This window comes from Hoplias malabaricus, chromosome 4 (genome assembly GCF_029633855.1).
Source record: "Hoplias malabaricus isolate fHopMal1 chromosome 4, fHopMal1.hap1, whole genome shotgun sequence".
Taxonomy (NCBI): Eukaryota; Metazoa; Chordata; class Actinopteri; order Characiformes; family Erythrinidae; genus Hoplias; species Hoplias malabaricus.
In genome coordinates this window covers 28,549,841-28,656,011 of record NC_089803.1, presented here as the reverse complement: position 1 = coordinate 28,656,011, position 106,171 = coordinate 28,549,841, and the positions used below count along the sequence as shown (strand labels likewise).

Sequence of the window (106,171 nt, the reverse complement as noted above, 5' to 3'; positions counted from 1 at the left end):
ACACACTCTATCAGATTGTAGACTATGACCTACGTTAACTGCCCTCTCTCAGTGAGCACACACACGAATGTCTCACTGATCTCTCCATGTAAAATGTCCTCTCCACACCCTTTACACCACAGCACATCATCAGCTGCTTCTTGCTGTCGTTATAAAGATTGTAGTCTACCATCATCTGCTGCCATACACCGGGATATCATCTGATAAACAGTGACAGTCATTACACCTCAGAAGACAATCAGAGTCCGGCTTTCTATCAGGAGACTACGCATCAACACTGGCTATCAAACACAGACGCCAAGTCAGAGCTGGCAATGGAACAAGTGTGAAAAGCTCTCTCAGAAGAGCTAGTTTACATGAGCAACTTAATAAGCAAAGAAAAGAATTCCAACTTTTCCTATGTTTCTCTCGCAGCACGGAGACGCAAAATGAAGCCGAATTATCTGGAGGACATATCGAGACAATTACACAGTGTAGCGGCCTGCCTGCTTTAAGCTCGGCTCCATTTAAATAGTTAGATTAGATCTGAGCGTACATGATGCCCTGCAGGCGATGCACAGCGTCTCTCTCTGCACAATGGGATTTAGCTTTGTTCCAGTCGTTCACCCAGAGTAGGTACACCGTCTTCTGTGGCCAAGCTGGATCAAACACTGCAAAATAAATCTATTCCAAAAACTGTATCTGAATCAGCACGCAGAGTATTTTAGCCGCACCGTGACAAAGCTCTGAGCTTCAGAGTTTCTACTCGTTTAATTAGCCAAGTGTCTTACGAGGATATGATGTATGGCCAAAGCTACAAATTGTGGCTATTGACAAAGCTGGCATTATAATTCATCTCTTTATTAGTAGTACGGTCATAATGATTTATGACAGAAAATGTTTTTAAAGGAACAACAGGTAGTATTTTGAACTTAAAATTACCGCTTCGGAGTTGGTGTGTTCTCCCTGTGTCCCCGTGGGTTTCCTCCGGGTGCTCCGGTTTCCTCCCACAGTCCAAAAACACACGTTGCAGGTGGATTGGCAACTCAAAAGTGTCCGTAGGTGTGAGTGTGTGAGTGAATGTGTGTGTGTGTGTGTGTCCATGCTGCCCTGTGAAGGACTGGCGCCCCCTCCAGGGGGTATTCCCGCCTTGTGCCCAATGATTCCAGGTAGGCTCTGGACCCACCGCGACCCTGCACTGGATAAGCGCTTACAGATAATGAATGAATGAATGAATGAAAATATGAGCTTCATAAATGCACCAGCTGGTCAGAGTTTTGTGAGTTACCTTGTATTACATTTATACAGCACCATTCCCATGTGTACCAGCTGTTTAAATTGAAGGAAAATCTTAGTTAGATTTTGCTTCCTGACAGATAATTCATTACTGGGGCTTCAGTCGGGGGTTTCAGTCACGAGGACTGCTCAGCTGACTCGTGTTTCAACAGATGCAGAGACTAATGTCACATTTGCATTTATATCTATGGGAGAGACATCGGCAAAGTGCACATTCAAGGACTGTGATGTATTGTATAACTGTGTACAAGGAAGCGCAGAAGGGCAACTGTTGCTCAGACAACGTCAACGCAGGACAGGTTCTGTATGTTTTGGCAAGAAAAGTCTATTCACTGCTACACAAAGGCAGATGCTATTAAAGGGTTGCAGTTTATACACCCTTAATAATGAAGAAAAATCCAATCCACAGTCGAGAGTTCAGCTGTGCAGGAACAACAGGCTTTGCTCTACAGAGGTGTGGGGAAAATGTGATATGTCTGATGAGTCATTCTTTACTATATTCTCCTCAGATGGACAAGTGCATATGTGGAGTAAACAAAGAGATAAGTACAGGGCTGAATTTTTGATGCCTACAATGAGGTGTTCTAGTGACCCTTATGTTGGGGGGAGGGGGATTTAGCTGAAAGAAGTGGTGGTTCACTGCATATCAATAAAAAGGTATTCTAACTTGCCTTTATCCTTTTGAAAATCCTGTTCATTACGTTCTGTATATTCGTATAATCACATACTGGCTTTTACTCTCAGGGAGTTTCACATCTGAAATGCAACAATAGCTCAGGTGAAACTGTGAGTTGCCTTTTCAGATCAGTCTCTCTCTCTCTCTCTCTCTCTGACACACTTTTCTACTCTATCTGTGCTGAAAAATGACACTAGCTGTCTTTTAAAAAGTTCAAATCAGAATGGGTAGAAATGCACATGGGGATAAGGCTGAGAGAGTTCGATGCCGGCCTACTGCACTTTGTTCTGACAGGAAGAGGATTTGTTCTGTTAGATGCCCAGGGAGAAGGACTGCTCTCAAGGCAGTTATTTTGACTGTGCTCTGGCCTATAGGACATCAGTGTTGGATGGTGTGGGACACTTACTGCAGTTGTCCTCATCGCTTCTGTCGGGGCAGTCTGGAACGCCATTACAGCGGAAGCGGCCAATGATGCAATGGACCCCGTTGGCACAGGCGAAGAATGTGGGCGCACACTTGGACTTTACTTTTGCTGTGAGGGAGATAAGAGGAGAGAAGAGTTCAATACCAGCAATACACAGGCTTTTCACTTCACCCAGCTGTAGTCTCTCAGATGGCAGCCAGATTAGCGTGGACAATTATTATTACAGATCCTTTTATTTGAACCTTTAGGGGAAGGTACCGCATTAAAATGATAACAATATACCAGCATTTTTACATATTATTCTGATCACCTTATTGGACTAGTATTACGAGAGCAGTGATGAGGCTTTCTCGTGCTGAAACAAAACTAGAGTTCACAGCTTAATAGAAGGGTGCCCAATGTGTCAACGAGTCAATTACACCTTGCAATTTAGTCAATCGAGCCTAATTTAAATAATGTGAATCAGCCTTTTCCCACAGGAAAATATGTCCAAATATCGGTCTACAATCACTGATGAAAATGAACAAATGAAATGAAAAATGCTCGAGAATTGGCCCAGCAAATCAAACAAATAAAAAAACAATATATTCTCATTCCCAGCTCGTCAAACTTAACTGCGCCCCACCCACAACTCACTAAATCAAGGGTGACGGTTGCCACGTGCACATTAGTAGATCGCTCTTCATTTAAATAACGTGAATCAGCCTTTTTCCACCTGAATATAATTACGTCCGAACATCGGCCCACACTCACTGTTGATTACTGAAGACGGCTTGATAAACGGTCCAGTGAAACCACACCGAAGGAACAAGAGGAAAAATGCCATTGTCCCCTCCCACGTCCACCCTTGTTGCTACCGCAACCCCGCCACCCCCACTCTTCTCAACTCATTTTCAAAGGTGATGACTTGTCTCCTGGAAAAAAGCGTGGGCACCCTTGGCTTGAAATAATAGTAGCACCCAACTAAAAGCCACAAGTTGGTCTGGGCCTTTGTCCTTTTAATAGACAACACAAAATCACTGAACAACTCAACACAGCTGGAGGTGATGCAGGTATAAAACGTAGTTACAGTTCAGTACAAAACTATAGAACTAAACTATAGAACTAATGAAGGCTTGGCTGAACAGCTACATTCAGAGGAAGGACAACACTGTGTAAATAAGATTTCTGCCTGATTGGGTCTTATAAGCTGGGTGTGAGTATACTATGAATTACAATAGAACCACATTTGATTCTTCTTATTGATAAACGAGTTCATGCCTCTTTTTGCTGTATACTGCCTAGGGTTCCTCTCACAGGTAGCAGTGGGTGATCTGTAGTGCCTCTATGTTCTCCCTGCTCCAGTGAGGTAAAAAGCGGCCTTAGTCGGGTAATGAAAGTGGTTGGATTTGTCACTCTGTTGCTGTGCAGGCTGATTATGCAGGCGGAGTGCATAGCCCCGTCAATTAAAGCAGCCTTGGCCAGATAAGTAAGACAGATTTGCGATGCTTAAGCGTCCAGCTTGTAAGGCGAAGATAAAGAGAGGGGCACAGTGTCCAGAGCACACTGCCCCTATAGATCTCTCATCGATACGAGAGAGACTGGCTGGAAAACTCACATCAATTAAGCTTCCACAGACCAAGACAACCAACACTTGATCGATCTCCCGGCTCTAAACCTGCTTTAATTTATCGGCTGTTTAATGCTATTCTCTTAATGCATGGAGAGAATGCTCAATATGCAACTCCAGAAAAAATTATGGGTCATGCACGTATATATATTAAAAGAAAAAAAGCCACCATTTTAATAATTTAGCTGCTTCCGTGTGAAAGTAATCACCTCGAAAATAGAATCTTTCAAAAAGATAAAGCACGCCAGCCTGGGACTTGGGACCTCAGACGTGTACAACTCAGCTCAGAGTCATTTCTCAGTGAGCCTGGGCACAGTGAAAGAGCAGCAGGAGCTTACGCAGACATTCAGACTCCCTTCCTGCACACTGGTGTACAAACAAAGACATTATCCTCCAGGCCTCTCAAACACGTCCGGTGGAAAACAGCCGTAATAACAAATGCTGGTTCCTGCAGAAAGGTCACATCATGACTTAAACTCAATCTGCGCACAGTGCCGCAAGAAAAAGGCCTGCGCGAGCTGAGTTCATCTCTACAGCAACCTCGGCCTCTCCTCTCCGTACGCTTCAAAGAGAGGACAAAAAAGACAGAGGGAGAGAGAGGGGAAAAAGAAGAATCCGAAAAAAAAGAGCACACATTGGCCTACATAATTATTTAAAGGAGGTCTGGAGAGAGAGAGAGAGAGAGAGAGAGAGAGAGAGAGAGAGAGAGAGAGAGAGAGAGAGACAGAGAGAGAGAGAGAGAGACAGAGAGAGAAAGAGAGACAGAGACAGAGAGAGACAGAGACAGAGACAGAGAGAGACAGAGACAGAGAGAGACAGAGAGACAGACATTGTCAGTGTTTCTGAACGACTGAATGAACACATGGCTTAAGTGTGAACCTTGTTGATTTTTGTGTCTCTGGAGAAAATTGTACATACTGTAATTCTCTTTCATTGCTGTCTGTGGTAAAGTTAAAAGGAAAGTCACGCATCAAAGCTGTGGAAAAAACTACAAAAGTGGCTTTCTGTAAGGTTGTAAAATGAAAATATCACCATGCACAATTGGGAAAGAAAAAGGCAAGCCATTTGTCCTTTCCCTGTTCTGTGCATTATTTCTAAATAACAACAATCATCATCATAACATTGGTAATGACATGCCATGGTTGGCTGGTCACAGAGCATGTTTTGTTTGTTTCTTATTTTTAAAATTCTTTTCTTTCTGCCCTCCAACTAATGCAAAATGGAATTAAAGAGAAGTAATGAATTTTGAGCAGCCATGCCAGACGAAAGGAAAGGGCGGGCTTGAGATGAACGAGTGTGCACTTGCGAAATCTATCGTTTTCGTCTCTTCCTTTCTGTGCCGGCCTCATTTAGAAACTCAATATCAGCAGCGGGGCTTGCAGGCACATCGGCCGAGGCCATGCCCACGCTGAGAGAATTAACCGAAAAGTTGAATTAATGGTAATTTCATGGATGCTGGACATGAGAGGCAAAAAAGAACGAAGCTAATGTAGGCTGCCTCATAGCATTCTAATGCCCCAATAACCTTCACACATGAGGAGCTTTCCACGAGGAAACAATCACAAGTAATTAGCCTCGGATAGGAGTTCAAAAATGTGGAATGAGCAAATTTAGCAGTAATATTCCTAGACATTATTTGATTTTTCAGATCTAGCCCCTCCATGACCCCCCGTCTTCTTCCTTTCTCAGTCACAGGAATCTCAGCTACTTCCATCTTGATTGAATATCTTGGAAAACAAGACGTTCTTTCCGCACCCCTCTTTCCACACTCTCGCCCTCACACTGCCACCCCCCCTCTTCTGCCCCTTTTTGTTCAAATTCCTTTAAGTCCCAGCCAAGTTTTCAGTGCTGAAACAGAAGTTGTTTACAAAATCCCAGCCCCACTTTCCAGTTTTGGTTACAGAGTTAAGGCTTTCTGCACTAATGAAAACTAATAGTGCTCTGCACTCGCACAAAAACAGGCATGAAGATGCACAAATATGATTTAAATGACGCCAACACACACACAGTAATTAAAAGCCAGTATACGACTAATTTAACAGATCTTATGCATAGAACAACAACATGATTATTTTAAAGTCATATAAAACAGCTGTTATAGCTTTTGAAAACACATTAACTGCTTGCAAAGGTCTGTAGGGCCTTATAAATATTTTGCTGTTTTGTGTCTTTTTCATGCATAGACTTGAATACAAATATAATTATACAAGATTAATTTAATTTCAATACAGCAGACATTTTGGAATCATTAATAATATAGTGATATCCAAAATAATCATACTATTTATACAACCAATTCCACAGTTATACCTCAGACTTACAAAATGGACAACAAGGTGTTCGAGATATTTATTTGTCAAGTTACTTACCTCAATATTTGACCACTATTCGATGAGGGAACATTTGCAATGTTTTCTTAATCATTAAGGATTATACACTTAATGATATCTAATATTCATTTATTGTAGCTTTCATTAATTAGTTGAAATTAAAACTGCACTTGACTAGAATTAATTAGACATTGTGAGTGTTGTGAACACTTTATAAACCAGATTTGTAAATGATTGTGGACATTTATTCTAATCAGTGGATTCAGCTACTTTAAGGTGCCAACAGGTGTCCACTATCACTCCATAAACAACATTGACCAACAGAATTGGAAGCAATAAAGCAGTTGCACATGAGCCAACTAAGTGCACTGTGAGCACTGCCCTGCATTGGCTAGAGGGGATTAATAAGCCCCATATGTGGATGTACAGCAGAGAATCCATGTTAACTGGAGCGATGCAGCTCTGTCCAGCCTATGAGATAAGCTGACATGGTGTTTGCTATTGAAAACTAATCATCCAACATCTGGACTGCTCCCCACTCCTGTTCCGAAAGCTGAATGCAATCAAATCACCACAGCAGTGATCCAAAATCTAACGTAAAGCCTTCCCAGAAGAGTGTAAACTGTCGCTGCAGAAAAGGGGAGACATTAATTCCATTAATTTCAGAAGAAACAGTTGATGAGTGGGTGTCTACCAATAAAAGTCTGAGTGTGGGTTCAGAATCAGAGGGAGAATATAAGTGTATTTCTTCCAGTAAGTAGGTTGTTTTCCGTAGGCCACCTTTTGCATTATGGATGTCAGACTCGCATGTTTTAACTTTATACATTTATAAATGCATTTATGCACACTTATGTAAAACATTCAGCTAACACCTGCGTTGTGGTAGAGAAAATGTGTTTATAAATTAAAATTTGTTCAATTATTTGCATGAGGTACAGTAGAAAAAAGGACTTTCTGATTGTATTAGCACGTTCATTTGGGAATCTGGAGCTCCTACCAACCCACAAACTGTGAAATAAAAAAAAAACCCAGTCAGATTTATGGGACAGCTGTGTCACTGGAGCTCTGAGAATGATCCACAACCCAGATCACACCTGCACTGGGGTGGTCCTGACCATTGAAGAGCATGTATGGTCAGTGGAGCTGAGAGAATGGACAGAGAGTGTAGAAACAAGGATGTGGTCTTAATATTCTTAAATAATTGTGTTTATTCATAAACAATCACAGTGGAAGATTTCTTTGCCGCATACAACTTGAAATATCATTTTATTTCACGAGTACGCACCTCAGATTGAACTGCAACTACTTCTGCGGTGCAATCTGCAAGGCTGAATGTAGCACGGCATTTCAAAAGAACCAATGTGTGATGTACCATAACGTAATAATGGAGTGAATGTAAAAAGCAAAGCTATTTTCAAAATCATGTCTGCGCAGGAATATGAGCTTCCTGTAGAACTTGAATCTACATCAGTTATCTGGCTATGGTCTCAAATTCGTCTTGAATTTGGTCTTTGGCCTTTTTCATTTCTGAGGCACCATCTCAGTCTCAGATGTGATAGATTCAGTGATACATGCTCATTTCTTACTTCTTTTGAAAGTGAAACCAACCAAATGTGTGCATGGTAGGGGTTGGGGATATGACCCTAAAATGATATCACAATATTTTAGAGTATTTTCACGATATCTTTGGCAATATGATGAAACAATAAAAAATACTTTTATTAATTTCAAGAACACACTATTGCAAACAAAAATGTTCTGTTAATATCAATAATATTAAATATATGTAATATATATTAAACATATTAAATAGTTTTAATTAATTTATTCATTATCTGTAACCTAATCTAATTCAGGGTCACGGTGGGTCCAGAGCCTACCTGGAATCATTGGGTGCAAGGTGAGAATACACCCTGGAGGGGGCGCCAGTTCTTCACAGGGCAACACAGACACACACACACCTATGGACACATTTGATTTGCCAATCCACCTACCAACATGTGTTTTTGGACTGTGGGAGGAAACCAGAGCACCTGGAGGAACCCCACGCAGACACGGGGAGAGCACACCAACTCCTCACAGACAGTCACCCGGAGCGGGAATCGAACCCACAACCTCCAGGTCCCTGGAGCTGTGTGACTGCGGCACTACCTGCTGCGCCACCGTGCCACCCCATTAAATAGTTTTATTTATTAAAAATATTTATTTTACATCAAATGTAATTTCAATCATTCAGAGCCACTTTCCACCGTACCTCACTGTGCCTAAACGACGTATGCCATATTATGGCTAATTGCATTCTATTAATAGGTAAATATATGTTAGAATATCACAATATTGACATTTTCTTTTAATCGTTTAAAAAATGATGACGATATTATTGCAAACGATACAATATGGCACAGCCCTAGTTAATGGCAATCAAATACTCCTTAATCTTCACAATCTTCATAACACACTGCATGGATGTTTAATACTGAGTTTTGTTCAAGGGTTTTGGTTTTGGTCTCGTCTTCTGCACCAGCAGCTAAACCAAAGTGGCCTCACAAATTGTCTCAGATTAAAAGTAACAGCGCGGTCAAGGCAAGTGTCTCCACTGTGATGGAGTTAGTCTTTCATCTGAGGAGCATCAATCTTTTTCTTAGAACAAACCAGACACGAACAAATCAAATCAAATGAAGACATGCACAGAATGTACTGCCCTTTTCCTGATGGACAAAACCAGCCACACTCTCATCTTCTGGGCAGTGGAATGACCAGTGGAATGACTTCATAACAGCTTGAACTGCCTGAACATACACTTCTACTGAACATACACTTCCTGTTCTTTGGTTTCATATTTCTCACAACACTGTGACAAATAAAAATTTGATGCCAATATTTTGGACTTATACTGGCATTGGCATATAGGAAAGCAAGAAAAATATTGCCATCTGACACCTTTACACTGGACACACTTGTTTATACCCTGACACATGTAAACACTGATATTTCAAATAGACATTTAAAGACAGTGTATACAATTGGACATGATTTAGTGACAGTTTCATCATGGTTCTCTTTTTTTGCTTGTGTGCTGAACATTTTTATTATTTTATTTTTTATAAAAAAGGGAAACAAACAAAGTAAATAGACACACCACACTATTCCAGCCAATCAATAACAGGGGAGTTTGTGCTCATGCACAGGACAGGGAAAAGGGCGGGGCTGTGAATGGTCCGCAAGTCCAGTGTCATTACCTTGGAAATGCCTGTCCATGAATTTGGGAGACAGAATTTCTGGAAGAGCAGTGAATGGACAGATGTGCTTGTTATTATTATTTTATATTTAAGTTTATTATAAATATTATTGTAAAGAGCAGAAGATTTGGATAGTGCTGGACAAGTATACATATGCTAAATATCCATTTTTGTATCGTCATCATCATATCCACACAGAAAAACCCAATATTGGTTATTGCATCCCTAAAAAACCTCCCAATACATTGCTTATAAATCTATAGACAAGGTATGTTACAGTGTATATATTCCTGATTTTCCTTTTCTAATACAAAACGTGATACACACTAAACAAATGCTCTAAGCCTCATGTTTTATTTACAAAAGCAGTGATGCACAGAATGGACTAGCGTTAATCTTCAAATAAATCTATAAGACCCTCACAATGGCTGACTATCTATAGCACGCAAAGCCCCTGCTTCAATTACTAAATCCCAGTGCATCTCTACCTAAGGCTTGTTCTCCACAAGGACCATCGTATTCGCTTGGTCCAGTTATTCTTCATCCTGAACAAGGAAAACCAGCCGCTAGCATGAGAACAGTGAAGGCTGTCAGACCGCTAGGGCACTGACTCTAAAGACTGGGCTCCTCTGGGGATTCGGACAGAGCATGCCTCTGAATAGATGGACAAGGTCATGTCTGCCCTGTGAGAGTGAGAAAAGGAATGGAGGGACACAAAAAAGAGAGGAAAAAAAAGAACAAGGGAATGTATAGATAGTAGAGGAGCTGAAAGGTTTCTCTGACCTTGTGAAAGCACTCCTGAAGGAAGGGAAATCAATAGGTAATGGAGTCTGGGTGAAAGCAAGGAGGGCATCGGGAGACATATACAGCCTGGCAGAGGGGCTGGGGGAAAGATCCAATCAATCCTGGCTTCTCTGAGCTGGCCCTTTAACAGTAATACAATAACAAATCTGCTTTGGCTGGCGGTTACGGGACATTTCCATGCTTCAGAGCCATCATTAGCTGGACCGCTCAGAAAAGCCTTGGCCATGTCAATACTTTGCTATATCCTGTACATATAGAGAGATTTAAGCAGCGCTTTATCACACAAATGTGTTTAAATATTGGGCTCTAGTGAGATCTGCTGAAATGGATATACCCTGCAGGGTCCAGCCTTAGGAGCTTTAGATTGAGATAGAGATAGAGATGTAATATTCAACTGAGTCGCTCAGGTCTCTTAACAGGTTCGTTTCATCCAAGCTCCTGATGCAAAAGTATAAAACACCTTTTTTATTTTATATATTTTAAACCCATACAGCTATATGGAGGCTGATAAAAAGCAGAAACATCACTAATCTGGCAGAAGGGAGAGAGAGAGAGAGAGAGAGAGAGAGAGAGAGAGAGACGGACCTTGATCGATATTCCATCCCTGCTCTTTGGTATTAATTACACCAGCTCATTGATCAGTCATCCATTAAGCATGGAGGCCTCTGATGGCCCTCTCCAATTAAGAGGCCTCTTCCTTCACACTCTGAGTTTAAAGAGCCCTTGAGCTCAGCTAAAACAACAATAGCAAGAAGCCACTCTTAAGACTGACCACACACACACAAAACCTTAATCAAAGATCCAGTGCTCCATGACCTTGTGCCTAAACCCAGGCAGACTCCTCATAAGCCACTCATTTTCAGCCGACGCAAACACTAACAAAGATTAGACGAGGGCGTCTATAAGTTCAGAAACCTGGCCCTCAGAGAGCTGAGAATCTCTCTTCCGCTATAGAACACTGATTACTGTGCCACTATCCAATAACCCAACTGCATAGGACCTCTAATGAAAGAACAACAGAGGGCTAAAAGCTCATCTACTTGCTTAGTGCAGAGAATCCAGCTGTTAAACAATTAATAGAATTTGTAATAGATATTGATTCTTAAAGCCTTATCATAACAGAAAATGACTGTAACTAGATTTGTATTGACTTCCTGTGCAGTCTGTGAGGAACGGGACGAAGGTGGCTTTAAAGGAAGCCTTGTGAATTACAACCATAAAATGTCCTACTTATTGACATGATATTTTCTGTTCAGTTTGCCTGAGTTTCCATTGTTATTACATTCAGGGTAAGAACAAATAGAGTAGAGTATTCTAAGAATTGAAATCATGCTGTTTGTTGTAATTCACATGTATCAGCTGGTGCAGCACAAAGGCTTTATACTACATTATAATTAGGACTAGACAATAATTCAATATCAATAAATATCGCAAAATAAAATGTCTCAGTATCAATGGTATGATTTTTAACACATTTTAATATCATATAATTCAATAGGGATTATATCGTATCAACCAAAATTAAGAACTATATCATGATATAAATTTTGGCCATATTGTCCAGCCCTAATTCTAACTATGTTTATAAACACTGATCTCTATTAACTGTATTTGTTTTCCTTTGAATAAATGTTACACCTCTAACTTATGTTCTGCTGGGCTGTTTTTCTCACTGTTTTGGTGCTTTAGAGAGGGCCAGCCTATCTCATAAAAATATTTTGTCTATATTCTGTTCACATAATAGACAACCGAGTAAAATAGCTTTTGATTGGCTGATTCTTCATTAGTCCAACTACATTGTAGAACCTGAACTAAGGAAATGCAGCTACAACATAAAGTACAGGAGTTAGCCGTTTAAATTACGAATTTGGGTTGAAATTAATGCATCAAATACAAATATTTCCACATACATCTGTTTTGAAATGGCTCCCTGTTTAACACAGATGGCTGTGTCAGTCAGGAGCCCGTCGTCCTTCAAAGAGGCACATGCTTTACGACTGTTTCTGATATCTGCGCTAGGAGTTTACAACAAGTACGGAATGTCATAATAATTACTCGTCTCCTTTACTGCTCCATTAACTCCATTACGCGTTCTGTGCTTTTTCCAGTGCTATTAAGAAATAATAATTTACTGTCACATAATCCTGTTCCTGTTGCAATTAAGAAGAAGCTTCATGGCACGGCTGTGTTTGCGAGAACAGGACACCAGCATGAAGTCTCCAGTCCTCTTCTTTTAACCTGAGCTGTGTTGTTCTTTTGGGGATGTGGAGTGTGATACCGGCCCCACCAAACCTAAACAAACTATGGGCTAGAAAGAGGGCCAAGCTGAGCTGAGCCCTGCCCTGCTGTCATTTTATGCTACAGTAGATTCTCCTGAAGGTCTAACTAGAGAAGGGTAGTCTCATACAAATGCATAACGACACTCACATACAGGTACGGAAAGGGACACAAACACACACACACACTCTGAACTTCTGCAGATGAGGCTTAATAGATATGAAAAATTCATGAGGTGTGCATTTTACGAGACACTAACCAGGCTCTTACATGATAATGAAACTCCAAAAGCCCCCGTAAACCAACTGGTTACTTTCGTGGCGGCGCAATATTAATATCCATCAGCCACTACATTCATGACTCTCCTTTCAGTGTGTGCATGATGGAAATATCAAATAGGGCTGGTGGCATTTAGAAATGATGAATGAAGCAGTTATAGTATACATTAATCCACTCCTTTCTGGCCTAGTACATCCACCGTAATATAGTGTGACCTTAAAAAAGCTTGATGAAAGACATAAACAGCACCGCTGCCTTGTAAGGCACAAGCAGTGAGGTTTAAGGGGGATGTGTTGGCTGTGTGTTGTGTGTCCAGTTTTGAGCTCCACGGACGCCAGGGTTAATCCCTCCCTGAGGCGGATAAAACAGACGGATCTTTTTTCTCTGCAGGTTCTGACCCTCGCTTCCTCAGTCTTGGGCTGGTCACTCCACCCTGGTGGGCCCCTTGAGTTCTGGGTTTGCTGAAGTAAGCCAATCCCGTGAGCATAGCCTTAATCCCCAAGTCTTTAGAAAGACCTCACACACACTGCTAAATAGATGCTGAGTGGTTTAGCCTACACACTTGCAATTAAAAGGTAATACTACATGGTAATTTATTAATAAGATACTGGTCAGGGTTACAGTGCACCTGTAGCCTACCCAGCATCATTAAAAAAATCAAATAATCAACAATTTAAACAAAAAATTAACGGAAAATTCACATCGTATTCAAATCAACCAGTTTTTCTCTCCATGAAATACTCCTTTTGAAAACCTGAATCTGGAGATGAATTCATTAAATCAGTAAACATACTGCCTCTGGCCAACAAATGTGAAAATGTGTTGAAAGAGGCAGGGAGTGTCCACTCTCTGGTCATCCAAAAAAAATAAAACCCTGTGTTCAATGATGAAATCCTTGCCAGGGCATATTCATCCAAAAGAAGATGAGATATACACAACAAAATTTGAACCTACAAACTAAACGCTAAATGCAAACGTACATTAACTAAATACAATAGTCATTTTAAGTAATGATTATTTGGTAAATAACACTTGGGACACGATGCTGTCCATATTTTAAAGAATTTAAAATATTCTTCTCAATCACATATCACTTCTGAATTTATGTCTAAAGGACTGTAGGACTGTATTTTATCATTAAAATATTAACATGCATACACCGCAGACCACATCTACTTCAAAGTCATCCAAGACTCTGCTGATACAGCAGCAAAGGAGGAAAAAATCCCCACTGAAACTGTTCATTTCAAAAGAAATGTTGGATTCCTTCTTACTATGTAGACTGCCCCCCCTCCTGAGTGGAGCCAAAGACACCAATTCTGAGATATTAACAATTAGCATAAATACGAAATTCAGAGATAAAAATGTGTAAGTGAGAGCATTAACAGAGATGAAAATATTGGGTAAAATCTCCCAAGATCTCATTAAACGTGACCTTTCCAGATTTCTCAGCATGGGCTCAACGTCTCACTAGAAACCTTACTTAGACACAGACCTTAAGGATTTAGTCAAAAGAAATGCACTGAGTAAGCAGCTGGGTATCTCTCAGTGAGAGTTATGCACTGATCTGGGACCTGTTATGTGTTTTCTCCTACAGTGAAGATTAAGATTTGGGTTGACCTCCTGGGCTCAGATGAGACTCAAGTTGCGGTATTGTGCTATTAAAACACCTCTCCAGGATTTACTGTAACAGGCTTCTGACCTTCCTGCTGGAGGGATGAAAACACACAAACAAACAAAGAAAAGAGGCTTGTTTTGGGAGGCTGAGGCATCCACCTCCGCTCCTCTCAGAGGAGAACAGGCTCTTCTGAAAGTGAACGGAAATAAAAAACAGACACAGATGCAATAACAAAAACAGAGTGGAGGTCAGGTTTATGAGACAGTCTCCGCTGAACTTCTAAACTTGCTGCTCTGAGAACAGGGAAAGGAAACTAATACAGAAACACACAACAAGGCCAGTGAACAACCTGTCACTTCTGTACTTCTGCTGCTGTGGGGAGAGTGAATGGAGAGTAGCATCATGGAGCTCTGAAACCTCTAACCAGAGGATGAACATGATCAATGTGATTAACATTAGTGCCACGACTGTCAGCTATATTGCTGTTCTTTCAAAAAGACAACCTGCGTAACACACAAGGAGCTTTGTTTTTCTTGTTGCAAATAAGCTAAACCTTCAAATGTGTGCTCCTTTAAGACTTTTTACTATGTTTATTTTTTATGTTAGTTGAATATATCTATGGTATTTTGTACTGTGTCCCCCCCTCCCCTTCCATACATTTCAGCAAGTTGTCTTGTAGGATTTATCTATGTATTTCAGCAGGTTGTCCTGCAAAAATTCCAATTATGTGACACACTTAGGGGTGGGCAATAAGAAGATACTTTATGATGTGTGCAGCAACATTTGGAAACCAGGATTTCAGCCTACCTCTAGAACCAACTCCAGGTGTTAGTACAAAACTATCATTCATATAGATCCTGCTTTAAAATAAGACTATACTCAATGTGTTTAATGGCTAAAAATCTATTTATTACATGGATATTTTTTTAGGCTCTAAACAACTTAAATGTCATTAATAATCATTTTTATCTCAGCGATAGAAAGGGCAACGGTGAAATCTTTTTAGTCTAATAGTAAAAGTGTCAGGGAACTTAATGAAAAGGTCAGGTAAAGAATAACGGAAGACCTGAGAATGTGAATTCAGTCATTTCACTTTATCATTAATATCAAAAATGTCATTGTATTGGTGGTTTGTTCATTAAATTTATTTTTTTTATGGTTAAACATATTAAAAAATATGTGCTGAAGCTGACAGATTTACTGTCGACTGACGGAGACCGTCAAGATCTGAAGTTTAAAAGTGTAGATCAGCTTTTCTCAAATTTTCTCCACCAGTGGGCCGTGTGGGTATTGCAGGTGGGGAGCAAGAAATCTGAAGAAATTAGCATTTCTTTATTAATGCCTTTCTGTTTTGCCTATAAAGCTTACTCAGTAAAAAACACCCACTCACAATGGATTCATAAAAAGCCCTTAAAAAAACTAACAGAACATTAGATAGGAGACCAGAAAAATTTAGCTTGCCTGGAACCAAAATAGGCTTTTATTTGCAAACTTATATTTTGAAAATGTGCCACTGAGATTAACGGGTTTTGGCTGCAAGTCAGACAGTCTTCTTTCAGCCTTTATTAAGACACCCGTTCAAATATAAAGCTGGTCCAAACTTAGAAGTTTACTGGCCTCCATCATTTATTCACCGTCAGAGTCTGGTTTATAAAGTTAGTTTTTACCAGCTCTGGGCTTGAGGTCAGTAACGTGAGCACAACAGATAACAATGACGGCTAATTACAGTTAGAAAAGCGGCTTGTATATAACTGTTAGGGAAACAGAGGAGGATCCAAGGATATGTTAATATTAGCTGTTTTCAGGTTGTGAGAGTACTCTAAATATGCAGCAAGTTAACGTTAATCTCTGGTCGTATCCCAAACTGCACACTGCTGCATGGATAGGATAAAAATACATATATAGCTACCAACAGTGCTTTCAACAGTGCTAAGTTCCATAGTGTATTGTTTGGGACACAGCCTCACTCTCTAACGTTAATGTTCATCAAATGCTGTTCAACATCATTTTACTGCCTTATCTACAGAAATCAGCTTATAGCTATCTAATATTTGGGGGTATGGGCTGAGCTTAGACTGGATATTAAATATGTATATATATGGGACAGGTGGGACATGGAAATTCCCTTTCATCTGAGGTGAGGAATAGCAAAAAAAAGTTTGAGAGCCACTGGTGTAGATGGATATGGGGTCACTATTTGGCAAACACCAGGTCACTGTTACACTATATACTTATTATATATCATTACAGACTTTTAATGTGTTTACAACCTAAATAATAAACATTAATAAACAGATTGTAAACCATTTACAAACTTTTATAAGTGTAAATGTCTTATTTTAAAAAGGTACTTCAAAAAATTATTATGATTTACTAACCTTGAGCCAGCAAGGTGTTTTTAATATTGCCCTAAAGTGGCCTCTAGAGTTTGACCTCATCTCTGTCAGCACAAAATGAGGCAGCTTGATGAGCTATTCACAAAATGATGAGAGGTTCATCACTTTCACTGAAACCCTGCTTTATCAGCCATGCAGCATTAGTGTGGTTTATCAATGAGAAATCCATCATAATAAAGTCACTATAAAAGGCCCACTGAGATTAGAGAATGCTATTCGGACTCATTTTAATATCTGTGTAAAACCGAAAAACAAGGGAATGTGGTCAGTTTTCATGTTAAATGAGTACAACACTGGATGCTGATGAGCTTTGTTTCTAAACATAGTTTACCTCAGCTGGAGTTAGTTGCCTAATTAATGAAAACACTAGAGAATGATGTTCTATCTTTGTGTTTTGTGTTTCATCTTTGTGTTGGTCTTTAACAACATGTCCTTGGAAACAAGCTCACATTAAGCTTTTGTAACAAATATAAGACAAACACCATGAACTGTAGATGATGAATTCTCTAGTACTCATGTGTATAATGCCATGATGTGCATGTATCTGTGATACTATGTGGGCAAAATCTGAAAAGGTAGGCACACCTGATTAAATTGTCTTAAAATTAACACTGGAAATGTGTGAGTAAGGAAAGTTGATTCTTATGTATGAAAGTGTTTTCAAAGGAAAAGAACAAAAAATGATACATTTTCACCTTTTTCAGCATATGAGGAACGTCAGGTCTGGTCTGTTTGAAAATCACCTGAGGTGACTCCACTGGAAGCTGACTGAAAGACTGCCAAAAGTGTAGAACCTAAAAGATACTACTTGTATGTTCGAGACCATTTTAGTCACTGTGTAATTTCATCTAAAGTCATAGTTCTGATATTTTCCCTATTATTCTAAAACGTGGAAGAAGGAGGAAAAAAAAGGGCCTTTATGAGTCAGAGTGGCTAAACTTTTGACTGGTACCGTATCCAAGGTGGGTGCACTTTTGCCCGTTCCCTCTGGCCGTGTTATTTCCAAAAACAAATTCTCATTAATGAGGTAGGGGAGACTTCGATTGGCTTTGACCTTTCCTTTCCTTTCAGCTCTGCATAAATATCCCAATTTGTGCAAAAGACTTTCTCATCTGTCTCTGCCACTAATTGTGCAGCAGCGCAGCGAGGGGACAAACAGGCAAGTCGCTGACCCAAAACCAGGCAGCAGCAATTATTAACAAGCCCCCTGAGCATTTCAGCTGCCCATCAAAAGCGAACTCAATGTATTCATTACACAAAGAGCTACAGACGCACCTCTGCTAATGGTGGGGCAAAACATGAAAAGCTTTTGTGTCAAAGGCGTCTGTGCGTGTGCGCATGAACTGCTTGTTAATAAGAGAGCGGGATAAACAGACAGGTGTAACCCTCGTTTCCATTCAGGACCCTGTCTGTTTTCCTTCTTTGCATCCTTTCTCTGATACAGTCATGGTTTTTCCTTCTGGCCTGGCCAACAGGCTTCCCTCAGGGACCGGAGTTTGCGGCGGCCGCCTCATCTCTGGTGCTGGGGGAAAGTAGCTGTTTTTGTGACTGAATGGCTATTGTAGCTTACTCCCTTGTCTGAAACATTTGCAAATGAAAAGCTACATTGGAAAGCCAGTTGCCACAGGCTGTGCACTTGACTTCAAGAGCTTTACACTCCAGTAGATTTCCCACAGGGCAAAAGGCCAGGGTAAAAAGTCACAAAGCGGAACCGATAAGAGTGACTGAAGTCCGCCTGGTCTTTGCTTATCTGTGCCCTGAGCCACCAGTGCATGGAAAACGGAAGATTACTTGAACATCTCCAAACATCTCTTCAGCGGCAGTCAAAACACAGACGCAGACAATACACAACTTTCTGAAAACACTGCAGGTCTCTGTGGATCGTTTTTCATTTTGCAGATAATTTTAAAGAGGCTTTGGAGAAATGTTCATTCGGGATGCAGAGAGCCTAATAACAACCCATTTGTGTGTGGTTGGCAACACAAATACAATATCAATGCAATATCCTGGACTCAACTTGGATTAAGTCTCTAAGGAGGTAGGAAAGCAACAACACGAGAGAGAGAGAGAGAGAGAGAGAGAGAGAGAGAGGAAAGAAGAAAGAAATTCTTCACACATCATCCTCAATCTGGGGTTTGATGGCCAAATAAACATGTCAGGCTAATCCCCAGAGTACACAGCAAATCTTTACAGTCTTCTCTGCAATCAGGGGTGAGAGCAGAATACCAAAATACACACACAGAGTGTCAACATCAGCACCAGAGCGACTCAAGCATCCCAGTAAAGGAACTTGATAATACCAGGCCAGCCCAGAGTGTACTGGAGGACCCAAGGGTTCAGCTGCTGGCTCGAGAAAGCATCTCCCTGGGGGGCAACAACAAGGGTGTGGATGGACTGTGCGCTCAGAAAGTGTTATTGTTTGACATCAGCACGTCCCACTGCACATGTTTAGTCAGAATGCTGAGACAAGGCAGTCTAGAGGACGATGAGTGCGGTTATTAGATGAACACGGTGAGTGTGAACCTGTGTATAACAGCGGCAATGCGTATATAAACCCAAACACAACTGGGGATACTGGGGAAAATATATAAAGTAAATACAATAATAAAATGTTTAAAATATTAATAATAAATCAAGTATTCAATTCTATTAATGTGTTTCACTGTATCTTACTGATCATCTGACCTCCAGAGTATTACAGGTCATAAGGAGCTACCTGATGTCTCCTTAAATATGCTATTTGTGAATATATCAAGCAAATATGGCACATTTGACCAATGGAAAGTTGGTTAATATTAGGTCAAATAGTTGTGTGTTGGGGGGGACTGCAGAGTTCTCTGCAGAGAAAATGATACACAGTAATAGAAAGGTTATGTTTACTGTGCAAATATAGTCATTTTATATATTATTGAAATCAACAAGTGGACATGTACCTTTCTTCTGAATTCCCATATGTAATCTGGATAATGAGATAATTATGCTATAAGAAAGGGAATAAAACATTTACAGCCATTTGCTTAAGCAACATTTATGCAATGGTAGAATTCCCCTTTAAATTGCATTAGAAAACATATCTAAAACACAAAAGGTACATCATTAAATCCAATTAAATATGCTGGTATGAAAGACATTTTATGCTAATCTGGATATATGAATAGCAACAATGTGACAGGATATGTGGGCAAGAGCCACAGACTCCTCAGGGTTCACTTACAGACAGAGAGAGAGGGAGAGAGAGAGAGAGAGAGAGAGTGGTGGCTGCATGGCTGCAGGCAACTGCAACACAGCAGACCCTCCAGAGGCGTCTCTCAGTCTCAGTAAATGTGTGCGGGGGCGAGAGGGGGTTTGGCTCAGACTCCACTCAACTCCTCTCCAACATCACGCCACCAGTATGATGCTTAATTAAAAACACATCCAAAAGAAGGAGAATGAATGTTGAAAGATGAATGCAAAGAGGACTGCAATGATTTGAAGGGAAGAGCAGGAGGGGAAATCCCTGATGAAGAGAAGAGGATACAGAGAGACAGTGGGGTTTTCCAAAGGGGAATGCAATGTGGCAATGATACAAAGTTATGCCTTATCAACATTACCATCTACGCCTGAAGTGGAGCAGCTGAGATATATATATATATATATTAAGAATGAGTGCTAGAGAGAGTATGACAGAAAGAGAGAGAGACAAACCATGTAGGATCAAAATATTTTTGTCTGTGGCAGCCAGTGCTAGCTGTTATTAGTGGTGCATTACAGTAAATTTCAGTCCTATATTCTGCCACACATACATGCTTTGATGCTGTTAAAGGTGTTCCGGGTCTTAAGACACACAAGCTCCTCTGGCAATAAACAAACAAACAAACAAACAAAGACAAAAACAGTTACTTACGGCAGCCCTTCTCGTCGCTCTTATCAAAGCAGTCAGGAAAACCGTCGCACTGGTAGTTTCCATGAATGCATGACCCATCCCCACACATGAAGTTTCCAGGGATGTTACACTCAGTAGTGAAATTATTCCCGGGAAGAAACTGGCTCTCTGAAAATAAACATATAACATTATTCTTAGTATTTCCGAACTCTAGAATAAACAACCATGCCAGAAAAGCGCTTTAGGGGTTAAATGTTTTGAAATTCTCTGCAGTGCAATAAGATAAAACTGCTTAATGTTTTACTTATTATTTATACAAAATAACAAAGTAAACAAAAGGTGTCTTTATAAATAGTTTATATAAATTCCACCCAGTGCAGCACTGCAGTATTAAAAAAGAAATTCAAATGAGTGATAAAATCACAATACCATTTATAAATGCTAGAGTAGCTTAACATTTACAGTCTCAAAAAATTAAACCCACAATTACACTCAGTGCAGCAGAATCACTGCCACCGCTGTTTTAGGCATTTACCGAAAAAACTGACGAGGGCTTTTAATTTGAAATGACGGATGCAGGAAGTAGAGACATGATGGCACCCAACTTTGATGGTCAGCTGAGTTAGATCACAACAAAGCGCTACATTGTAGAATCATAAGTGCTGGAGGGAATATAAATTTTCACATCGGTCATGACCGGCTCTCAGAGCTTCTAGTGATAAACACACACACAAAACTGATACCAATTAGTAAAGATATAGAAGTCAGACATCCCTATTTTTAATTGTTACAAATTCATTTGTGAACCATAATATTCACATTTCTCCAGCTGGGGACAGAATTTGAGGCCTGTTAAAGAAGAACAGACACTAATGTGGCATTACATTAGTCAGACAGCCTGGCAGGGAGTGAAGACTGCTAACGAGGAGAGCAGGACACAAGGAACTTGTGACTTGGAAAAACACTTTTATTCACATGACACTGGTTTCAGCTTGATTGAGGTGTGCAGCAAACAGCCTACCAAAACACCCGAATAAAAACACCTTCCAAATGCCTGTTTCATAAAGTAAAAAAGAACCATCTGAGACACTGAATAATATCTCCATTAACTGAAAATACTGACAGATGCTTTGTGCTGAACTGATTTATTAAAGTCTGACACTGCTGATAATCAAATGCATATGAAAAGAATGTGTTTTAAACATAGTATTTTTATCATAATAATCAGTTAAGCATGAGGTTTGTATACATGGGGTTTTATCATATAATAATCAGTTGTGTTCGTGGGGTTTGCTTGAGTTCTGTGATGGTGTTGTGTTGCCTCACTGACGGGGTCAACTCTTGTCACTGTATAAATCATGCTGCCCTATTTACAGTGATAGTGTGAACACGGCTTATCTCGTAACCCGGCATGAGTGGCTGGGAGTGCCATCAAATATCATATATAAAATATAGCTCCTTGAATAATCTGTAATATCCTGAGGTAGTGTTCGCCTGTGCTCGTGCACACACACACACACACACAATGAATCACAGGGGAATTAATGGAAATCTGAATTGAGCCATAAAATCTAAAGTCAATGTCACAAGTCTGTAAATTAGGCAGAGTATAAGGACTCCTTGTAATTTTACATTATGTTTTACTACATTTACAGCTTTTAGCAAAAGCTCTTATGCAAAATGAATTACAATTCTAATTATGTTACAGCAATAGATGAATGCAATGTTAAGTGTCTGGCCCAAGGACTTTTATCGGTTTAGCAAACCCTGGTTTTCTGAGTAGAAGGAAGTGTTAGTACCCAATATGATATACCAACCACATACGTATACCTTATAGACGAATCAAATACTCATCATAGCTTGTGAAGATTAGATCAATACAAGTCTGATTTTTGGCTTGCTCTTTGCAAATCTGTATTTGAACTACATAATAATAGCAGTGGATACTTACTGTACTTACAAAAATGATTACAGAACAACAGATAATCAGTGTGTTCGGTAACCCTTTAATTTACACGCTTTACACCCTCAAAAACAGCTGCCATAGCATTATCTTCACATTTTGTCTTTGTCTAAAAGACTTTGTGTACTTTTCTGTTTCCACAATGAGCTGTACATCATTCTTGTATGACCAGTGTCAAATGGGGTTAGCTATTTTGATTGGCTGATGCTTTAATTTGTCTGGATGGCTGTTCCTCAGCAGTCCATTGATCATTTATGTATTAGCTTAGTAGATTCTAACCTTCCAAGCTCTGTACTTCAGCTGCTGAGTAAAACCATTTTGGGTCTAGTTTGAATGATATATTGTGTAAACTCATTTTCACCTAGGAAATGCTAATGTGCCCCGTAGCAAGTGTCAAAAATAGAGCCTAAGCTTGACCCGCACTTTACCACTGTGGTGCTGTATGCCATCCACAAACAGCGTAAAAGGCTACACTGATTAGCGTTTGTACTGCATGTGATGCCTTGTCTCTTGGCTAGCAGTGCTGTTACCAGGTCTGGTGTGAAATGAAGACCAAAATATCTGGCTTTATTTTTGGACGCTGAATGTAGAGCGGCAGACACTCAGTTAGTTGTTGTTGTCATGTTTACAGCAGCATTCGGTTGCCTGTTTGGTCTAATGTGGTTATATATAATCAAAATTGCCCCAATGTTTTTGATAACATGACTACAAATGAAACTGCAGCTCTTTCGATTTGAACATTTCACTCTTTTAAGTTGCGGTACCAATGCAAACACTCTCAGTCCTACAGGGTAATAGCACATTAGGGTCCGCTGTGAACTATGAAAACATCAGTTAAACCTAAGTAATAGAAGAGGAGAATGGAAGGCAATGAAAAAGACTTTCTTTCTATACTGAACAGACTGTAGACTGGATGCAGAGATACTTTCTCAGTTATGGATTGTGCTTTTAGGTTCTTAAAACTTTTGGCCCCATTATGACATCATACAAAGTCAGCTGGTGAGTAAATCATGCAAATTATATACAGTCTAAAATATTCAAAAACAGAATAAATGTCCTATTCTCCCCCATTTAGATTTTTTCTATTCTTTTCTTCGCTTGATTCCCAGTCCTGAACGTTGTAACGGCGCCCCCTCCTGCCCCAGAGGACCTGATGCAAGGGCCTCTAATGTCTCATGCAATAAAGTGGAAAAAGTGCGAGAGAGAGTGAGAGGGAACTGAGCGTCTGCTGCCAGCTCTTTTATCTGCAATGCTCCTAATTGTTATTTCTGTAATGTTCCACTTTAATTGGCAGCAGGACCTGCTCACAACCAGTGCCGACTTTCTGATGGCTCTCCTGTGACTTTCCCTTCACTGCGCAACACTTCAGTTCAGTTGTGTGCACACACATGGAAACAGCCACTTTCAACCCTGTATGTATTCTCTCTCTCATTTCCAGAAAAGTTGGGACACTAGGCAAAATGTTAATAAAAACAGAATGCCATGATGTGCACATTATTTAGACCATATATAATATATATTTATATATACAGTACTGTCATTTAGTCCTAGGCACCTAAGATAATTATATAAATTTAAACTAATGCCTTCTCAGTAAGTGTGGTGCTTGTATAAAGTAATATATAATAACAGTAAATACAAAAAACATGTTTAATATAAAACAAATAAGAAATATAAGTAGTAGGTGTGATTAGGGTTGGGCGGTATAACGATACTACCGTAAACCAAGGTATTTTAAAATGTGGACGGTATCTTAAATGAGGGCGGTATTTATGACGTGTGTGTGTTGTGTCAAATTTCGGTTCTTCTGTGTCTTTAAAAGTCGGCTAAAATGATAATGTGCCTTTAAGAGCGCCACAGGGAGGGGGCGCTTTGGGAGCTCAATGACTGCTGATGTCACGGCCTGAAAACGGGTGGAGAAAAGCAAAAGCCCCGTAGCCCACCGCAGTTGTAAATTTAGCGCTGAGTTTCAGTTAAAAGAGAAAGGAATTAAGCTGTAAACAGATATAATTCTCAGAAAATCCTTCACTCGACTTTGCACTCACAGGTATATGGTTTTATCCTGTAAATATATGTGTGTTTTGAGCCTCAATTCACTGAAGAATCTGCTGCGATGTGCTAAACCACAAGTGCCCATTAGCGCCAGCTGTGTTTCTAAACAGTGTACACTGACTTATTTCACTTATTTTTTTACTTTTCTTTTACTTCAGCACTAGTTGCTGATGTTTGCTCTCCCAGAAACAGGTTTTTATCATCAACACATGTGTCGGTGTGCACTGTCGGGATGTGTTTAGCTAAATTCACTCAACTTTGTGCTCAAAGATATTAAGCTCAGTGCAGCCTGACAGAGCAACCCTTCCCCACAGTAATACTGTATACCGAGATAATATTTTGAGATGGTATTATGGTATGAAAAACGTGGATCCCTACACCATCTTTAGATGTGATTGCATGAATTTGTTAAATCAACATCAGACTATTATAATAATGACTAATGGTCACTAATAATGACTATTACAAATAATTATTTATTAACCGGTAAAACTAGGTATTGGATAATAACCTCAAATAATATGGACTGCCACGAGGAGAGATTTGGAAAAAGTTAAACCAACACATTCACACACAAAATATCACACTTACTGGAATAAGGTTGTATTCTATTGTTGGACTTTGTTTGTTGTTGTTTTTTTTTAGCAAATAAACACTTTCTGCTCAGATAAATATCTTTTAAAATCTCAATCTCTGGTGCCTAAAACTTTTGCACAGTACTGTATATATGGATCAAATGACAGGTAAAGTTGTGTAAAGCTCCAACAAAAACATATAAGACAACAGTTCAGAGACATGACTGGGTTTAAGAAGAGCGTCTCTGACTGGCTGAGTCTTCCAGTAGTAAAGATGGGGAGTTTTTTCACACCACTTTGTGAAAAAACTGTGTGGGCAAACTGAAATAATTCCAAGATAATGTTTCTCAACTTAAAACAGTAAAGAACTTGGGGGTTTTATTATGTACGGCACATAATATGATTAAAAGTTTCAGAGATCTGGAGAGATCTCTAAATGCAAGCGACAAGGCCCAAAATCAGTATTAGCTGGGTGTGGTCTTTGGGCCCTCAGACAGAAGTAAACTAAAAACAGACATGTTTCTGTAGTGGAAGTCACTGTAAGTAAGAAAGTAAGTGAGTATTTATTTAAACATCTAATGAACAGGCAAAAACAAAAAATACAACAATGATCAGTTTACTGAGCAAAAAGCTAGATGATAAAAATAGGTTTTTAGCCTGAACTTAAAAGCATCAAGAGAGGGTGCAGGGACCTAATGCCCAGGGGTAGACTGTTCCATGGTCTCAGCGTCACAGTGAGCAGCAGCTAATTTGGTCGGAAGCAAATCTCCTATATAGGATGGAGCCACTCCATTTAATGATTTAAAAAACAGCAGAATTTTAAACTGGATCCTATAGTGTACAGGAAGCCAATGTAAAGAAGCCAGAATAGGGGTAATGCAGTCCCTTTTTTAGTGCCTGTAAGACGACGAGCTGCAGCATTCGTACTACCTGAAAACGGTAAATGTAAATATGAAATGTAAAACAATATAATGGACACCCCAAGCTGTTGCAATTCTGTAACAAGCAAGAATCGAACTACAGCAACAGGTCTCCTCCGTTCTCAAACGCTTACAGAGTGTTGTTAAAAAAGAGCGGATTCAACATAGCGGTAAAAAGTGCTTCTGTCCAAATTTTTTTGGAACATGATGCTGACATTATATTCAAAACAAGTAAATATATATTAAAAAATATTTTTCCATTGTACTATTTCAAATTAAATATATGTTTTACATTATTTGCACATCATTGCAATTTGTCTTTATTCACGTTGTTCCAACTATTTTTCGGAAATAGGGTTGCAATCTTCTCTTTCTCTACAAATCTCTCTCTCTCCTGAAATTCTTCCTCTTCCTTTCTTTCTCTCTCAAAACCTGAAATACTCACTCACTCACCCACCCACACACCTATTCACCCACTCACTCCCCCACCCACTCACTCCATTACTATAGGTCTGTCTTTAAAAGCAGAGAGGTTAATTGGCTGTCTGCACTGAGAAAGAGTCAGTGTGAGACATTGTAGGAAGCATTGATTGATTTTAATAATGCTCACCCTGCAGCCCTACAGGCCAGAACATCTACAGCCATCAGAATTCTGCTCCAATCCCTCCTACACAAACACAGCAGAGGCTGTACATTGAGGCCTTTCACTCTGATCTGAGACCAGCTCTGAGGTTGCTTTTACACTGGCTATGACTAGAGCATTCAGTGCCAGCTGTACATACAGGAGAAGATGCACTAAAAAATATGCTGCAGTGCAATAACATCAAATGCTCATTAAAGCAGTTTATTAAGAAAACTGTATCATTGCGATAAGAAAGGAAGAAAACTGCACATGGACCACACATGTCTTACTATTAATGATGAAGCACACCACTGAAATCCAGATAAAATAGTCTGAGCCGGTGATGGAGTAATGAAGGGCAGGGTCAAATGAGAAAACGGAAATTCTATGATGAAGTAATAGCAGCGAGTAGCAGGTGGAGGGTGAGGGGCGTAGCACAGGTTAGCACCAGGGAATAGTGGGTAACAGCACTGCAATTCACATGGCAGGCTGAGATTCTATTCTTTGCCAGGATAGGGATGCAATTTTAGGCCAAGTAGAGTCATTTTAAATGACTACTAACTCTTTATTCGCATAAACATGGAAAATTATTCAATTGTAGGGACTGGTGTATAGTGGGTGATGTCGCTGGGGGACTAGCATAATGCATTTTGTTAAAGCATAAAACATCACTAGTAGTATGTTGTCTGTGAATTTTGAATAGCTGAAGCGCTGTTCATCTTTGTGTTCTAATGATGATGTATGAGGCTTCCATAGGGTTACCCCATTCTGTAGGGGAAGGTTTTAAGCACTAGAACTTGTAACACAGTAACAACGGGCACAACAACATTAGAAAACAAAGGCTACGGGGAAAATGGGAAAGAAAGAAGAAATGAAGAAATGGGACTCACCCTAATGGCGATATGGTAAACTACTAAATGGTGACGTGTAAACCCTGCAGAGCGCTGATTGGCCAGAGATATATCAATCACCAGGAAATGCAGAGCCCATTTAAATCCAGCACAAACTCGCTGCTTGTAAAATCTCTTAAGTTACAGCAGCTTTCACATTTATTTCTAATCGGACTCGCAACAGAAGCTCGTAAAGAGGTTTATAAAGCTCCTTGGGTCGGTGGCCGACGAAAATTTTGAGTGAAAGCCGTGCAACAAGTAAAACTGATCTGTGAGAACTGAGTGCAGAGCCGTGTTCAGTCCAAAAAACAAAAACAACACGCGAATACATGACGAGTAAACAGCGCCTAACTTTTCCGCTGCTGTTGTTGTGGTTTTCAAAGCCAGTGATTCCTGTTAGAGACAAAAAACAACAAACACTTTCTCTATGTTTCCATACAATATGTGTATGAACAGCGTATTTAGGCTTGTATTCTAATTTCATAAACGCCACGCATATTCATCCTATTTTGGGTTTATTGTTGAACCCTAGGTGGACCTCAGTCATTTGTTTTACATCAGTCAAAAAGAGGGATGAGCTCATTTTAGCACTACATAAACAACTGAAGACATTTAAGAGGCCCAGGGTTCATCTTTTCTCTTCTGTCATGAGGGCCACTGAAAGAGCTTTTTATGTGGAGAGACAAACTCCTTCCAGCTACAACATGTGACAAGTCTGCCCTGAAAGTGTCTGCTGTCCATATGACTACAAAGTGTCGTTATGCAACGTGCGCCCACACACACACACACACACAATCTTAAAACAGTCAAAAGACTAAAGCATGGAAAAAAGCACAGCTACAGTGAACCACAACTCTCCCTCTAAAGCCTTTACAGTAATCCTGCCTTTAGGTAGAAGTTTTCGAGTGCAAGTGCAGTACAGACGCACTGACATCACTTTCAGGAAGACACGGTGAGCAACATAGCAGAAAGGACGTGTGCGTGTGTCTGTGCGCGTGTGTGTTTGTGAGCCTTCAAGAACCTAGAGGATGAACTCACTTCAGATTCAAAACACTGCTGTGCTTTGAGGACACTGCAATCTCTTACATCACTTTGCCAAACTTGTAGAATCACAAGGTTTCTGTTTCCCACCCCGCTCCTGTCGTTTCCTCTCTCAGACAGACCTAAGGATGAAAGAAGTCCTGTGTGCCTGCATCTCCATCAGCACTTCAGACGGCCTCAAACAGCAGAGTCAGCCATGTCTGCAATCTGAACTGCCAGACATGAACCGCTCTCATCTGTTCATCTGCAACTGCTGAAGGTCACTGCAATAGTGCGTTCATAAACTAAGGGCTTCCATTACCGCGGGTGCCTGTTAAGCTCAATTTATACTTCGGGATTAAACTTGCGACATAGGCTGCAGCATAAGGTTCACGTCGACACATTGCCTATCCTGTAGCCTGTCGCACACCTCTCCAGATGTCTCAGATACAGAAATGGTCACAAGGGATTTGAAATAGTTTTTTTCTGGCACCTCATGTAAATGCTCTTTCCCAAACAGCACCCTACTCCCTACACAGTGCACTTTAAAGCTTCAAATGAATATTACTGCAGTAGTAATATAGCATAGAGGAAGATGTTTGAAATTCAGTCCATTCCAATTAATACTGTTGTGGCAGTGTAACTGTAGATCAACGCAGACAGCAACACACAAGTATAAACGCTTGCAACGCCTTGCATAGCTAAAGTGTCAAATGACTAATTATGCTCCCCATCTGGCAATCGGATGGATGAGTTTGGTAGCTGCCAGCAGAACGTACTTGTCTGACTGCATTGTGCCAAATGTAAAGCTTGGTGGAGAGAGTATTATGGTGCGGGGATGTTTTTTTTCATGGCTTGGATTCGGCCCTTAGTTCAAGTGAAAGGAACTCTCAATGTTTCAACATACCAAGAGATTTTCGACAGTTTAATGCTTTGTGGGAACAGTCTGAGGGCGACACCATAACTGTGCACCAGTGCACAAAGCAAGGTATATAAAGACACGGATGAGCCGGTTTGGTGGCCTGAGTCCTGACTTCAGCCTGATAGATGAACTTGAGATGAACTGAACTAGGCCTGCTGGTCCAACACCATCGTCTGACCTCACAAATGCGTTTCTGGAATATTCCCATAAACACACTCCTAACTACACTGGAAAGCCTTCCCAGAAGAGCTGGAGCTGTTATAGCTGGACAAGTTGGACAATCAACATATTAAAATGCATGGATTAAGAATGGGATGTCACTCAAGTTCATATGCATGTGAAGGCAGATGACCAAATACTTTTGACAATATAGTGTTTGTGGTGCAGGCAACCACTCAGAATTTAATATAAAATATAAAAAAATATATATTTTAAAATAAAAATAATAAAGATTATCTATCAAATTGTTAATGCATTTTAAATTTTATTGCACTAGAGAAGAATGCGAACTACCCAGGTTTGTCATGACCCAGCTGACATGAGCAGAGAATTGAGGGGAGAGGTGGGGCATGGACCCATAAGCTGCCTGCTTCAATACATGTTTTTAGCATTCTAAGACACTTTTGAGATTTGAGATTTTGTCTTGTTTCCAATATGTGGGAATAGAGGGCATCGTTTTAAATAACTCAATCGAGTACAGTCTACTGCGGCTTAAAAAAGACTGTTAGAAGCTCCTGTTTAAACTAACAGTCACAGTATGAATATCACAAGATTAGTATAAACTAAGAAAACAGTAGGAATCAGTAGTGAACACTTCCAAGTTTACAATTCGCAAGAATTACATCTATAATAGTACATCTGCAAAACATATACTCATATTCAGTGTTCTCTATAAACAGCTAAACAAGCTTTGTGATGCCATACAAACATATTCTGAAAGACTACATTTGGAGGTGATATAAAGAAAATAAAACTCCATGTTGCATAAATGGAACATTAAATAAGAAAATTAAATGTTGCCACCCTAATGTACACTGCAGGTATATATTTCTGCCTGATGTAACTTGTAGGGAAGTAGCCCTAAATAACTTTGGACACTTCATAAATTTTGAAGATGCTTGTTTTGCGTCTCCAGACCTACTGTGGCGAGCTCCATGAGGCCGGCACTCTGTCAGGGCATGGCATTTTCACTATGGCTCTCTGAGATGCTCAGACGCAATGATTCAGCCAGCTCATGTTTCTCAAACGGCCAGTGTCAGATCGATGGTGAGGATCGGGTGGCCTTGTCTCATTGCAATCCTCTCAGTCTCGTCAGTGTGTTAACAGTAATTTAATGCCAGGATTGGGAACGGAGCAGGCCAGGGAGGAGACGGGCCTCTGGAGGCATGGTGGGTGGCGTGCCAATTATGCCGGGCAAATATTGCCTCCTTCTAGGCTTACTTTAAACCTCACGATAGCCAACCTATACACACCTGCACCACAGGAGTCATTCTTATTAGTCACCTGCTACTATTACTGTGTGCTGCAAGATATCTATCTATCTATCTATCTATCTATCTATCTATCTATCTATCTATCTATCTATCTATCTATCTATCTATCTATCTATCTATCTATCTATCTATCTATCTATCTATCTATCTATCTATCTATCTATCTATCTAACTCACTCACTCACTCACTCACTCACTCACTCACTCACTCACTCACTCACTCACTCACTCACTCACTCACTCACTCACTCACTCACTCACTCACTCACTCACTCACTCACTCACTCACTCACTCACTCACTCACTCACTCACTCACTCACTCACTCACTCACTCACTCACTCACTCACTCACTCACTCACTCACTCACTCACTCACTCACTCACTCACTCACTCACTCACTCACTCACTCACTCACTCACTCACTCACTCACTCACTCACTCACTCACTCACTCACTCACTCACTCACTCACTCACTCACTCACTCACTCACTCACTCACTCACTCACTCACTCACTCACTCACTCACTCACTCACTCACTCACTCACTCACTCACTCACTCACTCACTCACTCACTCACTCACTCACTCACTCACTCACTCACTCACTCACTCACTCACTCACTCACTCACTCACTCACTCACTCACTCACTCACTCACTCACTCACTCACATACATACATATATGAGTGTATATATACACTCATATATATATATATATATATATTTTTTTTTTTCCCAGGTTAGTATTTAGCCTTTTAAAAATGCCAAATCTAAATGTGGCAGCAGTTGTACTCCGAGCCCTGCCTCTACAAAAGCACATATAATCGTGTATGGATTGGAGAGATTGCCAAGAGAAACCTGAGAATATTCAACTACCGTTCTAACAACTCTTCAGTAAAGTAAGAGTAATATACAGGGCTAAATAATTAAGTACAACTGCCTAGGCATTTAACTACTATCCATAAATGTTAATGGATGTGTGCATACACATGTAAATGGGTACAATAAGCATTAATGTATGCACAGACATGCACTCATCTGTTAATGGGAAAGTGACCTTTCCATTCACTAATACCTATGGGTTCTGGGTAAGGAAATGTTACTGAGTGACAAGAGGAATAAATTTATCAGATGCCTGTGTGTGTGTGTGTGTGTGTGTGTGTGTATATATATATATATATATATATATATATATATATATATATATATATATATATATATTTAAAGTCCCTTTGAAATCAATGTAAAAACACAGAAATGCTTCTTACCTAACGATGAATAAAAGCATAAAGCTGAGTGTAATTGGTGGATGCTTATGGGTTGATACTGAATCACATTCATTAAATATCAGGTTAGCATGTTTCCTATCATTCCTGAACCCCTACAAAACTGACCAAGTTTCTTACTACTGCCATTCAACTCATAGCTGATTTCAGTCACATTATCACATGACATTAAATAAAGTGTTAGTATCTTTCAATAAGCAGCAAATACTAGACTGTATTTATTCATTCATTCATTCATTATCTGTAAGCGCTTATCCAGTTCAGGGTCGCGGTGGGTCCAGAGCCTACCTGGAATCATTGGGCGCAAGGCAGGAATACACCCTGGAGGGGGCGCCAGTCCTTCACAGGGCCTTTATTCAAGTATTAACAAAATTATAAGTAGCACTACATGCATAGTGCAGATTCAGTTGGCTTTACCCCACTGACATACTACTCATGTAGCATATCACAAGAGTCAATATCTACAGCATCCGTTGCTTTTTCTACCAAACTCAATGGCTTATGGATCTTGACACGCTTCCAACACCTCAAGTGCAGGTCAGTTATTGAGTGGCAAAGTGCATGACAGATGAGCGAAAGGAACCAAAACAAGACTGCACTGCCTGCTGACTAAGAACTCTTGATGAAACACTCAGCAAGTCTCTCTCTCCCTCACACACACACACCGTTCTAAAAAATCCCCATCAAGTCTTCTTCAACTAATCCCCACTGTTGCACAAAGCGCACCCTACTGAAGATGGGAAATTGTACTCGAAAAGGGGGAAAAAAGCAGTTCCTCCTCACTGTAATGCCTGAGAGAGAAAGGGAGAGCGAGAAAGAGTGGAACCCATTGTGATTCTGACAGTTGGGGAATAAAAAGAGAGAGAGATGGATCAATACAGACAAGCCCCTGAATGGGCTCCTTCCTTTGTGACGGGCTCAGAAGGAAAATGAGCTTCTTTTATGGCCGAGAGAGGAAAGTTATTTTCCAATTACAGTGCTTTTAATGGGCCTAGCAACTCGGGACGTTTCACAAGCACAGATGGGGACTGGAGGCGGTCTGAAGGCAGTAGAGAAAGTGTGTGGTGGAGGGAATTTCTCCCCCACTACCCCCAACCCCACCCCCCTTTAGTTTAGTTCCCCCTGTGAAGCACAGCAGGCGAACAGGCAAAATCCTCCATGCCACAGCACTGGCTCTGATTCTAACTGGCGCTAATGAGAGCTATGACAGGTGAAAGAAATGCTGGGAATTGTGTATTTTGGTGTGCTGAAAGGAAATTAGTGCAGAGTATGAGGAAACATCACTCCTCATGCTAGCACAACATAGATGCACTGAAGGTTTACACAAGCATTCTATTCTACAGTGGGTAGAAACTGGCTTATTACCCACCACATTATTTTAAGTCTTCAAAAGAATATTGCTTTCCTACCAGTTCATTACCTCACTGTCTTAGATGCCCTTCAGATTTTATGATGAACAGATAAAGAGAAATGTGAAAATTGCTCAAATAAACTCATCTCATAGCTCATATTCAATAGACAGTTACAATCCCACAAGTGCTAATATCTTCCATTTATTGTAGTGTGAACAAATCTCTAAGGATCGCTTGTATTTATTCACCTAAAAAAAGAGGACCAATCACTAGTGTTAATAACAAATAAAAAGCTTGTTGAAAGAAAATAACAAGGATTCCGAAGCAAACAAATGACAATTTGAAAGAATTTCAGGAAAACTTTTAAAATGCACCAAAATACAGTTTACAAGACCTCCCACTAACTTCCTATATGAAGAACTGCAAACTGAGAGTGTGTAAACACCGGTGCAAAAGTGACATTATAACGATAGGACTATGCTATTTGGGGGCGGCACGGTGGCGCAGCAGGTAGTGTCGCAGTCACAAAGCTCGATTCCCGCTCCAGGTGACTGTCTGTGAGGAGTTGGTGTGTTCTCCCCATGTCCACGTGGATTTCCTCTGGGTGCTCCGGTTTCCTCCCACAGTCCAACAACACATGTTGGTAGGTGGATTGACGACTCAAAAGTGTCCGTAGGTGTGAGTGAATGTGCGTGTGTGTGTGTGTGTATGTGTGTGTTGCCCTGTGAAGGACTTGCGCCCCCTCCAGGGTGTATTCCCGCCTTGCGCCCAATGATTCCAGGTAGGCTCTGGACCCACCGTGACCCTGATAAGCGGTTACAGATAATGAATGAATGAATGAATATGCTATTTGTATTGCACCAAAAGTGTTGACAGAATGTGGCTTAGCAGCACTGCTTACATTTAGAGAGAGATCTTTTGTGGCACTAAGTTTAATTAAACATCATTTGTTTATTAGTTTACGTCATCCTCAAAACCCGTTATTAAATATAAAATAATGAAACTGTGGTATTCATTCACCATACTATACTGGAAGATAAAAGAGCTGGAGAATCTATGGTTTGTTACAAATATAATGATATGCAATGAAAGCTGTGGATAGACCTAAGAGTTTTACTGCTTGCACACAATTTGCACACACATGGAATATTCCAGACGTGGCTCAGCTGAATCACCCTCATTTCTCATATTCTATGTGACAAACATATTCTACTGATTAGAACATAAATCACTCCTTGAGTAATCAAAAGAATAAAGACTAAGGATATAAATGATTTGCTGATCGTCTTTGTCTTAAATTAGTGAATGATAAATTCTGACAACATTAAAAAATATAGTAATTTAGTCTTGGTTACAGTTAATTCCAATACAGCCAGCTAATTATTATTATCTGCATTCCAGCTTTTCTGAAAAGTTGCTCTTAACACTGATGTTAGAAAGGGTTTCAAGGAAAGCAAAATCGTTCAAACCATTCTGAAAATGGCAAGTTCCAGCCAGAATGGATTTAATCTGAAAATAAAAGAAAGGCCCAGCACTTAGCTCAAACCCACAAGCAGCATTTTTTCCCTTCAAGACTTCTCTGCTCTCTTTGTTTAGTCCCTGCACAAAAGCAGACTGTCATGAGAGTTGTAATTTGCTCTGCATGATTTGCTGAAACAGTTGAATAGCGTTCGGGGGCACAGAGCGTGTGGCATAGCAGATTAGCAACAGAGGCAAAGCCGCTTTCCCTTACAGCTAAGCTAACGCTGTTCCGGGGCTCTCTCATTGCTCATGGGCTTAAAGCTCTGCTAGCCGGTCACACTTTAGCAAAATCTATGAATGTAAATTTCTAAACAGCTGAGGCTGACTACAACACAACTGACACACAAATCAATGCCAGGCACCGGCTCACACAGAACCACACACAAAGACTAGAATGTGGTTCAAAAAGTCGCATGTGATTTTCTTTTCTTTTCTTTTTTTTCCTTTTATTTTTCAGACTTGGTTCTGACATTCCTACAAGGATTTTCAGTAAAAAATAAACAAGCTGTGCTCCAGGGCCTGCAGAGTCAGGCAAGCACACTAGTGCACACTCAAACACACTGCAGGCTGGGTATTAAACATACTGTCCCACACAGATTCATGGTTTAAACAGGTTTGCTCAATGATCAGCATGTGGTCTTATTGGTCAAATGCATTAAATAAATGTTACACATGTCTGCACACACACACACATTGTAACCCATAGCAGATATTGGCTGTGTGAAGTCTATGCTAAGTGGCCATGTTTTTTCTGTGCTTCGAAGGCTCATAATCAGTGCTACTGCATGGCTATAGTAGCAGTGATGTCTCCATCTGTATAAATTAAGCATTCTAACGGAGTGTCAAATTAACAAGTAAAAATGCTTGAAAACAAAGAATAAATTAACAGCAATGCTTCTGTCTAGTTCATATTTAAATATCAGCTTTGCTGGCTACTGTGAGATTGGCCCTGGTCACTAGCCAAGAGGGGGTGTACAGAAACCCTTTAGAAGCATCCGTGCTGTTTGGAATGGTGAATTATTAATGTTACAGCTGTGTCCGGGCACTCTATGAGAAGGGCATGTGTGTGTGTGTGTACACACAAAGACCCTGCATCAGAGGAGCTCTGCAGCTAAGTGGGATCTGATCCAGAAGACGAGGCTGAACACATCTCGCCATACAGCAGCTGTGCTCTCAAGGTCGAAACCAAAGTCAGATTGCTGCTATGGCCCTGGAGATCACCTTAAATTGATGGTCTGGTGAAAGATCAAAAGATGAAATGCAAATCAAATCCTCAGGTTAAATAAGCTCCATCAGCCAAGACAAGTTTTATTATTATTCTTTTTTTTTAATTTATAGTCTGTCTTCAATTTACCACTAGAGCCAGGAGGTTTCTGCATCTGACAATTAATGGAAATGTACCCTAAATCTACACTCATTGTCCATTTGATCAGGTCCACTGACCCTACAGGAGCACTTTGTACCGCTACATTTACAGTCTGTAGTCTACCTGATTCTTTGCATACTTTCATATCCCCACTTCACCCTGCTCTTCAGTGGTCCGAACCCCCACAGAGCAGGTCTGATTTGGGTGGTGGATCATTCTCAGTGCTGCAGTGACCCTGACATGGTGGTGATGTGCTAGTGTGTGTCATTCTGGGTGAGCAGGTTGAAATGGGGATAAGAATGTCTACAGAGAAACAGACGGACTACAGTGGACAAAGCACTAGTGTTTGGTCAAACTTCAAATAAAGCCTCAAATCATTTCAAGTAGTTTCAGGAGGTGTGTCTTGTAGTTTGGTCTGGACCAAACAAGAAAATAACACATTGTTACACTTTTGTCCTTGTTTGCTTTAGTGTTTACACAGAAAAATGTGAAATTGAATGAAAAAATAAATAAATAAAACTAAAGCTACTGCTAATACAGGTATTTGAACCAGTAGTCAGAAACACATAGGGCTCTTATTGGCACAACACACTTATCAGGGTTGGATGTACCTGGTGGTATTGTAATAAATAAATAAATACAAACAAGACTTTTCTCTCTTTTAAATAAACATACTGTGTTCTCTTGTGGTACATTTAGTGTCATATCTTATGACACCAGGCCCTGTGTTTGTCTTGTTTAGATTTCTAGCTTTGTTTCACAAGGGAAAAAGCATCCAATAAAAATGAACGCGCAACCAGCCAAGTTCCGCCAATCAAATGCCACCCATAATAAGCACCCATGTGCGTGATACAAACAGCTTGCCACTTAAGCTCGGGAAATGATGAGTGCTTCATCTGTGCAAGAGCGTGAGACCCAATGTCCAGTGGATGACTTGATACCAAAGAAAAACAATACATCATGTGTTTGGGAGTTTTTGCCAAAACCATGTACTGTGCAATACATGTCGAGCGTTGGCGCTAACCTCATGAGGCAAAACACAAAAATCTTTCAGCATTTAAAGAAGCATCATAGACATCTCTAAAATGTCCAGCCATCAACCAGCACAATTTTCTAACGTGACAACCAAGCAAACCTCAGACACGAAGGCGTTTGAATGCGTCACCCCCATATGAAAAAAGCTTGTGAAGGCACTGAGAGATAACCAACTCTCTTACAAAGTACTTGGCAAAAGACATGGTGCCAATTCACACAGTATCTAAAGACGGCTTCCTCCGAACACTTGATAAAGGATACCAGATTCCCTTATGCACATACTTTAGCCAAGTCGCTATACCGGGACTGTATGCTTTGTTTAGGAATGGAGTTGAAACGGAGCTAAACAACGTGAGGTTCTATGTGACAACTACAGACATGTGGCTGACCCGAACTATGGATCCATACCAAAGCCTCACTGTTCACTTCATTAGAGAAGCTATCGAATTAAAGAGTCGTTGTCTACAGACGCCATACTTTCCTCTTGACCATACGGGAGAGAACACTGCAAATGGATTAAGGCAGCCAAAATGAGTGGACCAGGCTACAATATTTTGGCCATACACCCCACCTTGCGATTAGTAAGTGTCAGATCAAATAATATTTATGAACATATTTTTTATTTATTATTTTTTTAATTAGGCAAACAATCTCTCCAAATTAACACCAAATTAATCCAATTAGATTACTTTTAACTTATTTTTATTAGAAAATTTGTACATTTTTATACATTTCTGATTACATTCCACCACTGTTTGTTGTAAACGAAGCAGTTTTTTCTTAAATACTGTTTCAGAAAATGCACTTAAAGATGACAGGGTGGACCAAGCAGTGGGTGTTTGTACGAAGTTGTTGGCCATTTCTCTGCCAGCTGGAAGAAAAAGACGGCGTTGACAGGAGCTCAGAAAGACTTCAATCTTCCGGAACATTCACTCATTACAGAGTGCTTCACAAGGTGGGGAACCAAAGAGAAGATGATTGAAAGGGTTCTGGAGCAAATTAAGGCCCCGAATCATGTGCTGTCCACTGACAGGAAAACACGCCAAGGCAAGGCACAGATGTGCTAGAGTCAATTCACAAGGCACTGCATCCTCTTCAAGAATTTACTGATGCGCTCTTGGGTGAAGAATATGTGAGCATTTCATATTTGAAGCCAGTGCTCCACCTTTTAAAGACAAAAACACTTGTAGAGGACCCAGCCTTCACAAAGTCAGTCAAGTCCAGAATCACTGGCTCCCTCCAGGAAAAAAATACAGTAATCCTGTCACCCAAGAACTGCTTGATGTTGCATCATTCTTAGATCCCTGATTTAAAACTAACTATAACAGGCAGGAGAATATTCCTGCCATTAAAGCAAGAATGAAGACGGAGACGGAAGAAGAAGCAATGAAGGCAAACAGATGGTTAGGATTTGTATAATTTCAAAGAACATGATGCATTCTAAAGAAGTAACATTACCAGTTACAGTTATTTATCATATAATTAGCATTTCCTTCAAATTAAATAAAACTGAAAAAATACTGACTTTGATATACTGTATGTTACAGGAGAAGAGAGCACATGTCACAGAACCACAGAGTTCATCAGCCTCATCTGAAAAGCCAAAGAGGTCACTTGGCAGCTAATTCAAGGGTACTGCCACGTCTCCAGACTTGTCTGTTCAGCTTGATGCCACGGAAACAGAGCTGAATAGCTACCTTATGACACCCACCATCGATGGAGAAGAAGATCCTCTGGCTTGGTGGGAACTTCACCATGTGAACTTTCCAAGATTGAGCAGGTTGATCTGCAAACATCTGTGTGTACCAGCCACAAGTTCACCCTACGAAAGGCTCTTTATTACAGGAAGCAACGTTGTAAATTGTCAGCATTCATGCCTGAAGCAACATGAAGAAGATATGCTTGTCTTTTTGGCAAGAATCCTGTGAAACTAGCCATAGATGCAACAGTATCATTTACCTGTTACATTGTGTTAAGTTTAACTTTAATTTATTTTAATCTTTGTTCACTGTAGCACTTCATCTGTAAGCTCTTATCCAGTTCAGGGTCGCGGTGGGTCCAGAGCCTACCCGGAATCATTGGGCGCAAGGCAGGAATATACCCTGGAGGGGGCACCAGTCCTTCACAGGGCAACAAACACACACACAGTTGAGTCGCCAACCTACCAACATGTGTTTTTGGACTGTGGGAGGAAACCGGAGCACCCAGAGGAAACCCACTCAGACACAGGAAGAACACACCAACTCCTCATAGACAGTCATCCGGAGCGGGAATCGAACCCATAACCTCCAGGCCCCTGGATCTGTGTGACTACCTGCTGCGCCACCGTGCCGCCCCTTTATATATTAATTTCATAATAAAAATAATAAAACTGAAAAGTTTGGCTAATTTTAGCTTCTTTTAATTTTACATGCAATAAAGATGTTTCACTGTTAAATACAATTATTGTTCAAGGTGTACTTTATGTGGAAAACTAAATATTTGATGTTACTCTTAAACTTGTGTAAATTTATCTTCCTTTTTTTTTTAACTTGTTACACATCATAGGCTTTAAATATTTAACAAATTAAAGCAAAAAAAATGCATTTTATCTGTGGACATTTCTTGTAGGAACAAGATTATAATTAAAATGGTTTTGGAATTTAAGTCATAAATAACTGCAATTTAAATCGCAATCGCAACATTGCACAGATAAATCACAATTAGATAAATTCCCCAAATCTTTCGTCCCTACCCGGAGTGGTTGTTCATACAGCGGGAGAGTTTCTGCATCAGGTGCGCTCTCGCAGCAGGAGATGAAACACATGCTTTAGGCCTGGAGCAGCACCTGTGCAGCGCGTGCAGGAGAAACTCCAGAACATTTCACGTGCCGACTCATTTCACATGCCGAGTCTTTACTAGAGCGCTAGGAGGATAATATCTGGGTAAGGTCTGGGACGAATGTTGCGGGTGGTCAAGGTCACACATACAGCTCCTCTGGGAATCTCTGGAACATTTTTGGATTACTGTGCATGTGTGAAATGGGCATAACAGAGTCGTTACAAGATTTATTTTAATAAAACTATGTTTGCACATTTACCAAGTATAAACACACCCTAAGCCCTTGAGAAAAGATGAAAAAAGATATTTAAAAATGATAGAAAATATACTGTCCTTCCCAGTAGTTGTCCTTCTGAGCACTGACTGCCATTTTTCAGTCAATAAATAAATAAATATATAACTATTTTCCCGGTTTTATGGTGATGACATCTTAATGGTTATGGTTCAGTTTACTGCTGAACATGCATCCAGAGAATGTGTACACACAGAATGCTGGCATAACCACACCAACAGAGAGACAAACAATACTGGCATGGTCAGTAAATTGAACAACCATGTGCTGGCATGACCAGCTGGAGGCATGTGACAAAGAAACACAAGGTGCATTCATAGCTCAGTTACACAATGTTAGCTTTCACCACTTAGTTTTGCTTTTGCCCAAAAACGTTTTCAGACTGAACACAGGCAGACCATGGGTTTTCTTAATGATGTAAGGGCATGACAACAAACTTATTCTTTAAATGAGCTAGGATAGTATTCATGTAAGAATTAATCCTGATTGGAACAGGAAAATGTTAAATGAACGCGAAGAATGTTGATGAAAAATATCAGCCAAAGAAGCAAGGTTAACCTAAAAAAATAAAATAAAAAAAAAATAAATAAATAAATAGTTCCCTTCTTTAAGTAATCTCAAATGGACTTGATTACAAAGACCTCAAAAGGTTTTTGGAGCAAAGTACATTAAGCATTGGAAAACCTAAATGAAACATAATGTAATTGTGTTTACTTCATAACATCACAAAATTAAATTTGTTTCAGAGAAAAACATTTTAAGCACCACATCAAACTGATTATAGACCTTTTGTGCAGAGAAAGCCAGCAGGATCCAATCAGCCTGTAGCATGTCTAATATAAAACACAGACATAGAAAAAGACTCAACATGTTTCCCTTACAATGTTTTCAGCTCATTTTAAATGCTGGATCATGCACACACCTGCCCAAAAAGACACAAACTACTCATCTCTTGAAGGAATAGCTTCTTTGCCAAATAGAAAATTAAAATTTTGAAAGGGTCCCTTTAAAATAAAAAGCTCTTGGGCTGACATTTCCTAATGCAATGAGTTTAATATATGTTCAAGCCCTAGGGAAACCTCTTAAAGGCCTGACATTGCCTGTCTTTGGTTCATTTTTATTGATAACAGTATGTTACAGATTGACAGAAACCACATAATGAAGTTATTCGAGATTACTTAACATTTTTGAGGCAATTGTGTTATCAATTGGCCCTGTTAAATCACTAGCATGATGCTAACTGGTATGGATGCTAACTTGATAAATAAAGAAAAAACAGACTGGTTACAAAGCTGAGTGCTAATTACTGTGAACTTATTCCATTAACTGTAGCTGGTTAAGTCATTAAATCATGATTAAAAACAAGAACTAGTATTTGTTTTTTTAGGATTTTATAAAATCTTACTCATGATACTTTAAACATTACCTAACCATTTAGTGAGGCATGTTGCTGTCTTAAGTATCATGAATTATGAACCCTTATTGTGAAGTCTTATCCATGGAAACGTCAGGTACCAACCATGCTTTGGCTGCCCTCACTGGTGTTAAGGGGGAGATTGTGTGAATGCTATTATTGGCTAAACTTTTCATTTATATTCGGTGCTCTGAGGCCTGAGTGTGTATAAATATGGCACATGGCAAGAGAGGGCACAGTCTCCCACTTGGCACATGGACCAAATTGCAAATGAAGCTTCTTCAGTAAGTCAGCTTAACTGACCTTGATCACTTCAGTATCTCTGAAGTAGGGCAGCCACCCTCTCCAGTCTCTGCACGCTTTAATTGGCTACAGCTGACTGAATCACACCTCTCTAAGGCATTTACCACACAACGCCTGATCTGCTTGTTTATTTTCATATATATATGAGAAAACAGTGATGCATAATGCACATTCTTCATCAAAATGATTCATCTGACAGACCATACAGTAAAAAAAAGGAAAGACTCCACTCAGCCTGTGATGATTTAATTAGTAGAGGCAAGAATCATATCATTTGATAAGTTAATTTGCAACTACAAAATGCTCTGTGCTTAAAAAAAGAATTGATTTCAAGGTTTAACATCTTTCAATTATATGGTCTGAGCGAATAATGAGATCTAACTGACCTCTGCCAGTTGTTGCTGTTACTCGTTTGATGCTCATTCAATCTGTCCCAGTGTGCGAAGGCCTCAGGGTCTCATGGGAACTCAGATGCATTTGCCTTCAGGATCCTACTACTTCAGCCAACCAAGATAGAGGCATTTTAATCAGTGAAATAGAAAAATCCACTCAACCTCACGCCAAAACCCCTATAATTAACCTCCAAGTCATAGCTACTGCAAACCATGTTCACTTTCAAGTCTGAGTAATTACCCAGGCCAGGCTTCAATATCGAAATCGCTTCCTGTAGTTATGAAGGGCCATTACTTAACTACCATGGATCACACAGCCTATACACCTGCGTCAGCACTTCACCCAGAATGCATAGCTTCATCAGGAAACCATCTATATGGTGCAATATCATTCACTTTACACAAATGGAGGACATGGGAGCGGAGCAGATAAGGGCAGGTGTAATTTGAAACATTCTTCCATTGCTCAAAATGACAGCCAAACGATGGTCCTGTAGATCTAGAGCTGCAATATTACTTTGGAAAGTAGGCTGTCTTCTTATTGTAGATAGATGGGCAGAAACTTTATCATTATTGTCAAAGGAAGTTGCAGTGAACTGTTAGCAACAAAAGAACTGCACCAGCCAAAGACATACATTAGGAGGCAGTGTACATTTTTACAGAACTGAAAAGATGCTTGCGTTTACTAAAGTGTGATCCAGTCTTTACTTAGAATATTCTACAAAGGTTTTATATTGAGTTTTTAAAATAAGCACAGTTAAATATTATGTAGTATAGTATTATAGTGAGCATTATTAAATATAGGCAGAATAATGAGATTTATAACTGAAAGTAGGGCTAAGGTCGCAAAGCAGTCAGTTATTCATATTGCATCATGCACAACTAATATACTGGAACAACTACAATTCTAATTTATTCTTTAATTCATTTAAAAATATATATATAATTTTTAATAAGGAAATGCATTTCCATGTTTGGTATATTTTTCAATTCCAATGCCATGACAATTTAAAAATAATAAAGCCCAACTTATATAAACATTAATTTGGCTTAGAAAATACAAGTCTGTTTTAAAACATATATAGAATGTGTTTATATGTAAACAATATAAAACAAGATACAATAACCTATTTAAATTGGAAAGGATTTCACTTGTAATTCCCCACAAATAAAGGCTTTCCCTGATGTACCCTGCCCCAGTTTTAAGCAGCCAGATGCCATAACTTTGATCACGGACTCTGTTTTCTTCAAAACAGGACAGAGGTCAGAAAAAGGCTGGGGTCGGTGATACACTTTTACATTTACTAACCTTTGTACACTGATATTTTAGCACTCTTATCCAGGACAGATAAGATGTTTGCCACAAATGTGATGATATACAAGTTACTGTAGCAAACCAAGGAGAAAATGGCAAACTGCACAAGTCCCGATCTCCACCCAACATCCAGACACAGGGCTATTTTTAGAAAGCATCAAAGCTCTCTATATTACCTTGGGATTACCTGAGTGGGAGAGGGAGAGGTGGGTGTGTGAAGCCTGCTTGAGGCGATAAGTGAGATCCATGCAATCCACTTCCACATCCATGCGTGGTCATTAAGCTCCACATTCAGCAAAGGAAATGAGATTTTTATTTGTCTGTGTGCAGCCAGGATGGGTGCATTAATTCAGCTCCTGAACCTGTGGCTGTCAGTGGACGGGTGGGGAGTTAAATGTCACTTGGGTGTGTTTGCAGGGCTCTGCTGAGAGGTGACGTGCTGAGAGGCAGCGTGACGGCCCAGTAAACACTGCAACACTTCAGCAGCTTCTGTCACTCAGGAGCTTGGAGGTTTCAGATGGCTAACATTTCTAGAACCTGAATGTGTCTCAGTGTGTGTGCTTGTGTGTGTGTGTGTGGGGGGGGGTATCAGACATTGATGGATGAGGACAGTGCTGCAGAGTATGGCCATGAGTGACCCTCTGATGAGACACAAAGATCCATATCTTGTCACAGCTTGACCTTGACACTGGATGAAATAGAATTTCTATGGGGACAGTATGGAAGTGTGTGTGTGTTTAAATTTGACTAGAGAAGTTGACTTTTAAGTTTTTAGAGGTAACAGCCTTTTGGCTTATACTCCACCAACATTGATGGTTTACTGAAATTTGAAAACACAAACGGTAATGAAAGTTACGTTGTTACCGATGTGTGAAACCACCCTGAGTTTATTAAAGTTTAAAAGGTAAGGAAGGACTATGTGATGATATATCATCAGAGAGAAATAGCGTTCAGTGATATGGTTATTTAACCTTGTGGAGTATTTGTGCGAGTGACTGAGTGCCTGAGTCAATTACATGTCATTTATATAACGTGCTTTGCCTTTAAAAAGTGAAGCGAAGGGTTTCCATGTTAGATTAGCACGAGAGTTGGGACAGTATAAAACAGCCCCAACAGCGCAGCAGGTAGTGTCGCAGTCGCACAGCTCCAGAGACCTGGAGGTTGTGGGTTCGATTCCCACTCCAGGTGACTGTCTGTAAGGAGTATGGTGCGTTCTCCCCGTGTCTGCGTGGGTTTCCTCCGGGTGCTCCGGTTTCCTCCCACAGTGCAAAAACACATGTTGGTAGGTGGATTGGTGACTCAAAAGTGTCCATAGGTGTGAGTGAATGTGTGTGTGTGTGTGTGTCCTTTCACGCACATTATTTTAAACAGAATAAAGTGTTATGGTTCAGTGGAATGTTTACTACTTTCTGATTTGTAAACAAAAGAAAATCTGAAATAAATAAAAGTAAACTGCAACGCCCTTGTGGTTTCTGTTATTGTGTTTAACTCGAGTCGAGGCGTCTCTTTTCTCCTCTGTTTTTATTCACCAGCTCAGCAGCACAGCTCTGGAGCAATACTCCAAAATACTCACTTTTAACTTAAATAGACAGTACTTGGCATCGTTCAGTGTATGATATATATAACTACGATATGAAGCCGCTGTAAACAATGGTTAAACAATGACATTTTATTGCCTTGATTGGGACAGACAGCAGCTCTGAATAACTCAACCTTGTTTTCCAACAAATCTGGTGTGAACACAGACTGGCTCACTGGAGAGAACCAAAGTTTAAAAAAAAACTGGACGAGTCTAACATCACACAAGTTAAAGATCCAGAGTTTGTTGAAAAGAGCAAAAGGAATGAGTGACAGAATGGAACTATTCTACTTCACAGAACACACTACAGTCTTTATCTTAAAACCTAAAAATAAACAGCGACAACAAACTGTGGTATAATCGCACTAATACACTTGAGGACTGTGCTATAACAGGAGATTATAGCAGTCCCTCTTGTGTACTGTTGCTTAAATATATACATGCACCCTGTTTTACATATGAGCCAAACTGTGACATCACACAGTGTGTCACAAATAATGTGTGTCGACTGAAAGTCAGTCAGCATCCTCTCTGTGGGCCTGTAGGAAGGACAGGCTTTGATCTGCTTTTCAACCGAATACAAATGAGAAATTGGATGGGAGAAAGTACAGGAGGTCTGTCTGAGAGGTAGAGGACAGGAGCAGGTGTGAGGTGGTGTTTTCCTTCTTTCTTTCCATCCACATTTCTCTCTCAATTTCTCATTTCTCTCTCACAATTACTGTATCTCTCACTGCTTGTCTTTATATCTCTTCGGTTTGAAAGTAAAATCATTGTGGCTTTGAAGTGAAGGTCAGTGCCCTCATTTAGAGTGAAACGGTCGACTGAGACGGATGACAGCTTTGAATAATATGATGAATTTTGTTAGGAGACAAGTTAAGCGTATCTCCAAGCTAGAACCTCAGCCAGTGAATGTGCCTGAAATTTTGAGCCAGAAAACTTTCACAGGAGTGGGCACACACTAAAAACCCACTTTGATTTTCCTTCATGTAATTTGAGTAACATGTACTCATTCTCAAATCTGGATGTAGATTATTTAATTTCATGCAACTCTTTGATGTAAAGGAAATTAAGGTAAAAGCATAGTGTCATTTTTTTTCAATGTAATATGACAAACATCACACATTAACAGCACATATTTATGAGTATTTAGTTGGTATTTTCAGTACCTCCAAAACACAGCTGTTTAAGTTATGACACAAGACACGTTTACATTTTAAAAACAGCCCTTTACTGTTGTAATATTTTCATCCTGCCCCCAAAAAACTGAATATTTTACACATATTGTATTGATGCTAAAATCTGGACTGCAAATCTGAAACAGCCCAGACACGCTGTAATTGTGAACATTAGCATTCCAGCCACAGGTAAGCCAGGTGTGCAAAGCCAGATGCCTCATTAATAATCAGAGCATTATAAAAGCTCCCAGTGAATAGACCGTCTCTTTCATGCCCGCCCCACCTCAGTGATCACATGACCATAGGGACACTCAGCTCTTTCAAGCCTACTTTGGCAGGAACAGACCAAGTTGTAGTGTGCAAGCATGCGTGAGTTTTGGGTTACTACCTCTGCTGCTTTTGAATTCACTTCTGAATTCGTAGACCTTATCCTCTCTCACTGATCTGGAATCAGTTTCATTTCGCTCTTGTCTGGTTCGTGGTTAAACTTCAGCCGAACAGATCGGTTTCCAGATCGGTTCCCCAGAGTGAGCCGAAGTAGGGATTAATCGCTCCCAATGCACAGCCATCAGACACAGAGCGCTCTCTTACACGGAGAAGAGGGCATTATGTTGTCATGGTGATGCTGTAATTGGAGGGCTCCAGTCGGCTGTGCTAGATGTCATTTCACAGTCTCTACAGACGCTGGCTTTCACTGAGGCAGACGCCTTTGACAAAATACTGTACAAGTATGTGTTTTCAAGAACAGACATTCATGGAATACTTTTATTTTTTTAATGGCCAGAAGTATAGGCCTCACACAGCTGCTACAACAGGGCAATGAAGCAGCTGTAGGCAAGTATAAAAGGCACTGGCATGTTTGAACAACTTTCCCCATCTTAACTGCTGTTTCAATTAACTTGCAGCTACCGCTTGATTCAGTAACAAACATGTTTTCACACAACACCACACAACACAAGCAGTTGCTTGAACTTCAGAACTTTTTGTTTGCACTGGATTGTTCTGTTTTGTTTGCAGTTTTGCATTTCATTTCCCTATCCCTAGCCCTGCTTAAACAAGAGAAGGCAGTAAACCTTCAACCAATAAACATTTATGTCTCCCGTAAAAAGGCTATAAATCAAATTTGCAAAGTCATGTTCCACATGCAGAAGAATTATACACTTTCTCAAATTTGTCTGCACTGCTAATCACTTCTGGTAGTGTGCACTTACAGGACTTTACATATCTGTAAAAAAACAGAATAGATTTCTGAGGACTTCAGAAAAAGTGTTTATGGTGTTCATCAAGGTTAGAGACAATCTCTAAAGAGTTGAGACTCCACCAATCCACAGTCAGACAGATTGTGTACAAATAAAGGAAATTCAAGACCATTGTAACCCTCCCCAGGAGCAGTTGACCAACAAAAAGCACCCCAAGAGCAAGTTGTGTTAAAGTCACAAAGGAACCCAGGGTAATGTTTAAGCAACTGAAGTCCACCATCAGACCACTGAACGACAATGGTGTGTATCTGAGCCTCACTGATGGAAAAATGTATTCTGATTATACAAGTGTAATGTAAAGGAAACACAGGATCTTGTGTCAAATGAATCTCGAGAGAATGTGTGTCAAGCAGTGACCCTGAGCACGAGTCGTTCTACCAAAGAATGTTTAAAGAGGAATAAAGTCCATGCTTAAGAATGGCCAAGTCAAAAGCCTTACTTTGATCCAATCAAAATATTTTGGAAAGAACTGACATGAGCAGTTCCTGTAAGGAAACTCAACAACACCCCAGAGTTGAAGCTTTTCTGTGTGGAGAAATGGACCCAATATCCTCAGAACTAAGATGCCTAAGGTCTGTTAATTTACTGCAAGCATTAAGCTGTAGTTATTTTTACACAAGGGTGTCACACCAGTTAATGAAAGTAAAGGTTCACATAAAGTTTTAGAACTTTCTTTCCTTCAAGAAATGTGTCTGGGTACAATATGTTTCTTAATACATTGTTTTAAGTGGCTTTTCTTGGTCTTATTTTAGGACCTGTGTGAAAACCTGATGAAGTTTTAGGTCATATCTATGCCAAAATAAATAAGCTACAGGGTTCACACCTTTTCAAGCCCCGCTTACTTAAAAAAGTGTGCAAAATAAATGAATCAGTTTCCTTTTGTGTGTGTAATGGTTAATGCTGCCCATGGCTCTCTGAAAAGTTTAGCACTCTATTCTCTCCCTTCATTAGCTACTTTCTGTTTTCACTGGACAGAAATCATTTGAGCTCTGAGCACTGGGTGCACCTGCTCATCCCTGGTCATCCGTCAGGGACATTCTACTTGCCATTTAGCCGGCCTGTCACATTTGTATGGTGGAGAACGGCAAGACAAGCATTTTAGAGGTACACTAAGGGAAGCACTTGGCTGGCTTGAGGTACGCCTCATTTCTCTTCACTACTGCCACTAAGCCATCTGTCCTAACGGGTGGGTGCCGGGAAGGGGGGAGGCTTGACAAAGACACATGATTCCAACTCTACAGACAAGCATGGACTCCGACACCATCCCAAATGAGAATAAATGATGGTGCAGTCCAAAAACACCATCTACGCCAGGAGTTACATCCAGAACTTTTCCCATCTTGCTCAGTGTTTGTTTGGGAGGCTGAGGCTGTTTGGATCCATTATAGCTCATTAGTGGTAAGAAATCAGTCATCTTTGCCAAAAACTGAGTCTCGAAGGAAGGTTTTGGTGATGAAGAATGACACAGAGCTTTCACTTTAGATCAACCTCATCAGTTATTCACATCTAGCTTTGTAATGTGGATGATCACAATCATTTGTTCTGTTCCAAGTCAATTAGCTCAACCTGCTCTGCAAATGAATTGTCATGCATAATATCTCAGCCCTCATTTAGCCATTAAACATGCGTGTCTAAGATAATCTAAAAATAAGTGCGCATGCCAGTTTCCCTGTCACACCGACCTCAATGTACTCCACCAGCTTAAGTACTGAATGTCTGTGGTCTTTTAGGTCTGGGTTAAATAAGAAAGCAGCTTCGTTTCATCAGTGCCATTAGCTGAAGCTGTGCCAAATTCAAAAATAAAAAAAAAAGAGAAAACACATCAGAGCCGGAGCAAATAGAAGGATTAAGAAAGACATTTAATGACGCAGGAGGAGGACAGTTAGCTGTAAGTTTGAAGGAAGACAAGAAGGGAGATATATAGACAAATCCAATCCACAGATAAAGGTCAAACACTCAGGAACATTAATTAATTAATGGATATTCATCACAGAAGAGCTCTCCCGTTCACATAGGGAGGCTGTAAATGTTATACAAAGAAGAAAGACAATGATCACATTTATTGGCCTTGTCTTGACAACATGCGTCTGGCTGCGGTTGACAGCAGAGCTCGCATTAAAGCAATTAACATCGGCTTTACATTTCATTTCGCCTCACGACACCCAGTGTGTAAACAGCAGGCAGGATTAGGTTTTTGTTCCAGGGAAGAAGAGTGCTGAGCCTTCCCTGGTTCACCTCCAAGAAGAGATTACAGCGCACCAAGACGCCAGAAGCTGATAGGAGTCGCACTGGAAGCAGCGGACTCAGAGCGGTTTCAAGTATTTGAAGTTAAGATCTAAGCAAAGAAGTCTGATCTTGGAGCAACAGACCAAATTAGCTTTTGCCCAGAATGTCAGCATTGTTGTGTCTATATAGGTATTATATCCAAAGCTGTACCATTCAGCCTAGCTGGCTCTGGGGTAACAGAATATGGCCCAGGGTCCTCAAAAGAGCAGTGAAATACAGAATATGCAACATTTTTTTTTTAGATTCATGCAGCATAGAATAATCACCCAGTATTTTAACAATAAAATGTGTGCTGAACCAACAATTCACTGACATAAGCTATAATATTTGGTCATCAAAAACTATAATACTTGTTGTCATAGCAAAGAAAAGACAAGAACTACACTTATTTCTGCATTGATTAGGCCTTTCAAAACTTTTGAAGCATAAGCGTTTTGATGTCTGTGTGCTGTAGATAAGAGAAAGAAAGAAAGAAAATCACCACCTTAAGCTGAATGAAAGCAAGACATGGGTGCTATAGAGCCTTGAAACTACAAAAAGTAATAGTGGATGACCAGTTAATGTTCTTTGCTTGTGTCGTGATCTGTCGTGCAAGTACAAGATTCAAGTCTTTCAGCGCAACTAGGCCACCCAAGTGCTTTTCACATTCTCGCAATTTCTGAGCACGACTACTTCAACCCATCAGGCTGGTCTTTCATTGCAAGTCATCAGGCTGCAGCAGCATGTCATCTTTTCTGTCTTCTTGTGCTCCCCCATATCACTCTGCTACTCTTCACTTCTGTTTTGTCAGTATCCACATTAGTTTTTCAAGCCGATGCTTGTCTATGAAACCAAAAATGCAGTGGCCTCTTCCCTGTCTGATAGCAATGGTCCAAACTCGATATGCACTTATGGTGCTTTCCCACTACATGGTACCTAGTACCTACTCTACTCGACTTAACACTTTTGTTCCATGCCCCCACCCACCAAAATGAAGCCAATTACATCGCATGACTCTGTCTCTAGCATGACCTGTGGGCTTTGGAAACCACAGCAACAGTGGCGGTAATGTGTTTAGGTGCACCCCAGTACTAACAATATCAGTGTAGTTTTTTTTTCTTGTTGCTCCATCCGGCTTTCGCTGGAGTGTTTCATCGTCCACAAATCAGAGGAGCTTTTGTGCATCTCCAAAAGAACTCAGCATAATTTTACAAGCTGCCATTGTGAGTCGAATAAAACAAACATTATCATTACTGTAATGTGGAGACCAGCTAGTTTGTGCTGGGCCCTGTTCAGTTCGCTTGGAACCATGAGTGAGCAGAGACTTCTAGGTACCAGAAATTCAGAGTAGAGCCGAGCGGAGCATTACAATAGAAAATTTCCACTTCAAGTACTAATTGTCACCAAAAATACATGCTTTAAGATATCCTATAGGGCACTTATGAAGTATTCCTGTGTTGTTTGTCATTAGGCTATATCTTGATTTCACCACTGACTCTTGTTTCTGGCAGTATCTTACCTCAAGTGTGTTTTAGCCAGGAATACATTTTCTGAGTGGGCAGCAAATCACTTGTGTAAGTTGCTCTGGATAAGAGCGTCAACTAAAAGTTGTGTAAGTACAAAATGCAGGAATGTGACTTCATTCAATCTGAACTATTACAAGAACAACCAAACCCCTTATATGCAAGAACCAACCATTATTGTATTCTAATATTTAATTAATGGTAATTACCTCTGCTCTGAGATACTGTGGTATCTGCTGGTACATAGTGATTAAAAAATGAGGGTGGAAATTAATCAAACAAGGGACAATTTGCATTTTTATTAGATGAAACAAAACCACATTTGGATACATAGAGTCGATCAGATATGAGGGCCTGATTCATCCACATATTTGACCTTATTATGTCCGGCAATAGAAATTATTTCTAAGCCACACTGGTGAATATTTAGCAAAAGTTGCTTATGCTATTTAAATCATTTGATAACTCTGCAAGATTTAATCCGCTTGTTTACCTCACCTCTCTCTCTCTCTATAGTGCATGAATAGAGTCTGAAATAGCTTCTGCACGTCCACATGTGGTGTGACACAACAAAGCAAATGAGCGCTGATCAGAGCGACAGCAGGAGGCCCAGCTTTTCTGGCACACTCCACTCCCCACTCACACACACACAATATGTGGAGTGTTGACGCACTTCCCTGAAGACAAATGATAAATACAAGAGAGGAGAAAAAGGGAGAGAAGTTCAACAGCACGGGTAACTTTCAGTAAAAAACCTTTTACAGGGCAATGGAGATAAATGAACAATCTGGACTCCCCCCTACCCCCGCCCCCCCGGCAGAAAGAAACTGTTTACAGCAGCTGAGTAAAGATGGCCACCACCCCATCCCAAACTCAGTCCTGACAGAAGTGGTTAACAGAACAGCTGGCTCTTACACTTTTACCCAAAGGATGCAACAAAAATCTTAAAAGTAACCTGCTAGCATAACATGAATGGAACGGATACTCGCTCCCAATGCACTGAGGCTGTGAGCCAGTCAAGCACACAGGCCCCGCATTTGAATGCTCCCCATGCACATCCCGGCATGTATTTGGCCTACATCAGCATGTGTTTCATATTCAATGTTTCCTCCAGGTATTTTTGTTGTTGTACTTCCTTGTTTTCAGGACAGAAGGTAGACTCCTGGAAGGGTTGCTGTCACTGTAGTGCTGTTATGCCTATGTGATATACTTTGTCAAGAAATACAGTACACACTGAACACACTCTCAGCAACTGATGGCTGAGTGACAACTAATCATATGAATTCATTAATTCGTTATCTGTAAACACACTCCACATACCAATGTGTGTTTCCCAGAGGAAACCCGCGCGGACACAGGGAGAACACACCAAACTCCTCACAGACAGTCACTCAGAGCGGGAGCTGTGTGACTGCGACACTAACTGCTGCACCATTGTGCCGCCCTCATATGAATTCATGTGCAACTGAATGCTTTACAGTTCACACCGGGCACAAGAACAAAAGGACCATTTACAAAATAAAGACTCATGTATGTCTGATTCAATCACAGTAATCTCTATATCATCTTTCCTGTGACAAGCAAAGGAAAAACTCCTCGTATCTCAACACAAACGTACATTTGGCAGTATTGTGTTATGTGGATTTGATTGAAAACAGTGCTTTAATTTTTCAAAACATTTAAACATTTTTATTTTCTAATTCCAACATTTGAATATTTTTAACAACTAGTTTTCTCATTGTTTGTTGCTCTATACATTTTTTTCTATAAACATTTTTTATTATGCTATTATATTATCATTATATCAGTTGCATAAAATTGTTGTTTATTTATGTTTTAGTTATTTAAAATATTTATAAACATGTTTATATTCCAAACCCAATTTCGGAGTATTTTTAACATTTTCCGTTTTCCTAATTTTTCCATTACAAAGAGTCTTAAAAAGTGGCAAAAGTATAATTTACTACTATTATGATCATTGTAACAATATATTGACTAGAAAAATGACTATTGTGCCCAGCCTAGTGGTGATATTATGAACAGAAAATGTAACACCCATAATGAATTTGGCAGTAAATTAGGGAAAATTATGGCCAGAATAAGACCTAAAAGGTAAAGAAGTGTTACAGAGGAATGTATGATACATGACACACGCAATACTGGTCTTCTGGTGGATGGTGTCATTTAATCTCGAGGATGGTCGTCATTCCTGAAACGCATGAGTTTTGGATTAAACTATGCAAAAATCTCAGCGGCAAAACTATTAACAGACAGACTTAGGCTGGCTCTCATGAACATTACGTTTATTCAAGAGAGTGTATTTCCTAAGAAATCATGTCTAATAGCACCTTTAGTGCAGCATTTCCTAAACCTTTGACATTATATGTGATGCTTTATGCATAAAAACATTATAAAAACTACCATTATGGGACTCTTATTCATGATATTCCCTCAATGTGTTTTATAAGTGTGGTTTGAATGTGTTTGAGCTTTAGCTCATGTAAATAATATACATTTTCCCTGTTAGACATAAACCTAACATTAGCTGGTTTTCCATCCACCACATTTTTATGAAAATATGTTATGAAAATAAGAAAATGCGCATAAAAAGCCATAATGAATAAGGCTCAAAATTCATAAAAACACCCAAATATCTCAAAAAAAAAAAAAAAAAAAGATATTTACCCTCAGACGAGGTGGATAAGTTACAATATGGCTAAAGCGCAAATGTGCAAAAGAACGATGAAAATCTTATTATTTTAATAAACTATGACTTTTCAGCACGTCCATACCTATTGTGCACGTGGTGCAGCGCGTACCTGCAAGATTTTAACAGACTGCCCCTCGAGTCTCCTTCCTCTTCTCTCCTATCTACACTTCACAACCACTCTGTTTTCACCAGACAAGCTTCATATTGTAGTGCACATGTAGATTATTGTCCACATCTACAGCACTGAGCAAAAGTCAGAGATAACATAATATTTACATAGTAAAAGTAAATAAATGCTAAGAACGCATTCTATACAACAAAAACAAAACAGAAGCACAACAGCTGTAAATAGATTCTGATCAGATCTCTCCATCTCATGTTTCTATGCCGCCCCTGAACACGAGAGCTTACGTCATCTAAAGTTCATTAGTAAAGTAGTTGATGGAAACACAATTCAATTTGCATTTATTTCTGCCGACATTTCTTTATTGCGCATAACATTTGCAAATTGATTGAACAATCTCCCCACAATAGAGAAAATACATAGTCAGTTGTGCACCAACAATAAAAATATCCAAGTAATTTTGCAGTGCACTAAATTGGCATGCACACTGCAAGTTTAGGGTAAATATTTTTTGTTGCTTATAACTTTCATAAGAAAACAACTTTAAAAATCGATCAAAGAACCGTCCTCATTCAAATTCAAAATGCAGAAAACCTCATGCATCCCTCCCATCCACATTGCCCTCCCTCTTCATCTTTTTATGAGGCTGACACACACAGCTGGACTCAATCTGCATGCACAGCCTGTGGACTGAGTTGCTGCCGAGAAATGCTGAAGTTCATGAAATGTTCTTTCATTATGTCAAAACAACAACAAAAGATTCATCCAAGAGACAAAGCTGCCAAAAGAGAGCCCCTCTTAGAACTGAGGCTCATTCGTGGAACCCCTAAAATTGACAGCAAAGTCAATACCATGAGCATTCAGGGTCACATAGTTTGGAGTCGTGTGCATTTTCCTCAGGCTCCTGAGAGAGTAAAGGAGGAACTCTATCCTGGTGCGTAGTCTTGTTCAAATATCTCACACACACAGAGAAAAATGAAGCCCTGCTGTGAATCTGCACAACTGGCTCCAACTGGTCCAAGTACCCTGTGTACAGTTTTCTGCCCTTTGCAGTGATTCACAACCATCTCTGTTTCTTCAACTCTTTAAAGTGACTGTCCTTAACAGACTGTGTAACTTCACTGAGCATGTGGAAGACTACTTTTAAAGTAGTGGAAGTATTCAGAAAGACCTCAGTCAAATCTTCATTGTCAGCAGAAAAAATGTATATCCACAATAGTATCTTTTTTTGTTGAAAGTAAAAGCATTTTTAACTCTTAATGCAGATGAATGTAAATAAATTCCCATGTTAAACTTTATTCTGAGCTCCTGAGAGTATTGTTTTGTTTATTTATGATTAAATACTGTCACACCAAAGAGAAATATTGCAACATATGTCAAAATAAAAAAAAACAAATTGGGAAAATGGAGTCTCAAGACTTTCTCTGAGGAGCAGTGATATAGAAATATTGCTCATTAAGCAACATATAAAACCCTGACTATAAGAGACGGTGGATGATCAGTTAGACTGGAGTTATTTAGATTGTTTGCCATCATCAGAAAACAACATATTACCCATATTTTAGCATTGGCTATAAATTTACTGCTTGCAATTTAGTAAATATTTATTAAACATGGTATGAGCCAGGAGCCCAGTTCCGCTGTGAGGAACATCAGTCAGCTCACTATATTATCACAAAGAAGTCATCATTAGCCGTATAATATCCATGTATTCATAGATCATGTCATCATGGTTAGCTGGGTAGCATGTGTCCATATAGCTTGTGTGTGACACGTTATAGTTGGTCATATAGGTTGTGTTTACAAAAATGACCGCAAGGACCACACTTGAAAATGTCAGAGGACAGTGATTAGCCATATTTTAAACTAAAGCTTTAGTCAAAAAAGTGCAAGCCTTTGTATATTTTACTTTGGGCAATGTATACTATTGAAATCATTTTTAATTAAAATTGAAATACAGGCCAATTTAAAAACATTGTTTGGACACCCTTACCTCATTTCTTGAAAATGAAGTAATGCTAGCCAATGCTAATTGAACACTGCTGCCCATCATACATTCAAGGACACTGCACTGTGTTCATGAGCAGAACTGGGAGGTTGCTCAACAAACATTGCTGTGCTATTGTGGTTTACCTACTTAACCGCCAGAGGCTGCATTTATTGAATGTTGCCTATTCCCACTTTAACCTTGCCAGTTACTGGAGCAAACAAAAATCTGAACTCAAACCCATGGGGCAAAGTCAGCAAACTCACATGAAAGGTGGTGTTCTCAACAGAGAGTGTGTGGAGTACCTGCACAGAGTCAAGTCAGCATCAGGCAATTAGGGAGGGCTCCACAGCCCTGGGTCGATTTCAGAACAGGCTCAAGCCCTACTCATCTGGCATCCTTAAAGGTCTGCCCTTTTAGGCCTGAATCACATTGCCGACTCAGTCGATACAAACTCAATAGGAATACTTTTTCTAGCTTTAGATCTCTGCTTTAATCGCCTCTTGTTTGCCATTGCCTCCATGGATTCATGCAAAACACATCAATGACACATTAATATACATCACAGTAGTTCAGGCTACACTGCACATCGATTGGGGTTTAATTGAGGAGCTGAATGAAGATTTTATTGCCTCTTTTCATCTTTCATAGGAGCACTCATTTATTTTTTGCTCTGCGGATATCATTCATTATAGAGTAGAGGTGGAGACCTTTGAGAAAAGAAGCTGGTTGCTGTGGTGCAGTTCACAGCAAATACAATACTTACCTTGAGAACGCACAACCTCTTTATTAACGCAGTCAGCGGGACCCGTCAGAGAATGTCGGCAACAGCAACCCGTCAACAAGCAGTCAAGTGTACAGACATATAAAACCACTTAACACAGGTTCCGCAATTAAAACATCTATAAATGTCCTGAAGATTATTTGTTTGTTTCATTGAGAGAAACTCTGTACAGTTTGTTAGACTATGAATAGGTTTCATTTACAGTAGGGATTGGCATGAGTAATCCACTAATTGAGTACCTGTTATAACCTCCTAGTCCAGGGGTGCCCAACTCCATTCCTGGAGGGCCGGTATCCAGCAAATTTTGGTTATACCTCTGCTCACACACACCTGAGTCAACTCATCTGTTAATTGCCAGGTTTAAGGGGTGTGTTTTAGCAGAGCAATCACCAAACTTTGCTGGATACCGGCCCTCCAGGACTGGAGTTGGGCACCCCTGTCCTAGTTGAATAATAAAAGTACTATACTAATTGATTTTGCTATGCCTATAACTAAATAAATAAAATTCACATGTAATATAACACTTACATTTAGTTATGATGGAATCCATAGCATTGCTAGGGCATTTATCTTAAAACTGACTGCATAGCTTCATGTGATGAACATTGCTAAGTAGGGACCATTTGAATGATATGCATGTCCAATTACAGACTGTACAATGCTACAGCAAAAACAACCAGCATGAATACAATAAAAATAGCAAGTTTTCTATTAGATATTGCCTGACAATTTACACCCAATATGTGTTTCATATTCAGTGTTTCTCTAGGTATATTATTTTCCGGACAGAAGGTAGACTTGTAGAAGGGTTGCTGTCACTGTCACAACAGTGTTGTCATCCCTATGTGATATCATTTGTTCAAGACATACAAAGAATACAGTACACACTGAATGTTTTCCACATTCACTCTCAGTAACTGATGACTGACTGATAAGCAATCATATGAATTCATGTGCAACTGAATGCTTTACAGTTCAAACCGGGCACAAGAACAAAAGGACCATTTACAAAATAAAGACTGATGTACGCCTGATTCAATCAAAATAATCTCTATAAAATCTTCCCTGTGACAAGCAAAGGAAAAACTCCTCAACACAAATGTACACCCTGAATTCATTTGGCAGTAGTGTGTTATGTGGATTTGCTTAAAACAATGTTTTAATTCTTTTAAATATTTAAACATTTTTATATTCTAATACCAACGTCTGAATATTCTTAACAACTAGTTTTCTCATTATTCAGTGCAATTGTATTTTTATGCTATTATATTATCATTATATGAGGTGCATAAAATGGCCTTAAAAGTAGCAAAAATGTAATGCAGCGCATTATTATTTCTGGAGCAATATATTGACCAGAAAATTTACTATTGGGACCAGCCTCGTGGTGATATTATGAAAAGAAAGTGTATCCATAAAACTACATTTGTTTCAATGGTCATCTATGAACCCAATGACCAATCTCAGAGTGCAGTGGAGATACTGAACGGAAACATGATCATATTACCTCAAGGCTGCCATCTGATAAAAGTCAAAGTGCTTCAATCAGTTATTTGATCTCTCCACTTGATGGAAAAAAAAAAAAATCAACCTACCAAATATAAGCACAGAGAGATTGAAAATTCCAGCCTTTGTGAACTAGGCTCATACCATTGTTACTGATCCTTGAAATGGGAAATTGGAAACATGAAGCTCTTTTGACGAATATAATAATGAGAAGTATATATGGTTTTTAAAAAATAATAAAGATTTGGCTGTATGCCAGAAAAATCTCTCGAAATATCAGTACACAAAATAAGACTTCTTGGGCACCAGCTTATATCTAATTTAGAGAAGGGGCGTAAGAATATCCCCATCTTGTAAAAGCTATTGGAATAGTTCAGTGCCTTCTTCTGAACAAACGGAAATTGCATCCCACAAAAATAACAGAAAGCATCTCCTCCAATATCTGCTTTACCAGAATACAGCACTCTTTGTGTTCTTGAATCACACGACTTGGCAAACAGCTCTGCTGTTAAGGGAAATATCTCAGAGGCGAAGATGTGGCAGAGCAAAACATGTGGATATTTTGTGCAGTCAGAAAAGCAGTTTTGGATATCACTGCCCAATTCTGTTGGTCAAAACCAATATGATTCCTCTCCGTTCAATTCCACAGTTAAACTGTAGGGAATCCAGGGTTGACTGTAACTGGGGGCCAAGAATAGCGTTACACAGTCTCATGCTACATTCACTTCAATCATCCTTGTGCCGTATAGTGTTATACACAGTGTAATATTTGTAAAAATGATATGGTGATGCACACATATAGAATGTGTTATATTTATTGATGAAATTCAGATTGTTCTCCGCATATAGATTACACAAGTCTTCAAATCTTTGTTTGAATCCTGATATATCAAAGTGTCTCATTCAATAGTTTTAATCACAGCAGTGGAATTACATTAATGTCTATAGCCTTTGGGTATTTGTGGTCAAATTACATGCTTCATTGTTTGTTTCTAAGTGATACCAAACACACCCTTCTGCACATTTTAAAACAACTCCTGTTTATGGAGCTATGGCACAGTGTAGTGCATATTATAGACAGCATGCACAAAAATGTGCATAAAACCCCACATACATTTCCTGAAGAGAATGAAAATCAAGAAAACATGCAATTTAATCATGGGTGCTAAAACTAGACATCGCCAATTTGCAGTTTAAAATATCTGCATCGTGCCTTTCTTATTTATACAACAATGGCATGCAAAATCCAACAAGGCATGAGGCTCAGGGCTACACTTTGCTGCCAGAGCATTCAGCAAAGCATGGCACACCACTGATGGTGTTCGCTGATTCTCCATGTTACTACAATAAATACAGCAAGTCTAGAACACACTGATCTCTTTGGTGACATTAACTTTGACATAACTCTGCATATAGCCACTAAATGATCTCAGGATTAACCAGCTGTGGTGTGCAAATGACCTTGAACAGACACACAAAGACATTTTGACACACAACTCTCATCAAGTCAGAACAGCTTCTGCTCTGCTTCATGCTAATTGTTTAAAAAGAAAGAAAAAGACTAAAATCATTTTAGATTGTATAGATGAACACATTGTGAAGCTGGGGTGGAAATACAATGACATTAACCATGATGGTGATAAATTACCGCACAGTATGTCACAATATGATTTACTGAGTATATTAAGGATAATGTCAGCAATTAAAGGGAACCTTGACTGTGAAAAGTTGTAGGCCTTAAAATAACGAGCATGATGAAACAATTACAATACTACGCATATATCAAAATGAAGTGTCTCTTTTAAAACATAAATATTATTTAAGTGAGGCAAAAAAAGTATATATTCTTGAGCATTTTTTTTAATGTGAGGGAAAACTGGTGCAAATCCCTATAGCAGTGTGGACCAACTGTGGCATTGTGATATATGGTGGTTGCAGATTTTCTCTTGAATGGAAAGGCTACATGATTCATTCATTCATTCATTATCTGTAAGCGCTTATCCAATTCAGGGTCGCAGTGGGTTCAGAGCCTACCTGGAATCATCGGGCGCAAGGTGGGAATACACCCTGGAGGGGGCACCAGTCCTTCACAGGGCAACACACACACACCTACAGTCACTTTTGAGTCGCCAATCCACCTACCAACGTGTGTTTTTGGACTATGGGAGGAAACCGGAGCACACGGAGGAAACCCACAATGACACAGGGCGAACACACCAAACTCCTCACAGACAGTCACCCGGAGCAGGAATCGAACCCATAACCTTCAGGTCCCTGGAGCTGTGTGACTGCGACACCTACCTGCTGCACCACCGTGCCGCAATTTTCCTTGGTTGATAAACTAAATTAAATAGTACTGGACACTGAACTCCATACTGAGGCTTACATTAAAGTTTAACAGTCCAGGTTCCCTTTAAAGAACAATATCCAACTGCAAGTTTAATTATGGCTTCTGTTGCTACATTTCCTCTTCAAAGTTTCTGAAACATAAATTATTCATATCATGCATGATTGAAAATATCTTGAATGGCAACGATATAACTGACTACTGCTTTGCAGATGCAAGAATCTTAACTAAACTGCCAATCTGAGCTCCAGCATCAGCACCTGAGTGGCAGAGCATAATGCATGAATCAAAGCTGTGGTTTAAATGGATTTTGACAGTCGCAGTTACTTTAAAAGTCTATTCTACTACAGAAACCTTCAAAGACAGGTGGGACGTGTCTTATCAGCACTACCTGGAAGGAAACAGCCATCTGTTGCTTCATCAGTGCAGGTCAACCAAAGAAGTCCCAGACTATGGAAACAAAACAGCACGCAACGGGGCTGAAAGAGGGGAGTTAGTAAGAATACAATGTCTTTAAATAAGCATCCTAAGACTTTAATAGATTGAAGCCACGTCATTTAACCTAAGCCCATAAAAGCTTAAACTAAACTTGTGAAGAGAAACAAACAAACTCGTCCCTAAACTGAGCCCCCTCCTCACACTGCCTCTTAAGAGTGAGCGACGTCACGTAAAAGGCCCCCTAAGAGATCCACCAAACTCTCACGCGTCTGGAAGCCTTTCAGTTACCTCCACAACAAACGGAAAAAAAGTTAGAGGCGTTTTAAATAGACCTAGGAAACTACGACTGCCTCCATAACAGCACAGTAGCCGTCCTGCACCAACAACAGCACATCACCGTTAGAGGTGCATTCATTAGTGCAGTACAGCAGAGTGAGATTTTGGACACAGCTTGGGTTAAGCGTCCTGAGTTCAAACCGTTACCGACACATCAGTGCTGTTGGTTCAGGCTACAAAGTTAGCACTCAGTGCCCTTCAGGACGTTCACAGACACCACTTTTACATCTTAGCAGCCACCAAAAAGCCAGCTACTTTAAAACACAGCACTAAACTGCGGGCCTGGGTGGACATGGGACACTAAATGTTAGCGTGTTTACTTACCGACCGAGCTGGAGCCCGTCCCCGAACCGAGCAGGAGGTACCAGACCCACATCCTTCACTCTTTCTCCGGCCTGCCCCCACCGCTTCACCCCGCTGCGGGCAGACCACCGGGGTGACTTTTAAAGTTCCTCTGTTCCCCCTGAATGTCTCTGCCGTGCACGGTTTCTTTTTTCTTTCCCCTGCAGGGTAAAGTTTTCTGACTTCCAGAGGGAGGGAGGCTGGGCTCTTTCACTGGGACAGCAGTGTGTGGAGTGGCGTTTATTCCTCACCCGTTTTCCGTCAAGCCCCGCCCCGGCGGCTTAGTTAACAACGGACAGTTCATCAGAGTGAAAACAAACTACTGACCAACCAAGCCTCAAAAGTGGGAATCTACTAGCCAATCACAGTGAAGGACCGAACACTATCAGCCAATCGTAGAGCAAGTAGTAGGTATTACGAGCCAACCCTATTCAAGAAGGCGGGGTTTGTCCGAAAATGGGTGGGTAAAAAAATAAAACGCCATGATCTGTAGTGAGTATCAGGTTCACACAGAGAGAGGCGGAGACTAGTGCCGGGAAAAATAAGAATAGGACCAGAGATGTGCACACTACAGATTATTTACAGCAGCTCTGGAGTAATGGAAACATGCACTTAGGATTATAAACAGCTTTAAAGGTTATTGGTTTAGTAAAAAAAAAAAAAAATTATATATATATATATATATATAAAAATTTATTTTTTATCATTTTCAAGCATTAATTCAAGATGTCTCAAGCTAACTGAGGAGCATTATTTTATCCCAGGGTCTCTTCTGACAATGGCTTATATGAATAAAGGGCTAGAAGTAACAGGTTTTTAAATTAGAGTTTGTTACATTATTAGCAAACACATAAAAAGTGGTTAACTAGTACCATTACTAGCGTGAAGAGAAGAATATACTTTAAATTATATTCCTAAAAGGATTAAATTTTTAATTTATTTTTCAGTCTATAATAGTTAACCAACTAGTACTTTCAGAATGGCCTTGTCAAACAATATCATATTATTATTGAAAGTGCAGAACAACATGATTTTTGTGAGAAAATTCAGATGAAGAAATTTTCTGTTGAATATGAGACTTTCAAGTATTCTTGATATTTCGCAGTGCTGAAAAAAGGTGAATGTCAAGGGAATCAACTACAATGTATACATACTACCTTTAGAGAATTTCCCATGAATACGTCCATGTCAAGAATTATATTTTAAATGGATTCACATATGAATGCACAGATGTAATTTCATAATTATATATTAAAAGAAAGTGTATTCACAGTGGACTGGAATGTGTTGTAGTGCACCATTTTATGCATGTTTAAAGTTAATCTTCTGAACTTGCACAAAGTTTGTGGTGAAGGACACATTAAATACACCCCTCCATATAAAAGGTTTCTGCATTCTCATATTCAACCAACCACTTAAGGAAATCCAGAAAGTTCCAAAAAGCTAAACTTGAATTTGCTGCGTTCTAAAAACTAAGCTGAATCCACTTGAAAGAAGTGGTGTGCAAACTCTGCTGTAGCTTCCTGTCATTTCACTGCTTCTCAGTCTCCCTCCAGTACTCACTGTTTGCCTCACATCTCGTTTGTTCACTACTACTGCATTGAACATGCACTTATTTCATCATTCTTCCTAAATGATAAGTATATATTAATTAATTCATTGTCTGTAAGCGCTTATTCAGTTCAGGGTCGCGGTGGGTCCGGAGCCTACCCTGAATCACTGAGTGCAAGGCAGGATCACACCTTGAAGGGGGCGCTAGTTCTTTGCAAGGAGACACACACTCACATATTCACTCACATCTATGGACATCTACCAATTTGTGTTTTTGGACCATGGGAGGAAACCGGAGACCCCGGAGTAAACCCACGCGGACACAGGGACAGCACAACAAACTCCTCACAGACAGTCACCTGGAGGAGGGCTCAAACCCACAACCTCCAGGTCTCTGGGACTGTGTGACTGTGGCACTACCTGCTGCCCCACCATGCCATCCAACAAGTATACATACATTCATTCATTCATTCATTCATTGTCTGTTACCGCTTAACCAGTTCAGGGTTGCGGTGGGTCTGGAACCTACCTGGAATCACTGGGCGCAAGGTAGGAACACACCCTGGAGGGGAGCCAGTATTTTACAGGTCGACACACAGTCAATCAGTATACAGAAATAGGAAAATAGATATTCAGATTTTACCCGGTATCATTCCTGGGCACTTTGATATCAGCAGAGGGGTCCTGGAACCAATATACACCACATATCAGATTCCTCTTTTATTGTCTTACACATAAGAACATATAATAAATCAGAAATCCCACTCTGAAATGCTTTATGAGTGCAGTAGAAGACCCCTTTCATTAAGAATGAGTATTTAATGATAGCATAAAGCTTAAGGCTGGATTAGGTTAAAAGGTAATTAATTGTAAGGAGTCTTGCTTGGGAACTCTTCTTGTATGGGTTGATGTTCCTGTCTTCACATGATTCCCAGCTGTAACAGAAACAACACCCAATTAAAGAAGAATTCCTGAGCAAGAATGAGCATCTACATTTATGTTATGTTTATGTTACAAAACCATGTTAGCACGCAGTATTTATGTTATTCACAGGAAAATTAATGTTTTAAAACATCCTCTGATGAAAATCAATTTGTAAAGCTTATTACCATCTTTCCATGCTGTGTTTGTATATTCTACAAGACATGATGAATGAAACGACAGGGTTTCATACATTCATTCATAGTCTATAAACGCGGTGGGGTCGGAGCCTACCCTGAATCACTGGGTACAAGGCAGGAACACACCCTGGAGGGGGCACCAATCCTTCACAGGGTGACACACACAATCACACATTCACTCACACCTACGGACACTTTTGAGTCGACAACGCACCTTCCAACATGGGGCAGTGGGAGAAAACCGGAGCACCCGGAGGAAACCCACGCTGACACAGGGAGAACACAACCGACTCCTCACAGACAGTCACCCGGAGCGGGACTTGAACCCACAACTTCCAGGTCCCTGGAGCTGTGTGATAGTGACACTACCTGCTGCACCACACGGGTTTCATATATTACAAATCTTATAAACAAACAAACAAACACACAAACAAATAAAAATTTAAAAACAATCCTGTCAGCTTGTGAGGCAGGGACTAATTGCATATTCATTCAGCCAGCCACACTGAATACTGTTATACGGTAAATTTAGGTGTAAGACTATTTTTGTCTTTATAGCAACCACAAATGGCTTATCTGTCTGAAGACAGAGCAAATACAGTTGATCAAGAGAGGTAATAAGTGTGATTCTGTTTTCCAAGAATGACTCAATAAATACTACACACCAGTACTGCATATGTCTTTTAAGTGACTGAGCATTATGGCACAAACCTGAGAAATACTATTTTTGGCATTATTGCATTCATCTTTTTGTTCAGTCCTTACCATGCAGCAGCCAGTGTAATGATTAAGAGGTTAATACTTACAATAAATATATGCTCTTAAAACACCACTATGCTAATATAGCATTTGAGCCTGTCATACACCATATTACAGTGGAATATAATTAGTCACATGCAATGCACGATCTAAAACACAATTCCTTTAAATAAAATGTGTTTTATTTTATTAACAACCCCCAAAACCTCAAAAAAATATGTTGTATTTAATCTCCTAATGCAGCTGTGTGACCTCAAACAGCCTGGAATCTTATAAGCTTTTTTTTGATAACGCAGCACACCCCCAGGCGCTCGATCTGGAGCAGTCACAGACACCTCTGACTTTCTGAAGGAATTCAGCATCAGCAGCCTTATCAAGCCATGACCTGATGTCATAAATCTCCTCCATTCAGAAGTCTACCCTTTTTTGTGGCTTGCTCCTTGAATGGGTACAGGCCTCCATGTATAAAGAGGGCTTTTAAAAGTAATGTGGTGAGGTTGCAGGGTTCTGAATAAGAGCAAAATATAAGTAAATAAATAAATAAAAAGAATCACTTTGCTCTTGATCGGTCTATTTGGATTCTCCGGCATCTGAAGGACCATGCTGTACCGACACGGCTATAACAAGAAAAATATTTCATTCTTTTCTGTAAGTGTCACTTTAACTTATTCACAGAGTGACTCACATTTTGCAGAAAAGGTGCGGGTTCAAGTTTCCGCAGTAGACAGTAATTCATTTTATGTATTACCTCAGGCTACATTGTAAATGAGGGGCACCTTCAATGGACTTCGAGTTTAAATAAAGGTGAATGAAAATATTCTTTAAAAAAGAATGAGCTCATACACCAAGTGCCTTTGAGTTTTATTTTCTCTGAATATTCACACACTACACTCCAGGAAAACCATGATTCAAAGCTGTAACAAAATGAGACTGGACCTTGGAGACTTTTGAACATGTCTAGCAATAAATATTTATGTTTGTCCACAGTGAGGATCAGAAAATACTGTTTACAACACAAAATTAACAAACTCAAAGGAACATCTTTTTGCTAAATTGCTGCTTGTTATTGGCTCAGGAGACTTAATAAAAGTCCCCCAGAAATCCCTAGGAGAAATAGAAGTGGACCTGCTGTCTGCAGTTCTTCTAGGGTTATTGTGCCTAGTTCCTTCATTGAATGGTAACTGTGAAACCCACATGTACATGGGGAGAACACACCAAACTCCTCACAGTCACCCAGAGCAGGACTCAAACCCACAACCTCCAGGTCCCTTCTCGTGATTGTGTCACTACCAGCTGTGCCACTGTGCTGCCCTGTGCTTAGATCTTTATTAAAACACAGGCAAAGTCACAGGAGAATACAGTATGTAAATCCTGACAATATTTTATGGTTAGCTTGAGCAACTCAATTAATTGCAATTAGAACTCCTCATAATGCATGTAATGACTCATAAAGTCTTATGCTGACAGTGATATACTGATGCAATCAACTGGAATTTTGATGAAAGTCCACAGCTTAAGTGCATAGCCCTGACTCATATGTTTCCTATTTGATACTAGCGATGAGTTTTCATAACCTCTTGTCTCTAGAACGTCTGCTTTCATATCTTATCCTTATAATAATTCATAACCTCTATGGTACACTATTAGATCTTCTGCAGTAGGCTTCTGTCTTGTGTCCATTTTACAGTTTTGTAGTAATTTCTCAGACCATAAATAATTACTTGGCGGCTGAGGTGAAGGAACGTTGGTGGCAGGCACGTGTTAGACTGGTGGAGATATGTGTTTGGGGGATTTGTAGCCTAGTCTGCCACATCCCTGCTTGTGCATTTTGGCCATCAGGGGCTGGAAACTAAGGGCAGCTGTAAAGGAGTAATTAGAAACAGCTGAAAGGTCTAGTCAGTGGGTGTGGATAATGAGAACACAGACTAGTTGGGGAAATGCACTGTAGAGGTGCTGTTGTGGTTGTTGGTGAGGTAGAATGTAAAGATCACATGGAACTGGTGGCACTGAGCATACATTAACAGTGCCAGTGGGGCTAGGTACAGCCCTAGTCACCAAGGAGGCCAGTGTGGATTTACGGTTGTTGATACTTAAGGGTAAGGTAAGACTGCAAAGCTAGCTTGGCGGGGTCGGGGGGGACTGGGACTGGGACGCCAGACTTCACTCTTGAGCCTTCTGGAGGTATCGTTCAGCAAAACACTGATGAGGGGCAGTGCCTACCTAATGACCCCTGTGAAGAGCTAGTGATACAGTGGTTTGGGTAGCTGGTTGCTGATCGAATCATAAACGGCCACAGCAATCTTAGAGTGTTGCTGTAGGATTGGAGCAATAGAAATTATGTGGCTGCTGGTAAGAAGAGCTAAACACTTTTCGGTTGAGCTACAGCCCAAGCTGGTGATCAGGCAAAAGCTTATTAGCTGTACACACATAACAATAACAGTACACACACAGGGCCTATATCACAGTCTGAACAGATAAATAATACAAATACAAAAAAAAAGCAAACAACCAAACCAGAATATTCCAGCTAAAAAATATAAAAGCGGGAAGGTTCCAGCTAAAAAGGGAAGGTTCAGTCAGTACTACAGTAAGGTAAGTGTTCCCACAAGGTAACAGTGCAGTGAGTAGATGTGGACATTGACTGATGATCTGGAACCGGGAGCAGGTGTGCTGAGGTGATGAACAGGTGCTGGTGTTTAGACAGAGCCTGCACAGAGAGGACACAAGCCCTGTGCAGCCCTTTAAAAAATGAAATCTCTCACACATACACACACACACACACACAAAGCTGACCAAACATACTACACTGAAAAACAGTTAAATACTAGATTTTACTGTCACAGAAATCACTGATAGTGAATTCAAAAGCTTTTATCTTAATTTTTGATATGCTTGATATGCTGTAAGACTGTTTGGCCCAAAGTAATTCCTCCAAAATTAATTTGTGTTCGAGTTACAAATCCCTTTACATAAATTTAAGAATTTTTTTGTTTGTTTCTGGAAGTATATTGTTTTCTTCCTCAAACACTGATAAATTAGCATGTTAACCTATAATCCTTCATTTAAGCCATAGAACACTCCAGGTTGTGTGTTATCATGAAATAACAACACGGCTGAGATGGACTACAGCACCCGCCTTCGGCTGGTGTTTGCGCCGCATCACAGCCATTCTGATATTTCATAATAACACATGACCTCGTATGGCGTATGAACCAAAAAACAGAATCTATAACCAATAAATCACATTTTGTAATTGAGAAAACTGTCATTAATATTGAGAGTTATAAAAACAGGTTTGTAAACAGAATACTTCTGTGTGTAATCGTCTATTTTGAGTTTAATATTCTTAAATTCATTTTCATTTTCATTCCAATTTTTCTCTAACTTTTCACATGTTGCCTTTGTAGTGCACCATATGTGGTAACCAGCCATAATGCATTATACTTCTAAAATAACATATGTTCATACTGAACCACATTTGCATGACTTAATTTTAAACATTTTGTGCTAAACCCACAGTCATGACTTGCATGTAATGTCCGTGCACTATGTAAGGAATGGGGAATGAATTGAAACGCCCTGAATGTGCAGCTAAAAAATGATCCTCACGAATGCTAAGTTCGGTTACAGCAACTGAATCTCTGATGGGCTTTCTCTCCACTGGGATTCGTTTCTCTGTCTTCATTTTTCCTGTTTTCGTGTTTTTGACCTGGCATCGTCTTTTAAATATTCTTATTAATATATGTATATATTATGTATATATATTAATTCATTGAAGGGTGGCACGGTGGTGCAGCAGGTAGTGTCACAGTCACACAGCTCCAGGGACCTGGAGGTTGTGGGTTTAATTTATTTTTAATTTAGTTTAATTTTATTAATTCATTTATTTCAAGTTAAATTTAAGAGTTAAACGTGTTAATAACAGTGATTGAATATAATTGGTACGTGATTTTTATTGGTATTAGTATTCTTGAAGTAAACTGAAGAGAGTTTATTGGTGTGAAACATGAACTGAAGCTAAACTTCATAATGACAGCTGAGCTGCAGCGTAGACAGTTATTAGCAACTGAGTTCAGCGGACTGGTACAGTGGTTGTGAAAAAAACCACGCTGTTATCGCAAAATAAAGTACACTTTAGAACACCTCTCAACCATTCAGAGTGCATGACAAGAATTAACTTGTAAAAAATATTACATAGTATTACAAGTGTCTTTATTTTTTAAAGCTTATTTTATTTTTTACTTTATTTAAAGTTACCCAAAATAATATTAGCACATATTTGAATATGCCTTTATGACACTTCCACATACTTCCACTCTATTTCTGGGTTATTTCAAAAAGCACCAAACTGACAACAGACTGTCTGCTTTGAAGAGTTTTGTACAAACTAAAACAGATAAAAAGCATGGAGATCTAAGATTTCTGGAAACTGTTCTGTAAATATGGCCTTCCTCTGTTCCATTGTTTTCCACAGGTGAAAGCATCTCATAACTTAAACCCTTGTCCACATGAAAATATATTCTCTTATATTAACATGAAAATCTGCTTCATTACTATTAATCTACAGCCTGTTAGGTCGATATCTGGTTTCAGCCAGAATGGGATGAATTCCTTTCTGAGTCTTGGCTTATTTTGAGGTTTCTTTATTATCATACCCCAGAGAGCCTTTTCTTGCCAATGATGCTGTTGGCTTTCTCAGCAGGGCCTGGGTGTAAAATGACTTTGGCTTGATAAGTGTTGTGAAAAAGAGCTCTGCACAAACAAAACTGAAATGAAAAAGGTAAGATAGAACATGAAAACCTGGTATTTGAGAAGGAGCCACAATATTAAAATCTGGGTGCCTTTGTTTTTATGAACAGTGCGTTTGCAATGACATTTATTCATATATTTATTTAGCAGGCAGCCATGTCTAGGTACAGCACAGGAAGAGCAGCAGGTATGTAAAAATTTAAAGTGAGACCCAAGGATTTGTATTTGCATAAATGCATATGCACGAACATACAGCTCAAATTAGCATATTAGTGAAAGCATTCTTTGCTGAGATGTGTATTTAAATTCCACAGACTTGGCTGTCTGGTGCAGGTGAGGTAACACAAGGTTTTACACATCACTAATCTGCATCTCAGTGCTTGATATTAAATTTAGAGTTGCCCAGTTTCTCATATTCGCCTATGTTACTTTGTATTACACCATTAAAATTATGCTCCAGCACCTTCCCATTGACTTCCTTTATTACATTTGTCAGTGATAATTTCTAAATGAAAGTCTGTGGCTTTTATTAAAGGTGTGTGACAGAACATTCTTCAGTCCTTATTTTAGCATGGGTAAACACATCTAAACCCTTGTCCTTGGTAATCAACCATACGCTACAGATTCACATAATAAGAATTAGGCTGAAAATGTTCTCAAAGTCTGGGTTTTTGTGTCTTTTTTGATAAGGAGAAAATATATCAGAATATTTCCTGAGGTATTTAGCCACAAACTACAAAACAAAGCAGATAAAGAATAGGTTGAAAAATGCAAATATTTATTTGCTATTTATCTCACTAAAGCCTGGCATAACTGCATTGCGACAGAACGCTGGAAATATCCTTAACATATGTTAATATGTTAATAAATGCACTCACATTAAGTGCAGGCTAATGGTATCCAGAACATATCCCATGCTTTCTGACACTAATGGGAGGTGTTCTGATGTAAATGGAGCCCTCAACAAAGACTGACATGCTCAGCGTCATTATGTCCCATTAAATAATGATGACCATCTATAAACAGAAAGCCTTTAGGGCCTAATTAGCCTTTTCGGAAGTGACAAATGCATTTAATGTAAGCACTGGCCAGCACACTGGCCCATTAGCACACATTAAACCATAATATCAAGGTTGCTATTGACTTAATCAGTGCAGAAGCCCTATTAGCAGCCAACTTTTGGAGGATATGGAAAGAAGGGCTGGGAGGCCTGAAATGACCTGATAGAGGACAGCTTGAAAAGCAAGAATGATTGTGTGTGTGTGTGTGTGTGTGTGTGGTGGTGGGAGGGGGGGCAGAGAGAGAGAGAGAGAAGGAAAAGCTGTGAGCCATTTGTGACTTTGATATAACCTTGTCAGTCATTTCAGCTCAAATGTGGTGGCGTAACTGAACTTTGCTTTTTGTAAACATCATGAATTTATTAGTGAGAGTCTAAAAAAGAGAAGAGAGGGAGATGAGTGGGAGAAAGAGAAAACGATGGTATGTGACAGAGAAAAGTAGGATGATAAGTTGATGAATTCTTGGCATATGACAGTTATTAATCTGTCAGGCTCTCTCTCTCTCTTACTCTCTCTCTCTCTCCCATTTCTCTCTTCAGCTCTCGGTGCTGTAGAGGCCGCTCAGAGGGCACGTCTGCTTATCTGTTTGTGTTTAAGGACACTTCGGTGAACACTACTCAGCAGCAGCTGTATTGCAGTTCAGCAGCCTTCGAGAGAACTGAAACACCCTCACATCCATCCAACTCTCACACCCATCAGCTCCTCTCACTCACACTCCACAGAGCACCCTCATTAACTCCCTCCCTCTGTTATTAGCGCATCTCATGCACACATATAATAACATATAATATAATATAGGCCCTGGTCCAAGCTTAAATCCAACATTTTACTTGCTGACATTTGGCATTGAGTGTAGTGACTTTAGGTTTATGTGCCATTTCAGTTCATGCTTTTCTATAGAGATTATCATTGGCACAATATCCATGGAGGCTTGTGGGTTAGAACCCTACTCTGGGTGACTCTCTTTGAGGAGATTGGTGTGTTCTCTCAGTGTCCATGTGGGTTTCCTCCAAGGGCTCTGGTTTCCTCCAAGTGCCCTGGTTTCCTCCCATGAAAAAAAAAAGTTGGTATGTGGATTGGCTCCTCAAAGGTGTCCATAGGTGTAAGTACCAGGAGTTCCCCCCTGGTGCCCAGTGATTCTGGGTAGGCTCTGGGCCCACCGTCACCCTGAACTGGATAGGTGGTTACAGACAATGAACGAATGATTATTTTTAAATGCAAATCATCTAATTGAACTGAATTTTAACTCACCCACTCACTCAATCACTCACTAACAGTTAGTGGCTGGGTGTGTTTTGCATGAATGACACATTATGTCCTGTCAGGCAGTAGGAGTAAGACAGGTTGGATTTACATGCAGACATAAGTATTTATTTAACTATAACTTAAGTGTCAAATCCTTAACCAGAGAGCACATCTACAAAGGGAAACATGCACATGACAAGCAAGACCAGATAAAAGACTAAAACAAGCACTGGGGTGTGTGTATATAAGGACAACAAAGGATACCTGGACATGGGGGATAGGCCACATGACTAGAACAGGGCAGGGTTTAAAGCACTTGAGACTTGAATAACACAAACACATAGAGTTAATAGAAAGAAAGGGTGAGAGTGAGAGAGCAGTCTTGTCCTTCAAAGCCCAGCTGCTCCCAAAAGTGACCTGTCCCGTCTCTTTTTTCATTATCACCTTCCTGTCTGCTTGTTAATTTTCTGCTCTCTATTCCCCTGACACTGCTGCTAACACCCCTCTTACAACAAATTATGTGATTTATAGCGTCCTTATTAATAAACTCTCAGTTATTATCAGTTTCTCAGAAGAGTATCACTCATTCATGTGTTCTGTCCATATGGCCATGCCTCTGCAGTGTGTGTCTCCAAGGGCAAAGATTTGGGTTCAGAAATGGGGGCGGGCATTAATGAATTTAGAGCTTTACCACAGTAATGGATGCAACCCACTCATTCATACACACTAAACGTATACAGAAACTTTAATTAATGAAATTCTCTACTTCAACACCTACCGATTGCTTATATCTGAAGGTTTCAGATTCACTGATTCAACCAACTGCAGGTCAGATTATATATATAAGAAAATTGTGTACTGTACATAAGTATAATGTCTTGTTTGTTCACTACTTATGTACAGTACACAGAGTCTCTTTGCATTAATCTCTTAATATTCCCTGTAGTATAACTGTCAATCTATAGCATTAACACTACTGTATTATATATTCATTGTCTGTAACCGCTAATCCAGTTCACGGTTGTGGTGGGTCCAGAGCCTAGCGGACTGAAGGCAGTGAAGGAACACACACTCACATGTTCGCTCACACACTTACACCTATGGATGTTTTTTTGAGTTGCCAATCTACCTACCAACGTGTATTTTTGGACTGTGGTAGGAAACCCACCGGGACACTGGGAGAACACACCAACTCCTCACAGACAGTCACCCGGAGCGGGACTTGAACCCACAACCTCCAGGTCCCTGGAGCTGTGTGACTGCAACACTACCTGCTGCACCACTATGCTGCCCTTAACACTGTATTAGGTATTATAAAATTTAAAAGGTATGTAGTGTCATTTATAGGGTGCGTGTTTGTGTGTGGTGGTGGGGGTGTTAGTAAGGGACAAGAAAGAATGGAGGTATACGCAGATATGTTTATTTAAACAGAGCTAAGACTGAACATGGCCAGGAAGAAGACTTAGTACCATATGCCCCAACTACACAGAAGTAAACAAAGGGTAAACAAAAAGTAATAAATTGAACACAAATCTAAAATAAAACTTAAAAACAAAGATAAAAATAAGACTGGAATAAACAAAAATTAAACTAAAACAGCCACTAAAAAGAAACTAAAGAGACAAGCTAGAAATACAGAAGGACTAATAACAACTGAAACCATAAAACAATCACAATAAACTAGGATAAACACTAGGAACTGAGAGACAAACAGGTTAAGACCATAAACCTGAGAGTAGCAATGAACAAGTGATAAACCAGGGAAAGGGAACAACGGAGAAAACTCAAAGCCACAGAAAAAAAAAAAAAGCTGACAAACAATAAGACAAAAGACTGGGCTTTTAAAACAGAACAAATCCAGAGACACATGTGAAGGCATGTCACATGACACAAAGGAAGGGGCATGATAAGAGATCACATGACTGAACAGAAGCACATGGCTAAGTAGACAAACACAGCGAAAACCAACACGGAGACAGAATTAGACATGGAAATTAAATTTAAAAAGGGGTGGAAACCTGACATGTAGGTTATAGGCCAGTGCTACTGCTAGTAATACTACCCCCCAGAATAGTGGCTCAACAGTGTAACATCAAGGTTTAAAAATGGAATATAGTAACTTTCTAAAAAAAATCTTCAGTTGTTAAGTTTGCTGAAATTAATGCAGCAAGAAAATTCTAGATTTATTAGAATTACTTTGGAGCATTTCTATACATTTTTCAAAAAATTACAAACAAATGCTTAATAGTGTCTGTAATCTCCATAGAAAGCCATTGCCAAAATAATGGGATGGCAAGGAGTAGCTGCATATCTGTCTTGAACAAATGCAAGTGTCAGTTAAAGGTACAAATCCTCCCTAATGTACTTTTAAGCTGCATTCTCTGGAGTAATGGAGCTCTATGCCAAAAAGAATTGGATGAGAAAAAATCCACTATCAATATCTGACTTTAATAAAGTTGTTGCTGAATGACATCAGCATTCCAAAAACTAGTTCAAACCCTTTTCAGAATATTGAAGCTGTAAGTGCAGCAAAAGGGGAACTAACTCTCTGTTAATACAATGTATTAATAATAGAAATCCTAAGTGGTACGGTTCTACTGGAGGGATTTTCATTAGTCTGCTATAATTCTATCTATCAGTCAGATTATGACAGCTGTGCAGTAAAGCAGTAAATGCACACTTACTCTATTAGCAACTTTCCCCATAACCTCTAACTAACTTTGAAAACAGACTTCGAAAAATGGAGGGGGGTGGGATGCTCCCCACTCCCCAGTGGAAGCTATGCTTATGTGGGTTAGCAAAGGCAAACAAGGGCAGAGAGTGTGTGTGTGGTATATGGAAGGACACAGAGGAGAAGGGTGTAAAGGCCAGGCATCATCAGCTTTCCCAGCATGCACCAGCACTGGTTTATGGGCCGACAGCCTGGCTGGCAGTTTTGCAGGCCCCCAGGCTTCTGTCTAATGCCGCAGGTGTGTTTTCCGGCCTGCAGCAGGCCGTTCTCTCCCTCAATCTGTCAGCCTGCTTCCTGTCTGCCTTCCTCAGCGCTCTGTGGCTCTCAGTGCTGGCAGTGAAGAGCCAAGCTCAATCCTGCTGAGCCACACAAGGTCACAGATTTAATAACCTTGAGGACAGTGAAAGATCAAACTGAAAACAACAAAAAGGAAAGCTGATGCAGGAGAAAAGCCATTGTGCCATCACAAACACTCCACACTGCTGTGTGTCACTTTTTTAGCAAGTACTCTGTTGTTCAGAAGACAAACATTTTACACAGCCACTCCCCAAAAAGAACAAATGTCTCCCAAAAAGCAACTCTACAGGAGAATTGATAATCTCCTTTACTCCTAAAGGAAAGACATTTTACTCTGTGTCCTTTGGAGGATATACAATCATAACCTACAGTGTAAACATCAAATCCATCAAATTTACATATACATATTAAAAGGTTGCTACAGTCAATGTAAATTATACAGCACGTTGTTAAGAGTGGACATCAGATCTTAGAATTTATATCAGAATAATAATAAACCCTGTAATTGAATAAATCAGAATGGTGTTGTTAAATGCATTGCAATGTACTGCATGATTACAGTGTATGAAATAAAAATTTATTTCAATGAAAAGCTAAATTTTAGTGGAAACCAATGTAAAAATACTTTATTTCAAGCAATTCTGGAGCATTTCTACTGGTTCATTCTTGAAATTTTCACACAATGTGAAGGACAGCTGATGATAAAAATAGAGATACATGTTTTTGATTGGACAGCGACCATCAACAAGGTTATACATAAAAGTATTTGGGGAATAACAAATTACTTTAAAATGCTAATGTACTGTGAATATTTAAAAAAACTTAAATTATGTGTCTTGAGATTTAGTTATCTCTTGAAATACCCATCATTCTCAATAACATTTTACTGAATTTCTATTCTGTACTAATTTTTCTGGCATTTTGGGATCATCTACTACTTCCACTACATTTGAAACTTCAAAAATTGCTGAAGATGAAGAGCCAACGTATTTTCACCTCTTTTGCCTGACAGGTCTGCTAAATGTAAATTGTTCATCATAAAAATGTAATAATGGTTCAAAGATATATATTATGAACATAGAAACAGAAGTAGAAATAGATTTGAGTAGAACTATTTCTAACCAAGCAATACTTTACCACATCTTCCATTTTTACTGGAGCGTTGTATGTGAAGATTTATATTCACACAAACAGAGAAGTATATTTGGAAAATTTTATAAATCTAAAATTAAAACGTTCCACATTGTGAGCTTGGGGGCATGCATTTAATCCCCTCCAGTGTCTGTCTGTGATGAGCCGCAAGGTGTTTTATCTCAGTGTCCTTTGGGTTTCCTCTGGATATTCTTTTCAAAATTATCCACAGTTGTGAGTGTGTGATGAACTGTGCTGAGCTGGCACCCTGTCTAGTGTGTGTTCCTGCTGTGCACCCAGTGATTCCTGGCAGGCTCCAGTCCAAATGCAACCCTGATCAACATGAAGCAGTTACAAAGAAACAAAAGTCACATTCTTGTTCATGTAGTAATGTTTAGTAAGGATAATATATATATATATATATATATATATATATATATATATATATATATATATATATATATATATATATATATATATATATATATATATATATATCTGTCAGACAAGTATCTGTCACTGTAGGTCAAGGCCCCTTGTCAATACAATGACTTTTATGTCATATAAATATCCTATGTCAATTTAGCATGTCTATAAATATTCAGATATTCAGATTTACCATTACTTATTCAGTGTTTACACATTATAAAAACATTGATTCAAATTTTTTCACTAGTGAGTATAATGAAGAGGAGACATAGGCTAACGGTCACGTACTGATTTAAGTTTGCTCCTTTGTGCTTGCCAGCAGGATGCAGAGAGTGGGAGAAGGAAGGGAAAGAGAATAGACTGCACTGGTTTGGCTGACAGGTCCAAAAAACATTCACTTCTTCAAATGAGCCACAGGACTGACCCCGGATCAGCGGGGGGCAGTTTCTTGCAGTGGCTCAGTGCTGTGGAGCTCCCCCAGGGTGTGAAATAATGAGCATTGTCGCTGGGGGGATTATGGAGAGTGCTTGAGTGGGAAAGGAATGAGGGAGGAAGAAGAAGTGGAGGAAGAGGAAGGTGGGTGGGGAATGGGGTGAAGGGCATAAGCGAGGAGGGGGGGTGGGATAAAGGGCTCATTTGGAGTGAAGGCCTTTGATCGTGCTGTGAGGAATTACCAGCTCGTTACTCTGCAAAATGTGGGCCCCCAGCACCGCAAAGCAGCCTGGGAAGCTACTGTGGGTGGCTTATCGTACAATGCACAGTCTCCTCCCTTTACAAATGCTGTACTCTCTCTCTCTCTCTCTCTCTCTCTCTCTCTCTCTCTCTCTCTCTGTCTCTCTGTCTCTCTCTCTCTCTCTCTTTCTCACACACACATATGCATGCCACCTCCCACCTCTGTCATCTCCAAGTGCTTCCTTGCCTTGGGCTAACACTTGTGTGGGGTGAAGAGAAGCAACAGTGAATGAGTAACAATCACGCCTCATAGCAGATAGTAGAGCTGAGTGATTTTTCAAAGAGCCAATACTGCAGGAACAGCAGTGACAAGTCATTAGCAAAGGGTGTGTTCCATGCTAATCAGCATGTATCCCATACACAGTCAAACCCTTTCGCTACACATGTCTTGTAATTCAGGGAATGCAACAGTCCATGAAATAAGAGGGTAAAAGATCTCTGCTTTCCTAGACTGACAGCCCTGAGCTATGCCATCATGTCAGCTGTCTAGGGCCTTTAGCTTTGATCTAGCACTAGTTTCTTCAAAATCTCAACTCATAGCAAAAGAAAAAAAGATTTGTTATTTGCATTTTGCTATGCTGTTCAAAAGTAAAAGTAAATTTACCAGTGAGCATGAATTTCAGAACTTATTTTCAGAATACAGCTAACAAACCCATAGGGCTTCCAATAGTAGAGGGGCTTATAACAGTCTTTATTTCTGACTTGCTTGTATCAAAAAATGAACACAAATTTCATTTAGCTTGTAGCAGATTGTAGCAGTGACGCTTTCAGAATTGAGCCCTGGCACAGAGCTGCTGTTCTCCCTTTCTAAAATACATCTGAAACCTCTCCTCCTACCACTCCTATCTAGGACTTGAAGGCTGATGCTAGTTGGGAAATCTATTCCTCCATGTCAAAGAGAATACATACAAAAACCCCAATTGACTCATTAAAAACTGATTTTAAATACATTTTTCTTTTTACACTTGCAAACATGCCATAGTTTGGAAACTTAGACATTTCAGTTTTAACAGAATTTCTACACTTCTTAAAATGAGCTATGAGTGAGAAATATTTCCCATCAAATGGCACTGTACTTTTGTTACTACTGAGATAACAACATTCTAAAGGAGTTGCATTAGGGGAGGAACTTCAAAACTAATCGATCAGCGTGAAAAGAGCACATTCTACCTTCGGCATATTTTTTGAGAGGAGGGTCAGTGGGATAGGGGTGGGGGATGGGGGGTTTCCTGCCACTTGGAGTGGAAATGTGAGCGTGAAATGAGCACAGCTTTGATCATTCCTAATCCTGGAAACATGGGGGTACCTCCAAGTGAGATAAAGAGAAAAAGAGAGAGTTCAGACCTAAACTTTAAAACCCCCAGGGTTTTCTAAGGCTCTTACACCCTCAGCACATTGCCTGGTCCAGTGCAAGAACATCAATAACATGAGAAAATGGGGCTTTCTTAACTTTGTGCTGGCTAATTGAATAGTGAAAGTCTTGTTAAGCTGAAAAGTCAGGGACTGTGACACTGAGAAATAGCTGCAGTGACCTCATCACAATCCCAATTAACACCAGAGAGTGCTCATTTAATCAGATAGGCGTTTTATTATCATTATCTTTATGGTGCATGATACATCATGCCTTAGGGTTCACTCTTCTTCTTTCAAGGAGCTTGCTAAGACCCAGGTTGCCTTGATTTAGGCCCAAAAAGCTGTGTGTATCTGTGGTATCAAAGTCATCAGACTGATAGAGAAACATACAAGGACAATGTTTTAGGTCACCTCAACCTGCAATGAAGTGCTCATCAGTTTAGAAGATCTCCTTGAGCAATCATGACACACCTGTTTGTGATATAGTCACGTATTTTTTAGATTTTATGGAGTATCACGCTTATTCGCTGATGGGAAATCCTTGGATCAGTGCTTTCCCTGTGTTAGATGACAATAACATGAAAACATTTCCTCAATTTAGGCACGAATGATGGCCATTAAATGTTCATTCATTCATTTTCTACAACTGCTTATCCAGTTCATGGTTCACTTACACACTCGCAACTATGGACACTAGCCAGTCCACGTACCAAACGTGTGTTTTTGGACTATCATTGTTTAAAATATTTTTTGAAAAATTTGGAGAGAATTTAGCCTAATTTATTAATAGTTAAATTACCAAAGGAAATAGAATGTAGAATATTCCATTTTCTGTGTTCTTCTTCTGGATATTACATCAGTCAGAATACGAGTAAGTGACAAGGAAACTAATGTTTGTTTTAGGGTGAAATAAATTATAGGAATTGCTTATTAGAAGAGGTATATACTACTTTTTTGTTGGAAAAAACCCAATATATAAATCACATATATGTCTTCATTCAATATGTTTTTTTCCATGTTAAATGAGTGCCAAATAAAATGCAGCAATGCCACATTTCTCTGTAGTTCACTACTACACTAACCTATAATATAAATGTTACTATGGTTACTGTGGACCTAGGTTTGGGCCTTTCATGTTGGAAGGACTTGTGTGGGCTAATAACCTCTAGAATCATCAGGAGCTGTGAGGTCCCAGTAGTGTCTCTCATGACAAACAGGTCAGGAATGAAGATCCAGACTAAAACATCTATGAAGAAGCCTTATGATGAACAAAAACAAAACAATTTTTGATTTTGTTCCCTGCCTGAGAGAGGGTAACCAGGACATAACCCTTGTGCCAGGCCTCAGGATAATATCAGAGCATGGCTGGGCAAGCCACGTAACACGGCTGGGCTCAGCCGGAAAATGTAACGTGGCAGGATTTTGTGGATCCACCACCCACAAAATCCAGATTAGTTAGGGTGGAATGCCTGTCGAGAACAAGGTGGAGGCAAATGGGACCCTGGACTTTGGCAGATAAAACTGGTTCTTGGCTCACAGAATGTAACTTCATTGGCATGGAAGGAGCTGGAGCTTGTGCAGGAAGTTGAGAGATACAGGCTAGATGTAGGTGGGCTCACCTTTACACAAAATTGGTGCTTTGGAACCAGACTCCTCAATAGGGGATGGTCCCTCTCCTACTCAGGAGTTGCACAAGGTGAGAGGAGTCAGGCTGGTGTAAGGATACTCACAAGTCTCTGGCTGTCAGCTGTGCAGTTGGAGTTTGTCCTGGTAAATGAGAGGCCCTCAATGCTTTTTTTGGATTGCAAAGAAGAAAACTTTGAGTGCTGTATGTTCAAATGCATCCAACAGCAGTTCCGAGTAGTTAACCTTCTTGGACAGAGTGGATGGAGTTCTGGAGGGGTTTCCTTGCACTAACTCTATTGTTTTGCTGTGGAATTCATTGTGCATTTTGTGACACACTGTGCAATGATAGGGCAAACTGGAGAGGAGTAATTTGGAGGAAAGGCCGGTCTGATCTGAACCCATGTGGTGAAACGTTATTGGACTTATGTGATAATCATGGTTTGTCTTTAACAAGCACTGTGTTGGAACACACGCCTGCTCATAAAGAGTACCTTGGGCACAAGGTCAATGATCGATTTGAGGTCATGTCATTGGATCTGAGGACATACGTTATGGACATTTGTGGAAATAGAGAATTGCAGAGCTGTCTACTGATCACCATCTGGTGTTGCTTTGGCTCAGATAACAGAGAAACTGCTGGACAGTAGGCCCAAACGTATAGTGAGATTTTGCTGGGACAGACTGGCTGAGGAAACTCTCCAAAAGGATTTCAATTCTCCTCTCTCAGAGAAATTCTCACATGTCCAATGCTTGTTGGTGCATATTATGTTGGCAGCCAAGAATCTGGTGGTGGACACTAGATGTGAGGAAGTCCATCAAGAAGAAGGAGGCTTTTCAAGCTTGGTTAGCTCAGACAGCTCTTGATTCAATGGATGGGGAATGGCAGATACAGAAGAGTTGGACTTCTGATCAGCCTCAAGGAGGCTCTGGAATACACTTCAACAGCTTAGAAGGGAAGGAGAGATATTGTCCACAGTATACTCAGCAAGGATGATGAAATTCCAAACTTGACTGAGAACATTTTTGGACATTGCACTTTGAGGAATCAAAGCTGTTATTATAATTATTAATTAGTGCAAATATTTTTCAGTTGTTTGCAATAAACCAGTTAAACAAAATCATTATAAACTGCTCAATAAAAAATATATATTTTCTATAATAATATTTTCTTTTAAAAATAGCACTTTAATAACTGCAAATTGAGGATTATTTAACCCCTGAATGTACTTGTTAATAAGAGCACATATGTGCAAATCAGATATTTTGTTAAGTAAGCCTGATGCAACTAATTAAGCGTAAAATCATCAAACGTCTGGGCTGGTTAGGGATTTGTTCAGTGTGATGTATGACTGAATGTTAGAAATAGAACTCAAGAAAGTTGACACAAAAGTTAAGAGATCATTGCCTTGCACAAACAAAGGATACAAAAAGATAGCAAATATTGGTTATTTGAGGAGATTTCATGCTATCTTTAAGAAAGCTGAAGCTTGAGCATCATTGGACCGTACAAAAGGACGATATCTGAACATCCAAGAAGCCTTGGGATCAGAATAAGTCCTAAAAAATTCTAGAGTGGCCATCATAATGCCCTGACTTGAACTTCATAGAAAATCTTTGCTGGGATTTGAAGACCTTACCAAGATGTTGCCATAGAGGTCATCTGCCCTCATGACTGCAAAAACCACACTTTGCCATTTTCTATTTATTTTTTATTATTTTACCCACTTTTTTGTTGTCATTGTGGCCTGTATTATGTATGATAGAATCTCTCTGATCTATTGATATATAATGCACTAACCTTAAGTCATTTTTAATGCTGGACCCAAGCTGGCTGGATAACAAAGGATGCAACTCAAGGCAAGGTCAAGAACATACTGAGAGCTCCACTGCCTAGCATTCTGCTAGCCAATGTCCACTCTCTTCATAAAAAACTTGATGACCTTTGGGTCAGGGGTTTACTTCAGTCATCTTCACTACGGTTTACATCACTGGGATGTGGTGCTGATTGTTGTTAGGGATATTAACAGTGCCAACCTCGAGAATACAGGGCTTAACTTTTAGCAACACATTACATATCCTACTAAGTGCAACATTGGGATATGACTGAGACATTTTCCAACGTAGCACAGATGACATCAGCATGTTTACAGAAACTGTGGTGGGATTTGTTGAGAAAGTGATGGACTATACCTTCCAGAACATCCTCATTAAGATGTGTCCCAAAAAGAATGAGTGGGTGGATGAGACCTTCTACGATGCTCTGAACTCTTGCACTGCTGTCTACAATATGGGACTCATCAGCAGGAACATGCATGAATACAAGACAATGTCCTATGGAGCACACAAGGTGCTGAGTAATGGGATGCAGCACTATGGCTGGAAACTGAATTGATGAAATTTGAATTCAGGAGGAACGATGAGGATTCCATTCAGGCTGTGGAAAAACAGACAAACCCTTTAACCTCTAACAGATTATTGAGGGGCATGGGAGTTTGCCACTTCATTCTACATGTGTTTTGTGGATATGGAGAGGGCATATAACCGTGCTCTCCAAGATATTTTGTGGGGGTGCTGTGGGAGTATGGGGTGCCAGGGTCACTGAAGTGAGCCATTCAGTCAGTTGTACTCAAGCTGATTTGTGTTTGCATTATTGTCAGTAAGTCAGGCTTGTTCAATGTGGTCATTGGCCTTGGTCTTGGTTTAACCTTGTCTCCACTCTTGCTCCTGATATTCATGGACACGGTGGCAAGCATAGTCTGGGCCATCGAGGGCATCAGGAGGTGTCATCTCTGTTATTTGCAGATGATATCATCCTTTTGTTTTTTTCATATTGTGGTCTCTAGCCTCCATTGACCAGTTTGCAGCTGCTACTCTAAGTGTCTCAGGTATCTTGGGGTATTGTTCACTATTCATACTTCAGAGTAGAGCTGCTACACCTTTGCACTGAGAGGAGCCACTGAGAGGTGGTTCAGGCATCATATAAGGATGCCCTGCAAGGAGGCCTCTGGGTAGACCCAGGGCTTGCTGGAGGAATGATATATCCTGGCTGAGGAAACATCTGGACTATTTTGCTCACCCTGTTGCCACCACAATCTTGAAATGGATCAAGAGGATAAGAAGCTGAGCTTAGGTGAGATAAGATTAGATGAGAATGCCTGTTCCCAGGGAATTTTAGGTTGGGGCCTGTTGCTCATCAAATCCCACCTGCAGGATTGAAGTCCATGGCAATGTTTATTTTATAAGTAATTTTATTAGTGAATTTCAGAGAAATGTGATACTGTGGCATTTTTTGTTCAGCTTGTTATTTCTATTGGTACTAATGCCTAAAACAAGGAAATATTTTGTATTACCATTAATATGGGGAAAGCACTGATCCAAGGATTCGTATGTAAACATCACCTTAGTGAAAAATTATGATACTGTCACATAAAATAAAAAAAAACTGTCAAACAAAAAAAATTGTCAAAAAAAATGTATACGATTATATCCCATGTATACGACTATATCTCCAGCACAAAGTTAACTCCCTACCCAGTTTTCACAAGGCTGAGGCTAATTCCCAGCTCTAGTTGTTTTAAATCAGTGGAGCAGATGAATGTGTCTCCATGCCTATCAACAGCATCCATCCTTTCAACAGCATGGTATGAACACCCTGGGAGAGAGAGCAGGGACTGGGGCTGAACACACAGAATGATGAAGTTGGACTGGCAGCAACAAATTACACTCTAATGATGTGTTTACTGTGCAGAATGAGTGCATACAAGAATGGGTAATTCCTGTCTAGAGGTGTGTGTTTGCTACACTTGAGACACAATAAGTGGATTCAGTCCTCAGTTTGAGACAAGGCTAACATATTCCTACACTGATGTGGGTTAAACCCATAATTGTGTGTATTATTTGAGAAGAAGTATACACGTTTTGGGATTTTTTAACTCATGTATGTGTAATCACAGCTAAATAAATTAATTTATTATTTTATTAATTTTAAATTAATGTATTATTAATTTATAATTAGAATAAATTATGATCAAGGGTGGGCGGCACGGTGGCGCAGCAGGTAGTGTTGCAGTCACACAGCTCCAGGGGCCTGGAGGTTGTGGGTTTGATTCCCGCTCCGGGTGACTGTCTGTGAGGAGTTGGTATGTTTTCTCTGTGTCTGCGTGGGTTTCTTCCGGGTGCTCCAGTTTCCTCCCACAGTCCAAAAACACACGTTGGTAGGTGGATTGGCGACTCAAAAGTGTCCATGTGTGTGTGTGTCTGTGTTGCCCTGTGAAGGACTGGCGCCCCCTACAGGGTGTATTCCTGCCTTGCGCCCAATGATTCCAGGTAGGCTCTGGACCCACCGTGACCCTGAACTGGATAAGCGGTTACAGATAATGAATGAATGAATGATCAAAGGTTATGCCATAGTCATCTGTGGCCAAAAATAGATGTGAGCATAATTGGCTTGCTTTCTCTGGGTGTGTTTCATGGTGAAAAATGTTATCTTGTTGCATATAAATTGTGACTGTCGCTAACAAAGCTATTGTTTTTGTGAAATTTGCATTCATCTGTAATACAGGTGTCTCTGGCATTTCAACAGTGGGATGAGAGGAATACCCTTCTTACATACCTTTCTCACTGGAGGTCCCTGATATATATATATATATATATATATATATATATATATATATATATATATATATATATATATATATATAAATGTCTTTTCTTATAGGTGATTTATAATGTAATATTATGGACCAGGAAAATGTAGGTCAGTACAAATAAATAGAGGAATGGAATAAAAGATCTCTCAAAGTTGTAATTATAAAGGGTTTATGGGATTTTATTTGTGTATGGCAATCCACTTTAAAACAGCAAACTGTAATATACTTACTGTATTTTGTAATAAAATGTCCAGGTTATGTGGTCATAGGTTAAAGAACAGGCTCAATTAAAGCACTCTGAGAGAAGTATATTCTCTATGAGATACACCCAGTCCCAAGCGGAGCCTCTGTTTAATCACATTACAGTCCCACCCACCGGGTTGCCAGGTCCACAAACATAGCATCTTGTAGCCACAAAGAGATCACGTGAACCGAGATAATGTTAGATTAATTTTACTGGACCCAAAAATCCCCCGTGCCCTTCTAAAAATCTCCATGACCAGAGATGGTATAAAATGAGAAGTAACATTGGCTATGAATTTGAAAGATGGAGGCAGATTAGAAGCAGCAACACTGTAAAACAGATCCAGAGTTGGCTGGGATTTGTCCGTATATGTGAAATATACAAAGACTGAAAGGTGTAAGGACTGTGTTTAGTGTTTTATATGAATAAGTGTTAATACCATAGCTTGCTTGTTTTAAAGAAATTGAGGCACATTCATGTGTGCTTCTCCACAAAATAAGGAGTAAGAATTGTGTTTGAAAAGCCTCACATATTCGACTATTTAAGTTGGAATGGATAACTCAAGCTAATACACTGCAGATGTAAACATTTCACTAGTAGGCAGATATTTTAGTGACATAATGAACACTTGGTCATGTGTTTAAAATGAATAAAATGGGAAATAAGTGTTTCAAAATGAGTTTTATATAGAAAACGCAGTTCTATATTTAGTGTTGCATAGCTATTTAAGGTGGAAAGGAGTATTCAAGTAGATTAAACTTGGACAAGCTGGAACTAAATGCATGAATACCAAAATTGTGAATAAGCACAATAGAAGCAAGGGTCTGCCTCCTAAAATTACATTTATGGTTAAAGGGAAAATAACACCAGCCTTGTCTAGTTTCAAACTTTAATGTGAATTTAGACAGTAAAGGCTTGGGAACATGAGAAAAACAGCAGTGTCCCTTTCAATTTTAACCGTTTACTTACGTAGGTAAATCTGTGGTGACATGATGTACAATTGGTTTGTGTGTTTATAAATTGTAATAACCGTTGCTTCAGAAAGTTTCAAAAGCTAGCGCTATCTTCAGCTCTTAAGGTGGAACAGAAAATTCAAGAAGCTGGTGACTAACACCAACAAGACCCTTAAACGGGCTGGTGTAACGAAGTGTTTGAATATGAAAATTGTGAATAAGAAGCAAAGATCTGCCTCCTAAAATGACATTTATGGTGGAAGGGAAAATGGATAAGTAACACCAGCCTTGTGTAGTCTAAATATTTAATGTGGAGCTGGGCAAATTTTGATATATAAACCATATCTGAGTCGTCTGTATATTATTAAATAATAATAATAAAACTAACATGAAAAACAGGCTAAATTTCTCTACATGTATTTTGGAATTATTGCACTGTGATGATGTAATATGGCTGCAGTGCAGTTAGTCATTCTGAAAATAAGACAATATAAAAAGTTGTTCTCTTGAATAATGTCACTACATCTAAAGCTTGAAAGGCTGAATGATACATTAGAGATCAATGAGATATTTATCATGCTGTTTCTCATTCAGTAAACAAGGGAAAGAATAAAAAAGGCAGCCTACTTGTAATGTGGTTTTGTTATTTTACAGCTTCTACAGCTTTGTTTTAAGAACCAGTCCTTGCAAATGTGCATTTCACAAGGTGTGTCAGTCTATCAATCGGTCAGTAATGAAAATGTTTCTTCTAGTCTGGCAAAAACAAAATATAAGGCAAACTTCAAAAAATCCATATTTGTCCAAAGGAGGCCACATTCCTCTGCTATGTATGAAGAATCCTTCACACTGGAACAGCCTTCAGTAGTGTAACAGTTGAGAAATGTATCCTTCTAGGCTGCAGCCTATGCTTTGAGACATGGCCAGTGACTTTTGGAAACGATGCTACGGCACTTAATGTTTTTCAAAGGAAGCATGTGCAAGTCTTCACCCTCCAATTTGTTGGTATTTTATGATTAAAAACCTAGGTTTCTTGTGGAATTGGGCATGAATATGTTTACCACATATATCCATTTGAGGTGTTTCTTTATGTAAATGTGGGCCTGGCTGTAATACAGTAATATATAATGTGTAGGATTCAAGTGAACAGCTGTGTATGTTTCATGGGTAATAAATGATCATTTCCCCTGCACATTGCCAGATCTAATACACAGATTTAGAACACGTTCTAATCACATTCTGATAAATGAGGTCCTTAGTGTTATTTAAGGAAATAACTGCCCAGGGGAGCTGCCAAGATGGCCAACAAGTGGACAGAATGCCCTTTAAGGACAGCTCCCCCGCCTTTGAGCATTTCACAGTTCTGTTCTAAAACACCCACTTCAACTAAAAAGGGTTTTACTGATGAACTTGCTCACTGGCTAGGGGACTGTCCTAGTTAAAAATTACTAAGTATATTTAATGTTCTATGAAATGTTTTGTTTAAAATTAATAAGTGTATTTCAAGTACTTTATTGTTTTGTGTGCAATAAATACAAGTACATTTTAACCTCAGTTTTTCCTCAGTGTACTTAATATAAGTATATTAAATTTCACTTATATTAAAATTGATCATGTATACTACCTCATAAATGTATTGGCAATTTTGACAATAGTGTTCTTTGAATGTTTTAAATATTAAAGTCAATTTTAGTGGATTTTCTTAAACGTCACACTTAAAAATTATGGTTCCTCAAAGGTACCATACAGAACCCTGAACACCTGAAAAACCCTTGTATGATTCTTCAGATTGACAGAGAATGGGCCATACAAGGCTCTATACTGGAACTTTTGAAAAAGGTGTATGGAACCTATAAAAGATTAATTTATTCTTACTTGACATCATCATCTATAGAATAACTGCTATATAGCACCGATTGGTTTACAGAACCATCTGCTTCACTTCCTTCATCAATCTGAAGAACATTTCACAATGAAAAGAACCCTTAACTCATGCAAAGTGTTTTTGGAGTGTGCAGGGCTCTATATAGATATATATAGTGCAGGGATATATATATATTACATTGTCTTTATCAAAAAACCTTTGTCTGTGTTTAAAAAAAAATGTAATATATTTATTGCTATTTGCAAAAACACAGATTCATAAAAAGGTGGAAAGGAAAGTACAGAGGTAGACTTGATTTAAATATATTAAGAATATTTTTATTATATTAAATATGCTTATGAATATACTTATATATAATATTTTACTATTATATTCATAGTTATCTGAAAGGTGGATTCAAATATAACCCTATGGTGAAACAAAGTATATTTTTGAAAAACTAGTACAGTACAGTACAATTTGGCATATTTAAATATATTTTTAATAGCACCAACCATACATAATTATCATACTAAGTACATAGTTAACGAAATATACTTTTCAGACTCTTGGACTTACAGCTTGACAGCCATAGGGACCTTAAAGCCACTCAATGTAAATTAGTCTGGAGGTCTTGCCCTGTATAAATAGCAATATAATATACAGAGGCTTGCACTCATCACAGCCCCCTACCTGAAAGAATGTGCTACGTTTCACACTCTGTCTCACAATGTGAGGTTTTATTAGAGCCACTCCTTTTGTCCTTCTCCCTTTCTGTTTCTATTTTATGTGGATCAACGGCACACCATATCAGCAGTATTAAATAAACCTTCTTACATATACACTTCATTAAGAGCCAGCTTAATTCCGCCAAAGTTAATTTACTATAATTTACTACTTACCCTCACTCTCCTCTCCCACTGATGTAAAAATGAGTCATCTTTCCTTCCATCAGTATTCTGTCATCGTGCACTCACACACACACACACACACACACAGACAGCACCTGTTTATTTTATTTTTTTTTTTCTTTTCCCTGGTGGCCAGCTGGCCTTGACTGACTGTGCTAAGAGTAAAGAGAGAAAAGCTGTATTTACATTTGGAGCTGGGGGGTCTTAATGTAAATAATGATATACAGTAGACAAGGGCTTAGCAACAGGAAGAAGTATAGCTTCTTTCCTTTTAGACTTCCTCTGAAAAATTCAATATGCCTAATGTCTGTCACCAATCACCACAGAAATGTAAATATGTGCCTTCACAGGTCCCTCCTCTATTTGTCAATGTCTTATGTCCAATATCGCTCCTTCTCTCCACTCCGTAGATACCTCACAGCATGTTTGGATTTATTCCCCCGTATTTCACTGTAGTTTCAGTCTTGTGTACTCTAAAGCCTGCATATATACAGTAGCCAACTGCCTAGCGACAGGACAGCGACTGTTTCCATTGGCAACAGTGCCATGGTAATTGGCGCCATGGCGATGTCATGGGTGTCCCTGATGCTATTAGCACATTCTGCTGCCTTGCAGGTGGCCAGAGCTGTTTGTCAGAGCAGACAGACACTATGCTGGGGGGCAGAAATACTCACAGACTCTCTCTCTCTCTCTCGCTCTCAAACACAGACACGTACATACCCCCACATGCGTACATACCAACACACTCACCAGCACTTGTTCAGCACCAGACTTGTGAGTGGTGAAAGAACACACCACTTACTGGTCACTGAAGTTGTATGAAGGACACAGAAAGACTGGAATAATGCACACTATAAAGTCAAAAGTTTGTGAACTCGTGCTCATTCCGTTTTGAAACTTTAAAAAGATGTATACAACATTAATGTAGAAGAACATGAGATTAGTTCCCATCCTAAAGGTAATGGATGCTGCTCCATCACAGAGAGAATATAGAGAATATAGTTCCATGGCTCTATAATCTCGATTTTGGGGTATTTTATTGATTTTCTATGCCGATTAAACAAGCTGTGTGTGCCCAGCTGAATATCTGTGTCCAGAATGGACATCCCTTAAATGACCTGATTACACTAATAATGGGTGTCAAACTATAAACTTGATGTTTAGTGTATGTGTTCACATGTGTTCAATACTTGAATTGGGAAAATTTTTGAAAAGGAACACAAAATCAGTAGTTAAGGTTCACCAAACAAGTAAGGATAATTATTCCTCTTTGTGTTTCACAGTGATTTTATGTTTTCTGAAGAAATTCATGTGAACTGATTACTTGCTATGAAGAACCACACACATGTGATTTGGTAAAATACCTCTTAAATGGTGGGGGATGATGGTGGGGAATGCAGTTCTCCCTGGTTTAATAGTGTTAAGAAGCTCTGCATCTTTTAATATGGAACATTAGGTTTGAGGGGGGGGGGGGGGGGAATGAGTGTTGTTTGTACGTGGCTGAAGTTTAATTTACCTGTAAGTTTTTATTACAACAGAAACTCATTTGTAACTTGAGCTGTTTAGTTTTGTAGCACTTTCTGTCATGTAGTTAGCTGGAGTTAGTAGTAGTAGTAACTCATGTAGTTAGTCTCCCGGATTCTGAGACATTCCACCTTAAGTAATATGAAAGCGCAAAATATTCAATAAGTCGATATTACCCACCTATGGAGCAGGAATAGAGCAATATCCTCTTTTCAGTTCATGCTTTTTTTTTTTTTTTTTTTTTTTTAAAGTGTTTTTTGTTTACAATAGTGAACGTTACCATTAAGTCTGATATAAAATATTTTGTTCCACTCTATTTAAAATGCTATGACCATTAAACAATTTAATCTGTAATTTTCAACTGAAACATATGCTTACAGTTCTCATTGGCAGTGCTAATAAAAAGTGGATTGACTGATACATAGTTTGTCATTGCAAGTCATCAATGTACTGAAATCTTGGTTTCAATACAAGAATGGCAAGGTGGTGCAGCAAGTGCCCTTGACACACAGCTTCAGGGGCTCAGGGTCTTGGATTCAATCCTAACCACTAGTACGTGAGGAGTCTTCCCTGTGTCTGTGCAGGTTTCTTCTGGGTGCTCAGTTTTCTCCCACAGTCCAAAATCACCTATTGGTAGGTTGAGTGACTGAGTGAAATTAACCACAGGTGTGGGTGACTGCCTGTCCAATGTGTGCTCCAGCCTCATGCCAAATATTTCTAGATAAGCTCTGGGCCCACTGTGAAAGAACAATAATGGAATTAATATTTTAGTCCAGGATACAGACATTTCATTTAACCATTAATATGATCACAACTGTTTTATCAGATTACCGCTAGCTAGCTAGGCACAATAGTTGTCTTGGAACATGGTAGGTGTAACATAAGTTGCATAGTGATTACCTAATAATTTAGTGACTATAGATTTCAAGGCAGAGTAAGCAGAATAATTTGTTATTAATAATTAGTTTTGTCTTTACTGGAATTCTGTGAAGCTGCTTTTTGAAAACATCAGTTGTTAAAAGAGCTATACAAATAAATTTTGGTTAGATTTGATTATTACAACCCCCTGTCAAGCAAGAGGCCTCGTCAATATATGACATTAATTTCATTCATTCATTGTCTGTAACCGCTTATCCAGTTCAGGGTCATGGTGTGTCCGGAGCCTACCCGGAATTGCTGGCCGCAAGGCAGGAACACACCCTAGAGGGGGCGCCAGTCCTTCACAGAGTTACACATACTCACACATTCACTCACACAATCACACCTATGGACAATTTTTTGAGTCATTTTTTGGTGGTACCAACATGTGTTTTTGGACAGTGGGAGGAAACTGGAGGAAACCCATGCAGACATGGGGAGAAAACACCAAATTCCTCACAGACCCTGGAGCTGTGTGACTGCGACACAACCTGCTGTGCCACCGTGCCGTGCCCATCCTACCCAAGGAGGGTAGGATGGGATACCACCTCCTTCCATTAATCAGCATGATATTAGCCAATGTGAGCTTTATTAGTTGCCATAGCAGAATTTGCAGGTAGTGCTCTACTTCAAGTATGCTGAGCTGTTATGTGATTATAAGAGAACTAGGCATAAGTATTAGAATTTGATTTAAAAATATTTTATTTATTATTTTTTTAATCAGCTTGAATAATAAACATGGCTGCGTGAGGCTAAGGACCCCACATTTAGATTTCTGCTTAGATACAAGAAAAAGTACTCCACAGACTCCAACACAGAATTCAAAATCCTACTGAAGTTTCTGTGGGTTCCACCGTTGTGAGGAACCGTAGAGGACACTTGGGTCATGCTGATATTTATTGTGTGGCAGCAGCTGAGCAGGTGGCTAGTGGAGGATTGCTGGGGCTGCTGCTGCTGCTGGGATGTTAATAGTTATTTGGGCCCCAGGCCTCAGACATAAAGTGGTTCTCAGCTTGTAGCAAATTAGCATCTATTTTCTTTCCCTCTTTTAACAGCTGTAATATTGGACTGAAGGTCAAACTGAGCATAATGACAATGGACAGCAATGAAAAGCACTGGCACAACATGGGTCAGTGGATTTCAGATCCTACGAGAGATGCAACTTTAGTCAATAGGGGACAAATAGGGTTCGATTATATGAAGACACTAGAGTAAATTAGAAAAATGTGAAAAAAACAACAACAAAAAAACAACAAACATGGTCACCCACCACACTCCCTGTGCTCCACTGAATCAGTGAAATTCTCCAGTATCTATCCAGATGGGCTGGGGATGACTATGGACTAATGCTTTCCAATTATTTCCTTAATTACAGGCTGCTCGTCTCGCCCCAAAGCGAACCCCTGCATTTCAGCAAACAGAACCTGAATCAAATGCTGGAGATCATTGGCTAGAATGAATATAATTCATGCCTGTCAGCTGGAGCGATTTCTGGTTCACACATCTACCTACACCCACCCACACACACACACACACACACACACACACACACATTCTCATTCTGTTCATTTACCACATGCATATTGTTCACAAAGCCGAAATTAATTCACAAGTGGGATGCTGTTGAGATTAAGATGCAGACATTCACAGAACATCATGTGCTATATCTGTGTTGAATAAATATATTTGGGATAAACTGAGTATGATCATTATGTTGCAGCCATGGGGCAGTTGGAGGACGAAATGTGTGTGTGTGTGTGTGTGTGTGTGTGTAGAGGGGGGGCGGGTGTGTGGTGGCAGAGCTACAGTGGACAGCTCATCTCACAGCTGAATGGCAGGATGATAATGTAAACAGGACAGATAAGAAAACAGGCACAGTCTGACACGTTATACTGCTGTCATTGTCATTTACGTTAGCAATGATCACTTTAAAAAACATGAAAACCTTTGTTGTGCCACTCGTTTATTTTGAGATGTTACCAAATATGGTAGTGTGTTCAATTGCTTAGAATCAAGTACAAAAATACCCCAAACAAAAAAACATGTCATCATTCAGTTCAACATTTCAGCATGGACTTCTTTCTGAACAACACACAATAAAAGGCTAGCAGTCAGGGAGAACGTCAATATGTCTGTCATAATGCTGGAGCAAGGTTGTCTTGACTGGGTTGTCCTTACATGACTTTGACCACAAGACAGCACCTACAAGCCCCCCACTCTCCAAAACAAGCATCAAGAATCGGGGGTTCTTGCTCATCACTCACACAGCCATCTGTATGTGCCAGAGTGTTTCACCTTCACGCTCATATACTGATGGATGAGACTGGGCTTTTACTTTTACTAGAAATGCACACTCTTCACCTTCCTTGGGCTATATTTTATTAACTCAGCTCTTAACACACTTAAGATATTATAGACTACTCTACACTCACTGCAACTCTGTAGTTCCTCAGTCATTCTGCTCTTGGTTTACATGCTGCCATTTATTGTTGTGCTCCTTTGTCGATTAATGGCAAATGGGTCCCTTGGTTGAGTCTTGGTTTCTTTCAAAGCCTTCCTCGTGGTCTATGGGAGTGTCCTTTGCCCCTGTCATCTTGGCTAGGATCCTGAATCTGGTACAGGTGCCTTCTGTAAATAGAACTGAATAGAATTGAATTAGTGTGTTATTCCATTGCACAAAGTACTGAAACCTTTGGCAGCAGGAAACTGGACCTTTGCTTTTCCATTGTCAGTCAGTCCAGCGCTGAATGTTCTGGTTTTATGTGTTTTTCATAAATACTCAGGGACCATAGTTAATGCGACTGTAGAGTGTGCTCCATGGTAATTGGTTATGCGGCAGAAGCCAATAATAATTCAGCAATGTATGTGCTCCTTCAGATAAAGAAACCAAGGACAGTTACATCAGTAATATGTGCAGCAGAATGAAAACAAGGACGGTATGTTAATGTGCCATGGGCTCCTTCTAGAATTATTTCTTTATAAAATGATTACTAAAATGATACAAGCTAGTAAGGAAGCTTATTTCAAGTTCAAATAGTATATAAATGTGTAAGATAATTATACACAAACATAACAAAACATTAAGACCTATATCTACTGATATGTAGCTTACACACATCAAATTGATGCTTTCATGATTTTTTTGTTTCTCCCCCTCTACCAGCTCATCCCCTTCCAACAGTGCATCCTTGTCCATCACTGTCTCCAGATAATAGCCCAACATACCTGGCTAGACAAGTGATGTAAAAGAAAATGAGACCCATCAGACCCAATGACATCCTGCCATTGCTGCAAGGTCCAGTTCTGATGCTCGCAGACCAGTTATAGATTATTTTGACACTGGACAGGGTTTATCATGGTCACTCTGGCTAGTCTGAGGGGACACATCCCCATACACAGCAGCATGTGATGCACTGTGAGATGTGACACATTGCTCTTGCAACATTCATTGCAAATTTCTGTGACTTGTGCCACATAAGATTTTCTGCTGTTTCATGTGTGTTACAGCCTTTGTTCATATGTATACAGTTCTCTATATTTTTCACATAGGAATAGATCAGAACTGACCTTGTTTGTGATGTCAAACCCACAACCATATTTACATACATCTTTCTGGTCAATTTGCCATTCCTCTAATATATGTCATTAAACATTTTTTATGAATTTTGCCATAACGTCCCTTCTGTCGTTTTGGTCCAGATGGGTTAGCCATTAATGATTCTAGATGCTGCCCTTGTTGTTTATAACATCTCAGACCACTGCTGTTAGGGCATTTATCACAGTTGACCAGTAGCAGCCCATAAGTCTTGACATTTAGGGCCAAATCATCTGGCCATAACTATCTGGCCCTTGCCCAAGTCATTCAGGTCCTTACTCCTACCACTTTCTACCACATCCAACACGCCATCTCCAAGCACCAGCTGTTCCCTTATCATCCAATGTATCCCAGACCTCAAGCTGCACCACTGTTGTGAGATAATTAAAATGATTCCGTGATATTTTGCCTTGTTTGTGCCCCTCTTGTTCCCCACACACATATGAGGGACATATATTGAGTTATGAGTATCATTATACACTACTAATCCTGAAGGTAATTTTATAATTCTAGAAATGTACACTTTCTGAGGGCATATAAAGAAAACATCAGCTCAGTTGTTGCAGTCCCTACACAAACGCAATCATTAGGAGTAACTCAAGTACGCTGATGCAGATTGAGCATTGCACTGTGCGTGACTGTGGATTCAAAGGCACTAGTCTTCCACCCTATAGCCCAGACACAGCCCCAAGTTATTTTTACCTGTTCCCAAATTTGAAGAACTATCAGTAAAGTGATTTTTTGAGGACAGAGCAATAATAATTTATCAAGTAAAGAAAAGTCTTTTTTTCCAGGGAATTGGAAGCTAATCGCTAGCTCTAACAAATGTATAGAGTTCCAGTGTGAATACATATAAAAATAAAAATATAATACATACCTATACCAAGAACTTACTGAACGTCCCTCGACACAGGGGAGAACAACTGCCTGTTTTATTCTGTGAGAAGCAGAAAATGCGGAAAATGAATCACCCATAGAAATATGATGAGTGGACTAAAAGGAAAAAATTAAATACATATAATACAGGATATAGAGCCTTCACTGGTGTGGTAGAGCACAGGTGGCAGGTTTCTGTGAAAGTAAAGAATGAAGTGGGTGAAGGAGTAAAAGAGGTAAGGAGGCTAGTGCTCCGGGGCACCGCCATGTGCTGCTCCACTCCCTGCTGCAGTAATTAAACTGAGTACACTGCCCAGACCTTTACACCAGCACACTTAACATCAGCAGCACACAGCACAGTTAATTTACCACTCTCTCTTTCACACACACACGCACACAAACACACCCCTATGCAGTGTACAGGTTAGCACCTACACACACATATTTACACATATTTACCAGAATGCAAGGACACATTCCACAATGTGAGGTGAATATAAAAGTGCTGATCTACACGATTTTCTCAGAGAGTGCACGGGCACACACACACACACACACACACACACACACATCCATGGGAAACTAAATATGTGTGCTCCTGTGCCCACTGACACACAAATATACACACTTTTACACACACTTGTTTATCTGAGTCAGACAGATAAGTGTGTGTGTGGGCAGAAAATGCTACATAAAAAACACACTTTATTAAGTGGTTCAGCCTGGATTTACTACAAGATAATTGAATTCTTTTTATTTCAATTGCCCACTCTGATGTAAGTAAGGAAGAGGAAAACACACACACACACACACACACACACACACACACACACGCACACACACACACACAGAGAGAGAGAGAGAGAGAGAGAGAGAGAGAGAGAGAGAGAGAGAGAGAGAGAGAGAGAGAGAGAGAGGGGTAGGAGAAAAGAGACATGTAGCAAGAGATCTAGAGAGAAAGACTACAGAGAAACACAGGCAGTTTGTTTCGTTTCACATTAGAGCAAAACAGAGAGGACTGAAAAGAAGGAATGAACGACAGAGGAAAAGACAAAGAGAAAATGAAAGAAAACGTGAAAGAGAAAAAGTAAGGTCCACATGATGGACATTTTCAGAACGGAACATGAACATTCTTTTTCACTTTTCTCCACACTGCTGATAGGAGTAGTTTCTCAGAGCTGTAATGGGTGTCTGTCTGTCTAGGTGCAGTTTGATTTGTGTGTGTGTGTATGTCTGTGTTTGTGTGAGTGCAGACGGCTGTGATATGCAGCTGGAGAGAGGCAGGAATTGGCAGGTCCTGGAACAGTGCGACTGATTGGGTTTGTCAGGGAGAGATGGATTTCCGGTCCTCCCGCGTCTTCACAGAGGAGTTGTTCATCCATAACAGCTCCCAGACGTCCATATGTACCTGTCAGTCCTGACAGATGCCCAACGCCACTCACACACACACACACAAATCTGACACCCAGCATCCTCACACACATCTCTCTCTCCCACAAACACACACTCACACAGCACTACACAGTGACTCATTTGTCTCATTTGACCAGTCGCCAAATTTTTGACATGTTTTGAGACACGCAAAAGGAGCAGGTACACTCAGGGCACTGGAATGTCTCCGTGAAAAGTGAGGCCAGAGGAAGGGCATTTAAAAACAGAATAAACCAAATAAGTAGTTTTGAGTGAATCTGAAATATATTTGGTTCAGAACTCACCTGTCCTGGCTCGGCCCAAAACTGCATTCTTTCATAGCAACTGTTTTCAGTTTGAACAGGTTTTTAATGAAACTGTAACAAACATGGCATTTAGCAGAATCAGAAACATAAAGCCCCTGGGAACCCATTTTGAAATTTTGTGTTTTTGTATAATTCTAAAGTTGTTTTTATGTGAAACCTTCAGCAAAGTTATAATAAAAAATACAGAAATATGATATATCTCTTAAAAAGAACACAGAGAAACCAGGCAAGCCTAGTTTAGCTGGGCCGCCACTAGCCAGATAGTCATTGTCTCAGAGTGTTTCTGGTATTTCAAAAACAGGAAAGTCCAAAATACATATCACTGTCATTGGAAGGTTTGGAGGAGCTTTTGTGCTTCATATCAATGTCTTTGTTTACAAAAATAACAATAAATAAACAATTAAAAAAAAGTAATTTATCTTGTCAGTTGCTGACAGTGTGTGTATGATCGTGGAAAGCCTGTTATTTTCTGTTCATACAAAGTTACAAAACTGAAGCACCGTGTTGAGGTGACATTAAAGCAACTCATATACCAGAAAGATAACTGTTTAACATTTAAGTTTTTGAACATTTCCAAAACCAAGCACTTTAACATTTTAATCAACCAAGTAATCTAAACTTGATAAAGTAACAGGGCATCGCTGGAACTAGATATTTATTACTGACTTACATTTCTATAAGGGGGCAGCACGGTGGTGCAGCAGGTTAGTGTCGCAGTCACACAGCTCCAAGGACCTGGAGGTTGCGGTGTCGGTTCCCACTCTGGGTGACTGTTTGTGAGGAGTTGCTGTGTTCTCCCAGTGTCCGCGTGGGTTTCCTCTAGGTGCTCCGGTTTCCTCCCACAGTCCAAAAACACACGTTGGTAGGTGGATTGGCGACTCAAAAGTGTCCGTAGGTGTGAGTGAATGTGTGTGTGTGTGTGTTGCCCTGTGAAGTACTGGTGCCCCCTCCAGGGTGAATTCCCGCCTTGCGCCCAATGATTCCAGGTAGGCTCTGGACCCACTGTGACCCTGAACTGGATAAGCGCTTAAAGACAATGAATGAATTTCTATAAGGGTCTGACTGATAAAATTCACAACTTAATAATCTGGAGATGTTGTCTGGAGAGACAGACAAGATGACTTTCTGTTTGATAAATATTTAGTAGAAATCAAAAGGCTGGGTCACAGAAACTTTCTCCAAACATAAAGAAGAGACTATGATGAATATTACCTCAACCTCACGTTCAACACATTTCTGTTCGAGGCTCCAGTAAAACACTGCGCTGCTCACCGCAGTGGACAATAGACATACAGCGCTGAAGCGGTGCAAGTGTGTCCCAATTCATCTCTTAACTCTCTGACCCCTTGAACACTTGAACACATTTTTTAGGTCCCAAAAAGAGTACTAGTCCAGGGAAAAAAAGACCTCTGGTCACTACCGAACGGTTCCAAATTTTGTTCACGGACTGGTATGTGAAATATGTCTGAACTTACAACAGACGGTATTGTGGTGCCACCTTAAGTTCTTTCTGTGTAATACGGCTGAATTAACAGTTCCTACTCGCACATGTGCATTTCAACATTAGGAGTCAGTCAGTCAGTAAGCGCATATGCCTCTTCTAGGCTTGCCCCGCAAAAATGAATCAAAACATGCTCCTCAGAGCTGTCTGAGAACGGTATCAAAGTGGCCCAATACTAATGACTGTGTGTGACTCACATCTCTCTTTCACTGGAGAACAGAATGCTGTTTATGCTACCATGTGAAGACACAGCCTCCAGACAAGGCAATCACAGGCTTTTTACTCTGAACTGCGGTTGTCATTTTACACGATATAACATTACACAATAAAATGGCACAGGCGGGTAGAACTGGCCTTATACAGCCGTTCATATAAGAACCTACGGATGTCTTTTAAATTGTATGTGCCTGTAGTGTGGTTTCGTGTGATTATGTATATGTTAACATAACTCTAAAAACTGGATTCCTTATAGATGATCTCCAGATTGGTGCTTTCCCCTGCTGCTACTCTGCTGCACTGCCGACAGAGTGTGGCTTTTATCCACGCTGCTACTTTGCTGTACACTCCGGCCCAGTGTGACTGCTATCTCCACTCTACTGCCTTCCCCGCTGCTACTATGCTCTGTGCGCCAGTCCAGTGCAGCTATCTTCACTGATACGCCATTAAACACGCCAACTGAGTGTTGCTGCTATCTCTGCTGTACTCAACTTAATCCATTCATGCTTGTTCTGCATTGTTTTGTGTTTTGTTTGCTCTGTTTATGTCACTGTTTGTTGGACAGCTAACAGCTAGAGGTTAATGCACTGACAAGTGGCTGTAGTAATAAAATTGTTAGGTTTGTGCATGAGTGGGAATGTTTTCGGGAACGTGCACAGACTACAAATATTGGTAGCTGGAAATTGCTGGTGGATGTAGGAAAACATCTGCAGGTCCCAGAGTACATTTTGTTAACTACACTGAGGCCAGACATGGTGCTCTACTCTGAAAGTAAACGGATAGTTTAATTCATAGAGTTTCATAGAGTTTATTCCATTTGAGGATGCAATAGATGAAGCATTCGATGAAGCAAGCTGAAGTATGCAGACATGGTGGCTGAAGTGAGGGAATGCGAGTGGCAGGCACATGTAAGACCGGTGGAAATAGGTGTTAGAGGATTCATTCATTCATTATCTGTAACCGCTTATCCAGTTCAGGGTCGCGGTGGGTCCAGAGCCTACCTGGAATCATTGGGCACAAGGCAGGAATACACCCTGGAGGGGGTGCCAGTCCTTCACAGGGCAACACACACACTCACACCTACGAACACTTTTTGAGTCACCAATCCACCTGCAACGTGTGTTTTTGGACTGTGGGAGGAAACCGGAGCACCCGTAGGAAACCCACGCGGACACAGGGAGAACACACCAACTCCTCACAGACAGTCACCCGGAGCGGGAATCAAACCAACAACCTCCAGGTCCCTGGAGCTGTGTGACTGCGGCACTAACCTGGTGCGCCACCGTGCTGCCCTGTGTTAGAGGATTTGAAGCCAAATCAGCCACATCCCTGCTTGTGCAGTTCAGCATCAAGGGCCAGAAACTAAGTGCAGCTGTGAAGGAGTTATCAGAAACAGCTGAAAGGTCTAGTCAGTGGTCGTGGATAAGGAGAGCACAGACAAGTTGGGGAACTGGTGGCACTGAGCATGCATTAACGGTGCCAGTGGGGCTAGGTACATCCTTAATCACCAGGTAGGACAATGTGGATTTATGGATGTTGATGGTAAAGGGTAAGGTAGGACTGTAAAGCTGGCTTGGAGGGGGGGGGGGGGGGTGGGTCTGGGACACCAGACTTTATTGTTGAGCCTTCTGGAGGTGTTGTGAGCTTAATTCAGTGAAACACCAATGAGAGGAGAGGCCTGCCTGATGACTTCTTTGAAGAGCTAGTGATACAGTGGGTGGTTTGGGTACTCATGGGCTGGGCTCAGTGAGTAACCATAGTTGTTAAGGATAGCCGGCTGCTGATCAGATCATAAACGGCCACAGCAACCTTAGTGTTGAGGTGTAGGATTCAACAGGAATTTTGTGGCTGCAGGTAGGAAGAAAGTGGCATAGGATATTTTACATCTTATTTTGTGTATGATTATAATAAAGATAATTTCATTCCCTCCCCATAGCTTGGTGAATAGCTGGATAGCTAGTTTACTCACTAAGCTTTAGCTCACCAGGCTCTTTGACTCAGAGAGGAGGCGTGGCTATGGTAGCCTTTGATTGGTCAGGGTAATACTGACATAAGCATTACCCACTTTTAGGACTGCCCATTCTACATCGAGAGGAGAGCAGTACTGGTCATATTTGAGGAGACTTATCATATTTCTATTTAGTGTTTCGTATTTAAACTTTGCTGAATGTTTCACATAACACCCAAGTTTAGCATTATACAACCCCCCCCCCCCCCCCCCCACACACACACACAATTTCAAAATGGGTTTCCAGGGGTTTTAAACATCATTGTAACAAAGACACAGAATCACTGATGCAAAGCACCACAATCTGCCGGATAACAAACACATAAATAAGGTAAGAATGCAGCTGGTGGTCCTCTGGTCCTTTGGCACCAAACACACCGTTCTTGATGCAGAGGGTATATCAGGGTTCAATCTTCTTAGGGAGCTGGAGGTTTGCTTTGTATTTTTAAAAGCCCCACAGTCTTTGTCATTCCATGAAAGCTTCCACTATTTATTAAAACAAGCTCTTTAAAGTTAGACTGCTCTTCTGCTTTGTGTTTTGTGCTGCGTGCAGTGGTTGAGGCTGTATTGACAATAATTGATTCTCTTGTCTCTTATTTCTTCAGTGAGGAGATCAGAGGCCAGGGATACCATCTGGATACCTGAGCACAGAGAAGCTGATTATGTTGAGCAGAGTATAGTGTGTGTGTGTGTGTGTGTGTGTGTGTGTGTGAGAGAGAGAGATATCTCCTTTCCTGTATCTATGACAGAGGCTCAATGAAAGGTGTTGTGGGATTTTCCAGGATTTAGAGTATAATGTAAGCAGTTGTGCTATTTGAAGATTTTCTGGGACATAAAAGTGGGGAATGCAGATGTCTCTGTCTCAGGTTGACATTCATTCATTCTCTCTCTCTCTCTCTCTCTCACACACACACACACACACACACACACACACACACACACAGAGAGAGAGAGAAGAGAGAGAGAGATGAGAGAGAGAGAGAGAGAGAGAGAGAGAGAGAGAACCTAAATGTAGAATCTAAAGAACTAAAAAGACTTGAAAAAGAGAATGTTGTCAAATACTTTCTGGTTTGTTTACGTTCAGAAGCTCTGCATCTTTTAACGTGGAACAGTATGTCTGAAGGGTAAAAAAAAAAACTGTTTGCTGTTGTTTGTATGTGTGTGAAGTTTAACTTCTCTGAAAGTTCCATTCACTGTTAGAATTACCACAGAAACCTGTTGTAACTCGTGTTGTTGTTTAGCACAGAAACAGCCTGGAGAACAGCGAACGGTGAGGAAACATCCTCTGAATTGTATTAACTAAAAAGTGCTTATTGATTTAAATCCTGAACATCGCCTTTAAGTAATATCTGATGTGAGTGAGTGAGGTATAAACTCTCTGAAAAGTACTGTGGAATGATCCTCGCTAAAATCATGGCACATCCAAGACAATTCCAGAGAACTAAACACAACTATCAGCATATTCTACTACTATGCTAGTTGTTTAAGAAAGACACATAGTCCTGGTAATGGGGGGCCTTTGTCCTGCATGTCGTGTTTTGTCCTCACTCATTCACACCTACTTCAACTTCAGAAGTGGTTGATAATTCACTCATTAGTGGCATCAGGTGTGTTGGAACAGTGGCCCACCAGGACCAGGATTGTGAACAACTACAATTAATAATGCATGTTACACTTTACCTTGTGCCCACACAGAAGAACATGTTTTGGTTTAAACTTCTCAAATTTCCAAAGTATTTTTACAATTAGATACAGAAAGCCATTTTTGAAACAAGAAAGTAACTTTTACGTTATAAGTAGTTTTAAACTTTAGATTCCAGAGTTGTGTTCAAGTCACAAAATTCACGTCTACATTACTTTAAACTGTTGGTGCCTTTTATATTGCAAAGTTTCAAGTATGTTTGTTAATCACAGCCATAACCAGAATAACAGTTCAAAATACAAAACTGGTATATGGCAAAACAACCACTTTTTTAAACCAATGCTTACTTTTGTGGATTTAGTTTTGCTTCTTATCTTTTTTATTTTATTTATTTTTTGTATTATTCTAATTTCTCCTACGTCATTGTTCATCAACCAGTTTCACCAGATAACAACCTGGGTGATTGTGTGAAAGCCCACTTCTTTATGACCTTCTGTTGACACAGCTCCATTAGATGGCTCAACAAGTTTTGAGGAGAGTGCTAACCTTTCAGCTCTGTCAGCATCAGCCATCGAGTGCCTATGCTAGTGCTTGTGTTCTGGGGAGAGGAGGGACCATCCTCCTCACTCTGAGAGCAAAGCTAATTATGCTTTTTATTGGACTCCAGGCCTCAGATGTCTCAGATAGAAAACTGTTACTACAATTTGACACTGCTCTGAACACTCCTCCCAAAATAATTACACAGTACTGTGAAGAATACCCACTTACACTTATGTGTGAGCTATCTTAATACGTTTAAACACACTCTCTTGGTATTTACACTGAAAACACCAAAAATAATCACCTAGTACTTTGGAGTTAGTGTGTAAATACCCAGAATTTAAAGGTAAAGTAACTGTTAACAAGGCTGCTGTACATATTCCAACTGCATGTCCTCCTATGACTCAATTACCTCCGTGAGTCACCGACTAGACGCTGTTACAAACCTGGCATTTGCAAAATAATTCTAATGAACCTTTTGTAAATGTTTTCTTGAACATGAAAAAGTACCAATCAGTGCTGCGTAGGTGCCGGTGGAATGTTTGTTGATTAATAAAAGAACAAATGAGCAAAGCAACAAGCATCCACACATTAGTTTTGTGCATTTAGTAAATGGCGTAGAAAAACAAAAGGTTGATCGCAACACAACAATAAAGAGCTGCTGCCTCTTGCATCCACCTCACGTAACTAATTTAATCTTGCAACCCACAAAGCAATTAATTTTTGTCAACACAAACATTATCTCCTTGGCCACCGGAGCGGGCTGGTGGGGGGTTAATGGCGGCAGTCTGCAGGAAAGCGGAGGAGCGGAGATGAGATGAGAGGAAAGCAGGTGTAATTGATTGTGTTAAAAAAGCCAACTAAATTAGTTCAGATAACGCTTCTGTTTTTTTCCTCCCCTTTTTCACTAACAACTGGCACTCTGCGTTTCTGCCACGTTTGTTGTTGTTGTTACTTTGACAGTGTGGAAATGGAAGATTGAGACATCTCAGAAAGACAACATAATTACAGCGTGTGCTGAGGTGTGGATGCTTCTCTAGCACTAAAACCTACCCCCATTTTTTATTTATTTTTTTTTACTTCTACTGTGACCAAAAGCTGCTTTTTTTGCTCCAGGACGAAAGAGCAGGGAAAGCTGTGGCTGAGCAGGCCTCCTGCAGAAAAGTGCGGAACTGGCTGTTATTGCTCTGACTTAGCAATCGTTACAGGCCCAGTAAATGGAACCATTAAAGCCCATTATTTCTAAAAAGGGAGCAGCGTGGAAGCAGGGGCCGATTTGCAGCTGCTCTTTTTAACTGCGGCTCTGGGCTAAATGAGCTTTCCCACTGCTATAGTGCTGCCGCAGCAAAGAGGAGCTCTGGAAATAATGCAACTTTCACAAAGAGACAGAGCATGTGTAAGCACGGCATGGTCAGCAAGGTCAGGGCACAATGTGTGTGTGTGTGTGTGAGGGGGGGGGGTGTCATGGAGGTCTGTCCACAGGGATTGGCCTACA

At 39.9% G+C, this 106,171-nt stretch overlaps 1 protein-coding gene across 1 annotated transcript; it reads right to left on the bottom strand.

The window, feature by feature from the left end:
- Positions 1 to 2,319: 2,319 nt before the first annotated feature.
- Positions 2,320 to 62,991, bottom strand: ldlrad3 (low density lipoprotein receptor class A domain containing 3). The gene is made up of 3 exons (XM_066668817.1): positions 62,703 to 62,991; positions 20,811 to 20,957; positions 2,320 to 2,483 (listed from the first exon to the last, which is right to left on the bottom strand). Exons 1-3 carry the CDS (start codon positions 62,752 to 62,754, stop codon positions 2,320 to 2,322), a joined length of 363 nt encoding a protein of 120 aa, XP_066524914.1. The 5' UTR covers positions 62,755 to 62,991.
- Between the last annotated feature and the right edge of the window lie 43,180 nt (positions 62,992 to 106,171).

Bases quoted from the DNA above. Each gene is read 5' to 3' on its own strand.
- ldlrad3 (XM_066668817.1), bottom strand. From the start codon at position 62,754: ATGTGGGTCTGGTACCTCCTGCTCGGTTCGGGGACGGGCTCCAGCTCG. The intron at 20,958-62,702 runs GTAAGTAAACAC...GTTTATTTTCAG, and splicing joins GACGGGCTCCAGCTCGGTCG to AGAGCCAGTTTCTTCCCGGG. The intron at 2,484-20,810 runs GTAAGTAACTGT...TCTCCCTCACAG, and splicing joins GAGCGACGAGAAGGGCTGCC to CAAAAGTAAAGTCCAAGTGT.